The 129117-nt window shown below is 33.1% G+C and overlaps 18 protein-coding genes, 3 long non-coding RNA genes, 2 other non-coding genes and 4 pseudogenes across 34 annotated transcripts; 17 read left to right on the top strand and 10 right to left on the bottom strand.

The window, feature by feature from the left end:
* The first annotated feature begins 407 nt into the window (after positions 1-407).
* On the top strand, positions 408-3053 carry LOC111316216 (protein SKU5 SIMILAR 14-like). Its single transcript, XM_022918229.2, has 8 exons — positions 408-551; positions 659-768; positions 913-1183; positions 1275-1374; positions 1486-1831; positions 1937-2302; positions 2403-2481; positions 2606-3053. Exons 1-8 carry the CDS (start codon positions 408-410, stop codon positions 2801-2803), a joined length of 1614 nt encoding a protein of 537 aa, XP_022773964.1. The 3' UTR covers positions 2804-3053.
* Positions 3054-3789: 736 nt separating this feature from the next.
* Positions 3790-5353, bottom strand: LOC111316217 (uncharacterized). Its single transcript, XM_022918230.2, has 2 exons — positions 5187-5353; positions 3790-5030 (listed from the first exon to the last, which is right to left on the bottom strand). Exon 2 carries the CDS (start codon positions 5002-5004, stop codon positions 4042-4044), a length of 963 nt encoding a protein of 320 aa, XP_022773965.2. The 5' UTR covers positions 5005-5030; positions 5187-5353; the 3' UTR covers positions 3790-4041.
* An 8618-nt stretch (positions 5354-13971) lies between these two features.
* LOC111317130 (autophagy-related protein 101-like) lies at positions 13972-17229 on the top strand. Of its 2 annotated transcripts, none has more exons than XM_022919492.2 (7): positions 13972-14249; positions 14361-14397; positions 14607-14692; positions 14859-14954; positions 15138-15303; positions 15419-15578; positions 16684-17229. In XM_022919492.2, the coding sequence occupies exons 1-7, from the start codon at positions 14217-14219 to the stop codon at positions 16694-16696; spliced, it is 591 nt and encodes a 196-aa protein (XP_022775227.1). In that variant the 5' UTR covers positions 13972-14216; the 3' UTR covers positions 16697-17229. The 2 variants fall into 2 exon arrangements, with proteins under 2 accessions (XP_022775227.1, XP_022775226.1); XM_022919491.2 differs by having other exon boundaries at positions 13975-14249; positions 16744-17229.
* Positions 17230-17358: 129 nt separating this feature from the next.
* LOC111317129 (methyl jasmonate esterase 1-like) lies at positions 17359-19649 on the top strand (annotated as a pseudogene). Its single transcript, XR_016333266.1, has 3 exons — positions 17359-17780; positions 18473-18610; positions 18704-19649. The product of XR_016333266.1 is annotated as a methyl jasmonate esterase 1-like (transcript).
* Positions 19650-21188: 1539 nt separating this feature from the next.
* LOC111317131 (autophagy-related protein 101-like) lies at positions 21189-24408 on the top strand. 2 transcript variants are annotated; one of them, XM_022919494.2, is made up of 7 exons: positions 21189-21440; positions 21552-21588; positions 21793-21878; positions 22044-22139; positions 22323-22488; positions 22603-22762; positions 23863-24408. In XM_022919494.2, the coding sequence occupies exons 1-7, from the start codon at positions 21408-21410 to the stop codon at positions 23873-23875; spliced, it is 591 nt and encodes a 196-aa protein (XP_022775229.2). In that variant the 5' UTR covers positions 21189-21407; the 3' UTR covers positions 23876-24408. The 2 variants fall into 2 exon arrangements, with proteins under 2 accessions (XP_022775229.2, XP_022775228.2); XM_022919493.2 differs by having other exon boundaries at positions 21190-21440; positions 23923-24408.
* A 133-nt stretch (positions 24409-24541) lies between these two features.
* LOC111317133 (methyl jasmonate esterase 1-like) lies at positions 24542-26310 on the top strand (annotated as a pseudogene). The gene is made up of 3 exons (XR_016333260.1): positions 24542-24959; positions 25653-25790; positions 25884-26310. The product of XR_016333260.1 is annotated as a methyl jasmonate esterase 1-like (transcript).
* A 746-nt stretch (positions 26311-27056) lies between these two features.
* Positions 27057-29006, top strand: LOC111317136 (methylesterase 1-like). Its single transcript, XM_089753473.1, has 6 exons — positions 27057-27328; positions 28034-28082; positions 28183-28221; positions 28330-28576; positions 28668-28744; positions 28959-29006. The coding sequence occupies exons 1-6, from the start codon at positions 27057-27059 to the stop codon at positions 29004-29006; spliced, it is 732 nt and encodes a 243-aa protein (XP_089609599.1).
* Positions 28859-30690, bottom strand: LOC111317134 (methyl jasmonate esterase 1-like). Its single transcript, XM_022919495.2, has 3 exons — positions 30245-30690; positions 29452-29583; positions 28859-29324 (listed from the first exon to the last, which is right to left on the bottom strand). The coding sequence occupies exons 1-3, from the start codon at positions 30608-30610 to the stop codon at positions 29040-29042; spliced, it is 783 nt and encodes a 260-aa protein (XP_022775230.2). The 5' UTR covers positions 30611-30690; the 3' UTR covers positions 28859-29039.
* Positions 30691-41573: 10883 nt separating this feature from the next.
* On the bottom strand, positions 41574-43343 carry LOC111317135 (methyl jasmonate esterase 1-like). Its single transcript, XM_089753938.1, has 3 exons — positions 42943-43343; positions 42153-42284; positions 41574-42025 (listed from the first exon to the last, which is right to left on the bottom strand). The coding sequence occupies exons 1-3, from the start codon at positions 43117-43119 to the stop codon at positions 41741-41743; spliced, it is 594 nt and encodes a 197-aa protein (XP_089610064.1). The 5' UTR covers positions 43120-43343; the 3' UTR covers positions 41574-41740.
* A 4503-nt stretch (positions 43344-47846) lies between these two features.
* Positions 47847-50813, top strand: LOC111317137 (Pentatricopeptide repeat (PPR) superfamily protein). Its single transcript, XM_022919497.2, has one exon. The coding sequence runs from the start codon at positions 48346-48348 to the stop codon at positions 50461-50463; it is 2118 nt and encodes a 705-aa protein (XP_022775232.2). The 5' UTR covers positions 47847-48345; the 3' UTR covers positions 50464-50813.
* Positions 50814-56333: 5520 nt separating this feature from the next.
* Positions 56334-58163, bottom strand: LOC111316218 (dof zinc finger protein DOF3.4-like). Its single transcript, XM_022918231.2, has one exon. The coding sequence runs from the start codon at positions 57504-57506 to the stop codon at positions 56793-56795; it is 714 nt and encodes a 237-aa protein (XP_022773966.1). The 5' UTR covers positions 57507-58163; the 3' UTR covers positions 56334-56792.
* Positions 58164-60072: 1909 nt separating this feature from the next.
* LOC111316219 (GDSL esterase/lipase At2g23540-like) lies at positions 60073-61945 on the bottom strand. Its single transcript, XM_022918233.2, has 5 exons — positions 61556-61945; positions 61316-61446; positions 60969-61217; positions 60623-60878; positions 60073-60528 (listed from the first exon to the last, which is right to left on the bottom strand). Exons 1-5 carry the CDS (start codon positions 61815-61817, stop codon positions 60305-60307), a joined length of 1122 nt encoding a protein of 373 aa, XP_022773968.2. The 5' UTR covers positions 61818-61945; the 3' UTR covers positions 60073-60304.
* A 1760-nt stretch (positions 61946-63705) lies between these two features.
* Positions 63706-67749, top strand: LOC111316220 (uncharacterized). The gene is made up of 5 exons (XM_022918234.2): positions 63706-64140; positions 64417-64644; positions 65428-65511; positions 66188-66317; positions 66412-67749. The coding sequence occupies exons 1-5, from the start codon at positions 63821-63823 to the stop codon at positions 67396-67398; spliced, it is 1749 nt and encodes a 582-aa protein (XP_022773969.2). The 5' UTR covers positions 63706-63820; the 3' UTR covers positions 67399-67749.
* Positions 67750-71076: 3327 nt separating this feature from the next.
* On the top strand, positions 71077-75351 carry LOC111317138 (uncharacterized). The gene has a single exon (XM_022919499.2). It carries the CDS (start codon positions 72117-72119, stop codon positions 74952-74954), a length of 2838 nt encoding a protein of 945 aa, XP_022775234.2. The 5' UTR covers positions 71077-72116; the 3' UTR covers positions 74955-75351.
* A 921-nt stretch (positions 75352-76272) lies between these two features.
* Positions 76273-81602, bottom strand: LOC111317139 (Prolyl oligopeptidase family protein). 4 transcript variants are annotated; one of them, XR_016333050.1, is made up of 11 exons: positions 81110-81602; positions 80446-80624; positions 80138-80360; positions 79887-80028; positions 79594-79794; positions 79249-79380; positions 78983-79111; positions 78007-78417; positions 77660-77874; positions 77159-77349; positions 76273-76894 (listed from the first exon to the last, which is right to left on the bottom strand). XR_016333050.1 is itself a non-coding variant. In XM_022919500.2 (11 exons), exons 1-11 carry the CDS (start codon positions 81484-81486, stop codon positions 76717-76719), a joined length of 2385 nt encoding a protein of 794 aa, XP_022775235.2. In that variant the 5' UTR covers positions 81487-81598; the 3' UTR covers positions 76273-76716. The 4 variants fall into 4 exon arrangements, 3 of the variants coding, with proteins under 3 accessions (XP_022775235.2, XP_022775236.2, XP_089609472.1); XM_022919500.2 differs by having other exon boundaries at positions 77660-77876; positions 78002-78417; positions 81110-81598; XM_089753346.1 differs by having other exon boundaries at positions 76888-77019; positions 77660-77876; positions 78002-78417; positions 81110-81600.
* Positions 81603-85390: 3788 nt separating this feature from the next.
* Positions 85391-87350, bottom strand: LOC111316221 (protein JINGUBANG pseudogene; annotated as a pseudogene).
* Positions 87351-90147: 2797 nt separating this feature from the next.
* LOC111316461 (wall-associated receptor kinase-like 14 pseudogene) lies at positions 90148-93142 on the top strand (annotated as a pseudogene). The gene is made up of 4 exons (XR_016333128.1): positions 90148-90343; positions 90473-91260; positions 91427-91501; positions 91617-93142. The product of XR_016333128.1 is annotated as a wall-associated receptor kinase-like 14 pseudogene (transcript).
* Positions 93143-93346: 204 nt separating this feature from the next.
* LOC111317142 (uncharacterized) lies at positions 93347-94058 on the bottom strand. Its single transcript, XM_022919506.2, has one exon. It carries the CDS (start codon positions 93931-93933, stop codon positions 93469-93471), a length of 465 nt encoding a protein of 154 aa, XP_022775241.1. The 5' UTR covers positions 93934-94058; the 3' UTR covers positions 93347-93468.
* LOC111317141 (uncharacterized) lies at positions 93781-96888 on the top strand. 3 transcript variants are annotated; one of them, XM_089753508.1, is made up of 7 exons: positions 93781-93911; positions 94199-94514; positions 94805-95028; positions 95298-95498; positions 95645-95735; positions 95932-96205; positions 96290-96888. In XM_089753508.1, the coding sequence occupies exons 2-7, from the start codon at positions 94246-94248 to the stop codon at positions 96614-96616; spliced, it is 1386 nt and encodes a 461-aa protein (XP_089609634.1). In that variant the 5' UTR covers positions 93781-93911; positions 94199-94245; the 3' UTR covers positions 96617-96888. The 3 variants fall into 3 exon arrangements, with proteins under 3 accessions (XP_089609634.1, XP_022775239.2, XP_022775240.2); XM_022919504.2 differs by lacking the exon at positions 93781-93911 and having other exon boundaries at positions 94110-94514; XM_022919505.2 differs by lacking the exon at positions 93781-93911 and having other exon boundaries at positions 94110-94514; positions 94805-94926.
* A 4465-nt stretch (positions 96889-101353) lies between these two features.
* Positions 101354-104032, top strand: LOC111316222 (BTB/POZ domain-containing protein At5g66560-like). The gene is made up of 4 exons (XM_022918236.2): positions 101354-101675; positions 101761-101830; positions 101927-103258; positions 103341-104032. Exons 1-4 carry the CDS (start codon positions 101638-101640, stop codon positions 103923-103925), a joined length of 2025 nt encoding a protein of 674 aa, XP_022773971.2. The 5' UTR covers positions 101354-101637; the 3' UTR covers positions 103926-104032.
* Positions 104033-106187: 2155 nt separating this feature from the next.
* LOC149512031 (uncharacterized) lies at positions 106188-107596 on the bottom strand. Its single transcript, XR_016333147.1, has 2 exons — positions 107470-107596; positions 106188-106719 (listed from the first exon to the last, which is right to left on the bottom strand). It is a non-coding gene; the product is annotated as an uncharacterized LOC149512031 (long non-coding RNA).
* On the top strand, positions 107125-107213 carry LOC149512032 (small nucleolar RNA SNOR75). Its single transcript, XR_016333451.1, has one exon. It is a non-coding gene; the product is annotated as a small nucleolar RNA SNOR75 (small nucleolar RNA).
* A 65-nt stretch (positions 107597-107661) lies between the features above and the next one.
* On the top strand, positions 107662-107735 carry TRNAI-AAU (transfer RNA isoleucine (anticodon AAU)). The gene has a single exon. It is a non-coding gene; the product is annotated as a tRNA-Ile (tRNA).
* Positions 107736-109083: 1348 nt separating this feature from the next.
* LOC111316462 (oxygen-evolving enhancer protein 1, chloroplastic-like) lies at positions 109084-109873 on the top strand. Its single transcript, XM_089753488.1, has 2 exons — positions 109084-109426; positions 109459-109873. The coding sequence occupies exons 1-2, from the start codon at positions 109252-109254 to the stop codon at positions 109767-109769; spliced, it is 486 nt and encodes a 161-aa protein (XP_089609614.1). The 5' UTR covers positions 109084-109251; the 3' UTR covers positions 109770-109873.
* A 490-nt stretch (positions 109874-110363) lies between these two features.
* Positions 110364-114306, top strand: LOC111316223 (CASP-like protein ARALYDRAFT_485429). Of its 2 annotated transcripts, XR_016333146.1 has the most exons (5): positions 110364-111207; positions 111998-112130; positions 112222-112361; positions 113680-113910; positions 114016-114306. XR_016333146.1 is itself a non-coding variant. In XM_022918237.2 (3 exons), exons 1-3 carry the CDS (start codon positions 111074-111076, stop codon positions 112414-112416), a joined length of 462 nt encoding a protein of 153 aa, XP_022773972.1. In that variant the 5' UTR covers positions 110364-111073; the 3' UTR covers positions 112417-112464. The 2 variants fall into 2 exon arrangements, 1 of the variants encoding a protein (XP_022773972.1); XM_022918237.2 differs by lacking the exons at positions 113680-113910; positions 114016-114306 and having other exon boundaries at positions 112222-112464.
* On the bottom strand, positions 112500-113671 carry LOC149512033 (uncharacterized). The gene is made up of 3 exons (XR_016333148.1): positions 113385-113671; positions 113117-113149; positions 112500-112634 (listed from the first exon to the last, which is right to left on the bottom strand). It is a non-coding gene; the product is annotated as an uncharacterized LOC149512033 (long non-coding RNA).
* A 4834-nt stretch (positions 114307-119140) lies between the features above and the next one.
* On the top strand, positions 119141-120359 carry LOC149512034 (uncharacterized). Its single transcript, XR_016333262.1, has 2 exons — positions 119141-119643; positions 119970-120359. It is a non-coding gene; the product is annotated as an uncharacterized LOC149512034 (long non-coding RNA).
* Positions 120360-129117: the final 8758 nt, after the last annotated feature.

Genomic DNA, 129117 nt, shown 5'->3' on the forward strand with positions numbered 1-129117 from the left:
TAATCTTGTTAATTCCCAGTGCTCTCTTCAAACCTGTTATATATAAGTACAAGGATGTGTTCCTGTTTTTGTACACGACTCCACCAGGTCTCACATTTTTTATCGCACTTAAATCTCTTGGGGGAAGACTAAAAATTTTGGTAGGTCTCTTTCTTTACAATATTTCAAGGCTAGACTTTACATTATATATATATATATATATATATATGTATGTATGTATATGTATGTTTGGAACATAGGCTTAAAGCTTGATATTCTATGATTAAACTTTGACTATAATTCAAGGATACAAAATCAAGTAAGAAATTATCTATTTGAGTATTTGTTGTTTCTATGAAGCTCATCTTGTTTTTCTATTTTTTTTTTTAATTTTAGGGCAGCAATTGGTGGAAAATACTTCAGAAAAAATGAGACGGGCCATTTTCCTGCAATTTTTACTTGGAATATTGGCTTGCTTTAGCGTCTTCTGCGCCAATGCAGAAGATGCATATAGATACTATACTTGGGTAGTCACAGAAGGAATACAAGCTCCTCTTGGTGTTTACCAACGGGTTTGTTTCTATCTCCAAGCACCGATTTCTTTTTTAAGAACAATTCAGATACATGTTTGTTGTTACAGGAATTCTAACCAGATTTTTTTTTCCTTTACAATTTGCAGGTCATTCTTATTAATAATCAATTTCCTGGACCTCCAATTGAAGCTGTGACTAATGACAACATGGTTATAAATGTCATCAATCAATTAGATGAACCCTTCCTCATTACATGGTTAGTTGCTTGCCTTCCTTTTTACCATGATAAGCTTCATAATTTATTGATTTTCTAATTTTTTATCTGTGCATGCACGTATGCATTTGCTTTAATTCATATTCATGATCAAGTTTAATAATCTGGATTTTTTAAGAAAATTAGGCATGGAATTAAACAAAGGAGGACATCATGGCAAGATGGTGTGCTTGGTACCAATTGTCCAATCCCTCCCCACTCAAACTGGACATACAAATTCCAGATGAAGGATCAAATTGGAACCTACATGTACTATCCTTCAACTTTAATGCACAGGGCCGCTGGTGGTTTTGGGGCTATCAACATTCAACAAAGGTCTGTGATATCAATCCCATACCCTGCACCTTATGGAGAATTCACTGTGCTTGTTGGCGATTGGTACAAGGCTGGCGATAAGGTATACAAATTTTCAATTATATGATCTGCCATGGATCCAATCCAATTGTTAGATAAATGAGAAGATGTTCTAACCAGACAAATTTTCACAGGCCTTACAGAAAACGCTGGATTCAGGCTTGGGTCTTCCTCTACCAGATGGCCTTCTTATTAATGGTGTCCATCAATCTTATACTTTCACTGGTCAGAAAGGTAATCATCCTAATCTACTCCTTATAAAGCGTTTCGCTTTCTGAGGCTAAACAGAGAATTCTGTATAGAACTTGTATGCTAAATCTTGCTTGGATTCCTACTTAATTACAGGGAAAACATACAAGTTTAGGATTACAAATGTGGGTATTTCAACATCAATTAACTTCAGGATCCAGGGTCATCCAATGACTCTTATTGAAGTTGAAGGAAGCCATTGTCTGCAGGAGGTGTACGAGTCCATTGATATTCATGCAGGTCAATCTGTAGCCGTCTTGGTTACCTTACTTGCGTCAATTAAAGACTACTACATTGTGGCTTCTACCCGTTTCACAAAGCCTATTCTCACCACTACTGGCATTCTTCGCTATGAGGGTTCCAACACTCCAGCCTCTTTGCCATTGCCTATAGGCCCAACTTATCAGGTTCACTGGTCCATGAAACAAGCCAGGACCATCAGGTAGTCGAACATGTTCCAGGAACATCTGTTTGCTCTTTACATATACAAATAATTGCTGATCATGTATCATGTAATCCTAACATTTTTCTCATTTTTGTGGTTCAGATTGAACTTAACAGCAAATGCAGCTAGGCCTAATCCTCAAGGGTCATTCCACTATGGATCAATAAACGTTGTGAGGACGCTTGTTTTGGCCAATGAAAAAGTCAACATAAATGGCAAGTTGCGATATGCCGTTAATGGGATATCCTATGTGGATCCAACTACCCCATTGAAGCTTGCAGACTGGTTTAACATCCCTGGTGTCTTCACATTAAACTCAACCAAGGATTTTCCCACTTCAGGGCCTGCAGTCTTGGGTGCCTGTGTCTTCGGAATCAACCTTCATGACTTTGTTGAGATTGTATTCCAGAACTCGGAAAAAACTATCCAGTCTTGGCATCTTGATGGATCTAGCTTCTATGTTGTCGGGTATGCTTTTAGACATCCTGAATTTTTATTAGTCGATTTGCTCTCCCAACTTTTAAACATCCTGAATTTGTATCATTTAACATGTTCTTTGAAATTTTAGATATGGTTCTGGTGAGTGGACAATTGACTCAAGGAAAAGCTACAATCTGGCCGATGCAATATCTAGACACACTGTCCAGGTAATCCAGAGCAATTTACACAAATAGTCATTTTGCATTGGGGAGTCTTTCATCTTGAATTCATTTTTTTTTTTCGGTGCTTCAAAAATTGAACATATTAACTTAATTAGAAAATTCTTGGCAGGTATATCCAACATCATGGACAGCAATTATGGTTTCATTCGACAACAAAGGTATGTGGAACTTGAGATCACAATTATGGCCAGATCGGTACCTAGGCAAGCAATTGTATCTCAAAGTTTGGGACAACGAAAAGAGCCTGTTTACTGAGGCTGACATTCCTCCGAATGCACTACTTTGTGGCAAGGCCACTAACTTATAGAACTTTGTCGCATTGATGTAATTTTATTATTTTCTGCATTTTCTGATTTTCCCCCTTCAGTTTCAGTTACGAGGGTGTGACTGTAGGAAGAAATACGGGGGAGTTAGGCTTCAAAATGTACTGCATGCCATTGATATTTAATGTTTCCTTGCCCATTTGGTTCTTGAAAAACAAGTTTCATTCAGTCAATAACCACCTCATTCAACTGATATAATATAATAATATGCATGAACATGCACCCAAGTTTGAAAAGTACTTAATTTTCAATTGATTCTGCCGCTAATTTAGTGCGCATATATAGAGTGTTCCATCCGTGATTAACAAATCTAGAGAGAGCACTATTAAAAGAAGTGTGGTTGGAATGACGATGAAAATGACCAACAACCATCATCAGATTGTGGCGTACCCTCGCTAGAGAGATTAGATCACAAACTTTAATTTGAAGGGTCATGACACATAAAGGTTAGAAGTAAAATTTTAGAGGCAAAAGCAATGAAGTAAACTCAAGCCAAGTCCCCTTGCATGCGAAAGTGAAAAAGTAAGGGTTTGAAATTATTTAAAAAGAAAAAAAAAGAAAAAGTGAAGACGGAATAAAACTGAAGCCAATCTCCAGAGAAGCAGGCAAGGGGCGGACACCAACTCTTTAACATAAGGCTGCCCGTGGAATCCTCCTTTCCACTGCAAGAATCAAATTGCTGTTTACGGAAACTCTTCCCAAAGGCTTCTTTAAAACTATTTCATAACTTTCTCATAACAAAACAATATAGAGAATCTTCAATTTCATGTGCAGCCCACCAGTTCATGACACACCACTAACACTCTCCTATAGTTTATCAAAATCAGAAAATGAAACCCATGTGTCTGCTTATTCTTTTCTGATTTGTATGGTGTGATTTTGTTCTTTTTAGCCTATTTGTAGGACTCAGGGGACAAATTAACGATGGTATTCTATGTCAAAGGTCACATTTTTCAACATGGAGCATTGAAACAAAAAACTTCTAACATTTTCCATCTTTTTACTTCTTCTCATCCTTGGTACACTCTCATAAGGTAATTAAACACACCTTAAAGCACACTTAAAAGAGGAAAAAAAAAGAAAAAAGAGAAACAACCTGATGCTACCCCTACACCTACAGCCATATTCATAAACCAGAAGGCAGACAGCCAACAGAAGAAGCGACAACATTAGCATGTAAAAAGGTGGGATAAGATGAAAGGGAAGGTAAAAAAAGGGTTCTTTAAGGATATGCACCATTACTAGACCATGATGATGAAAAGGCCGGATTCCAGTAACCCAATTCTCCTCCTACCACCGGAGCTGACTCCAAAATGGATGAAGATGAAGATGAAGAAGAAGCCATATTGCCTAGAACTACTGCTGAGCTATCAGAGTAATAACTTGATGATGATTTGAGCCTTTGATACAGTTCTTGAATTCCTGTGTTTTGAACTTCACCTAGTAGGAACCCATTATTCTGTTGTTGCTGTTGTTCTTGGTGTTGATTGTTTTTCCAGAAAGGGCTCCAAATTCCAAGAGAAGGAAACTGGCTAAGAGGATCCAAGCCTAGGGTTCCAGCATTTAGTGCACCAGTTGCAACTGCTGGCTCATTCATCACGTGTGATCCAACCAGGCTCACCTCTGCCTTAATATTAACCGGATTAGACAAAGTGTTAGGGTTAGGGTTTTGGGTATTTCTCAATAAGGCTAGAAGATTAGAACTCTGAGGTGAAGCCCAAAGAATTGGACTAGATTGAAGCTCATGATCAAACCCATTTCCGAGGCCAGATCTTCCAATTTCAGATACTACTGTTTTCATCTTAACAGCACTTGATTTTCCCACATATGTTGAAACAGTAGTGTTTTTGCTTTTCCTGCATCCACCTCCAATAGGAACATTCCTAAGAGCACCTCCTTTTGTCCAATAGCGACGGCAAGTCTTGCAAAAGTGACGAGGCTGAGTTAGATTGTAGTTGTTGTAGTAGCAGAACTTTGTGTTCGAGGAATCACACCTGGGGCACCTCAAATTCCGGTTCTCCGAATTTCCTGAAGCTGCAGAATTAGTAGTTGTAGTTGTTGAAGAAGAAGGAGATGGTGATGGAGAAGAAGTAGGGGTTCCTTCCAAAATGCTTCCACTGATGGAGATTTTCATCTCCCCTCCAATATTTAAGCCTGCAGTACCTCCCAGGAGTTCTTGAATCATCTTTTAAATTTCTTCTCTTTGTAGATCTACAACAATCCAAAAAACAAGAAAAGCAAAGAAGCTGATTATTTTTTAGTGGATGAAAAGCTAAAGTAAGCTTTGTTGTGTATTAACTTATATATAATCCATGACCATGTGTGTGACAGAGATAGAATGAATGGAGGTGGGAAACATGAACTTGCCTATGTAAGTTCAGTTGAATGGCTTGGGTTGGCTTTGGGTTTTCTTTTGTGGGTGCAAAAGAATAGAGGATATAGGTTGGGGATGCTTTAATATAACGACCTATACAGTCATTGAGAAAGAAGTTTTTTTCTCCATTTCCTAGTCTACCCTTTTGATTATCATGCTATTCTTCACTTATAAAAAAATATATATAACTGTTTCCATCTTGAATTAAGTTTTTGATGCACATTCTTCCACCACATTATCTTCGGATTTGTCAAATTTATGAGTCATAGTATTTGTCATATAATTTATTTTAAATTTCCAAATTTTCAATTAACAAAAATGTATGAAATTCAAATAGTTAAACATATAATGGATTCAAGGAAAAAAAAAAAGTCATTCTCCAAGTTATATAGGCCACTGCCCCCACTAACTTTAATTAGTTAACCACACTCAAAATTGAATCCCTTTTTATGAACCAATTAATCCTATGAGTGTTTTTGGAAATTAATTTCTCTTAATAGTTAGAGATGGGCTCTTCTAGTATATATGCAGTGCTGCACTGTAGTTAATTAAATAATTATATCATTTTTTTATAAAATAGATCACAATTTGAGAATTGAATTCAGATATATTGAATATTATTTTTTAAAAATAATTGTATGAATTAATTAAAAAAATTTAAATTCAATTACACCAATTTTCAAGCATTTTAAATGTTAAAAGTGGAGAATAGACTGTGTGGGAGTACAGAATTGATAATGAGGAACCAACAGTAAACAATTTTCCTAAAAGAATAATCTTTGGTTGGGGTTCTGTGTTTCATTCCTGAAGATGGTGTTCAAAATCCATCATTACTAATTCAAGGAAGGGCTAATCAAATGGAAGCATTTGTAAAGTCGATGTCCCCACCCCCAGCTATAAAGCCACTGACCGAGACTTATGGCTTGAATTTTGCATCGCATCCCAAGTTCCACCATAGATGGTTAGCTACCAATGGCCAAGTGCAAGAGTGAAACACGATGATTGCGTCGCCATCGATCGTGTGCTACACATTGCTTCATTTTGTAGTGTTAAAAAGGGTAATTATTCACTCGTGTGGACATGAATGACAAGATTTACATCGCATTCACAAGGGTTAAATCCATTTTGAAATTCATACTAATAATTTAGAGCTATAAAAGACAATTTAACAGCAATATGTTTATTTGGTCACAACAATTGGATTGACAGGATATGTCATTTTGATTCTTCCTTCACATATAAGTAAAAATTATGATAAAACTAAAGTTTCGAAGTTTTACTTTTTTGCCTTCAAAATTGTAAAAGTACCAATCAAATAGAATCTCAAAGAATATTTATAAAGGGTAAAAAAAAATTTTGAACGTTTAGAATAGAGTCCAATGATGGTTCTATATTGGCAAGAAATGTAACCCCCCCACCCCAAGAATAATCTGATCTTTTTCCTTTTGGAAAAGATGCTATAAAGTTTGATGATAAATGACAAAATAATAAGATTCGTGTTACAAGCCACAACCCTTGACTCATGAAGTAGGTAGTTGTGCTGGTGAAATTCATTATTCTGTTTCTACTCCTTTGTTCCTAACACAAAATCACCTTACTAGGACTTCAACATGATTAACACTTCTTATTTTTGTTGGCTTTCACAGAACAAAAATGATCAAGAAAGCAACATTTTCGGGGAATTGTGAGAGACAGGCATTGATTTGACTGCTTGAAGGAGGAAGTTCATGATGAAATTTCTCAAAAAAAAAAAAAAATGTTAAAAGGAGACCCTCTGGTCATGAACATGAGACTGGAAGGTCCTTAAATTAGACACTGTTCTACCTAATGTTAATGAACGACAAAATATTTACAAATCAAACGTGATACAAACCCTTTATCTGTTTGCTGCTAATTGTCAAAACTACTGTTGTAAAACATATATGAATTGACCAACGGTCGTCCCTATAAAAACGATTGTGTGTGAACAAGTTGTGTCTTAAACATCAAGTCGTGTAGGAAAGGCTTTAGAGAGAAGATTCTTGTTTAATAAGAGAAAGGCTTGTGTAGATCAATTCTTGTGTTCATATTACAAAAGGCTTTAAATTTTGGCTCTTAACAAGAGAAAGGATAAAACAATATTCTCTACTATTTCTTCTAGCAACTTAATCCAATTTAATTATATGATTAAAAGTGATTTTTCATATATATTTAAGTTATTCATTTCTGTGCATGCATTTAATTAAAAAACTTTATCAAATTCGTTTATCATTGTAATTGAAGGAATTGGATGAGAAAAATCAAAATTCACATAAGTCGAATTTAATTGATAAAAGATATATTTTTTTATATTAAAACTATCAAGATTTAAATTCTAAAAATATAAGCTAATAATATTAACTTTCATGAGTTTCAAGTAGAGCTGGATGTCTAGCCTAAGCCTAACATAGTTACAATTAATTATACCAAATACAAAATCAAATCAAAGTTGAGTAAGGGAATTTGCTTTCACCGACATTCCAACATTATGTTAGTTAACCTAACATTTCGACTCCATCATTAATCTTAACCAAATAATTAAGTATATGAATATCAAACAAGTTGCATGGAAGGGACATTTATGCCAAATTAAGAAAAACTATGTCTATACTATAAATGAATCCCACCACTTTGGTCCAAAAAGAGCATTGGTTTTCCTTTGATACTTACTGTTAATATATATCTGCTTTTAAGGTGGGAATTTGGAGATGTCCCTGTAGTGGGACTGAAATCTTGTCATCAATCTTACATGAAGAAGACCAAAGTATGAAAATGAAACCAGTTCCCTATAATGTCTTTTTGTACAGTTCAGGAAGAACCCTTTAAACCCTAACACATGCTAAAGTTAAACCTTCAATACCCAAAAAATGAAGAAAAGGAAATATGAATGCAAATGGCAAAGATAAAGAAAACTACCCGAACATAAGCACATGTAAGAAAAAGAAGACCCAAGTTTTGTTTTGTCATAAAAAACACATGGAAGAAAACAAAATTACGTTTCTCCATTTCTTGTTTTGAGAAAGTTATTGTTGTTGCCGTTCCAAGTACAACAGATGAGGTATCTGACCGCGCGTGCCGTCCGGTGCGCGAGACTTTTGGGTTCCAAAGACCGAAAGCGAAAGGTGCTGCCCGTTACCCCCTGACTTTATCTGATGGAGAGTGGACGGGCAGCGGAAAACGACAGCATTTGGTCGCCGTCAATGTTCTGTGGGGGCAGCCTTCCCTCGATCCACGGGCTTTCTTTCCCTTCTCTCTCTCTTAAACCTCAACAATAAAAAAGAAAAAAAGAAAACCCTACTTTTTGTTTTCGTGTTTGCTCCATCACTATCAGCTGCATTTTTGCTTTGTATTATTAATTGGTTCCCCCCCCGCCCATAATGTTCATATCTATCAAAGCCTACTGTTTTTGTTATCACAAAAGCAAGTAAGCAGTTGCCATATTAAAAATTTTGTCAATTATTATAGTACTACACCAAGTTGAGCATCAATAACAAGAACTTCGAAGAGTTTGTATGTTGTTTTCTTATTAGAAAATGACAGTTTGATGTGGTTTCGAGAAAATGTAGCAACTTCAAGGGCAAATTTATATGATCAGCAATTAACTTATCATTAATTTTCTCAGAGACAAAAAGATAAGGTGATATTTCAGTACATAAAATCATATGCAAAGATATATTTATAAATCTAACCTACAATGAAAAACTTTAATAAATTTAATTTGTGATTGTATTTATAGACATGTTCTCAAAGGGACAAGTATCTGTTAAGGAAGAAACCAGGCTAGGGGTATGTAAACAAGAGAGAGAGAGTGTGTGCAAGGGTCATATGTGTCATGGACATGGCATGATAATGACATGACATGCACCCATTGCTGCATGAGATGTGATAATGGACCTTGCTCCATGTCTCCCCTTATGCGGCATTGCAGCTTTTCTAGGGTTCCTCACCTTCCTTTTTTTTTTTCTTTGTTTTTTTTTTTCCAGGTGGGATAGCTATGGACCTTCTTGCTTGTTTGCTTGGATTGTTTAATATTAATAATGGTAATTGAATAGGTTCAATTTCCTACTTGAATAATGTCAATAATTCCCCCCTCTTCCTCTCTCTCTCTCATCTCTGTCATGCATTATATCTCGATTTATATCATCCGCTCATTCCTTTGTCACAGAAGCATTGTCTCGATATTATGCACTTATTTAAAGTTGTAGATTTGATAAGATTTAATGATAATGCTCTCATCAAGAAAATTAACTAGATAGAAGTTGAAGATTTGAGGGTAGATTAAAAATTAAAAAAAAATAACGTTTAAAACTTTAAATTTAAAATGCAGCTGATCACTATCCAAAATTAATAATTAAATTCAATGAATGGCCCCCTGGTATAGATATAGAAAACAATGGAAAGCTGGGCCTACCATGAAATGTACTATACTTCAAAAAAATTCTGCATCGATGAGAGTGGTGTGATTGCTCAATCTAGTATTTAAAACCAAAGAGAAAGATTTCCCTGTTAGCCTGCAATGATTGTGATGAGTCAACAAAAACGTATTTTACAGGTAACACTTACAGAACCAAATAAGGGAATCTGGGACTGAGATTTTCGGACAGATTACTTATTTAAATGGTTGATAATAATGGAATTATTGACAAAACAATATGACAAAAAGGAATCCCGGCCCTAAGTGTTTCTGCTTCTTTTGTTAGTTTTTCTTTGTTGTTTGGATGTGTCATGTTTCTCTGCTTCTAACTGAGAAGATGATCATGATATTATGTGTTAACTCGATTAGCTGTAGAGAACAGGATGTTGTACGCTTTCCCATTCATTTTCTTGCTCCTTGTTTCGGAGCACATCAAAATTTTCAATTCTGGCGACAAAAGATTGTCAGCATGTGGCCCAAAATTTTCAATCTGAAAGAACAGCTCTTTCATTGGCACATATTCACCATGATTGTTGTAATTTCAAGCAAATTGGATGACCCACCTGGGGGGAAAATTTAACAACGACGGTCAATTCAAACTAATGGAACAACATTTTCTTTCAAATCTGGCGAAGACTCACATCGACTTACTCTCTGAGCCAATTTGACGATCCACCTGGCTGGAAAACTCCCTAACAGCTGGTATTAAGCATAAGAAAAATGCTAATTTCATTGCCAATTTCCGATACATACTGTAGAATATCTATCTTACTTCTTTATCTCTAGCAGCATATATTCAACTGAACCAGGGAATTGTCAGTAGTTGCATAGCTATAGAAGCCTTTGACAGTCTTTTACCAATTATTTAATTTTTGTGCATAAATATACAAATCGTCAAATATATTTCGTAAAGATCCTCGGCTGATCTCTTTTTTTCAAGCTGTTGGTGCTGGTGCCATAGGACAACTTCTATAATGCAACCCTTTTTAGTTTTTATTCATTCAAAGAGGTGAGAGTGAAAAAAAAAAAAAAAAGTGGAATTTCTTGAAAGGAGAAAGATAGATGGACCTTAAACCTACATTCCACTTGGGACCCACCCTCTGACAACAGTCTATCAAACATGTTATCCACAATGAGAACTCCAATGGAGGGTTCAACCTGCCAAAAGCTAAGAGGAACAAGATCCCTCCTCCAGAACTATAGATCATGTCTCTCCGGACAAATCTGGCATGTGGATCGATTCTTATTGGAGCTCCGGAACTTAAAAAAGGTTGAGCATGATGAATTTATTGGCAGAGAGAATTACTCACTGACATGTGGAGTAGTGAGGACCCCCTACCTGCTGTCTGGACCAATGTCTGTTCATTCAAATTTCAGTTACCAAGACTAGATTTGGTTTCCATACAGAAACTTGGGTTTTGAATTTTGGAATTCAGGCTTTGAACAATAGAATATTCTTTGTTTACATTTTTAATTACATTGACGCTCAGTCATGTGTGATTATACCAATCTTCCAGTGATTTCATTGAAGATCCCGAATAATATTGGAAAAACCAAGGCGGAATGTTTGATTTATCATATAGTAGTTTCAAGAAGAATGCAATGACTTTTGCAACTTAGAAAATGGATGCTACAGTCATCTTATGGGTCCAGTGATTGTTTAATCTGATAAAAGATTGCTTTGGAAAACCATATCAGTTTGGAAAGGATAAAGGGTCTGCTTTAACTGTTGCATTGTCACTTCAAAATTGAATTAGTTCAAACATAGGAAGCCTTGAAGTGTAGCCTTCTAATTTGTCATTGAAAATTGAGATCCACGGTTCCAATTCCCAAGGCTACCAGAAGAAATAATGTTTCATTGAGTGTTCAATTTTATCTTCCCATGCTGTTCATGGCTAAGCAATTCAACGAATCTGCTTGTTTCTGTAAGCCCTCAGCTGTTTTTTTGCATGTAATTGATTTTCCACACCAGACTTGTAGTAGCATCAGCTTATGAAAGATTCCAGTAGACCTGGAATTAATTAGTAAAAGACTAAATGGAAATATATAGTCCGGACAACACGTTTTTAATTAAATTCATCTAGAAAATGACATGAAAATGCTTAGATCTAATGACTAATAGTATACGAATTTGAGCAAGGTTTTAAATATGGATAAGGATGAACATTTTAGATTCTCATAATGCAAAAAATAATGACATATATATTTGAAATATTCTACATTTAAATATAATTAAAGTCCCATTTAGATGATAAACGAAAAAAGACTTTCGACACGATATAATCCTCTCATCATGTATCCAAATGGTCTTACATATCAAGCACATACAAGTTAATAATTAAAAGCTCCCACAAAGTCTTCCACTTGTTGTTGTTTTCAACCTATATTTTGTGTTAAAAGTCAGTTTCATAGCATTTCATCAGACATTGAGGTGAGGTGATTAAGATAGAATAGTGGTAGATATAGCTCATGGGACACCAAAGCCATGTCCATGGCATGGGACACCAAAGGATCATGGGACAGCATGGCAAGACTTATCCCATTCAAAGGGCCAGAATTGCCATATTTTGACATGGAATGGTTCAAATGTGCCGGTAAGCTAAGGTACTGATCATTGCCAAATTTCAAAGAAAAAAAAAGAATTGATAAGGACAACAACAACTGGAAAAGAAGAGAGGGGTGAATGGAGCCCATTTGATGGGATATGAAAAAAGCCTGCTAGAGGTTGATGTTTTCATCCAAATGAAAACAAAATTGTTATGCTTGATAGCGTGATCAAGTTTCTTACTCAAGCTCTCTGTTCCTGATTACATACATACAAACCACAATTTCAACAATTAAGGAAATCATAAGGGCATAAACACATTTGGAAATCCTCAATTTGCACCGTTGATATTAATCATAGGAAATAGGCAAAAGATGAGTTTGATCCATGTTTAAATAATAAGTAATCATTGTTACATCAAGCTTATTTTTAAATTAATTCGGTTAAATTATGGTAAAATTGCAATTGTACCTACTTTCAGGGAGTCTATATCATTGTCATTGTTTGATATATCTTACATCATATGAATGATATCTTATTATCCAAATCAAAACAGGAAGATAGAATTTGTAATAATAACCAAAACTAAGATATAAATATGAAAACAAATAAAGCAGAAACAAACAGCACAAGTAGCCATATCAAATCAAAAATCATAATAATCAAGCAAGGACTTTTTGATAAAAAATTTAGAGATGATGCTTTTCTTTTATTATTATAATTGTAACTCAAGATGAAATTTGTAGGAACTCAGAGAGTATTTGTTAAAGGCTTAAGGTTACAACTGCAGCCCCACACGAGTAGAATCAAGATCATGGCTGTGGTTTTCAAATGAGCATTTGTCAAAATTTTTTTTCCTTTTGCTTGGAAGACTATGGTATGGACAATGGAATCTTGGGTTGTATTAATTGTATATGTATCTTTCATGGCTTCAACTTTTCTCCTTTGGTTCAATTGATTAGTTCATTTATCTCCATAATAAAAGGTTTTGAATTCATATTGATGAAAAAATTTCTCCTGAGAGAATGGTTTTTGTTTTTATTTTTATTTTTATTTTTTAGAAAATAGTTTTTCTTTTCTTTTCTTTTTCTTAAAAAATGTATTTGATGAATGAAAACAAAATTTATTTTTTAAAAAATACAAAATAAGAAAAATTAAGTAATTACGGAAATAATTATTATTAATGACATCTAATTTTAAATATGTAATATATATTTATTAATTAATAATTTCCAAAAATATTTAAATATGGATCAACTTCTTAACTTGTAAAACATAAGAAAAAAAGTAATAAGAATTTCTTATTTTCATAATTAAAAACATTTTTTTATTTTCAAATTTGAATCTATTTTTATTTTTGTTTTTAAAAAACTTATTTTTATTTTTCATTACCAAATAGTTCATTCTTGTTTTTCATTTTTCAAAAAAATAAAATAAAATGTCTCTATTTTTTAAAACCAATCACTATTTAAGCTTTTGGGCAAAACCGAATGAAAAAATTATACATCTGCATCTTAGATTAAGAACAAAAAAAATACTATTTTTTAAAAAAATTATAAGAATATTTTGATTAAAGGAATCAAAATCTTTAGCAATTCTTCCAAAAGAACTACTATTTTTAAAATTGAATAAATTAAGAAAAAAAAAGTAACATAATGAGCGATGGGCCATATTGGGCCTCACAGCCGACCTTGTTGATGTTGAGGCATGCAGCAGGAGCGGCCCGTCAACGAGGCCATCTTTTATAGCCGCGAAATAAAACAAAGACGGCACCGTTTTGATAATCAAGAACGAAAATGGATTAAAATTCACTTATGTAAGCCCTCTTATTATCCAAACCAGATAAAATAAAGGAAAAAAAAAAGTGGAAAAAAAAAGAGAGATTTTCAAGCTTAAACGAAGGAAGAAGCCATCCTCCAATTAGAAGATCGATTCACCCAAACCACTGTAAAACCTCGAAAAGAAAAATCTACGGTAGAAATCTAGGGTTTGATTGATCCAATTTTCTTCAATTTTTTATTTGATTTTTCCTCTTCAACGATCATCATGAACTGCGAAGTCTGCCAACTCAAAGAACTGGTAACCAAAATTTGGTCTTATACTATTTATTTCACATATTAACTATATTATTTGTGCTTCTGATTAAAAAATTCGTTTACTTTGTGAAAAATTTATCAAATTTCTATTTAGGAGGTGGAGCACTTCGAAATACGAGAGGTTTTGCGCTGTAAGTTTACTGTTTGATTTCTGTTAGTTTTATTTTTTTTATAATTAATTTCATTTATTAGTTCGAAATTATTGTTTTATGTTTTTTTTTTTTTTTTTTTGGTTTTATTTGATTTGATGATTACGAGAAAATAAAGTTTGGGTTTTTCTTTATTTTTTAAAGTTTATTTTAAACTGAAAGTAAAGAGATGAAAATTTTGATGATGGCAGGCATTTTACACACAATAGTGTTTCATAGAGCTTTGGGTCTAGTTCGGCCCAAAGATGTTGATTTGGAGCTCTTTGAGATTACTTATGTAAGTAATTCATGATTTCTTTCCTTTTTTTTTTTTTGGATGATGTAATTCCTGTTTCTAGTATTACTTTTCCAATCAAAATTACTGCTTTTGTTTCCTGATTTTCACCCGCATTTGACATGTATCTGTTTTGCATGTTCCCCACATTTATATTTGTTATATGTAGGTGCAATGTGGGGTTGTTGAACTTGAGAAGAAAATAGATGAGAAGATTGAACATTTTGTAAGTTGGGTAGAAAAACATCCCAATAAGAAAAGTCAGGTATGTCTACTTCGCTTGTAGTTTTAGCCTTTTTCTTTTGAATATAGAAATCAATGCATCTTATTCATCTTCAGGTTTTACTTTTGCTTGTTTTGTCCCTCTTGCTGTGTGACATTCGGTAGTAGCCTTTTACATTTTAGTGCGCATCTCATTTTGAATGAGATTTCTTTACATGTCCTGCAGATATGCATATCCTTTTATGAGGTGAAAAGCAAGCCGCCATCTTGGTTCTCTAACAAAACCGAGCGCCTATTTTGGGAACAATGGTATGTCAATTTGAATGTTACTCAACACCCGAAACCACATTCGGGCAAATCTCATCATACCAAAGTGGTCGTTGACCCAGGAGGTACAACAATGCTTATGCCCTTAACTTTAAAATCATAAACTGTTTTAACTTTCTTCAAAACTAATTGATTTTCTTCTTCTTTTTTTTTTTAATTTGTTTGTGTTCATTATTATAGAGAGTGCTTCTGAGGAGAGAGGTTCGCGCAGAGTAGCACTTGAAGTATCTCTTCGAGAGGTCATGTTTCAAATAATAAAGTTTGTTAATGAGAAGAAGGACCATGTTCCCCCCATATCTGAGGGTGTCATCTATTTTCCACATGAAATTACTGTACCAAGGTCAGTTCTCCCTTCTGTACATTTTCTTTTTTTTTCAGGTTACTTTCAAAGGAAACATGGTAGTGGAAAGCTGCAACGTTAATGTTCTGCTCTTTTCCAGCAAAACTTTGATCTTGTTCTTGTGCATAAAGAATACTTTAACTGGCTCAATATAGAGGAGTACTTGATTAAACTTGAAGTGGAAGTTAAGAATTGGTGTCTTAGAAGTTTTTGAAAGATATGACTGGTCTAAAAATGAATGTTTAAAAGATTCTAATGAATGAACCTAAAAAGCAGATTCTAATTCATGTTAGGAATAAAACGGCAGTGAGATTTTTCTTGAATCTAGTAAAGTTTACTTTCTTGCATTAAATATAATATCCATTTCTTCATCTTTACTGAGTATGTTAGAGCTTTCTGCTTGATTGTGTAAAACTATCAAATGTTGAAATAACCACTAGGTTTTATCCCTTTTTTCCCTTTTATTCACTACTATTTGTAGTGTTTATCCTCAGTTGATGGGATTAGATTGCACCATACGAATTCATTTTGTTTGGACGAAGCTAGAATATGTATTCTGTGAGAAGGCTGCCTTCCCACAAAAGAGGCATTTCTGTGCTTTAGAAGAGTGCCTTGATGATGAGATAAACTTCTTGAAAACAGTCATCTAATATTGGTTTGTCTGTCTAGCTTCCCAAATTCTGAATAATCCTACCACTTGATTCCTACTTGACAAATTCTCGCTCAGGATGCTTATAAGATGTTTATTTTGTCTTTTAATGCAACCAGGAGATGATATCTCTAATGGAGTCAGAGAGGTTGTTTGTTTTTATTTTTGATGGAATTGAATGATCTTATATTTAAATGTTTTAATCAGCTAACTAGGAAGAAAGAAATTTAGAGAAAATTGTTATCATCTACATGTAATTAGGAAGTTAGGTTTTAACTGAAAGTAGTTGGTTTTTGTTGATGTTCTTAGTATTCTGATTTGAGATATTTGAACTGAATGTGCAAAATATAGTTAAAGTCACAAATTAACCATGTCAAACTAAGCTCAATTGACTGCGCTGATCCGTTGCTTTTGTTTTGATGAATTGTTGTTGCCATTCTCATCTCTGTTTGTTAGGAAATTTCAATGAAGAACATGTTTAGAATGGTGAGTTAATATTGTGCTGCCATTACTCAGTTCATCAGATTCTGCTTTTGGAATGGACATGATCAAGAGGATGCTTCAGACTGGGCATCCAACCATGCTCAGCTGATTATCAGACTAGGCAAGCTAATTCACTCCCTAAATCTCTTTCGGGGTAAAACAGTTCCTCTACTCGCGATATACATAAATGCTCAAATTAAACATGTAGCAAAGTGCAGAACTGATGAAAGCCAATGAGGCAGGCAAGGTTTGAATATCTGAAGATATAATAGCTAGGTGCATAATTGAATCCATTATCTTGTAAATATTATCTCATTTACATCCTTTTCCTTTTCTTGAGATGTTCTCAGTTGCTGTATGATATTCTTACTTCTTGGGTGAACTACTCAGCAGAATCATGCATTCATGCTCATGCTGTCTCCTTGAGCAAAAATGATTACCTGATTTCTGGTGCAGCTATATGAATATATAATTATGAAGGAATGATTTTATTTTATATTTATAAATTTCGTTCACCTATACTCTTTATTGTTTTCATATTGCTACATGCCTTAGCTGAGTTATATTACACATTGAATTACTTATAGATAATTCCGCCCCCAACACATATAAAGATTATGCAAATACCCTTCTTATTTATGACCACTGAATTCTATAAGGTTTTTTCTCACGTTATTTGGAAGAAAAAATGATACTGAAATGTTTATAGCCACTTGTCACGGATTATATTGGAAAGATTTTTCACCCTTGAAGTCGACGGGTTGAGCCCCGGTGGATAAGCCACTTTCAGTGGGAACTTGGATGGGAGCAATTGTGCAAACAAAAATATCAAGCAAAAAAAGAGTATTGAGAGGAAAAGGAAACTATGAAGCACTTTGCTCTAATTCATGGCATGTGTCATGGAGCTTGGTGCTGGTACGAGGATGTCTTACTCCTCAAATCAGCTGGCCGCCGTGTCACTCCACTGGATCTTGGTGCCAGTGGAATCAAGTCCAAGAAGATTAGTGAGTGTTTATCTCACAGCCTCTATGCCAAATCATGATTCTCCTCCTGGAACTGGAGTAGAAGAGGTACTAATTAATTAAGCTTTACATTCTATAAATCTACTTGTTTTACGAAGAAAATAGAAGTTTGAAGATAAGAAAAAAATTATAAGTATTAGAATTTAAGTTTTAAATTTATTGAATATCATTTTCTAAACATATTTATATGGATCAATTAAATTAAGTTTTAGGTTCAAATCTCCCTTTTTTTTCCTCGAATTTGAACTTAATACTTTTTAAATTTAAGTTATGGATTCTAATTATGATGATATCTTATATACAAGTTAAAACATTTTAAATTAGAATTTAGACTTTAGATTTGTTTATTTATTCAATCATCTTTAAAAGTTATATTTAACAAATTTAAAATTCAAACCACAACACTTTTAACCTTTACTTTTATTTTTAGACTTTACTTATTTTTTACAAAAAAAAAAAAAAGTGAGTATGAAGTTTTGAGACTTTGTTCATGTAAGAACATAGTGAATTGTGAACGATTGATGGAAATGTATTTTTTTTTTAAAGAATACCAAATCATATTCTTTGGAAAAATAAATAAATAAAAAATACCATAAGCCGTCGATGATGTGAATGAGGACATTTTCTTTTTTCTTTATTTTTTAAATTGAATATGCGTTCAAGGCTAGCAATTTTCATAACTATATGCAAATGCAAGTTTCAAAACATCTAATTTTTGGTTGAATATTTATGGAAGCTAGTACTTCAAAAGGGTTATGGCAGAGCCCATCATGGATTTCCAGCTATCGTTTGATGATGGACCAGAAAATCCACCAACTCATGCCTTATTTGGCCCAAAATTCATGGTGGCAAAGGTTTATCAACTGTCCCCTAAAGGGGTCAGTAACTCAGTATCTCGTAAAAATTCAATTTCATCTGCACCAAATGGTTAAGAACACTAATGTGGTTGTGCTGATGTTGTTGGAATGTAGGATATAGAATTGGCAAAAACGGTGATGAGACAAGGAAAGTGGTTTATGAAAGATTTGTCAAAAGAATCTCTGCTAACAAAAGAGAAATTTGGATCGGTTCATCGAGTTTTTATAGTTTGCAATGATGATTTGCTGATAAAGGAAAGCTTGCAGCAATGGTACATTGAGCATAGCCCAACAGGTGATGTGAAGTTCATAGCTGGTGCTGACCATATGCCCATGTTCTCCAAGCCCAAGGAGGTCTGCAAATGTCTCCAGGAGCACCTCCTTTTGTCCAATAGCGACGGCAAGCCATGCAAAAGTGACGAGGCTGAGTTAGATTGTAGTTGTTGTAGTAGCAGAACTTTGTGTTCGAGGAATCACACCCGGGGCACCTCAAATTCCGGTTCTCCGAATTTCCTGAAGCTGTAGAATTAGTAGTTGTAGTTGTTGAAGAAGAAGGAGGTGATGATGGAGAAGAAGTAGGGGTTCCTTCCAAAATGCTTCCACTGATGGAGATTTTCATCTCCCCTCCAATATTTAAGCCTGCAGTACCTCCCAGGAGTTCTTGAATCATCTTTTAAATTTCTTCTCTTTGTAGATCTACAACAATCCAAAAAACAAGAAAAGCAAAGAAGCTGATTATTTTTTAGTGGATGAAAAGCTAAAGTAAGCTTTGTTGTGTATTAACTTATATATAATCCATGACCATGTGTGTGACAGAGATAGAATGAATGGAGGTGGGAAACATGAACTTGCCTATGTAAGTTCAGTTGAATGGCTTGGGTTGGCTTTGGGTTTTCTTTTGTGGGTGCAAAAGAATAGAGGATATAGGTTGGGGATGCTTTAATATAACGACCTATACAGTCATTGAGAAAGAAGTTTTTTTCTCCATTTCCTAGTCTACCCTTTTGATTATCATGCTATTCTTCACTTATAAAAAAATATATATAACTGTTTCCATCTTGAATTAAGTTTTTGATGCACATTCTTCCACCACATTATCTTCGGATTTGTCAAATTTATGAGTCATAGTATTTGTCATATAATTTATTTTAAATTTCCAAATTTTCAATTAACAAAAATGTATGAAATTCAAATAGTTAAACATATAATGGATTCAAGGAAAAAAAAAGTCATTCTCCAAGTTATATAGGCCACTGCCCCCACTAACTTTAATTAGTTAACCACACTCAAAACTGAATCCCTTTTTATGAACCAATTAATCCTATGAGTGTTTTTGGTAATTAATTTCTCTTAATAGTTGGAGATGGGCTCTTCTAGTATATATACAGTGCTGCACTGTAGTTAATTAAATAATTATATCAATTTTTTATAAAATAAATCACAATTTGAGAATTGAATTAGATATATTGAATATTATTTTTTAAAAATAATTGCATGAATTAATTAAAAAAATTTTAATTCAATTACACCAATTTTCAAGCATTTTAAATGTTAAAAGTGGAGAATAGACTGTGTGGGAGTACATGGCTGTGGTTTTCAAATGAGCATTTGTCAAAAAAATTTTTCCTTTTGCTTGGAAGACTATGGTATGGACAATGGAATCTTGGGTTGTATTAATTGTATATGTATCTTTCATGGCTTCAACTTTTCTCCTTTGGTTCAATTGATTAGTTCATTTACCTCCATAATAAAAGGTTTTGAATTCATATTGATGAAAAATTTTCTCCTGAGAAAATGGTTTTTGTTTTTATTTTTTATTTTTATTTTTTAGAAAATTGTTTTTCTTTTCTTTTCTTTTTCCTAAAAAATGTATTTGATGAATGAAACAAAAATTATTTTTTAAAAAAGAAAAATAAGAAAAATTAAGTAATTATGGAAATAATTATTATTAATGACATCTAATTTTAAATATGTAATATATATTTATTAATTAATAATTTCCAAAAATATTTAAATATGGATCAACTTCTTAACTTGTAAAACATAAGAAAAAAAGTAATGAGAATTTCTTAGTTTCATAATTAAAAACATTTTTTATTTTCATATTTGAATCTATTTTTATTTTTGTTTTTTAAAAACTTATTTTTATTTTTCATTACCAAATAGTTCATTCTTGTTTTTCATTTTTCAAAAAAATAAAATAAAAATGTCTCTATTTTTTAAAACCAATCACTATTTAAGCTTTTGGGCAAAACCGAATGAAAAAATTATACATCTGCATCTTAGATTAAGAACAAAAAAAATACTATTTTTTAAAAAACTATAAGAATATTTTGATTAAAGGAATCAAAATCTTTAGCAATTCTTCCAAAAGAACTACTATTTTTAAAATTGAATAAATTAAGAAAAAAAAAAGTAACATAATGAGCGATGGGCCATATTGGGCCTCACAGCCGACCTTGTTGATGTTGAGGCATGCAGCAGGAGCGGCCCGTCAACGTGGCCATCTTTTATAGCCGCGAAATAAAACAAAAACGGCACCGTTTTGATAATCAAGAACGAAAATGGATTAAAATTCACTTATGTAAGCCCTTTTGTTATCCAAACCAGATAAAAAAAAAAAGGAAAAAGAAAAGGTGGAAAAAAAAAGAGAGATTTTCAAGCTTAAACGAAGGAAGAAGCCATCCTCCAATTAGAAGATCGATTCACCCAAACCACTGTAAAGCCTCGAAAAGAAAAATCTACGGTAGAAATCTAGGGTTTGATTGATCCAATTTTCTTCAATTTTTTATTTGATTTTTCCTCTTCAACGATCATCATGAACTGCGAAGTCTGCCAACTCAAAGAACTGGTAACCAAAATTTGGTCTTATACTATTTATTTCACATATTAACTATATTATTTATGCTTCTGATTAAAAAATTCGTTTACTTTGTGCAAAATTTATCAAATTTCTATTTAGGAGGTGGAGCACTTCGAAATACGAGAGGTTTTGCGCTGTAAGTTCACTGTTTGATTTCTGTTAGTTTTATTTTTTTTATAATTAATTTCATTTATTAGTTCGAAATTATTGTTTTATGTTTTTTTTTTTTTTGGTTTTATTTGATTTGATGATTACGAGAAAATAAAGTTTGGGTTTTTCTTTATTTTTTAAAGTTTATTTTGAACTGAAAGTAAAGAGATGAAAATTTTGATGATGGCAGGCATTTTACACACAATAGTGTTTCATAGAGCTTTGGGTCTAGTTCGGCCCAAAGATATTGATTTGGAGCTCTTTGAGATTACTTATGTAAGTAATTCATGATTTCTTTCCTTTTTTTTTTTTGGATGATGTAATTCCTGTTTCTAGTATTACTTTTCCAATCAAAATTACTGCCTTTGTTTCCTGATTTTCACCCGCATTTGACATGTATCTGTTTTGCATGTTCCCCACATTTATATTTGTTATATGTAGGTGCAATGTGGGGATGTTGAACTTGAGAAGAAAATAGATGAGAAGATTGAACATTTTGTAAGTTGGGTAGAAAAACATCCCAATAAGAAAAGTCAGGTATGTCTACTTCGCTTGTAGTTTTAGCCTTTTTCTTTTGAATATAGAAATCAATGCATCTTATTCATCTTCAGGTTTTACTTTTGCTTGTTTTGTCCCTCTTGCTGTGTGACATTTGGTAGTAGCCTTTTACATTTTAGTGCGCATCTCATTTTGAATGAGATTTCTTTACATGTCTTGCAGATATGCATATCCTTTTATGAGGTGAAAAGCAAGCCGCCATCTTGGTTCTCTAACAAACCCGAGCACCTAGTTTGGGAACAATGGTATGTCAATTTGAATGTTACTCAACACCCGAAACCACATTCGGGCAAATCTCATCATACCAAAGTGGTCGTTGACCCAGGAGGTACAACAATGCTTATGCCCTTAACTTTAAAATCATAAACTGTTTTAACTTTCTTCAAAACTAATTGATTTTCTTCTTTTTTTTTTTTTAATTTGTTTGTGTTCATTATTATAGAGAGTGCTTCTGAGGAGAGAGGTTCGCGCAGAGTAGCACTTGAAGTATCTCTTCTAGAGGTCATGTTTCAAATAATAAAGTTTGTTAATGAGAAGAAGGACCATGTTCCCCCCATATCTGAGGGTGTCATCTATTTTCCACATGAAATTACTGTACCAAGGTCAGTTCTCCCTTCTTTACATTTTCATTTTTTTTCAGGTTACTTTCAAAGGAAATATGGTAGTGGAAAGCTGCAACGTTAATGTTCTGCTCTTTTCCAGCAAAACTTTGATCTTGTTCTTGTGCATAAAGAATACTTTAACTGGCTCAATATAGAGGAGTACTTGATTAAACTTGAAGTGGAAGTTAAGAATTGATGTCTTAGAAGTTTTTGAAAGATATGACTGGTCTAAAAATGAATGTTTAAAAGATTCTAATGAATGAACCTAAAAAGCAGATTCTAATTCATGTTAGGAATAAAACGGCAGTGAGATTTTTCTTGAATCTAGTAAAGTTTACTTTCTTGCATTAAATATAATATCCATTTCTTCATCTTTACTGAGTATGTTAGAGCTTTCTGCTTGATTGTGTAAAACTATCAAATGTTGAAATAACCACTAGGTTTTATCCCTTTTTTCCCTTTTATTCACTACTATTTGTAGTGTTTATCCACAGTTGATGGGATTAGATTGCACCATACGAATTCATTTTGTTTGGACGAAGCTAGAATATGTATTCTGTGAGAAGGCTGCCTTCCCACAAAAGAGGCATTTCTGTGCTTTAGAAAAGTGCCTTGATGATGAGATAAACTTCTTGAAAACAGTCATCTAATATTGGTTTGTCTGTCTAGCTTCCCAAATTCTGAATAATCCTACCACTTGATTCCTACTTGACAAATTCTCGCTCAGGATGCTTATAAGATGTTTATTTTGTCTTTTAATGCAACCAGGAGATGATATCTCTAATCGAGTCAGAGAGGTTGTTTGTTTTTATTTTTGATGGAATTGAATGATCTTATATTTAAGTGTTTTAATCAGCTACCTAGGAAGAAAGAAATTTAGAGAAAATTGTTATCATCCTAATTAGGAAGTTAGGTTTTAACTGAAAGTAGTTGGTTTTTGTTGATGTTCTTAGTATTCTGGTTTGAGATATTTGAACCAAATGTGCAAAATATAGTTAGAGTCACAAATTGACCATGTCAAACTAAGCTCAATTGACTGCGCTGATCCGTTGCTTTTGTTTTGATGAATTGTTGTTGCCATTCTCATCTCTGTTTGTTAGGAAATTTCAATGAAGAACATGTTTAGAATGGTGAGTTAATATTGTGCTGCCATTACTCAGTTCATCAGATTCTGCTTTTGGAATGGACATGATCAAGAGGATGCTTCAGACTGGGCATCCAACCATGCTCAGCTGATTATCAGACTAGGCAAGCTAATTCACTCCCTAAATCTCTTTCGGGGTAAAACAGTTCCTCTACTCGCGATATACATAAATGCTCAAATTAAACATGTAGCAAAGTGCAGAACTGATGAAAGCCAATGAGGCAGGCAAGGTTTGAATATCTGAAGATATAATAGCTAGGTGCATAATTGAATCCATTATCTTGTAAATATTATCTCATTTACATCCTTTTCCTTTTCTTGAGATGTTATCAGTTGCTGTATGATATTCTTACTTCTTGGGTGAACTACTCAGCAGAATCATGCATTCATGCTCATGCTGTCTCCTTGAGCAAAAATGATTACCTGATTTCTGGTGCAGCTATATGAATATATAATTATGAAGGAATGATTTTATTTTATATTTATAAATTTCGTTCACCTATACTCTTTATTGTTTTCATATTGCTACATGCCTTAGCTGAGTTATATTACACATTGAATTACTTATAGATAATTCCGCCCCCAACACATATAAAGATTATGCAAATACCCTTCTTATTTATGACCACCGAATTCTATAAGGTTTTTTCTTACGTTATTTGGAAGAAAAAATGATACTGAAATGTTTATAGCCACTTGTCACGGATTATATTGGAAAGATTTTTCACCCTTGAAGTCGACGGGTTGAGCCCCGGTGGATAAGCCACTTTCAGTGGGAACTTGGATGGGAGCAATTGTGCAAACAAAAATATCAAGCAAAAAAAGAGTATTGAGAGGAAAAGGAAACTATGAAGCACTTTGCTCTAATTCATGGCATGTGTCATGGAGCTTGGTGCTGGTACGAGGATGTCTTACTCCTCAAATCAGCTGGCCGCCGTGTCACTCCACTGGATCTTGGTGCCAGTGGAATCAAGTCCAAGAAGATTAGTGAGTGTTTATCTCACAGCCTCTATGCCAAATCATGATTCTCCTCCTGGAACTGGAGTAGAAGAGGTACTAATTAATTAAGCTTTACATTCTATAAATCTACTTTTTTTACGAAGAAAATAGAAGTTTGAAGATAAGAAAAAAATTATAAGTATTAGAATTTAAGTTTTAAATTTATTGAATATCATTTTCTAAACATATTTATATGGATCAATTAAATTAAGTTTTAGGTTCAAATCTCCCTTTTTTTTCCTCGAATTTGAACTTAATACTTTTTAAATTTAAGTTATGGATTCTAATTATGATGATATCTTATATACAAGTTAAAACATTTTAAATTAGAATTTAGACTTTAGATTTGTTTATTTATTCAATCATCTTTAAAAGTTATATTTAACAAATTTAAAATTCAAACCACAACACTTTTAACCTTTACTTTTATTTTTAGACTTTACTTATTTTTTACAAAAAAAAAAAAAAGTGAGTATGAAGTGTTGAGATTTTGTTCATGTAAAAACATAGTGAATTGTGAATGATTGATGGAAATGTATTTTTTTTTTTAAAGAATATCAAATCATATTCTTTGGAAAAATAAATAAATAAAAAATACCATAAGCCGTCGATGATGTGAATGAGGACATTTTCTTTTTTCTTTATTTTTTAAATTGAATATGCGTTCAAGGCTAGCAATTTTCATAACTATATGCAAATGCAAGTTTCAAAACATCTAATTTTTGGTTGAATATTTATGGAAGCTAGTACTTCAAAAGGGTTATGGCAGAGCCCATCATGGATTTCCAGCTATCGTTTGATGATGGACCAGAAAATCCACCAACTCATGCCTTATTTGGCCCAAAATTCATGGTGGCAAAGGTTTATCAACTGTCCCCTAAAGGGGTCAGTAACTCAGTATCTCGTAAAAATTCAATTTCATCTGCACCAAATGATTAAGAACACTAATGTGCTTGTGCTGATGTTGTTGGAATGTAGGATATAGAATTGGCAAAAACGGTGATGAGACAAGGAAAGTGGTTTATGAAAGATTTGTCAAATGCATCTCTGCTAACAAAAGAGAAATTTGGATCGGTTCATCGAGTTTTTATAGTTTGCAATGATGATTTGCTGATAAAGGAAAGCTTGCAGCAATGGTACATTGAGCATAGCCCAACAGGTGATGTGAAGTTCATAGCTGGTGCTGACCATATGCCCATGTTCTCCAAGCCCAAGGAGGTCTGCAAATGTCTCCAGGAAATTGCTGAGAAATAAAATTGAAATTGTTGAATTGCCATGAAACGTTTCACTAAGCCAACTTTGTAATCATCATCTCGTATTAATAATAAACCAATAAAGAAACCAGAGCTGTTTACAAGGCCAATCAAGCAGCAGGCAGGGGCCATCTCCTCCAAAATTTTGATCATATTATAGTTTTAATTTGATCCCCTTAACATAAAATTCAGCTTCCATTCCCAACTTGATTCATTATTTTCCCTTCCTTTATAATTTTACGGGTTTTGCTCCTACCAGATTACAGTAAAACTGATGATATTATATATTCCCTCCCAAGATGTTTATTCATATGTTTGGTTCAACATGAATTTAAAAAGAAATGACTGATATTTTTGTTTATAATATTATCATGTTTGATCATTTTTAATAAAAAATAAAACAAAAAAAGCATAAAATATTCCAAATTAAAAGATAATTATTTAAAATACATGATGGAAGAAGTAAATTAGTTATATATGATGTCTACTTAATTTGAATAGAACTCAAATATTTTTTAAAATAAAAATTAAATTATAAATATAAATTTACTTATTTATATTCGATTTACTTAAATAAAAATGAGATAAATTAAATCTTTTAATTTGTAACTTCAGAGCCTACTTTGAATTTTTGTAGTCATTTCAATCAGTTTTTTTTTTATTAAAAAGAAAACTATTTTGATTGAATTAAAAAGTTAGAAACTTCTTATGCTGGGAAACAGGGGGAGAATTTCTTCACCGGAAAATAGAGGCAATGGCAGAGGTCAAAAAACAAAAGCATTTCATTCTAGTTCATGGAGCATGTCATGGAGCCTGGTGCTGGTACAAGCTCAAACCACGGCTCGAGTCAGCAGGCCACCGGGTCAGGGCCATCGACCTGGCGGCCTCAGGCATTCACATGAATGCAATCCAGGGTGTCCACTCCATGTATGAATACACCAAAACATTGTTGGAGATTTTGGCCTCAGTGCCTCCAGGTGAAAAGGTTATTCTTGTTGGGCATAGCTTCGGAGGCCTGGGTTTGGCCCTGGCTATGGACAAGTTGCCGGAGAAGATTTCAGCTGGTGTTTTCTTGACTGCTTTCGTGCCTGATACAGCACATCATCCATCATTTGTTTTGGAACAGACACTGCCTCTCTCTCCCCTTTTAAACCCTGCAAACCAATTCTGGCAATTTTTTCATAAATTCTTCTTAATTTTTTTTGAGATTGTTAGTCCCCTTTAATAAGAGTTCAAAGATTTCGACGAACCGTTCAAGAATATTTTTATTTTTTTCATTTATTTTTATTTATTAAATTTAACAAATTATTTTTATTATTATTTTTATATTTATTTATTAAATAAACCTAATATGAACATAAATCTATTTGATTAGTTCATATTTACGGACAAATTTATTTAAGATTTGTTTAAAATTAATTTGTTTGTTATTTGATTATTGTTCAATAATAATAATAACACAATTATTTTTTATTTTTTTAATCATATTTTAAGATTTATTTGCATTTGTATTGATTTATTTATTTAAATTTATTTTATTATAATTTATTTATTATTTAATATTTATAAATAAATTCGTTTAATTTAATCAAATTAAACATAAACTCAATATAAATATCATATTATTTAAATAAATCAAACTCGAATAATTTTCTTATCAAACATAAATCAACACATGAATAACTTTAAAAATAAATCAACAAACCGCGTATATACATTTATTCGATTATGTTCAAATCATTTCCATCCCTACATTTCAGTAGAAGCACATGGCACACAACAAATTTCTTTGTTTTTTCTACTATGGAGATTGGCATATAGCTGCAGGGCTCGTTTTACCAATAATTGACTTCAAAAGTCACATTGGTGGAACAGTGTTAAAAGCCTTCGAGATAACTTCTGTTTTTGTCTTGTATTTTCAACTGTACTGGGAGAGGACCCCAGTTGAAGCTTGGTTGGACACTCAATTTGCTACATAAGGAAGACCTGAACAGTCTTTGATGTCAATATTTTTGGGGCCAAAGCTCCTAACATTCAAATTCTATCAGCTATCCCCTGTTGAGGTATCTGTTTTCAACCTTTTCGCCACTGCCTGTTCAATGTCCCTAATTTCTACGAACATGTTGATTTTATTACTCAAAGCAAAATAAAACATTGTATGCTTTCTGAAGGACCTGGAGCTGGCAAAGGCTCTTATTAGACCAGGATCCTTGTTTGTGAGCGATTTGTCAAAGGCAGAAAAGTTCTCCCATGAGAGGTACGGATCTGTTCCCCGAGTCTATGTTGTTTGCAATGAAGACGTAGGGATACCAGAGAAATTCCAAAGCTGGATGATTTTAAACTTTGAGGTTAAAGATGTGGAGATTAAGGATGCAGATCATATGGCAATGTTCTCAAAGCCACAAGAACTTTGTAACTGTCTGTTAGAGATAGCACAAAAATATGGCTGATCATGTTAATCAACAAGATTTGTTGATTTAATTTTTCAATTAGAGTGGCTCTCAAACAGGTTTTTTTAATCAACAAGGATTGCTGTCATGGAGGTACAGTGGGATATCTAATATGGGGAGTGGATTTTGTTGTTGGGTTGTTTTTTGTTATTATTTTTAGTCGCTTGCAATCACTAAGTTTAAATCATATAAAGTAACGGTTGGGTTTTGGAGTAAAAATAGTTATTTTGATTGCCATGGTTGGACTAACTTTAAAACCGAAATATCGATTCAGACATAATTATTGCTTAATATGAGCAAAAAGAAAACGGTACAAGTAATAATTAAGTTTGGCATTTATGCCTTTTTAGTGGAACTGTTTCACTTTCACCATGCATCAAGCAGACTTGCCAGGCTAAAAGTAGAGCAAATTTCCTACCCACCAAGCACCCCTAATCATATTTATCTGCAATTTCTTCAAGGCAAGAGCAGAGCTCCTGGGGTTTAGAAAACATAACCATGTGATCAGAGTCCGGAATCAGCATCACCTCATCTGGTGGATTGTTTTCAATCATCCACCTTTGGAAGTCTTCGTCTGTGACCTTGTCTTTGTCGCACACTATGTACACCCGACGCACTAAACCATATTTCTCCCTGGTCAGTGCAGTTTCTTCAATTGCTGCTGCATCATTTTGACTACCGAAAGGTCTGGCTAACAATATTGCTAGTGTTAAATCCTGCCCCAATTTATAACATATAAATGAAGAAATATCAGCTGTCCTCTCAAAGGCAAGGAAAACTATATTGGAATGAAGTACCTTTGCAAAATATGTAAATGATAAAGGCTGTTTGAGAACTCTTTACCTCAGGAGGAGAGAGCTGGTATAACATGGTTGACATGAAATTTGGCCCAAAGAGTAATGAGTTTGGAGGCTTATCAGGCCCGTTATCAAACGTAAATTGTGTGTCCATGAAGGATGCCAATCTTTTATGGAACTGTTGAAGAAAAGACCAGCCAAGAATTAGGCTCAAGACCAAATGAAAGTTGTAGTTACATCAATATTGAATGCAAGAGAAAACGGATTGAATTTGCACCAACTACTATTTCGATCACCAGATCCCACCATTTGTCTTTCCTTCCACCTTTCCCCATTGTAGGGTCCAGGGGTGGTTTAGTTTCAAAGGAAATTAGAGGTCAGGGACCACAAAGAAGAAAAGTTTGATTTAATAGGATGAAAGATTGAAACGGTAGCTACAATTATTTGAGAGCCGTCAAGGTTGGCTCATCCCTTATCCTATTTTGGAATGCTGGAAAAGAAAATACTCAGATAAGTCTTACTATTTTCTTGGTTCCATCGGATCCTCATCAATGAATCAAGTGAAACAATTGTAGATCATGCTACTTATATATCCTAGATCTACGCCTCTCAGCTAAAGCTGTAGATTTGCATAGCATACTTCAATATGATGCAGCAGGATAAACATCAAAACTGAATTTTATCCCTGAAAACTTATGTGACTCGCTTGATCACCAAGGACCCATCTTTCATGGAGGTCATAAATTCAAATGGAAAGAATGCTATATAACGAAGGGCAAAAGTAGCAATGCATGCCCATCTGTGAAACGAGAGAGAGAGAGAGAGAGAATAGCAAGTACCTCTTGATGCAAAGAAATGTAACTGAGGTCGGGTCCAGGCATACTGGCAGGGGCAAAAACTGCGACAGAAACTTTCTCAGGGAATGTTTCCATGGCAACAGAAATGGTGACTCCACCCAGGCTGTGGCCAACCAGAATCACCCTCTCCTTTGGTGGGAGAGACGCCATGAAATCCATCAATGGTTCAGAGTAGTCTGAAATCGAATGAAGCTCATGTACTTGCTTTGGATGGACCCCAGAAGCAGCCAGGTCGAGAGCTGTAACTTTGTGGCCCGCTGATTTCAACAGAGTTACCACCTTATACCAGCACCATGCTCCATGACAGGCTCCATGGACAAGCACAAAATGACTCTTTCCCTTCTCCATTTTTCGCCTTTCCACCCTTTCTTGCCTTTGATCTTGTAAGTTTATGAGCTACAAAAAATTTGATTTTGCCATATCAGGTCACTTCACACAATCACACCCGGGTCCCAAACTTTTAAAATCAAGTGGCCCCATCCATCAGCTACTGTACTAATTGTGATAATTGAGCTTTCAAATGTCGCACACTCGTCGTTAAATATATAAATATACATTAATATTTATAAATTATTTAAATTTGATTCGAATAAAATTTAAATTTAATTTAATATTTATTAAGTTAAATTCGAATTCAAATAATTTGATTCATCAATCAAATCGAATTTGAATATTTTTTTAATCAATTCTAGTAACTCACAAACTTAATCAAATTTTTATATTTAAATATATTTTTATTATTTTAATTAATAAAATATTTCGAATTCGAGTTCAAATTTGAATATAAATAATCGAATTTTTATCAAATATAAAAATTAAATTTATTTTTATATATTAATAAAACTTAATCGAACGAATTTAAGTAACTTAATTTTTATTTCGAATCAAACTCAAATTAAAAAAAATTAAATCGAGTTCGAATCAAATTTTAATTCTTAAATTTTGAATTGAGTTTAAATTTAAATTTAATATTATATTTATTCAAATTTAATCAATTACACATCCACCCGTAAGCCTTAGCTCTATCAAGACTTTGAAAATGAATACACCCTATAAATTTAACAAACCCATAGACAAATTCATAACAAAAATTCAGTAAAAAATTAATAGTAACTTTTGATTAACATACAGATGAGGCTATGAATTCAGACAGAGTTACAAGAACGTTGCCGGCTAACTGTTGAATGTACGGGCTTTCCAGAAATTTTAGGATTTATGTGATTTGGGTTATCAAGAAATTTGTGAAAAGTAAAAACGAAAAAGCGAAAAGAATATAAAAAAATTACCACGTTAAATAGTGCTTTGGATAAAAATTGGTGGTTCTGTGAGTTTGGCTTTATGGTGACTGACGGTGAAAGGGTGGAATGAATCGTGATCAGACGGCAGAGACGTAGGAATTCAGAACCAGTGAGCCAATATCACGCTCCAAGCCCGAGACTTATATTACTTCGAAGGAACTCTTTAAAATAGTATGAAATTTTTTTTTAATCATTATAAAATTTTTTAATAACTGATGATAAATTTTTATATATTTGAATATAAGTTAATAAAAATATAAAAATATTTTATAAAATATCATTGATCAATATTATTTCTAACGATTAAATAATATTTTTTATTTCCATTTTCTATTATCTCATAAGATTAAAAAATCTTATAATCTACTTATTTATAAAGAAAAAGTCAAATAAAAATGAGCAAACTATAATTCAACAAGTATAAGTTCACATATCTTATCAGATCAAGTATCGTTTTCATACATATCATATAAATCATTCAAAACATTCGTCAAATCATAAAATCAAAACATTTCAAAAATCATCATTACGTCAAATATTTCGTAAATTATAAATCAATATCAATCATATCAATTCATAAATCATTTCAAAATATGTTATCATTCAAGTACCGTAATCAAACCAAATCATGAATCAATTTTTAAAAATCATCGTAAATTATCATCATCATAAATCATTAGTTCATCATTAATTACAGTCACTGCTATAACTCGTAACATTGACCTTATCGATAATTTCATCATCATAATTATTGTTAACTATTATAACTTGCTAGTTAGAACCTTACGCTAATTACTATAAATCGTTAGCAAGGCCATATAATCATGGTTATGCTAACTATTATAACTCATTGCTAGAACCGTAGAACTAATTATAGTGTTAATAATTCCACTTCCTAAGTGTAAATACCTATTTAGTTCGGGATATTTTTAAATTTTTTTAGGATTTTGGGATTTTAATATTTTATTTAGTTTCGAATTAGTTATTTTGTTAATTAATTGATTTATGATTTTTTTTAAAGTTTAATTCGATTTAAAGTCTAATATTCTAATTAAAAAAGGGAATATATTAATTAAAAAGGTTGACTTGGATTAAAAATCTAAAATTAACTTTGATTAGGAGATTGAAACCAAGAAAATCTTCTCGTATTGTGATTTGGATTATATGCTTATAAAAAGATCCAATTAAGATCAATTGAGACAATAAAAAATTAATAAAAAAAATCAAGAGAAAAAGAGTAAAAAATTAAGATTTTTTTATAGTCTTTTTCAATATTTTGGGCTTAGATAATTAGGATTTTCTCTTAAGAAAATTATGTTGGAAAATGAGCTGAGAAGAAATACAAAAGGGAGGCATTCAGCAAAAAATTTTTACAGTAAAATTTTTAAGGGTTTTGGGTATATATATTTTAGGTTTCTATTTGATTTTTATTTAAACCAAAAAAAAAAAAAACAATCACTATTCGCAAGGGGTGCCAACAAAGCCATAGGTTGTTTTGTAGAGAAATAAGAAAAAAGACAAGGTAATTTTTTTTTATTTGTATATTTATTTATGTTACTTAGTTGTTTTTGTTTCTTTTTTTGTGCATATTTAAAATAAATTTTTATAATAAATTCATGATTCTTATTAAATGATTGGAAGATTTAAATATTGAATTATGAGTTCTACCAAACAATTGGAGAATTTTATAATAAATTTTTAAAAAATAATTTTTCAAACCTACCAAACAATTGGAGGATTCAAATTTTCATTAAATTTTACCAAACTATTGAAAAATTTAATGACTTTTTTTTCAAAAGAAATTTTCAAGGTTTTCAAATAAAAATCTCACCAAACGATTGAAGGATATGCATTAATATAAAATCTTACCAAACGATTGGAGGATTTTATTATTTGCTTTCAAAAAATAATTTTTTTAGAAAATATGTTAATGAATCCGATGACGGAGCCTTGTCAAAGTGGGACATGAATATATATGAATACTTCTAAGGTGATAAAATTATCTTAAATCACTACCAAACTATTAGAGTAATTTTAAAATCAATTTCTAATAATTAAATTTACTTAGTAAAAATTTAAAAATATTTTAAGGCTTGGATAACATGAAATCAAACTAGTACCATCATTTGATGGGCATTATAAAAGTGCTATAATATTTCTCACACGTAACCGTACTCCTGGATTTAGTCTTGATTTTGTAGACATAAAATCTATCTTTTAAAAATACCTAAGTTAAGTTTAAGATTTCTTTTTAAAAAGAGACAGATTCACTTAGATGGCCAATCACACTTTACAAAAAATATTGGTGGTAACTCCTAAAGTCAGGTATAGCTATAGGTTTATGGATCTATACATTATGATAGTTTAATAACTCTATTGAGGATAGTCGAGAGTTAGGTTAGTAAACTCGTGTTATCCAAAACTTAAGTTAAAATTAAGAATTTTTCTTTGAATGTTTTGTCTATTTATAATTGTACCATATTTTGTCATTTACTTGCATCTATACAACATGAGCTCTACACCTGAGTTCCGCCCTTTAGGAGAGAGTTAAATACCTATGCTCTCATAAGATTTCATGTCTTCGTCTGAGTTAACGAAACACTCACTCAAATTGAACCGTTTTCGTTTATAACCTGTGATAAGCGAGGATTGTGATATCTTACTAGTATGTGATGAACAATGATATAAGAAACAATTTGAAAACCTTTATATTTAACTTAAACCACATGTAGTTAACCCTAAGAAGCCAAACCTAGGTTATATCCACCCTTGTTAGAATGTAACCCAAGTTAGAACACATGAAAAACTTTGGCAATGTCATTTGTATAAGTTTTATGACAAAGTTGAAAGAGTTTGAGTTTTATTCAATCTTTTATGTGTTGTTATGCGGAATTCATACATTTATTCATCCATGCATCATTGAATTTTTATGTATCTAGCATCTAATATATTGATTCATCAATCTACATCATTATAAGGCAAAATCATCTTAATTGTGGTAAAAAAGTTTGAGGATAGCTTAATCTTTGTATCAAGCTAGAATTATGGTAGAAGAACAAGCTTTTCATTTTCAAAAGATGAAAAATGCATAAGAAAATATAAAGAGGTAATTAAAAGATGTGGTTGAATTACTGAAGAATTTAAACAAAGAGAAAATAACGGCTGAACAGATTGATGATCTAATATACCTACTGGTTTTGGCACATATTCCAAACAGACATCTTAAGGGGCTCAATATCAAATGCCATTTTACAGTAAGCTACCCTTACATACATCCTGACAAGCCTGCAACTGCTACTCTTACTCATTTAGCTCTTATTATTGATCCAACTCAAGTTCCTAATCTAGATGATCAAAATAAATAAGAGAAGTTGAAGACAAATATAGTAAAAACCAATGAAGGCTTTGAATCTAAACAAAAAATGGATCTTATTGAAAAAAGGCTTCAAGTTATTGAGGGGATGGATTTTTATGGTTCAATGGAAACTATTAAACTATATTTGGTTCTTGGTATGGTCATTCCACCCAAGTTTAAAGTCCTTAAATTTGAAAAATATGATGCAACCAAATGCCTTATAATATGTCACTATGTACTACCGTCGTATATGCACATGATGAAAAGTTACTTATCCATATTTTTCAAGATAGACTTATTAGATTTTGCTTTAAAGTGGTATGTCCAATTAGATAGGTCTAGCATCCGTGGTTAAAAGGAACTAGCTAGAGCATTCATCACACAATACAAGTATATCATATATTTGGCTTCAGATCATTTATCTTTACAAAACTTGAAAAAAAACACTAAAAGCTCTAAGAAATATGCGCAGAGGTGAAAGGACACTGCTGCCCAAGTTCAACCACCACTCACAGACAAAGAAACCACAATTTTATTTGTCAATACTCTCAAAGCCCTATATTATGAAATGATGATTGGAAATACCATTAAGAATTTTGCTAATATAGTGATTTCTGAGAAAATGATAGAAAATGCAATCAAAAATGGCAAACTTAAAAAAAATGGTACAAATGTTGCAAAAAAAGATAATGTGCCAAAGAAAAAGGAAAAAGATGCTTAAGTTGTGATTTATGAGGGGCAACAAGCTGAAAGCTTTACCTTGTGTCAGCCTTATTCGATGTACTCTCTTTATTAGCCTTTTATAAATAACATTTCCCAAAATACTTATCTTTGCCAACCTATACAATAGTTAGGCTTTAATACAAATCCCTATCCTCAAACAATAATCACTCAATTTGCTACCTAATCAGAAAGCAAGCTAAAAAGGTCAAGGAATAATCAAAAAAAAAAATTCAAATCTCAATTTTTGACCTTTTGCCTTTGCTAATAAAGCACCAATTCATTACCCATGTGCCTTTAAAAACAACCCCAAATCCATCGACAAAAAATTATGGTCCGAATGGTATATGCGATTATCACATAAAGGTAATTGGATATTCAACTAAAAAATACAGGCAACTAAAAGAGAAAATTGAAAAACTCATCAATAATGGCATTTTGACTATGGAGCTTATAGAGTAATGGAAATCTACTTTATAATAATTTTTCTTTTGAATATGTGAAGTATCAAACAATTTGTGGGAAGATTTTAGAATTTTGAGTTTGTTGTTTAAAGTTTTGCTTTGACATATGCATGAGATTTTGCCTAAATTTTGCTTTCAATTTTGTCTGTATATGAATTCTTACATTACATGTGAAAATAATTTTGAGGGAGTTGGTAATTATTATAAAAAATAAACATACCCAGTTATAGCCAGTTCGTACTCCAATTTAGTTGAGAATTACACCATTTTAAAACCTAACTTCTTAAGTCTCACAAACTTGATTTTTTCTTGACCAAAAAGGATTTCAAGGATGATAATCTTCATTAAAGCTATGAGCAATGAAATTTGTAAAATCTTTGTAAGCTAATACACAAGGTACTCTCTTAAAAATTCTAGATTTTGAATAATTTGATAAGTATTAAGGCTAGCCTAAATGCAACATAATCTCTTCAATTTCTTCCTTAAGATATAATCACTGAAAAGGCTATATCCCTTAATATCCTTGTTCCACATCTTGATATATGCAATATCCATTTTATTTCATTATCTTTTTTTTTTCCCACATTTTGGGTTAAATTTATCAAAAAGTCAAATTATCCAATATTTCCAATATCCTTTCCTCTAGATGCATTGATTTTATCTTTTGGTGTAAGTTATGAAAATCAAGATTGTTACATTGGAACTTTATTTGATATAATAAGATTATATATTTCGAGCTTGAGTTGAAAAAAAAAATAAAAAAAAGATAAAAAAAGAATTGATTATAACATTGTGCATATGAGATATTCAAATTATTCAAAAATTAAAGAAAAATCTTCTCCTGAGAATTACTTGTCAATGAAAGTTTCTATATTTGATGTAATAAATGCCCATCTTTCATATTCTTTTTACAAAAAAAAAATATTTATTTACTATCCCCTTTACGCTTATTGAATTCTTTTTTGAAAAACCTAACCAAGGATCACCCTTTACATCAAGGGGCAAGTATGAAAGAGGATTTATTTGAGAAAGCAATGGATACAAAGTTAAGGGCAAGGAAAAAATGTCTACAGTTAAAAAGCAAGTTTTCAAAATTTTAAGCTTAATTTGTCTGAATGTGGAAAAATGAAGAAAAAAATGAAAAAAAAGAAAAGAAAAGATGAAAAATGCATGTTTTGAAAAGTAAAAAGGAAAATTTCATTGAGAGAAGAAATGATTTTTGGTTTAATTACTCTTAGACACATTTTTAGGTCTATTTATCCTTTCTTTCAAAACCCCAAACTTTGGCCTATGTTACGTCATTTAAAAAGCCCATCTTGATCAAGTGTGGATATTTAAATTGAAAAGCTTTTCTTTAGAAAATCATCACTACTTTTTGATTTTAGATAAATTTTGAGTTTTCAAATACATGATGAAATAGTAAAAAAAAAAGAGAAAAAAAATTTGAATAGAGCTCTATGGTGAAAACCCAAAAAGTCATTCTAGAGCAAGATTGAAAGCAACTTAAGTAATGTCATTAAAAGAAGGAACCTAATGAAAATCTTCTAGAAATTCAAAAAGATGAACCTCAATCTGAAGCTTTGTTTTGAAATTTGAATTTTTTTTCTTTCCTAAAAATTTTGAGCCTATCACAGTTAGTCTTGATATTTGCTAAATTACCATATCAAAAAATTAAGAATGCAAAAATGGATTGAGCTTTAAAAGATTATTTTTCATTAGTGAGCCCAAATGAAGACATAGTGATTTGTTTTTTCCTGTCCAGTGGCAAAATCTCTTTTAAGACTTCAGTGTGTCAAACCATTTCATTCCATTAAATAAATCGAGTTAAGATTCATTTTCATCATTCTATGCAATAATCACCAATTTCTAAGAGATTCAATCACATGTTTTCAAAAGAATATGCATTTTTTGGATCATAGAATAGTTATATGGGTAATTTCTTTGGTTGTCATGAACATTGGGGCATTTGTTGTGAAGATATTTATATTTGAATTGACATAAATCAGTGTGGATAAGAGATATGTGATTTTAGATCATTATGGTAAAAAAGACTTTTTGGAACATAGAGAATGGTTAAGGTAAAAAGTTTGAAAAAGATCCATGGATAATATAAATGGTTTGAAAAATGAAATGCTTTGAGTTAAAAGAAGGGGATGGAGGATTATTGTTGAAAACTAGCTAGTTAGCTAGTTCTAAAGCTCTGTGACAAAAAATGAAAAAAGGTTTGAGGACCTATTTACCATAATTAAAGATTCATGACATTCATCTTATTCATTACATATTCAGTTAACTTTGGATTTTGATTTTGAATGATTGAAAATTTGGAAATATGAGATTCTAACCCTTAATTGAAGAGAATTTATTGAGTATGAGATTTCAATTTTCTGTTGAGACAAAAATTTCATGACAAAAGTGATAAGTTTTGAGCTAAGAAAATTTTCAAAATGAGATTTGTAAAAGTGTTTAGCCTGGATTATGGGGTAAAATATTTTCTAAAATGAGATGCTTTATTTCAAAAAAAATGATTTTTTTAAAAAAATTTTAAAACCTCTATTTAGGAAAAGCTTTTTTAAAGATAATAAATAATTTGTAAGGCCTCCAGATATAATTTGTAAAACCTCCAGACATAATTTGTAAAACTTTCGAGCATAATTTTCAAGATTTCATGGTATAATTTGTAAAACCTCTGAGCATAATTCTCGAAACTTTTGAGCATAATTTGTAAGACCTCTGGGTATAATTTGTAAGGCTTTCAGACATAATTTTCATTACCTCTGAACATAATTTGTAAGACCTCCGAGCATAATTTTCAAGGCCTCTGAATATGATTTGTAAAGCCTCCATGCATAATTTCTAAGGCATTTGAGCATAATTTATAAGACCTCCGGGAAAAATTTGTAAGACCTCCGACATAATTCTCAAGACCTCAGATATGATTTGTAAGACCTTCGGATATAATTTTCAAAACCTCTGAGCATAATCTCAGCAAAACTAAAGTTTGAAAAAGTAAGACCTTTTGATAAGATTTTGATCTTCATATAAGGAAAATATAGTGAATATGAAGTTTGAAACCTTTAAATGAAGAGAATGATTTCACAAAGAGTTTATAAATCTTGGTTAAGAAACTTTTCTAGTTTTAAAGTTTCGTGGCCTCCGTTTAAAGAGTTTTTTTTATCATAAGATGAGAATCTCATATGCAACTCCTTGAAACATTGAATTTTAGATTTGAACTTTTCAAATGAGAATTTTTAAATCTTGAATGTGAATATCTAAGATTTTCAAATATGAATATTTGAATTCTTGAAGAAAATCTTGAAGACTTATGCAAATCTTAAGAATCTTTTGGTGAAAATCTCGAATCTTTGATTTGAATATTTGAATGAACCATTGATCTCTTTCATATAAAATTTTTTTTACATTTTCAAAGTTGTTAAACCTCTATTTAGAAGAACATTTAAATGTCGAAATTTGTAAGACCTCCAAGAATAGTCTCTAAGTCCTCCGGGCAAATTTCATAAATCTTCTGAGCTAAATCTATTTTCATAGTAAGATTTGTAAGACTTCCAAGCATAATCCCAACTCCTTCAGACAAGATTTGTAAGTCCTCCAGGTAGAATGTTTAAATTTTTATAATTTTTAAAATTATTAAGCCTTTGATGAAATGAGCATTTTATATTTTAAAGTTATTAAGCCTCTATTAAGGAAGAACTTTTGTAATTTTATTTTTTAATTTTTTTAGGCCCAAACAAAATGTCTTTTATCTTTACACAATTCATGTTTCATAGAAAATACGTAAAAAATGGTAGTTGTAGATATCTCATTTAATCCGAGGCATTTTTAATATTTTTTTAGGATTTTAGTATTTTGTTTAGTTTCGAATTATTTATTTTGTTAATTAACTGATTTATATATTTTTTAAAAAAGGAAAAAGTTTGATTCAATTGAAAATCTAATGTTCTAATTGAAAAAGAGAATATATTGATTTGAGAGGTGGATCTGGATTAAAAATCTAAAATTGACTTTGATTAGGAGATTAAAACCAAGAAAGCATTCTTCTATTATGATTTAGATTAGAGGCCTATAAAAGGACCCTATTAGGATCAATTACATATAATAAAAAATTTAAGAGAGAGAGTAAAAAAAAGTAAAAAAATTAAGAGTTTTTTTTTAGTTATTTTGGTATTTTGAGTTTAGATAATTAGGATTTTCTCTTGAGAGTTCTGCGTTAAGAAAAGGAGTTGAGCAAAAACAAAAAAGAAAGACATTCAACAAAAAATTTTTGCAGTAAAATTTTCAAGGGTTTCAGGTATATATGTTTTAAGTTTATGTTTGATTTTTGTTTAAATAAAAAAAAAAAAGGCAATCACCATAGGCGATGGGTGTTAATGAAGCTATAAGCTGTTTTGTAGAGAAACAAAAAAGAAGACAAAGTAATTTCTATTTTTTTCTTCATTATTTGTATATTTATTTATGTTACTTAGTTGTTATTTTTTTTTCTTTTATGCATATTTAAAATAAATTTTTATAATAAATTCATGATTTTTACCAAATGATTGGAGGATTCAAATTTTCGTTAGATTTTACTAAATAATTAGATAATTTAATGACTTTTTTTTCAAAAGAAATTTTAGAGATTTTCAAATGAAAATCCCACCAAACAATTGGAGGATGTGTATTGATATAAAATCTTACCAAACGATTGAAGGATTTTATTATTTGCTTTCAAAAAATAATTTCTTAAAAAATATGTTAATGAATCCAACAATGAAGTTTCTTTAGAATGAGACACAGATCTTCATGAATACTTTTGAAGTGAAGAAATTATCTTAAATTACTACCAAACGATTGGAGTAATTTTAATATCAATTGCCAATAATTAAATTTACTTGGTAAAAATTCAAAAATATTTTGAGGCTTGGATAACATGAAATAAAATTGGTATCATCATTTGATAGATATTATGATGGTGCTATAACTTTTCTCACATATAATCATACTCTTGAATTTAGTCTTATTTTCGTAAACATAAAATCTACCTTTTAAAGATACCTAAGTTAAGCTTCAGATCTTTTTAAAAAGGAACAAATTTACTTAGATGATCAATCACACCTTAACAAAAAAGATTGGTGGCGACTCCTAGAATCAGGTTTAGCTATAAGTCTACAGATCTATGCGTTATGATACTAGAGATGTAAAAACGTAGCTATCATAAAATCATTCCTTAAGTATAACTCGTTTTCTCATTTTATTCATAAGCATAATCTATTATTTAGATAACAAAAACACAAAATAATCATATGTTTGATCTTATTTTTAAATATTGAAAATAAAGAAATAAAATATTTATTTATTTAGAAACATATATATATATACATATATTCGAAAATAAGTAAAGTGTATGAGATTCTACTTACCTCTTTTCGATTCCACCATTTAGTTTTCCTTAAAAATATTTAACAACCTATTCTAAATCATTTCAACATATAAGAAATTATTGCTTAATATAGCAAAAAGAAAATGTTATAAGTGATAATGAAGTTTGGCATTTATGTATTTTTAATGGAACTGTTTCACTTTCACCATGCATCAAGCAGACTTGCCAGGCTAATAGAAGAGCAAATTTCCTACCCACCAAGCACCACTAATCATATTTATCTGCAATTTCTTCAAGGCAAGAGCAGAGCTCCTGGGGTTTAGAAAACATAACCATGTGATCAGAGTCCGGAATCAGCATCACCTCATCTGGTGGATTGTTTTCAATCATCCACCTTTGGAAGTCTTCGTCTGTGACCTTGTCTTTGTCGCACACTATGTACACCCGACGCACTGAACCATATTTCTCCCTGGTCAGTGCAGTTTCTTCAATATCTGCTGCATCAATTTGAATACCGAAGGGTCTGACTAACAGTATTGCTAGTGTTAAATCCTGCCCCAATTTATAACATATAAATGAAGAAATATCAGCTGTCCTCTCAAAGGCAAGGAAAACTATATTGGAATGAAGTACCTTTGCAAAGTATGTAAATGATAAAGGCTGTTTGAGAACTCTTTACCTCAGGAGGAGAGAGCTGGTATAACATGGTTGACATGAAATTTGGCCCAAAGAGTAATGAGTTTGGAGGCTTATCAGGCCCATTATCAAACGTATATTGTATGTCCATGAAGGATGCCAATCTTTTTTGGATCTGTTGAAGAAAAGACCAGCTAAGAATTAGGCTCAAGACCAAATAAAAGTTGTAGTTATATCAATATAGAATGCAAGAGAAAACGGACTGAATTTGCACCAACTAGTATTTTGATCACCGGGTCCCAGCATTTGTCTTTTGTTCCTCCTTTCCGGATTGTAAGGACTAGGGGTGGTTGAGTTTCAAAAGAAATCAGAAGTCGGGGACCACAAAGAAGAAAAGTTTGATTTAACAGGATGAAAGATTGAAACGGTATTTACAATTATTTGAGAGCCTAAGTCAAGGATTGGCTGATCCCTTGTCCTATTTTAGAATGCTGGAAAAGAAAATGCTCAGATAAGTCTTACTATTTTCTTGGTTCCATCGGATCCTCATCGATGAATCAAGTGAAACAATTGTAGATCATGCTACTTATATATCCTAGATCTACGCCTCTCAGCTAAAGCTGTAGATTTGCATAGCATACTTCAATATGATGCAGCAGGATAAACATCAAAACTGAATTTTATCCCTGAAAACTTATGTGACTCGCTTGATCACCAAGGACCCATCTTTCATGGAGGTCATAAATTCAAATGGAAAGAATGCTATATAACGAAGGGCAAAAGTAGCAAAGCATGCCCATCTGTGAAACGAGCGAGACAGAGAGAGAGAATACCTTCTGATGCAAAGAAATGAAACTGAGGTCGGGTCCAGGCATACTGGCAGTGGCAAAAACTGCGACAGAAACTTTCTCAGGGAATCTTTCCATGGCAACAGAAATGGTGACTCCACCCAGGCTGTGGCCAACCAGAATCACCCTCTCCTTTGGTGGGAGAGACGCCATGAATTCCATCAACGGTTCAGAGTAGTCTGAAATCGAACGAAGCACATGCACTTGCTTTGGATGGACCCCAGAAGCAGCCAGATCGAGAGCTGTAACTTTGTGGCCCGCTGATTTCAACAGAGTTACCACCTTATACCAGCACTATGCTCCATGACAGACTCCATGGACAGGCACAAAATGACTCTTTCCCTTCTCCATTTTTCGCACTTCCCACCCTTTCTTGCCTTTGATCTAGTAAGTTTCTGAGCTATAAAAAATTTTATTTTGCCATATCATGTCACTTCTCACAATCACACCCGGGTCCCATACTTTTAATATCAACTGGCCCCATCAGTCAGCTACTGTATTAGTTGGGATAATTGAGGTTTCAATGTCCCACCATAGCTTTATCAAGACTTTGAAAATGAATATAGCTACAAATTTAACCAACCCATGGAGAAATTCATAACAAAAATTCAGTACAAAATTAGTAGTAACTTTTGATTAACATACAGATGAGGCTATAAATTCAGACAGAGTTACAAGAACGTTGCCGGCTAAATGTAGAATGTATGGGCTTTCGAGAAATTTGAAGGACTTATGTGATTTGGGTTATCAAGAAATTTGTGAAAAGAAAAAACAAAAAAGCGAAAAGAATATAAAGAAATTACCACGTTAAATAGTGCTTTGGATAAAAATTGGTAGTTCTGTGAGTTTGGGTTTAGGGTGACTGAAGGTGAAAAGGTGGAATGAATCGTTGATCAGACAGCAGAGACAATGAAATTCAGAACCAGTGAGCAAATGTCACGTCGCAAGCCCGCAACACAAACATATTACCTTAACACTATGTTTGAATTATGTTTGAATTGAAGGAAGAAAAAAAAAATAAAAGAAAGTAATGAAAATTAAAAAAAAAAATTATTTGGATAAATTTTTAATCTAAAAGAAAGTAAAGAGATAAAAACTTAATAATTTTTTTTTGTAATTTTCATTTTTTCAATACCCTAATTTGAGAGAAAAATTAAGAAAAAGAAAGTTAAAAAATTTTATTTTTATAAAATGATTATTTTATTCATATTTTTAATATGATATTAGATTTGATCATCTAAATGATACTTCCTATAAAAATAATTGTTTTATGAGTATTTTATATAATATCATAGTTTATAAATATTTTATAATTTTTTAAGTCTTAACAACAAAATAAGCTAAATTATTATCAAAATAAATTAAAAGATTAAATTAAACATAAAATTAAAAGTAAATTAATAACTAATTAAAACATCTTACTGTATTAAACATACTCAATTTTATTTAAAAAAATTTATTTATACAAGCTAGATAATATAAATATATATTTGTATATTATATGTTATTTTAAAAAAAAAGTTATAATTGAAAAAAATATTATAATGAATTAATTTCTTTCATTTTCACTATTTATCTAAATAATGGTTGTTAGAATTCTTTTCTTTTCTTTTATTAATTTTAACTATCCCAATAAATGGTAAATGTACTCTTTCCTTTCTTTTAAAAAAAATTTTTTTCCTTTCCTTTCATTTCCTTTATTTATATGTATCCAAACATAGCGTTAAAGTAAAACCTCAAAATAATACGAAGCATTCATTTTTAATCATTCTAAAATTCTTCAATAACTTATGATAAAACTCTATACATTTAAATATAAACTAATAAAAATACAAAATCGTTTCATAAGATCTCATTGGCTAACATCGTCTCCGATAACTAAATAATATTTTTTATTTTCATCTTTTAGTTCCTTGCAAGATTAAAAAAACTCATCACTTACTTATATGTAAAGAAAAAGGTAAAAGGAGAATGAGCAAACCATAGCTTAGCAAGTACAAGCTCACACATCTTACTTAATCAAATATTATTTTCATACTTATCATACAGATCATTCAAAATATTCATCAAATCATAATGTCAAAACATTTCAAAAATCATTATTATATCAAATATTTCGTAGTTCATAAATCAATATCAAACATATCAATTCATAAATCATTTCAAAATATGTTATTATTTAAGTATTGTAATCAAACCAAATCGTAGATCAATCTTTAAAAATCATCATAAATCATTAGTTTATTGTTAGCTACGATTACTGGTATAACCTATGACATTGATCGTATCGATAATTTCATCATCATGATTATTGCTAACTATTATAACTCATTAACAGGGCTGTATGATCATGGCTATACTAACTACTATAACCTGTTTGTCGGAGGTCGTAGAACTAATTCTGATGTCGATGATCTTACTTCTCAGTGATATAAAAATATAGCTATCATAAAATCATTTCTTAAGCATAAATCATTTTTTCATTTCTTTCATAAAACATGATTCATCATTTACATAATAAAAACACAAAATAATCATATGCTTGATCCTATTTTCATATATCGAAAATAAAAAAATAAAACATTTACTCATTTAGAAATATACATATATACATAAATTTGAAAACAAGTAAAAAGTATAAAATTCTATTTACTTCCTTTCGATTCCACCATTTAGTTTAGCTAAAAAATATTTAACAGCCTATTCAAAATTATTTCAATATATAAAAAATCAATCAACCTTTTTAAAGATTATTTATATTAAAAACAATTAAATTATACAATGATTAACTCAACTACCTAATTATGGGCAACCTATGCTATTTTCATTAAAATGACTTATCTTAAGATATCCAACTCAAAATTAAGATCTTTTTAATGTTTTAAAAACTAAATTTGATAAGCTTTCTACCCATATACGGCCATCTCTTTATTTCTTGTAAATTAATTTTAGTAATTTTTATAATCCACTTCATATGTTGATACCAAACAACATATATACTTTTTAATAAAAATTACATATTTATTTATAAGAGACTCCAAATTCAATTCCACTTATTATGTTAGAAAGTAGACTCAACAATTTTTTCAAACACATATATGGCTCAATTTTTAATTCCTTGTATAAAATTTAAGATAATTTTTGTAATTCAACCTTGATGCTATTGCCATATAATTTGCATATCCTTAAATAAAAATTAGACAACTCTTCATAAAAAATTCGAATTCAACTTTTGTTTATTTCATTAGAAAAGTAGATTCAACATACTTTCCAATGATATATAATACTTACAATAATAATTTATCCATTAATATAGAATTCCATTTAAATTCACTATTATAGATAATAACAATTCATCCAAATATATAATTTCTCTTTCAATTTTTAAAAATTCAAATCTCTACTTTCAATTTTTAAAATTCATTCAATAATCATCATTAAATCTTAATAACATGAAGTAAACAAAGCTCAATAATTTATCAAAATAGATCATTAAGATTAATGAAAAATTTCATAAGTTTTCTTAAGTTTTTCTTTCAAAACTTTAACTCCAAATAATAACAACCAATATAAATTTTTTCTTAAATAAAAAGATGACATATACTCATCTTTAAGAGATCAATTTAATTATAGTCTCTGATTTTAGATCTTCAATTTGATTTTTTATGCTCTTTAATCCTAAAGAATATGAGGAAGAAGAGCTCTGTTTTTCTTTTCTATTTTACGATAATTAGGTTTTTGTTCCTAAAATACTTTTGTAACAATAATTTAACTTATTTTGTTGTTAAGACTTGAAAAATTATAAAATATTTACAAACTGTGATGTCATATAAAATACTTATAAAAAAATTTATTTTTGTAAAAAATGTCAATTATATAATCAAATCTAATATCATAATAAAAATATAGATATAATAGCCTTTTTATAAAAATAAAATTTTTTCAACTTTCCTTTCCTTAACTTTTTTACCAAATTAAAATGTTAAAAAAGTGAAGATTATAAGAGAAATCAAATGGTATTTAGTTTCCACCTCTTTCCTTTCTTTTAAATTAAAAATTTATCCAAGTGTAAAGGAAATGAAAAAAGTTGAAAAGCTAATAACCTTTGATTTTTCTTATAATCCTCACTTTGTTAACACCTCAATTTAAAAGAAAAGCTAAGGAAAAGAAAGTTAAAAAAATTTTATTTTTATAAAAAAATTATTATATCTATGTTTTTGTTATGATATTAGATTTAATTATATAATTGATACTTCTTATAAAAATAATTTTTTTATGAGTATTTTATATAATATCATAGTTTATATATATTTTATAATTTTTTAAGTCTTAATAACAAAACAAGTTAAATTATTGTCAAAATAAATTAAAAAGGTTGAATTAAACATAAAATTAAGATTAAATCAAGAACTAGCTAACACATCTAGTAAATATGCTCAATTTTGTTTAAAAATTTTTGTTTATACAAGTTAGGTACTATAAAGATATATTTATATATTATATGTTACTTTATAAAAAAAAAAATTATAATTGAAAAAATATTATAATAAATTATTTTTTTTATTATTTATTCAAATAATGGGTATTAAAAAATTTTTTATTTTGTTTATTTATTAATTTTAAATATTCAAATAAAAAGGTATATATACCATTTTTTCCTTTAAAAATTTTTTTATCCTTTTTTATTAATATCTATCCGAACATAACATTAAATTAAAAGTTTATCTAAATAAAAAAATAATTTTTCTGTTTTTATTACTTTTTTTTTCTTTCCTCAATTCAAATATAATCTTAATAATTAATCTCTTAATAAACTAATAAACTTTTATAAAAATCTAACCCAATTATCATATGAGCCAGGGTATTACAGCGAAGGTGGAGACATTTCTCTTGCGATGACGAGAATCGTTCATGGATTTTGATTTTCAACTCAGTTTCAGAGAGGTTGGATATTCGACTCAGTCACTGTGATTTTATGCCTGTGGCTTGTCCAATGGGAGGCCCGAAATTTTCTTCTTAGAACGGTAACGTTGGATTTATACAAGTAAAAAAATGGAAACGTAATTAATGTGTAAAAAATTTTCACTAATTCAAGTTTTTCGCAAACAAATTTAACATTTTCTTTAATTTAAAATCAAATTGAATAAAAAAAAAGTGAACCCAATCGATTTTTAGTCTTTGGTGATTTCTTTTTATTATTTATTTATTTTAAAGACAGGATCGACGACAAGGATTGGTTTGGATTTTCTTAATACCACAAAAAAGTAACAACTGACAGAACATTACGAGCAGGATTGATCCAGTGTTGCAAAACACAGAAAAACTCTACTTTCGGTCTAAGCGTATCAACTGAGTTACGATCGTCCCCCACTCTCCTTGGCCGCGTGCATGCCACCGTCACATGAAACCTCGTACCTAGCCTCCCTGATACAAAAATGCACCTCCATAACCACCCTCAAAAAAGCCCGTCAACTCCATGCTTTCCTCCTGACCATCTCTTCAACATCCCTTCATTTCCCTTCCCCGTTTGTCCACAACAATCTTGTATCCATGTACTCGAGATGCAACTCCCTTGTGGACGCTAAGAAAGTGTTCGACAAAACGCCCAGTAGAAATGTGGTTTCATACAATGCGCTCATTTCAGCTTATTCTCGAGATCCAAACCATGCTAATTTAGCCTTTAGATTGATTCCCAAGATGGGTTTTGAGTGTTTAAGGCCTAATGGTGCCACATTCACGAGCTTGTTACAAGCTGCTTCTTTGGTTGAGGATAAGTTGATTGGTTCTTTGTTACATGCTCTTGTTGTAAAGTATGGATTCCTAGGTGATGTTTGTGTTCAAACTTCATTACTTGGGATGTACTCGAATTGTGGGGATTTGGAATCGGCTAATGAAGTTTTTGGCTGCATAGGTGACAAGGATGTTGTTGCTTGGAATTCTACAATATTTGGGAACTTGAGGAATGATAAGATAAAGGAAGGGCTTAATCTCTTTTTTGATATGCTTAAGTGTGGGGTTTTTCCAACCTCATTTACGTATTCAATGGTGTTAAATACTTGTGGTAGGATGGGGAATTATGATTGTGGGAAAGTTATCCATGCCCAAGTTGTCGTTTCGAATATAGTAGTTGACCTACCTTTGCAAAATGCCTTGCTTGACATGTACTGTAATTGCGGTGATATTGAAATGGGATTGAATGTTTTTAGTAGGATTGAAAACCCTGATTTGGTTTCTTGGAACTCAATGATGGCGGGATTGGCAGAGCATGGAGATAGAATGAAGGCCATCGAGCTTTTTATCCAGTTGAAGGCGCTGTCTTTTCCTAAGCCTGATGAGTATACCTTTGCTGCTGTCATTTCCGCGACTAGTGCACTCTTAGCATGTGATTACGGGAAGCCCTTGCATGGTCAAATTACAAGATCAGGACTGGAAAGTAGTGTTTTTGTAGGAACCACGCTTGTGTCCATGTATTTCAAAAATGGTGACAGTGAATCTGCTCAGACGATTTTCAGTATGATCTTAAAGAAAGATGTGGTTCTCTGGACTGAAATGATTATGGGCTATTCTAGAATGGCTGATGGGGACAGTGCCATTAGATTGTTCGTTGAAATGCGTCAAACAGGGCATAAGATCGATAGCTTTGTCCTCAGTGGAGCATTAAGTGCTTGTGCTGACATTGCAATGCTGAAACAAGGTGAGATGATTCATTCCCAGGCTATAAAAACTGGATATGATGTTGAAATGTCTGTTTGTGGTAGTCTGATTGATATGTATGCCAAAAATGGAAACCTTCAAGTTGCTCAAGCAATATTTTCCTTGGTTCCTAACCCTGATTTAAAGTGTTGGAATGCAATGCTTGGGGCATATAGCCTCCATGGAATGGCAGAAGATGCATTGAAGCTATTTGAGGAGATCCTAAAACATGAACTAAGACCAGATCAAGTAACATTTTTGTCTCTACTATCTGCTTGTAGCCACGGTGGCTTGGTTGATAGGGGAAAGTTCTTGTGGGGTTATATGAAGGAAAATGGTTGCACGGCAGGGCCCAAGCACTATTCTTGTATGGTAAGTTTGCTTTGTCGAGCAGGATTATTGGATGAGGCAGAGAAAATAATTATAGAATCACCATACAGTGAAGAACATCTGGAACTCTGGAGAACTTTGCTAAGCTCTTGTGTCACTTATAGAAACTTGGAAAAGGGAGTGCATGCAGCAAAGCAAGTTTTATTGCTTAATTCAAGAGATAGTGGAACCCATATTTTGCTTTCAAATCTTTATGCTGCTACAGAGAGATGGGAAGGTGTAACAGTAATGAGGAGAAAGATAAGAGACTTTACGTTGGAAAAGGATCCTGGGCTAAGTTGGATTGAAGATAAGAACAATATTCATGTGTTCTCTTCTGGAGATCAATTGCATCCCCTGGTTAACGATGCACAAGCTGAACTGCATAGGCTACAAGGGAACATGATAAAATCAGTAACAAATGACTTTGTTTCAAGTATTTAGCTCAACATGAGATACACTGCAAGAAAACTGAGAAGCTTGCAAATTATTACTGTGATAACTGCTCTCCTAGCCAGCTGAGGACAGGTACTATGGGCTTAGATTGGATTATATGAATGGATTGAGTTGGATACCAACACAAATTGTTGCACGTATCCAACAACCAAAATGCCAAACTGCATAAATTCCCTCTAGATTTCCAGAACTTTGCAATTTGTCAGCTATAAGCAAACATTAATAAGCTCTTCTATCAAAATCAATGCATATTCTTTTTCGGAAGCTTGTGATCCAAATTTTATGAATATGTTTATATATTTTTTAATTTTATGAAAAGATTGATATATTTTATGATATCTTGTAAACAAAATATAATCCAACATGAATAGATTGATATATTCATGCGACATTCTTGTACCTTGTTTAAGTCACTTTCTTATGTGGGCCTACTGAACTCAGCCGTGTCTTAGGTAGGCCTTTAGCCTATTGAGTCTTAATTCATGTCACATTGCACTATTCATTGTGTAATAAAAATTTTCCATTTAATGTGGCTGCATAAAAATAATGAAATATTTAGAATGAAGAGGAGAGACCTTAGATGGGAGCTCCATTTGCACTACTCCTGAAGGAAGTTGAGTCTAGAATTCTCAGCAATATTAGCAAGATATTATGGAGGTTGAAAAGTGAGAAGACTGCCTTTCTAAACAAAGTGGAAAGATCAATAACCAATTAATTATTGGCCGTGGCCATACACAATCCCTCCATTAAGAATTTAAGATGCCTTTGATACAGAAGATTTTGCACTCAATAAAACGCTTGAACAAAATGGAGGAAAGATTCTAAAAGATTTTGAGCATCCACCTCCACTGGATGAAGCCATGCCAGGGGGTAGCTTGTTGTTGGTGATTTCCACCTCACAGAGCACTTTCAAAGTTCCACCAAGAACCGGGATTTTCTGAATCCAGAAAGGCTGATACGTTATTTTCACTTTTGATGCATTAACGACCTTTGAGTCAACTCCATTTTGCACCATTATAAATTATCATTCCTTGCCAGAAAATTAATAGAGTCTTTGGTGGTTTGACATGGGTTTATGTTATATTCCATCTCTTGCACACTGGACTGTCTGGTGCTGGCTTCAGGCTTGTGTGCAAGGGGTGGAATATTTCATTGAATCATGATATTTGAGTTTCATCGTAAGTTTCTGAAGGAAGGTGAAGGTTAGGCGCTTTTGCTCTTTAACAGGTAAAATATCTTATCAATTTTAGTTCTCAACCAGTGGAAGAATTTGTAATTATGTTGGGAACATATGACCATATCAAGGTGATGCTGATGCCATATATTTCTACTAATAACAGGATGTTTGATTGTAAATTTCCTTTCATTTATTTTCCTTTCCCTTCTTCTTTTTAAGAAATTTAGATTTGTCTGCACATATTCCTTCAGGTGACCAGTTTCAATACTTTTTTTTTAAACTAATAGTAGTTGCATTAATCTTTGCAGCTTTTTAAAAGTTCATGTTTGCGATGGCATCAGGAACCTGTAAGAAGGTCTTCAGAGTGTATCAATTAAGGAGGAATAGCATTGAGCATTTCAGTGCAGATTTAGCATTCAAAATGCAAATCTGTTTTGTTGGAAATTCTTTCTGGTGGCAAAATATATTTTCTACCATGAATCTGAATGCACTGTAGGCTGTAGCTTAAGAAAACAGAACACGAACACAACTATATCAGGAGCCAGTTATCGATGAAAGTTACATTCAAAGGGCGAATCAGATATGAGTAAGGAGAAGTAAAACTGACTATCATGTATATGTGAAAGTTTGTAAGTTAATGAGAGGAAATTGAATCATTGATACATTTGACAAAAAAAAAAATCTGGCAATCGTCCTGCATTCCTCAAGTCATTGTGCAGTTAATGATGTTGTAGGCCATGGGGCAATAGAGTATACTGCAGTAAGGAGAATTAGTTACTGCCTCACTGTTGATGAGAGCTTGAATCATCTTCCTATTATTGCATTGATCATCATAAGAGATTCCATTGACATTAAATTTACATGAGAATGCCATGCAAGCTACATTCTTGATTTCAAGAAAAGATATGAATCTTGTCCGAAATTGACAGGGTAAACCTCAATCAAACTAAGCAAATACTTATGCCCCTATTCCCTTTATTGGCTTCACTGGAGTCCCCTTTTGTGATCTTATATCGAGTGTCAAATTGTTGTTATGCATTTTTCTATGCCCTATGGTTATGATATCTCCGTCTCCGCCTGATGGCCATTGAGTTTCACTAACACAACAAGCTCAACATTAGGAGCTCTAGCACATTTCAATGCCCAGTTAACTGCGTCAACCATGGAGTCAAACCGGTTCCTGTATTCAAACATTTCTTCCTGACAACAACATATGTTGAAAAGTGCATAATATTCTAGACGAACTGTTCCTGCATCAGCAGAGTAAGAAAAGGAAGGATACATATTAAACTAAAGTGGGTACTTATATTCTCCAGAAACTTCACTATCTCAGGTGAAAATTGTGTTATTGGAAGACGAAAAGACATTCCTAATACTGTTAGGAAACTACTCGAGGAGTTGAGGTAACGTGAATGTTTAAGGTTGCTCACAGCTGGAATCAGATTGGCTACTAAATCAACAGGAATTACCTCATTTCCAGCTACAGTTGCAGATATGTATAGTTCTTGTTGGCATTTGGTGAGGCCTGGAGTGCATTAAGATTGATATTGAAATAACGAAGTCCGGTAATGGTTTTGGACTTGCAAAGGGTTACAATTTTATCTGGAATTACTAGGTTGTTGCCTTGCATTCCATAGCTCACTCCAACGACTTTTAGCCTTTCGCATAAGATCACAAAGCAAAATATAAGCATATACTCTAGAACCTAAACCAGTAAATTCATACTACAGAGCTTTAAGTTTGGAACATTAGAAGCAGCAAAAGCAGAAGGTCGATTGAGATGAAAGTGTAATAACCGTCACGCCTCGAAACCGAAACATAACACGGTCATATTACTTTAAAGTAAAACCCCAAAACAATATTAAACATAATCCATAACCATTAAAAAATTCTCAACTAAAATAAGATTCTCAATAAGTAAAATAATTAAATAACAAGTTTCCAAAGGTTCAAAGTCGAGTATTATAACTAAAAGAAACAATATTTCATAAAATTCTAATTTCTAAGTAGTTTTTCAATACTTGATTCTTCTAGCTCTTCTCAAGATTAATCATACTTACCATTCATATCATCAGTAAAAGAAAAAAAAAAAAATGAACAAACCATAGCTTAATAAGTAAAAGCTCACACACCTTATCGGATCAAACATCATTTTCATAGGTACTATATAGATCATTCTCAAAAACATTTATCAACTCATAATATCAAAAATAGTTCAAAAATCAATATTCTATTAAGGATTCATAGATCATAAATAAGTATCAAAACATGTCACCAAATCATGGATCAATTTATAAAAATCATTGTAAATCATTATTATCATTTATTTATCATTAGCTATGGTCACTACTATAACCTGTGACATTGGTCGTATCGATAATTTCATCCTCATGATCATTGCTAACTATTATAACCCGTTAACCAAGGCTTTACGTTAACTACTATAACCCGTTAGTAGGGCCGTATAATCATATCTTTACTAACTATTATAATCCGTTAGTTAAGGTCGTAGAACTAGTTCTGGTGTAGATGATCTCATTTTTCAGGGATGTAAAAATGTAACTATCATAAAGTCATTTTTTAAACATAAATCATTTTTTCATTTTATTTATAAGATGATCCATCATTTATATAAAAAAATACAAAATAATTATATGTTTGATCATATTTTCATACATAAAAAATAATGAAATAAAACATTCATTCATTTAGAAGCATATATATATACATAGATTTGAAGACAAATAAAGTGTGTGAGATTCTATTTATTTTTTTCGATTCCACCATCTAATTTTTCTCTCTAAATAATTAACGATCTATTCAAGATAATTTTAATATAACAGTGATTAATCAACCTATTTGAAATCACTTATATCAAAACAATTAAGTTAAACAATAATTAACTTGGATAATTAATTCTAATAGCATGTACTACTTTCACTAAATCGATAATATCTCAAGATATTCAACTCCGAATTAAAATCTTTTTAATGCGTTAGAAATTAGACTCGATAAGCTTTCTAAATATATATGGCTCATCTTGTGATTCTTTGTGGATCAATTATAACAATTTTTGAAATCCACGTCAAAACAGCCTGTATATCTTCTAATAAAAACTATTTATTTATTCATAAGAAATTTCAAATTCAATTCCGCTTATTTCGTTAGAAAGTCGACTCAATATCTTTAAGTAAACATTAAACTACTTTTCACATTCAGAATTGACTTCCATTATTTTATTAAAAAGTAAATTCAATAAGCTTTCTAACGATATATAATAATCATTGCAATATTTAATCTTTTAATACAGAATATAACCTTAATCTATTACTGCAAACACAAGGTTCATATCAAAATTTATAGGAAATAAAAATTTTTCTTTCTATTCTCATCAAATTTTTATTTCAACAATAAAATCACATTATCAACTTTCTCAACACTTAATTAGACTTTAATTAAAGCCTAAATCATTTGCCTAAAAATGAATATACAAATTATATCTCAAGACTTAATAATCAATACTCTAAAATTGAAAGAAATTATTAGCTCACCTTTGACAGACAATTCTCTTTATAAATTTGTTCTTACCATTCATTTATAATCCTTCGATTTACCAATTTTGTAAAAGAAATAGAAGGAAAATAAATTTGTATTTCGATAGGCATAGATTGAAAATTGAATAAATTAATTTTATAAAAAAAAATAAATTATTGATCAATAGGTCCTTTGCATTTCTCATTTTCTATTAAAAAGTCCTTCACTTATAAAAATATTTAAAATAATTTTTTTTTTATGGGTATTACAACTACAGACGGAATTTGCAATTGTTGGGTTGCCTTTACGATATGAAATCTAAAGTTCTGTCAAATGCAGCTTCTGAAAACGTTACCTTTCGATGTCCAGCTCTTCCAATTCTGAATTCAATTTGGTAAAAGAAGACTGAGAAAAATAGAGTGATTTTTCATGATACGAAATAAAAATAAAAAAGATATAGCACATCTACTGGTAAGTAGTAACTGCTTGTAAGTGATATGATCGAGAAAACAACAGAAGGATTCCATGTTGAAAACCCATAGCTTTGGATGCCTGTCAATTTTCAAGAAAGATGTCGCATGAAAACTGAAAGGGGTCTGATTTTTTTTTTCCTTTTTTCGTAGTCTCCACTCTCCATGACCCAGAAGGCCAGAACACTAAATTCATCCAAATTCAAGACTGTCACATGAGTAACTTTACTTCTCCAGCAAACACAATTTTTTGGGTGAAAAGGTGATTTTGAGCCTTTGAGGACTAAACACAGAGCCATAGAACAGGCTGAAAAGCGAAAACTATGAACATGGAGGCAACGCTGAACAATCAAGCCATTACAATCCGGAGAATCTAACAGATCTTTACCTTACAGAACAAAAATAATTGTAGGGCCAGAGTGGTTAATAGGTAAGGTAGAGAGGCTAAAGTTAAGAATCATAGGTCGGATTTCATATAAAAGCAGAAGTAAAATATTTCGTTTTTGGAAACAAAATCAAATTGTTTTTACAGTTCTACTGTTGTCATAGAAAAAGTGGAAGTAATTGCATTATGCTTCAGTTTTTTCTAGGATCAAGCTTACAAAATTCTTCTAACTTCACAATGGGCACGTCTACTTGTAAATTTGCACTTACATAAGTTTTTTAAGACATTATGTGTGAAAAGGCTTAAAATTATTGGACAACTGGCATTCCATCTGGTTAAACAAATAATAAAAAATACTAAATGAAAGCCATTTAGCTATCATCTTAAACAAACACTGCTATAATGCCATCAACAAATCTTTTGCTGGCTCCTAGGAAAACAGTGAGAAAAATGCTGGTAGTTAGAAGAGCACCTAAGGTTTAGCATATTAACACCAAAAACTACACGCTCATCAGTTTGAGCCATGTCCCTACACAAAAATGGTAGACAAAACAAAGCAAATCACATGGTATTGAGTCACCGAAAGAACAAAAAAAAAAAAACAAAAAAGAGGTCGTAGTCCTATTTCTACTTTCATATAGCTAATAATTTACTCAAAGTACTCACTAATTATCCTTGTACAAAAAAAATTTCCACTTAAAAAGAAAAAAAAAAGGAACATGGAAAACACAATGAACCCAAAATCTCAGATTCACTTGAGCCTATTTCCAGGAGTTGAAATAGCAAGATCAGACCAAGAAAAGTAATCGCCACCGACAAACCCCGTTTCTCCATCTTCAAACTGCCGTGTGTTCCCCATTCCTGTAGCAGCCCCAACGCTGCCACCAATAGCAGCTGCTTCATCTCCCACTCCTGGAAAAGGCCACGTTCCACGTCCAAGCCCAAAACTAACATCCTCAAATCCTGGACCAACACCAAGCCCAAACCCTCGAAGGGCAAGAAAACCAGGCCTCTGAGTATTCAACAATGAAGTAAAACTTCCACAAATACTTCCACCCCCATAACCCTTGGATTCTCCACCAATACCAAAAGTGCTCTGATTGGCTGAGAATGGCAACAAAACCGGGGTGGCAGATAACGGGAAGTTATTATGACTAGTGGTAGTGGTGGCAGCATTGGCGGCAGAAATGGCAGTGGAATGGGTGGTGGTCCGCGAACGCTTAGCATTTTTTCTGGTGCCACCGCCAACAGGAATGTCCCTGAGGGTGCCACCATGAGTCCAGTAACGGCGACAGGACTTACAGAAATGGCGAGGCTGAGAAAAGTTATAGTTGTTGTAGTAGCAAAACTTAGTGCTGGTGGAGTCACAGCGTGGACAAGGTAGCTGTTCTTGTTCTGGTGGTGGGGCTCCCGTGTTAAGGGCCTTGGTTAAACGCCTGTTTTGATTTCCGGAATCGGATGACATTTTCAGACAAAAAGAAAGTGGCTTAAGTTATATCTTCTTCAGATCTTTGTTTTTGTTCTAGTTTGCTTAGAAAGTTTGTGACTTCTTACTGGTGGGTAGTTTCGGATTTGCCTGTTGTGGGAGGAGAGTGAAGGGGGGATTTTATAGGGAGAAAGAGAATGAGGAGGGGAAGAGAATCTGCTGGACAGTGAACATGTTCTGAAGGTTGTATGAGCAGACAAAGAAGAGAGCAGGCTTTACAGTGTTTTGTAATGCTCGACATTTTGATCAGTCGGCTATAGAATGGGCGCTGTTGAGTGTCGGCTCTATCAGCTAGGAATGCGGCTTGGTGTCGTTCAACTGTTAAGTTCTTCATTTTGGAAATTAGTTCATCTTTAACCTTTTTGGTTTATACCCAAAGAAAAAAGGGCAACAAAGAGAAAACAATGATAATCATATGATGGATCAGCAGTCAAAAAGGGTCCCAGTTGGTTTCTGTAAGAATGTTCCAGTTGCGAAGTAATCAGTAATAGAAGAAAGACAAAGTTCAAAGAATACGACTGCTTGTAATTCTGATGGCAGAACTAAATACTGCTATATATTTTAAAGTTGTACTGTAATCACTAGGCATTTATATAGATTGTAAGGAAATTTCTATTCCTTTATTGGACAACAAAACCAAGCTTTTCATTTTTAGTTGACGCAATAGTAATGGTGCGTGATATAAAGTAGGGATCTATTACTAGTTAACAACAATCCCCTATGCTAGAAAAATCAAACTTTGAGGGGACATTCGAGCAGACGAAGAAAATGACTCCTCAGAACTTAATCACTACTGTCTTTTTCAAACAACTTTTCGATGTTGGAATATCCAAATTCAACTCCAAAACTCAATTTCATTGCTGTGGGGATAAATTGTGCCATTGCCACCATCCTAATAATGAATAGACTGAACTGAAATGAGGTTAGACAAGCATGCCAAAGGGTGCAGCTGCCAGTGCCAATTCCCAACAGTTTCTGGCTAAGCATTGGCAGCCAAAAGAATTTGAAAGAAAATTAAAAAAAAAAAAGGACCGGAGTCATAGGAGTAGATATATAGCGTGAAAGAAGAGTGTAGAGATTGAAAGGGATTGATGGAGGTGGGACAGTACAGACAGAATCATAGTGTCGGGGAGAGGCCTCCCCTCTGATTTCGGAAGCGTCATGTCCGGATCAGATTCCTCCTCCGTACCTCTTCCAATTTCTTACCGGATTTCTCGGTCTATTGTTCTTATTTCTCGTCACCAAACATAACTGTTCCCTCTTCTGGGCACTCAGCTTTGCTCCCTCTCACATGTTCACCGTTTATTTCGTCCTGTTTCTAGCCACAGCAGGAATCAAGGGCAACCATTTTCAGGAAGTGATGTTCCTCTATTCTCTCTTCAATGGTCAAGTGAACAGTGTCTAGGCTATGAACTCTGATAAGAGGGTGAATGATTGGTAGAGTTCATCCGATAATACATTATAGCTAAGATAGAGGTTAAAAAAAAGGGACAATTTCTTGGTTGATAGATATTTCCAAGTTATAGTTATAAAGCAATCAGAATGAATGGATAAGGCTGGCATGGTTTAAGAATTTAATTATCTAAAGGGCTAATTAGCAAATTCATTATAGCCACCACCCTTGCGCGAGCCAACTACAAAATTTGAAGCTCATATGTGTGGCAGACTGGAAAAAGTAAGGAAATATTGGTACGTGATAAATGTGGACAACAACAAAGACAAGACGTTAAATCTATGAAGTATGAACCCACAAAGAGTCTACCCTCAGGAGGGGAAAATCAAACCTTATCGACTACAAAAACCAAAGGAAGGTAAAGGGGCTTGGGGTCAAGAAGAAGCAGACCAACAGTGGTAGCAGTCAGTGAAGGACTGGTGCTGTCGGTGAATGTAGGGTTAGAGTTGGGGTTGGAGGGGTCTCAGCCAATGGCACGCGCGGGGCTCAGTGGCCATCTAAGAGCCCGGCACAACATGATGTGTCGCTGTCAAATGACAAAATCCTCAGCCTCCGATCCTTCTCAGTCAGTTGTGTTTAATTCGGTCGCTCATAATAACTGACATTTGCTTCCATTTGTTTCTTCACTTCCCTCTTCTTGTTTCAACTATCACCTTGTTCTTTTTGGCTTTTTCCTAGAGTTTAGGATTCCCTCCACACAGGATTTCCTTGCACAATTATGGTGCAAACATAGGTAAAAGAACAGTTACAGGTGGAAGAACAAGGCAACCAAAATCTAAGATGAGAATAAAAAGGAAGGGAAAGTAGTGGAAGATTGGTTTCTATTCTCTTTAGGAAAGTTTGAAAGGGCTTGGTGGACAGATTATTCTTCAAATTTGCATGTAGCACAGCTAACAGCTGGATTATTTTCCAATCAATGTTTACTATGATTAAAAGAGGACACAACAATCAAGTTCAAGCCAGCTAGTTGTTCGTTTGCCTAGGCAATATTTAAGTCCTTGCATTTATTGAGGTAGGTAGGTACACAGTTTCTGCAGCCCCTGGTGATTTTGTGAATAGAAATCTTTGTTGAAAAGCCGATCATCCACCTTCAAACGTAACTAGCACTTTGCATGAAGAAATTTTTCGAATCATTTACACAATTATTGAAATTTAAAGTAGCTCAAAAGTTTTACAAATATGGAAGTAAATAGACAGTGAAGAAGAAGAAGATGATGATGAAAAGTAGGAAACTATAAAAGGAAACAGCATGGAAATTCTTTGATTTAAGTCTCAAAGGGAAAGATAGTAAATATAGTCACGGAAGATGGAGAGAAACCCACAGCTAGAGACTACGAAGCTGTTTAAGATTCACTGGAGAAATATATCTTGTACTTCCATAGAGAAGTTGCCTAGCAATTATAAGATTAGCAGCCTCACTTGGGTGGTAAGGATCCCAGAAAACATGCTTGTCACGATCCTGGCACATGCTTGATGTCGGTCCACAAGGAATTATCCCTGCAAATTGGCCTCCATTTCCGCAACAAGCTTTGCTTGCCGTTGTAAAACCTGCATATAAAAAAAAGGCTCCCATTGTAAATACTTGGTAGTACAGGGAGGCATATCAGCATATAGTGAAAGACTCGAAACGTGGATTTAATACCATATTTCTCATAATTTGTGATGAGCTCCATCACTAGGTCATACACATTGGCATAAACAAATGTAGCACCAGGGAGTTTTCCAGTCAGTTCAGTCTGCAAGTCCTTTAATCGGACATTGTACTGCGTTGCGAGCTTATTCGCCAAATCAACACATTCGTTTTCATTCAATTGGTTGATGGTTTTCTGATAAGGTACGCAGCCTATCGGACCAACATTACCCAAGACAAATTTCCGAGCATCTAGCTGGTAAAGTCTCTGCCACCATTAACAGCACAACATAGTTAGTCGATAATCAACAAATTAACCAAAATTTTAATGCAATTATCTGATATTTTATATGCATACTGTTAATTGGTTCCTTAAGTTATTAATCATGTCATCGATGAAAGCATCTGGGCTCTCAGAAATCCTTGTTGCTATGGACAGAACCGGGAGAAGATAATTGTTGAGAAAATCATTTGCTCCAATTGTAACAGAGAAAATGGATCTTCTAGTAATATAATCTTTGGCCTTGGATGGACCCAACAATTGATCAAACTGTTTCCTTGTATTATTGAAGAAGTCGATTTGGATATCCAATCCCAGCCTATTAACCTGCAAAATAGATTTAATTTTAGATTCCATAAAACATTTTTGTGGAAATGGATAAAGTTAAGAGGGGTAAAAATCTTGATAGGAAAAAGAAAACTAACAAATATTCTTCCTGTTGCATTCATAATCCCTCCTCCTCCAGATGCATAATTTACACCATACAGTATAGCTTTTCCTGTAGAATTTGGAGCAAGATATGGAACTGCATAGTTTGGTACTCCCAATTCTTCTCCTGTTAACAAGAAACAACAAAGTTTAGTCTATTCATGTTTAATTGAATCATTTCCTTTTGGTATCCAAAATGTAGAATTAAGGCAAAAAAAGAAAGAGGTAGAGCATACCTATAATATCACCTATGGTTCTGCCATTGGTATAGCGGCCAGTAGGGTTTCCACCTGATGCTTTAAAATCAATTCCATTTGGTGGTATATTTGCCTTAGACAAGGTTTGTAAATAGTTATTATTACCAGCATCCACAAGAGAATCACCAAAGATGAAAGAAGCTCCAATGCTGCCATTATTATCACCAGCAGCATTAACCAAATAGCTCAAACTGATGCACAAAAGAACCAAGGCAAGACTCCAAGATTTCGCCCTGGCCATGGCCTCCTGGCTATCTTATTCCAGAATTGAAGCCGTTACAAATGTTGTTTATGTCCCAACCGAATTGGTGGGTATATAAGTAAGTACTTTCCTGTTAGCTTATCAGAGCAGCAAATAGAATTAATCCCACTTGGTAAAACTTGTAACCTTATGTTTATATGGAGTTTGCATTTGGTTTGACCCCCTTTTGTAAATGTACCGTTCGATGCAGGGTAGTTGATCAACATCCTGCAAAGTTCTCAACGTTTTACGAACTTTTAGGCCCTGCTTTGGGCATACGCAAGGTGACAGCCAAGATTATATTGTATTTTATTAAATTTGTCTTTGTTTTCATTGAAATCAGTAGGTTGAATTGAGAATGTTCTAGTAGAGCCTTGGTGATTGTGAGATAATTCAAGAAATTGGGATATAAATTAATGAAAAAAAATGTTATACATAATTTGGAGATAATTTATTATAATTTTTAGTCAAATCTAACATTTCGTGAATGAATCATACCATCAATTCAATCATAAAACGTATCTTTTAAAGCAAGATTTATTGTTACTATAAGATTTCAATTTTCAGCTTGATTGTGAATTTAATCCTACTCTTTATAAGTTTTAAAGCCTATTTGCTTTTATTTTAGTTTGATTTTGAAGATCCTAAAATTAAACTATTAAAAATAAAAATCAACAAAATATGCAAGACCCAAGAAGAATGAGTAAATCAAAAATTATTATTTTTTAAATAAAAAATTAATTCCTTGATAAAACCTTTGTTGAAAAATATTATTTTTTTAAATGACAAAAAATATCGAATACAAATATTTTAATAAATTAATTTGTATTTGAAAATTGAAAAAAAATTTGCTATTTCAACTTCATTAAGGTGACAAATTTGTTAGTAATAAAATTTAAACACTTTTTCCATGACTTTTATGAAAATAATGTTAAAAAATATTAAAAATTATTCATGGTTGTAATATTTTATTCAATTAAAAGTGATAATTCATTCCCTTCTTAATTAATCTAATACATTCATCATTTTAAAAAAATAAATTCAATTCTTTATAATGATTTTCTTTATTAATTTTTATTATTATACTATATATTATTCAAGTTACTATTATTTCTTTATAAATATTATTACAAAATTCCAAAACGACTTAAATCCACTAATTATTTAAAAAAGATACCGTGGACCTAATTTGAACAAATATTAATGAACTAGAATAATATTTGTATTTTATTAAAAAATTAATAAGATCATTCATATTTAACTTTATAAATTTTAATAACCAATTATAAAATTAAACTTATAGCCAAAATAAAATATTTTAAAAAGAGATAAGGTCTATGAATTATTGTAATTTTTTTAATGTGATCTCTAAATTAAAAAAAAAATTAATTATGTACTTAAACTTTAATTTTATGTATTATATTATTTCAATCTCACAATACCGTTAAAGTAATATTAATGTGACATTTTAAATATTGACATGAATGATATGTGATTACCATATGATAATAATATGATTGTTATGTGCTATTTTTTAAAAATAAAAAATAATTAAAATTTTTTTTTAAATTTATATTTTAAAATTTTAAAACATGGTACATGACAATCATATCTACGTAATATGATAATCATTTGTCATCCACATAAATATTTAAATACCATATTACTATTATTTTAATAATATTAAGAGTTTACATAATTTAATACATGAAAATATAATTTAGATATTTAATTAGATTTTTTTAATGTAGATGCCATATTAAAAATATATATATATATATATATATAATAATTCTATAGGCAAATGGGGTATTATCCTGTAAAAATCTAAACATGAAATCTTTTTTTATGATTTAAAACGATGGGCAGTGAGAGCCAACCCATCTCCCACTTTGCCTTTTCCCTCTTGCACTTCGCATAATGGGCTCGAAGCTCGACCGTTGAGACACAGAAACAAGAAAGCAGTGACCTTGGGAAGAGACCAAAGAGAGAAGAAAGAAACAATGCCGGCAATGGAAAACAAAACCCAAGCCTTAGAAACCTCGCCAAACAACTCTGATCATCAATATCATCTCCAGCCCAACAATGAGAACAAAACCCAAACCCCAAAAACCTCACTTTATGAGCAGTCAAGAGAAGAAAGAATCAAAGAAAACCTTCAACGGATGCAACAGCTTGGCCTCAAAGATCTCTCCAACTCCCTCCTCAACTCCATTTCTCAACTCTCTTCAAGGCGTGGGCGTCCACGACTTGGCTGTAAGCCACCAGTTACCCCACGACCCCTTCCCTTGCCGCCATCTGCCTCCCTTCGCCGCTCCTCCAGGTGATTCCATTGCTCTTGTTTTGTAATATCCATATGATTTTTTGTTGGCTTTTTTAGTACCCACTAAAAAGTCTCAACAGAAACAGAAAGCAATGAATTACGACCTCTTTTTTGTTGTTTTTGTTGAAGCTGTTTTGCCAGTACTTAAAGCTTCTCCTTTTTTAAGGAATTATGAAAGAGAAAGTGAAGGATAAAGCTTGTAATTTTGGATAATAATGCAAGTTCAATAATGTTGATGGAAATTTTTTTATTCTGTTGTTTTGGGGGGTTTTTTAGGTTGCAGAATACTACTCCAGTGACCTATTCAGAGGTGGTTTTGGCAAAAAAAGATGAGGTTTTGGAGGATGTGGAGCTGAAGCTACAGGAAACAGAGGTGTATACAGAAGAGCATGCGAAGCTTTTGGGTAACACTGAAAGGAGCTGGACACTTTTTGTGGATGGGTATGGAAGTGCTGGGAGACGGATTTATGATTCTGTGAAGGGAAAGACTTGCCATCAATGCCGGTGTGGGAGTCTTTCTTATTCCATCTGCGTTATATCTGTAAACATAAAGCTAATAATATTGGTATATGATGATATAAAGTTGTGAACTTTCCATGGAAGTATGCTATAATTGCAACATTAGTAGTTTTAGTTTCTAGCTCATAAATATCCTAAAATTCTGAAAGGGGTCAGTTAGATTAGAGGAAAGAAACTTTACATGTTCTAGTTTTTTTTTCACCTTTATCTTACATGTTTAATAATGTTTTATTTTTGAAAACTTGAGAATTTAAAGGAAACCTCCATTCGAACTGCTTTTACGTTTTTAACTTAAGGGCTGCATCATTGTGCTGATTTCAGTTTTGCCTTTGTCACCACTTGTGGTTATGGTGACTGGTGAGAGGCATGATGTGTTGCTTGATCGTCTTCTAAGCTGGCAACCTGGCCAGCTGGTGGAAGCAGTGATATGTTGATTGGAGTGGTATCATCAAGTTTACTATGACTGTAGCATTATCAGTGAGCTTTCATTTGTTCTCCCCTAAGTCATATTGCCTCCAATTGCGGGCGATAGCATTTCTGTATTAACCATTACTTTGGTAGTTTTATTAGCATTTCAATTGTGATAGTCTTGTAATGGTAAAAGTGTTCTTTTCCTTTTTTTCCCTTCTGCTTCCATATTGCTTACCCCAGCTATTTATTTTCTGATGATATTTTTTTATTAATATTTTTTATCAAAATTTTATTCCTTGACTTATAAGCAGTTAACTCAATTTCATTTAGCCACAAGATGAAAATGCTGTGTTGCAGGCAGAAAACTCTTGGTCATCGTACTCACTGTAGCAAATGCAACATGGTCCAAGGACAGTTCTGTGGAGATTGTTTATATATGAGGTGTGAGATTTTCTTAAACCTCTGCACTTCTTGTCCTGCAGTATTGGTTGTTTTTATTTTAACACTCATAAAATTAGGCATTAACAACTAATGCAATCAGAAAATCCGTTTCCTTACAATTCAAGCACATAATTTTGTTTCTATATGCCCTTCTTATTTTGTAGTTCATGCCATCTTCCCTGGTTGATTTCAAACTATTAGTTCAATAGTTCTTTTTTTGCCTTCTCTTCTTGTTATAGCTGGTTATTACATTCAGAACGCGACCCTGTCTAAAATGATTAAGACCATCCAAGTATTCTAGCCAGTTTGACAAGAGAAGTTCTGATCCTAAATATTGCACCTCAAATTTTGTAAAATTATATCTTTTAGAAGTTACATTAAGGTATAGGAATAAGGGTGGGACCCTGGGATGATTGTCAAAAAGTCCTTCACGTATCATCCTGCTCATGCTACCTACAGTTGCCTAGTGGGTACTTGTTATCTACTGTTATGCTTGATATGCAGGCCTTTAGAACCTTTCTCCCCAGTTCTCTGTGCAGATGTCACTACATATTGATGTTTCAAACATTCAGTTAGATTATTATGTAGTAGATCTTTCAAAATTTTTAGTTCTAAATATTTATTTCATTCTATTGGTGTTTTTGTTTGTTGTTAATTTTCTTTCTAAAATGTGCAGATATGGAGAGCATGTGCTTGAAGCCATAGAGAATCCAAATTGGGTTTGTCCTGTGTGTCGTGGAATTTGCAACTGTAGTTTGTGCCGGCAAGCGAAAGGATGGGCTCCTACTGGCTCTCTTTATAGGAAGGTAAGTCTTATCAATTGTGCATGTTCGTGCTCTGACCTTTTTTTTTATGTTTGAAAGGTGAAATTAGATCTAAGCTTCTTTATCCACCTTCCAGATATCACATATGGGCTTCAAGTCGGTTGCACATTATCTCATTCAAACTCGACGTGTGCAAACCAATATTGAAAAGAATCCAGAGAATATTGATGAAGTGTCTGCTAAGAGGTCACTGTCCTTTCCAGCTCTAGAATTGCCATCAGAAGAATCTTCCGAGGTCGATAATAATCGGAAGCCTCAATCTGGGGAGGATGGCTTGAACTGTGAGAAAAAGGAAAACAATGCTTACCCAGAACCAAATCCAACTATTATCCATCAAAATTCTGCTAGGAAATCATTGCTCTTTACAAAGTATGAAGCTGAGTTTGAAAAAGGGGAATCTATAGAGATCAACCTTGATGTCCATGGGCAGGTGGGATTTTCAGAGCTGGATTCTGGAAAGAAGAAAGATGAGGAGCTCAAGTGTGAACATGAGAAGGAATTGCATTTCACAGAGGAAGAACCTAATGCTAGCCCTCTGACATTGGAAAGAAGACCTGGAAAGAAGCATCCGTTGTCCATTGAACCAAGCCCCGACTGCATTGCTGGAAGACGTAGACAAAGGCGTCGAAAAGATAGCAACCATAATAATGGGACTATGTGGCTTAATGACAAATTTTTGGATGCTAAACAGACTGTAAACCATGTATTCTCAAAAAAGAAAGTAGTCAAAGAGAGGGAAACACGCGATGCTGTCAAGGATATAGGTGAAGGCTTTATTGCATCAGAGAATAGTCCAAAGCTTATGAAGAGGTCTGCACCTGCTATGGAACATAGCCTAGACGGTAGTGCTGAAAGGTTGAAGCAAAGGTGTCGACAATGCAAAGATCATGACGAGCAGGGGTTACCAGGGGAAAATGCGAGTGTATCAGACGCGAAGCAGGTTGTTGAAAACAATTCATCAGGGAAGGAATCTGAGGCCAATCTGAAGCTTAGTACTTCTGGAGCTAGTATGGACTGTATAGCCAGAAGATTAAGGCCTCGAAACAAAGCAGCTTCCCCATAAGTCGTAAGTCCCTTTTGTTAACTAGGATTGAGTTCATAATGCTCTTATTGAGATAGCAGAAGTAGCCTCAATATTATGTTTAGGGCTTATGTCTAGTAGAAAAATTAGTTGAAGCAGCAGTTCCTCATTCTTCCTCTTAGCTACAGTCAAGCCACAGTTGGCTTGCTTATCTTGTCAGAAGTACTAATATTGCAAGTATTTTAGTACGTTAAAGTGTGCTTTGTAGCATTTTGGGTCCTGCCAAGTCCGCATTTTCATGGTTTAATCTCTATGAAGTTGTTTTCGAATTTAACATTTGAGATTACCTTTTTTATATCTTTAATGAGCAGTAGCTTGAAATGTTGGTGCTTATATGAAATTTTGCTTGTTTTATCTTTTTTTTTTTTACATAGCTTGTTTTATATTCTTGAACTGCCTGTTTTATATTCTTGAACTGCCATATTTTCACTAGCAGTTTCAGATTTATGATCTTCAAATTTGTATGGTGGATTTTTCATGACACGGCCACGTATAGAACCTTGTCATTGCATATATTACCCCGCACGGTTTCAACTTTCAAGTGCCAAAAAGAGAAATAACCTTTCTCTTGGTTTGAGGACTGAAAATTTTTTTAAAGGTTGGCATTTGGCATCAATATTCAATGCACTGGCATGTAGTAATGAAAACAAAGGAAGATCTAGTTCAGACTGCAATGTGGCTCAAGTTCAGACTCGACTAAGTAAATGTCAGGGAAAAAAATAAAAAAGCAGCCCAAGACCAGACATTAGAGCATGTGTCGGTCCAAAGATTGGGTTTAAAAAGACCACTTTAATTTTCCCAAGACAAGTTAATCAAAAATCATACTGCAATGGGCTTTAAATGTCAATACCAGTACCTTGAACAAAGATCACTTATCACAAGTCAATTTTGAGTTGCATGGTCCACCAAAATTAAGACCTTTGCAACAGAGCTAGCCAAAAGAATGGACATAGAAACAAGAAGAAAAAATAAAAAGGGCAGTGTGAATTAAAAGCACCCATAAATAAAAAAGCCAAGATAGCCAAAAAAAAAGGTGATCATCCCCCACTTATTGCAATCAGATGAAGCCTCCCCGACCCAACTTTTAAGAAAGCTCATGGTGTCTCTTGTCTATTGATGAACAATGATAACATTTATGGACATGGATGCTGAGTGAGTGACAGTAAGAAAGCATTCCCTCAAGTTTAAGGCTATTTCCAAATTATTATTTTTAACAGATCAATAATCAAACCTCCACAAAATTAGCCCTTTGCAAATTATTATTGATTTATTGTTAACAGAACAATGATAATTTCTTAAGGCTCAGGCCAGGGGTTCCTTTGATTGGATTCTATTGTCAAGGTTTGACCAGGGGTAGTTTGGTGCTTTCAAAAGATGGTTTACTAATCATGAATCATCATCATTATAGGCTGGCTTTGACATGCACCTGCTCTCCTTGTAATACGGAGGAATGATTTTCTTTTGCACTCTTTTGATTTGCCAAGAAAAACTGCATTTTTTAAAGATTCAATTTGGAATTAAAGAACTTTTAATTAATAAAATCTTTGTTTCAATCCCATATGCAGACCACATCCATCTATTTGTTTGTTTTCTTTAAATCATATATATTTTGAAGATGAAGCTATCTTTGAATGTGACCATTTTATTGTTAAAAAAAAATTATTTCTTATGTCCAAGTCCAATGTAATATTATTATTATTAATGGCTGTTTAAACTTGAATACTAAGATTTCGTTTTTTCAATATTTTACTTCTTTTCCTTTACAAAATTAAGTTAATTTTGAATTTGACTAAATCAAAAGAGTTTTATAATGTAATAAGATTTAATTTATTCAATCTTAATTAAAATATATAAAAACTCGAATATAAATGATATTAAATTTGTTGTAGGTGATTTAAAACATTATTAATTAAAAATAGGGTCCAATTGAACAATTCAATTATTACATTTATACAAAACAACAGATTAGCCATTGTCTATTTCGAATTGAATGTTGTAAACCATTTCATAAGGTTGCTGGGGGGAATTGAATTGTATGTTTCCAACCATACAATTCTATTCAAGAACTGAAATTTTTTTTTTCTCATTTTGATTTTATTGTTTACTTTTTGACAAGACACTCCAAAGTCCCACCATGCAGGAGCATATCAAGATAAAAATAACTTTGTAAAAGTAAACCAAATTGATCAGTGGAATGTTTGGGAGACATGGCAGAGACCGTTCCTGACCTTTTTAACACAAAAATTTCTTGAGAGTTGGGTTGCGGACTTGCAGTCTTCTAGATCATCATTAGCTGATGGATGGATTTTCAGCACTAACAGTAATTTAGTAAACTGTAAATCTTTGGCCCACTAAACATTTACTTTTAAGAACTTTAGTAAATTTTGGTTAAAAAAAAAAAACCGTAATCTTTCTTTGCTAATTGGCCTTTTACTTTTGTGGCAGGTTATGGGGTTTTGTGCATTGGTCCTGCCATTGAGGAGGAGTGAATCCAAAGGCAGTGGCTTATGTGTTTTGTCCCTTTGCCTATCTACGAGATTATAATTTTAGACAGCTTTTTCTTGTGAGTGTCTTGATTTATTACTAGTATTTTTAAAGGTTGTCATAGGTAATCTTAACCACAACCATACTTCCTCATACAGGGTGGTTCCCTCTAATATATCAGCCTATTAATATAAGTTAAACATTTTTGCAAAATGTACATGTGAAATCTTTTCCTACTAACAGGGACAGGAGCCCCCACATCAACTAACATATTTAATAAGGATTACATAACTATATGCATGATGTTCATGAGCTTGGCTAATAACATTAGTGCCTGGAAATGACAGCTGAAAAACAATGGTCTGATACAGGAGAATATTAGAGCATTTGGATGAAACTTAATATCAAAGAAATTTATTGAACTATAGGGGTTTCAAAAATACCACCAAAGTTGAAAATGACAAAATGATTAACAATGTTGAATAAGAAAATCAACAAAATGAGAAGCATTTAAACAATTAGTCATGGGGGTTATTGGACATTAACTAGTCTAATCTACATTGAAGAAAAAGAGGCCGAAAAATTCATGGAGAAATGGGAATTTATAGTGCTCCTTTTTTAGTTCTTTGACTAAAACTTGATGGATTGGTTTTTTGTTTTGTTCTTAAGAGAAAGGCTGAAAAAGGACAAGTAGAAGTCCATAGAATTAATCTGTATCGAACATGATGTGCCTTATATGCTGCAAAGCAAGGATTTTCTTTTCCATTCTTTCTCTTCTGGGTTGGAACAATCAAAATTTGAAGGGTAAGAAAGCAATTTATCTCCTCCCCAGAAAAACCTGAATAATTCAAGCTTCAAGATTTTCCATATCATCCTAACGTTTTTTTAACAATGCAAAAACTTGGAGAATAAGCGTTTCCCTTTTATTAAATTGAGTTGACTTGGCAATATTTATGGCTGAATCTATTTTATTTGATGACCTCATTTTAGATAATTTAAATAAAATTATAATGTAAACACTCAATTTTAATGCATGTACGAAACACACCAATTTTCCCCCAAAAAGATGTCTTTTCCTTTTGGGCCACTTGTTCAGTGAGATGTAAGTCAAATATAGTTTAGCAGATAAAGCTAAATACTTTTGCAATAGAAAATGGCAGGAGAGACAGCAATTGAAAATTATGATTATAAATTAATTTGAAATTGAATTATTAATAACAATCTATATTCAGGGGGAGGAGGATTGGAACTCCGAAGAGGTGGACTTTTTTTTTGCCTAGTTAGACAGAAAACAGCTTTTACAAGCCAGCTGATCTTTTGACTTTTACCCAGGACAATCTGAGGAAAAGGCTTTCTGATACGCCCCACCCATCACTCACAACCCACAAAAGAAAAACATGAAATTAGAGAGAGAGAGAGAGAGAGAGAGAGAGATATCAATTCTGGTTGGATTTTATTGGATTTTACTGCTCTCCCAAGTAAATGTGCATTTGATGTAAAGGAGTTAGCTTGCTTTTATTTGTGTTGCAATAAAGAGTGAGAAAGGGAAAGATAAAGAGAGAAAGGTCCAGCTTTTTTAGCTGGTTTTTAGTTGTTTCATGGAGGTGTGGATTTTGGGTTGAAGAAGGGATCTTTATATGCTATGTTTTGTTCCTGTTAAGCCCTTTTGGTTCATGTTTTTTCAAGTTTCGTGTTTGGGGAGTTTTCCTTGTTAAAATTTGGGATCTGGGATTTGAGGGTTCCAGGCTTCATTTCTTCAGCCTTTGACTCATTTCCTTTCCAAGTTTTTGTCTTTCTTGTACTTCTCTTCAAAAAAGTTGGCCTTTGACTTTCTTGTACACTTCCAATTCTGGATTCTTTTCTGTGGTTTTTGCACCTGAATTTTTTTTCTTGTTTTTGAACTGATCCTGAGAATCTGAGATGCTTTTTTTCTCAGACTGAGCCTGGGATTTGTTGCTGGATTTTTTCCGCTTTAACATTTTTTTTTGGCTCCGTATGGTTGTTTCTCTCTGACTTGAATCCTTTTTAGCTGAATTTAGTGCTTTCTTGATCTGGTACATGATTCCTCCCTTTTGCTTTGAGTCGTAGGTTTGAAAATCGAACCCACTTATTACTAAAAAGTGGGGTTTTCTTAGATGTGTTAAAAACCCCTTTTCTTGTGGTGAATCTTCAGCTAGTCTTCTTCCTGGGTTTTGTTTCAAGTTTTTGCCGCTTTGATGCATCTTTCACTGTGGAAACCCATATCTCACTGTGCTGCTCTTATCTTTTTAGACAAGAAGAGCAGGAGAAGAGATGGGTCTGAATCTGCAGCTGAAATCAAGAAGAACCCTTCTATTCTCCGGAAACTACACGAGAACAAGCTCAGGGAAGCTCTTGAAGAAGCATCTGAAGAAGGGTCTTTGTTCAAGTCTCAGGACATGGAACCTGATTCACTAGCCAATCAGGATGAGAGCTTGGGACGATCAAGATCCCTTGCTAGGCTCCATGCTCAGCGTGAATTCTTGCGAGCTACATCTCTCGCCGCGGAGCGTATATTTGAGAGTGAAGATTCTATACCTGATGTCCATGAGGCTTTCAATAAGTTCCTTACAATGTACCCAAAATACCAGTCATCAAAGAAGATTGATCAGTTGAGGTCAGATGAGTATGCACATTTGTCACCAAAGGTATGCCTTGATTATTGTGGATTTGGGCTTTTCTCTTATGTTCAAACTTTGCATTACTGGGAGTCTTCTACATTTAGCTTGTCCGAGATAACTGCAAATTTGAGTAACCATGCACTTTATGGTGGTGCGGAAAAAGGCACCGTGGAATATGACATAAAGAGTAGGATAATGGATTATTTGAACATTCCTGAACATGAGTATGGCCTTGTGTTTACTGTAAGTAGGGGGTCTGCGTTTAAGTTACTGGCTGACTCGTATCCTTTTCACACGAATAAGAAATTGTTGACCATGTTTGATTATGAGAGTCAATCTGTGAATTGGATGGCTCAGACTGCTAGGGAGAAGGGTGCAAAAGTTTACAGTGCTTGGTTTAAATGGCCAACTCTTAAACTTTGTTCTACTGATTTGAGAAAGCAGATTTCAAATAAAAAGAGGAGGAAGAAGGATTCCGCTACTGGTCTTTTTGTTTTTCCAGTGCAGTCTAGAGTAACGGGGGCTAAGTATTCGTACCAGTGGATGGCATTGGCTCAGCATAACAATTGGCATGTCTTGCTTGATGCTGGGTCATTGGGTCCCAAAGACATGGATTCACTTGGCCTGTCCTTATTTCGGCCAGATTTCATTATCACATCATTCTACAGGGTGTTTGGATATGATCCAACTGGCTTTGGGTGCCTTCTTATAAAAAAATCAGTCATGGGAAGCCTTCAGAACCAGTCGGGATCTACTGGTTCTGGAATGGTGAAGATTACCCCTGAGTATCCTCTCTATCTGAGTGATTCTGTAGATGGTCTTGATGGATTGGGTGGAATTGAGGACAATGAAGTTGGTGCGAACGGTGATAAGCCCTCTGAAAACCGACCAGGAACACAGTTGCCTGCTTTTTCTGGTGCCTTCACATCTGCTCAGGTTAGGGATGTATTTGATACAGAAATGGATCAAGATAATAGTTCTGACAGAGATGGAGCAAGCACCATATTTGAAGAAACTGAGAGCATTTCTGTAGGAGAAGTGATGAAAAGCCCTGTCTTCAGCGAAGATGAGTCATCAGACAACTCATTCTGGATTGATTTGGGTCAGAGTCCATTGGGATCTGATGGTGCGGGCCAGTTGAATAAACAGAAAATTGCCTCCCCTTTGCCACCTGTTTGGTTTAGTGGCAGGAAGAACCACAAGCGGCTCTCTCCAAAGCCAACATCAAAGATATACGGCAGCCCAATATATGATGATAAAGATGTTAACATGGGGCATGATGATCATCATGTGTTATCCTTTGATGCTGCTGTTCTATCAGTTTCTCAGGAACCGGACCGTGTGAAGGAGATCCCTGAAGAAGAACAGTTTTCAGGAACAAACATCACCTCACGAAATCACAAGAAGGCTTCAGATCATTCGCGTGTTTTGGAAATCCAGGAAGAACAGGGTACCAGTGAACCTCTGTCTGCGGGGTCTGTATCTAATTCTGCTATAAATGGAGCTCGCCTCAATAATTCTTCCGTCTTTCAGAATAATGGCTTAGCAAATTGCTCAACTTCTGAAATTTCCTCAGAGATTAAAGAAAGTGCTATAAGAAGAGAAACTGAAGGTGAATTTAGGTTGTTGGGGAGGAGGGAAGGGAATAGATATAATGGTGGCAGACTTTTTGGTTTAGAAGATGAGCATCCAAGCCAGGGAAGAAGGGTATCCTTTAGCATGGAGAATAACCGTAAAGAGCACCTGAGTCATACTTTGGAACCGGGAGAAGTGTCTGTGACCGGCATTGATGATGAAGACTGCACCAGCGACGGAGAATATGGTGATGGACAAGATCAGGACAGGAGGGAGCCTGAGATAATATGTCGGCATCTTGATCATGTTAATATGTTGGGGCTCAATAAAACCACTCTTAGATTACGTTTTTTGATTAATTGGCTTGTAACCTCATTACTGCAGCTCAAACTACCTAGTCCGGATGGAGATGGCAGAGTGAATCTTGTTCACATCTATGGCTCAAAAATAAAATATGAAAGGGGTGCTGCCGTGGCTTTCAATGTGAGGGACAGGAACCGGGGCCTCATTAATCCAGAGATTGTACAGAAGTTGGCTGAAAGAGAAGGTATCTATCTCGGCATTGGTTTCCTCAGTCACATACGAATATTAGATAGCCCAGGACAACAACGAGGGGCTTTGAACCTTGAAGATACTTCCCTGTGCAGACCGATGGAAAATGGGCAACATGATGGGAAAAGTGGGTTCGTTAGAGTTGAGGTTGTCACAGCTTCTCTCGGCTTCCTGACTAATTTTGAGGATGTCTATAAGTTGTGGGGTTTTATGGCAAAATTCCTTAACCCAGATTTAATCAGAGAGGGTACACTTCCAACCGTTGCCGAAGAGGAGTCAGAGATCTAACTCCTGAAGTTGAGCAATTCAAGATCATTTGCAAAATAATCTGAGAGTCCGAGTGGAAGATTCAGAAGACCCTGGAGAGGATTTGGGGGCAACTGTATATGGATAGCTTGCTCTTCCTCAAGACTCTCGGATGCAAGCGGGTGAATTTGTTAATTCATGTTTGTTGCTGCTTGAAAATTTCATTTTATCTTTTTGGGTTCTTCTAAAGTTGGCTTTAGAAATATGTACCATTTTGGAAGTTACCGTCACCTCAAAGCAGGAGTACATGGACACAACTGTTACCACTTAGCATTCTGCTTTTGGTTTATACACATTTAATTTTCCTTCTCTGTAAAAAGAAGTAGCTAATTTCAGCTTCTGCAGTTCAAATTCATTCACTACAATTCTGATTTGTCTACTTGTTATTGAACCATTTTGCATTTGATCCAAGTCAGGACAGACAAGCTTTAAAGTGATATGGACTAGAAGTCTAGAAGGAATGGATAGTCTTTCCAGTTTCCTTCTAGGCTTTGTTGGAAGTTAGAAATTTGTGTTGGCTATAAACTAAATTATGTTTTGGTGTCAAATTAGAAGGCATGAAAGTGTTAGAAAATCCAGGGTGGATGCTGGTGGGTGAAACATATTGTTCATTGTAGCCAATTTTCACAAAGGATTAGGTTTTTAAGTTTTGATAGGTCCTACAACATCTGAATAACATGATAATCTTTCGAAAGAATAGAATGGATTGGAATTGGTAAATTTGCGACAGTAGTTTGATGTTGAGCAAGAAATAGATGATGCAATGCCCGATTATGAAACTGGATAAATTAGTCAAAGAAATCAAAGGTGGACTAATTCAAGAGTCTGTTGGATTTCCTTTTCTACCGGTAATTATCAGAGGTTGGGCCACACCGATTGGGTTTTGTTTCCCATGGGATGTAATGCTGAAGTTACGTATCAATATCATCCTGCTTCTCTCTTTTTTGGTTCTGTGTAGGTTCCAGGTTCTAGAAAAAAAAAAAAATTTTAAGTTATAAAATACAATATATCTTATTTTGATACGAAAGATTGAACAATTTATTATCTCCAAATTTTTTTCTTATAAAAAAAAAAAAAAACCAAAATCACCCGAACCTTGTCAATTTTGAACCTGGTGATGGTGAAACGTTGACAAACTTCATCTAATTGGAGATGCAGTTGGCCACCAGTTAAAACTGTTGGATATGGAAGATTGTGCATGTCATCATCCAGAAGTGTTATTATTACTATTAACACGCGTAAACCAAATATAAAAATGTAATAAGACAAAAGCTTCTGAATTGTTAAAAGGCCATTATCAGAAGCTCTAAGAACATATCTCCCCACTATATTTGCACTTTATTATTATTAAATAAGGGATAAGGTACAATGACATCTGCAGATAACAATGAGTGAAAGCAACAAGTGGCCAGAAAATTGAATTTCTGATTCATGCATCCTCTAAAGCTATCCCTGTCTCTATTCAATTGGCTGCTTTAGCACGATGAACCACTTGAGTAGGCAACGACCATAACCTAAAGAAAGCAGATTCCAAATCTATATAACACCAAAGCAACCAAATCAGAATAAAACTATTGACAAAGCACCATCATTTAACACCCTGGATCGGGTACGAGCAGGTAAGCAAAGTATGATCAGGATTATCTTAGTTTGGCCACAGCAGAGATATACACCCAACTTTCTAGCTTCCATGCATTGCAGAAGATCAGGAGAAGAATCATAGGATGGAATGCTAAAAGCCAACTTATGAATCCATTGCCTTTAAAAGAAATGCAGTCTCCAAAGCTGACTCTTTGCACTGAAGATATCTATTTTCCTCTACAATATCTGTCATTAAATTAAGTAGTATTGGATGTTTGGGGTCATAAATAGTTTGTTCCCGAACTCGACTGACCCATTTTGCCGCTTCCCATACCCCAAATCTGAAAAAAAAAAGTCAAATATAAAGGCAGTAATGCCCACTTAGATTACAAGGAAAAAGATATTACCAATTTCTAGAAGGCTCAATGCAGTACTATTTGTTGGTTTTGCATTTCCCTTTTAAACTCTGTTTAGATGCAAAGAGAAACAACTTTGTGGCTATCAATTCCTAAAGCCTTGATGTCTCCTCTCTCTCCCTCTTTAAAATATAAACCTAGAAGTTCTCTTAACCGAACAAAGCACAGTTAACAAGAAGAGCTACTTACCGTGTGTTGAAAGATGAGGATACTAATACGGTTGGATAAAGAGCATCCTTCCGAATATTGTCATAGGGAGAAAATTTCCTTATGGCTTGAAAATCATCAATATCCCCAGGGTACCCAAATTCTTCATAATCGACTGCTGTGAGAGGTAAAATGGGATAGAGAAGAGTGTTGGTTGCATCTAAAAATGGAACCTGAAACAGATAAAAAGATGTAATGAGTTTACCTAGAATTAAAAAAACAATAAAACCCACCTATACCCATATGAAATTCTAAAGTACCTAGTAACAAATTCTTGCAGGCATATAATGGCAAATATTACTTTCTGTTTTAGTGCTTCGTTTCTCACAATTTCAGGGGAAAAAAAAAGGAATAATAATAGCAGATAGATTTTTCCCTATAAGAATGCTGAAAGCAAATATGTCTAATCAGCGCAAGCAAATTAATAATACGCAGCAAGTATAATAGAGCAAACTCAAAAACAAGCAGAGAGATCTGTCATACCTTCAAAACTGCAGCACGAAATAACTCAGGGCAGCAATTAATGGCTGAGGCAACCAGGAGACCTCCAGCACTATATCCCCAACCTGCAAGCTTGTTTTCTTGCACAATCTCTTTTTCAACAAGGTACTTTGCGCAAGAGACATAATCTCTAATTGAATTCTGTTTCTTTGTGCGTCTGCCATCATGATGCCACTTCTTACCACCACCGCCACCACCTCTACAATGTAATTTTAAAAAAACATCAGAACCACTTCATAAAGTAGTATAAAATCAAATAATGCTATAGAAAACTGATGGTAAGAATAGCCAGAAGAACTACTATAATTGTAATGAAAAACAAACCTTACATCAGCATAAGCAACAATCCAACCACGATCAAGGAGGCTTTTCAACTCATTGCGCCATCGTTTATCAAGTATTTCACCATAAGCTCCATGCCCATGAAGCAATCCAGGGCTTTGGTTATCCTTTCTATTTTTGCGTGAGTAAACAATAGTTAAAGGAACCACAGCCCCATCATAAGAAGAGACATTGTGATGTTCACAAGCATAATATTCAGACAGGTCATTCCACAAGTTATCATCTTCAGATTTGACATCATTAATAGAAGAAAGTTTGACATTTGTTGACTTCTCAGCAATGGCTGAAGTTAAAGCTGTACCGTACAAAACCCGGGTTCTTTCATGAAGCATATTTTGCTGTTGAATGATATTCCACTTGCCATTTGATAAGTCATAATCAACCACAGCATCAGGCATCTGCAAATAATAATAAAAAAAGAATGTCAATATTGATGAAGATTTGAATAATTTTAACATAGATGGTGGGAAAGCAAAAAAAATAAACATGGATAAACAAGATGTGAAAAGTAAAGAAACATAACTAACAATATCACTTAAAATCATGAATGAAAATGCTGCCATGAGAGCTACTGAATGTCATATATTTACTCAAGCTAGAGGAGAAACATGAACAGTTGCTGCACCGAATCTAGCAGATGACATGCAAATTCAAATCAAGTAGGAATCAACCTAAGCCATAACAAAAAAATTTTAATCTCTAGAAGCCATTCAGGAAACAAATTGATTTAAGCAGCTTATATTCAAAACTAAAAACCCAAATTACTAACAGTAGAGACAACATATCCATCACTGACACCAGATACTTATAGCTCCATCAAACTTTCTTTTTATTTTTCTAACCATGCTTAAACAGGATCTATGAATCAAAGTTCTACAAAATTACCCCTAAGTAGAAATGAAAAGGGAATAGCTGCTCTATATTAAGAGATAAATAATGTTCAGATGGTAATCATCTACATACCACAGGGGAAGATATTGTGAATCGCATAGTTGTGGAGTAGTAGTCATAGTTTGGCCCTGGAGAAATTTTACAAACATGCTTTGGAAGAGGAAGGAAATGAGGGTGAAGCTCCCTCAGATGAACTGCTTGCTGCCATAATAACAGAAGACAGGAGGAGAGTAGATGTAAAAATGCCCATAAAGAGAAAGGGCAACAAGGGAGGAAAAGGAAGAGAAATGAAGTATGAGAGTGATAAGCACAAAAAAAAAAAACTTTTATTTTCTTACCTTCCCACCTGGCAATGGTAGAGCAATAGAGCATATTCCATAATTCGGACCTTCCCTTGTAATAAGAACCAGATGTGAGTTGCAGAAATCAACATCCTCTATAACCAACTCTTGATCATCAATGAATAAATTCTGCAGTACATAAGACATGGGATTACTTAAATAACACAGCTAGCAGTGGTAGCATTTGAAACAGAGCAAGAAATGCCAACAGGCATGAGCACATATCATTGAACCTCGGTGCAAAAGACATGGACATGGACACACAAAAATAAAAGGAGGAATGTACATTTACAAACCATGGGAAGAAAAAAAAAAAAGATATAAAGGAAGTCATATACCAACCTCCCAAATTCTAGGATTGGACGAAGAATCAACAGGGCTTCGAAGAAGATAATGACTATCAACTATTTGTCCATCCTTGGCTGCATCTGTGAATAAATAGAGGTATCCCTGATGATGCTCAAGAATGCAGTGAACAATACCTTCACTCTCCCAAACTAATGTCATGCCAGAAAATGGGTCAGCTGCATTTATCAGAAAGACCTAAAATATGGTAAAAAATGTTACATCATTCAAGAATAATCAATTTACAACAATCCGAAGCTGACAACAAGCCAATTTTGCTTCCAAGATACCTTTGAAGATGTAGGAGAAAATGTATTAGCTGTCACAAAATGGAAATCTTTTGTGTGCCTTATGTTTACATAGACATTTTCATCTTGTTCTTCCAGCAGCAAAACATCTTCATCAGTTGATCCAATCATGCTACAGTATATCCTAAAATGAAATCAAATTTCCAACTAGATTTTGTTAAATTCATTTGACAACCAAAAAATAATGAATAGATATGTAAGTGAATTCATGATAAAACCAGCAGAATTTCCACCTAAATGGCCTCTTATTTTCATCAGTAACGACATAGAGCAATGCCTGTCCATCCTTGACCCATGCCAAATTTGAAACACGATTTGCATAAGGCTTGCTGCATAATGCACCAGTATTCAAATTCCTTACAGACAACTTGAAGTAGTCATTGTCCTTATCATACATGGTGTACGCAAGAAACTTATGGCCTGGCGATATCTCCGATAATTCTTCATAAGCATAACCTTTAAACACATAAGAGAAAGAAATGTCAAACTAAGTCTCAGAAGCAAATAAAAGAAGAGGGTAATCTTCCATTTTCAACAATACCTCCAAATCTCTCAGCTTCTTGATTGTAATCAAGCAGCTTCTGCTCAATCCTCTTCCCAGAAGTAAAATCAAATCCAGCACCTGGATACTTATGAGAAATGAACTCCTCATTCAAGCTCGCCAATCTCCTACATAGCACTGGATACTGCTTCCCTTCTTCCACCCTTCTATAATACAACCTGCAAAATTATTCAGATTTCAACTAATATACCTATTTTCATTCTCATAAAAAGAATCAAATACGACAATAAGGTAACTTAACAAAAGAGTTTAACCTATTAGCCATATATCCATTAACATTTTCATATGAAAAGGCAAAAAAAAAAAAAAGGAATAATGGAATTTAGAATCCATTTACTTCCTCAAAGACTGTGAGTAAAAAGTAAAATCATATTTAATTAAAACAAGCAACTTAAAAAATATTAACTTTATATCCAAGATTATCTCCTATGAAAGCGAAAGCAGTTATTTTGCTATTAAAAAACTTAAATTTTTAACATTTCGTTCTCAGAAACATAACATTATTCAGAAGAAAAAAATAGGTTGTAAAAATTAACAACCAAACAGAACCTAAGAAAACTCAAGGTTTTACTAAATACCCAGTTCGGCAGTTTCGTTTTTTTAACAAAAAACAAAGGTAAAAATGCAAGAATGAAGAAAGTACCAAGGACCCCAACGGATTGGAGGGGTAGAGAGGTCAAAGTTCAAGCGAGAAGCCATCTCAGACTGTAGCTTATTTTGGAGGCGTTCAGTGTCTAGCATGACAGCCTCAGTATACTTTTCTTCTTGTTCCATGTACATGTCCATATGGCGCATGGCGACTTTGTCTTGGAGAGAAGACATCCAGGAGTAAGGATCTTCCCAAGTGAAATCATGGAAAGTCAACGTTTGCGATTTTTGAGGGGCTTTTGGAGGCTTCGGTGGGGAGGGTGGAGTTGGAGTTTTGGGAGGTTTATAGTTGGTTGAGCGGTGATAATGGTTGTGGTGGGAGAGTATGGTGGTTGAACGGTGGCGAATGGCGGTTAGGAGGTGGCGTAACATTTGATGTGGTTAACAGTAGGGGTTTTGGAGAAATTCCCACAAGGTTTAGTATGGGTTTTTTTATATAGATGGTCGAGTTGGGTTTGGATACTTTCTTTTCTCTTCTTATTATATCGTACAAAGCCTAAGACGAGTTTCATACATTAACACTTTCTAGTTTAACGTTAACAAGGGCGATTAAATGATCGATTCGATCGATTTTAAAAAATTAATAATTTAATTAATTAATTTTTATTTAATAAATAATTAAATTAATTAAAATTTTTTAAATAATAGATTATAATTGAATCAATTAAAATTGATTTTGTTTTATTAATTTTATTAAATAATTAATTTTTTTATTTTTTATAATAAATAATTATTTAATTATAAATTTAATCTAAAAAAATTTAAACTCAAATATTATTTAAATTAAATCATAAAAAAATTTAATAATTTCAAATAACATTGTTGCAAGAAAAAAATAAATAAAAATATTAATCTCAACTTATTTTTATCTATTAAAAATTGATTAATTCGATTGATTATTAATTTTAAAAATTAAAATTAATTTAATTAATTAATCAATTTAAAAAATTAATTATAATAAAAATTGAATAAATCAAACCAAATTAATTATTTTTTATCTATTTTAATCCGTTAAATCGGTTTGAACCGATTCATGCTTATCCCTAAATACTATAATTTTTATTTTTATTTTTGTGATAAGAGTTTCACTAGTTTTGACTATGGAAACAGAAGTAGATGGCAAATGGAACTTGCGAAGATGATCAAGGGTGTTTTTATTATTATTATTTTTTAATGAGTCACAATAAATGGGTATTTATGCATCAAAATTTGTCTAAAAACTGTGCTTTGCTAGGTTTTGCAACTCATGCATATCCATTAAAAGTTGGTTGAATGCTCTGATCACAAACCAAAAGATGCGTGTGTTGCATTGTTCTTTTTCCTATGACAACCCACTCCAATGAGAAGAAAACCAGGGCCAAAAGACAGGCCAGGCTTTTTCAAGGTTCTGCTTTGATGACTTCCCTGAGCGATTGTTATTACATCTCTCTCCTTCTCAGCAAACTATACCATTACCATATTCACTTTGATATTCCCATACCCATATTTTCAACTGGAATTGTCTGGTAATTATAGTTGTTCTTCTATACAAACAGGAACAACATTTTCATGGAATCTGAAAAACTTCTTGATTTTTTCTTTGCTTCTGTTTTTTTTTTCTTTAAATCATTAATTTTTCAAGCATTCTTACTTTGTCCACACTCTTTAAACCCTCAACTAGTTACGGTTCCATTAACATTTGATGATTAGTTGAATTAGTTCAGTTCCATTACCCTGTTTTGGTTTAACATGGTTAGATTTTTTTTTTTACTTAATTTATTTTTTTGCTCTTGCCATGATTGATATTGATTGAATTTGTTGTAGCAAATTCCACCATCATTTGCCAAGTTCTTTTATGGAACACCACGACCTCAGAAGATCAAGCTTCAGAACTCTGGGAGAAGTTTTTGGCAAGTTAATGTGGTGAAAATTGACAACAAGTTGTTCTTTAAAAAGGGTTGGGGGGCCTTTGTAAAAGACAATCTTTTAGAGCTTAAAGACTTTGTAGTTTTTAATTATGTTGGGAGATCAATATTTAGATTAACCATCTTTGGGAGAAATGCATGTGAAAAAGATGTCACTGCTGTCCCTAGGAAGAGTGATAAATTTGTTTCAGGTAAAGGAAGGAAGAAAAAAGAGGAAAACAATGATGAACAACGAACAGGCTAGTGAGGATAGTATGCTTGACCATGGAGAAAGAAATACAAAGATGTCAGATGAGTGTAGAGGTAATCAAAGGGGTGAAGTAAGAATGTTTGACAATGAGAAAAGATATGGAAGATATGGAAAGGTATCAGATAAGAATGGAGCTAATCCATCCGATTCAAAAATTAATGACAAGCCTGAAGAGATTAAGATAGAAGAAACTGATGAGGAGGATGTCATCTCAGTTGAAACTGTGGATAAGATTCCTAAGTTGGGGGAGAAGAGGGAAAGTTCAGTATCCAAACCATCAGTTCCTTGCATTCATCCCAAAGGCAAATAAGCTGGTGGATCCTGGTCAGAGAGAGCTGCAGGTTCAGAAAAATCAAGGGGTTCTAAATTTATTTTCCTTCCCCCACTCTTCTAATATAATGCCATTCTATTATTTGGTTTTCAGAAAATCAAAGAAATCCTCTATACTTTGTATTAACGTTCACATTTAAGTACAAGTTTCAATATATGTCCAATCTTGATTTTTCTGTAGGAGGTAGTGCAGTCAAGCCCACCATCTGGAACTGCAAGCAACAAAAGGTTCTTGATAAGAATGCCCACAAACTGACGGGCAAAGAAAAATCTTTAGCTCTTCAAAGAGCTAAAATGGCATTTAAATCAAAGAATCCTTTTGTCACGGTTGTAATACAGCCATCCTACATTGGTATTGGGAAAAATAAGAATAATATGGTAAGCGTTCAACTCATAGCCTAGCCACCAATTGCTGATCATATGAATAATCCTGTGATATGCTTCAATAAGAGTAATTATTTAGTTTTGTGGTGTAATTCTTGCCTAGTTAGTTTGCGCCGAGGCAAAATTAGTTTTCTTTCTTTCTTTAATCTGTGCAGAATATACCTCCGAAATTTGTCAAGGCATACTTTAAGAAGGAGCACAACAATGTTATCCTTCAGGTTCCAGGTGGTAAAGCATGGCCTATGAAGTATTATGTCTCCAAACAAACAAAACTAGCAGCAAAACTAAATTGTGGTTGGATGGCCTTCGCACTTGATAATCATTTAGCAGTGGGTGATGCTTGTGTTTTTGAGCTGATTAACAGAAATGAAAATATTCTGAGAGTCAGAATATTTAGGAATATGTATAATCAAAATGATACCTAGTGGCACAGATGAAGAAGTCCACTCATGTTTCTTATTGTAGACATAGTTTGCTTGCTTCTTTATTTAAGAAATGAAAAGTCTAGTTTGATGGACTGGTATAAATCTTTGTTCATTTGTGTATTTATCAATTCTATTGTTAGAACAGAAGATATCATATGAATCATCATATCCCCTGGAGATTTAAAGCACCATAGCATGGCATTTGATGCAGTAGCTAAAACAGCCTTGAAGAGCAATCTTACAGCTGCTACAGACAGTAAGCACCAACGTCTTTTCTTGTGCATTTACATTGGGATAGTATGTACACAGGCATTGATGATTAATACACGCCTTTTCTTGCCTAGAAATTAGACATCAATGCGAGAAGGAACTTGCTTCCGTGCTATAAAATGAGTGTCCACTTAAGCTGAAGTTGGCTCTCTGTTCATCCCATTTTAGATTCTCCCTTGCAAATGTAAGAGCTGCATCAACGCTGTTGGGTTCCAAAGAACGAGACCGGCCATGCTGGTCTGTTCGGCCCCAAACCTAATCATAAACTCAGAAGAAGTATTCTTCACTTTCGGTAGTAGCTCTATCTTTCCATGTTATTTTGCTTAATTCTTATTCTTACTTTATTTGCACCACCTTGGAAACTGGGATTTTAATGTCAAAATGTTTGCTTTCAATCTTCTACAAGGAAATGTTCCGATCCTTTTATTTAAATCAAAATGTGAGCTTCAAAGATCAAACCAATAAGTCCACTTTGAGACTTTGACTTATGAAGCTGTGCTGAGATCATTTTATTATCCAAACCTTCTACGTTCAAAGGAGACTTTGACAAGATTGTTATGAGTTCACGATTTAGAAGAATTTCATTCGATGATATGAAATTCATCACCTCATATTCTGTTCACACCAAAATTGTAACATAAGTCAACGTTGGACTAAGGAATAGAGACAATCTGAAAACAGGGGAAACAATCAAGTTTTTCAGTTGCAGCTTTCAATTTTAAGACAAGCACTTCGGGTGATATCTTCGAACCCCTTCTGTATTTGTCCAATCTAAGACTAAAAAATATTGGTCAAAGAAACAAGCAGACATGAAACTCAGCAAGGAAACTGAAATTGTATTGAGATTTGAGAGCCATGGTACCATGATAGGCTAATAGAGATCTTGGTCTAAGCACAACTTTGAATTGAATTCAAGTTTGGTGTTTGTAGAAGAAAAAAGTTAGTAAATACATTTTCATCGATCAATTGAATCGGGTATGGGCATCTTAAATACTTAATTTTCACTTCAAATCACAACCATTATCCTTTAATGTTAATAATCCAATCAACCCTGGTTACATATCAAATATCACAACCTGAATCCTTTCCCAGAAATGACCGTGCCCAAGGGTTGAAACTCTTCACTATTACTTTCTCTGGCTAATTCTGCCGTGAGAAGAGAAGCTGGGAGCCACTGTCAATGAGTTCTGCAGACGTTTGCTGTCTGATGAATAAAGTTGGTTCTGGCTTTGCATCATTGGCGGTGCTCGCTCCGATATGCGCCATATCTTCACGGACTTATCTAGGCTACCACTGTAAAGGATCCACCGTATCTCATCAGATGCTGATTCATGATCTCTTTCTATTGCCAAGCACTTAACAGGACCGGTATGGCCAGTTAACATTGACAAGCACAAATGCTCGCTTCCTGATCTTCTCCACACAGAAATTCCCATATCAGCTGATCCACTGATTACAAGATTCCCAGCTGCTACCAAACACAGAACAGCCAATTTATGGCCTCTCAAAACGCCACCATGGGAGAGATGATTTTGACGTCCCCAAAAGTTAACCAGCCCATCTGATGATCCACAGTAAACAATTGTAGCGTCAGGATTCACAACTAATGCTGTAACAGCACATTCTTGTTTCAACAATGTCTGTGAAAAGAAATGCTTGGTTCCTTTTCCTTGTAACTCTCTTCTCCAAACCTTGACTGTTCCATCAGCTGAACCTGTAAACACTAACCCATCGAATCCTGCAACAACGGAATTAACTGCATCATCATGAGATTGAATGGATTCTAAACATTTTGAATCCGAAACTCTCCAAACTTTGAATGTTTTATCCCAAGAAGCGGAGTAAATTAACGTTTTGTCTTCATTCAAACTAAGGCAAGATATAGCATCCAAATGTTTGAGCCATACCGCGCTACGATTGCTCTTCACTTCAACATAACCACTAGGCTTGATGGAGTTCTTTAAATAATCTTTGAAAGTTGGTAACGTCCCAACCCGTTTATGAACACTAGAATTTTTGTTAGAAATCTTCCATACTCGAATCTTCCCATCTTGATGACCCGTAAAGATCCTCTCTCCCGCAATGACTATAGTTTTCACCAATCCACTATTCGATTTAAACCCTGAAAACTCCTTCTGTTTCCTCCAGACTCTAATGTTCTTGCTATCAGAACCAGTATATAACATATCCCCAGAGGCCGCCAGGGAATATATATGTCCTTCTTCACGTATCAATGAACCCATCAGCATGTTAGGAGAAAAGTTAGTGTCTTCAATAGCTGAAGAATTGCAATTACTGGCTACATGAAATGACCATGGAGATTTTCTGAGAGGAGATGATGATGAGTCATTGTACGGAGAGCCACTGTCCGCTGCCATTGAAGAATCCTCTTCAGCAAAGATTGAATTCTTTAGCCTACCAAACTTTTGGCCAACAGAACCGGTTTCTTCCAAGAATATCCGACCACTCCTTTTCCTACCCCATATGGATTCCATACATAAAATAACGAAAAAAAATGATAGCCAACCCAATGAAAGGTAAACCAAATAAGAAAGATGAAGGAGAAAAAGAAGCAAGGGAAGAAAGGGAGGAAGAAGCACCTGCCATAGGAGAAACAAAGAACAGTGACAATAAAAGGCTCTCAAACAAGGAAGAATTTCGTTTTTCTGTTTTTATCGGGTAGCTTTGATGGATGTTCTGTTGGGATGAAGACAGAATGACAATCTTATGCAGCTTATCAATGGCTGTCACTGAACTATTTTTGGCTGTATACATAGGAAAATTTTAAAGGTTTGACTTGGTCTAAAAGATTATGAAGTTGTTTCTTTGTTAAGGTTTGAGATTGGGGTAAAGAATGTTCCAAGGGCCAACATTTTTGGATGAATCTTTTGAAGCTACCTTCATCTTTATTTTAAAGGCAAACAATTCCCACAATTTAGGATGATTGTTCCTCTTCCTAAATAGGTAATAGAGATAAAGCTTATATTTGATTTGGATATTCGAAAAAGACGATTTCTATTATATGATTTTATAACTGAATCTCTAAAAATTTACTAAAAAAATATGGATATGATGAGATGAAATTTTTTTTTCCGTATCCAAATCAAGCATTAGTTATTGATCATTTCATTGACATGTATTTGATTTTTTTAAATTGAATAATTCCTATAGGAGTGAATCTAGCTTTATGGATGGATACCCTACTAATTAAATTTTTTTTCCCAAATCACACTTCATTTTTTTAAAAGAATTATTAAATCTACTGATAATAAAATTTTTTAATAAAATGATACGTGTCTCTTAAATATTTAAAAATAAAAAATTAATTAAAAAATAAGATATATATTACCTATATTAATTCTACTTATAAAATTAAAAAAGTATAATTACAATGTATTAAATAATTTTTTTATTATAGTTAATTTTAATATGTGAATCTAAGATAAAATACTAAATTTTATTAAATATATGCATTTTACATTAAAATATTCCATTAGAAATATATTTAACAAACTAAATTATTCTATGATGGAATCAAATAATAAACACTTAAATCAACATTATTTGTTATTAAATTTAAATTTAAGTCAAAATAAAGCAAGTTGAGTTTGAAATATCTCAAACCATTTACACTTCAAAATATATTTATATTTTAAAATTTAAAATCAAATAATTTAAGAAAACACTTTTTTTCTTTCTTGAAGAACAATTCTACTTGGTGAAGTACTGAATTCTGGCATGGATTGGAGTTTGTCTTGTGTTTGGGCTTTACTGATCTTTTAATGTTTGGGCTTTCCTTAGCTTTGGGCTGGTGGAATCGGGCCGTATTCGAGTTTATTTAAATTTAGGGTAAATTACACCAAACCCCTTCAGTTTTACCTCCAATTACATTTAAGTCCAGTAATTTAGTTAAAAAACTAGTTATACCCATCCCATTATCATAAGTATTAATTGCACCACTCTTTGCATTCATCTTGTTGACTGTGTTTTTTGATGTTTGGTTGGATAAAAGTTGGTTAGAGGTTGGGGATGAGGGAATTTGGATTTGTAACCAAAAACCACAGTTAAAAAATGTCAAAGTCGATTTTTTAAGATGTACTCTAACATCTAAATCAATGAAGTGTTTAAGGATTTAGTGAAGAAGAAAGTAAAAATTATTAAGGAACCTATAAGAAGAGAGATGCTTTAAGTCTTAGGTATTTGGGTTTCATTTTACTTTTATATATGAGGTAAAAGGTGATAATTTGATTAAAATAATTAACAATTGATTATGAATTTATATGAAATTTAATAAGAGTTACGTGGATGATTACGATATATATTTAATGATTTCAAATAAGTATGTACTGTATTTAATAATATCAGATAAAATTGAGGTCAAATGTTTAGTTTTGAAGTAATATTTCGATAGAATGTCAATGAAAATGTTGAGTGAGTCATTCTTTAACGAGAGATACATAAGTTCTAAGAGAAAGTTTCTTATATTGACCCTTTATTAATAATGATGTAATAATTGAGCATATGTTGATTAAGCGATCAAAAAATTAATTTTATTGATAGAATAAATTGATAAAAATACCTTTATTATATCTTAAGGTCACGTTAGTAATATTTTAGAGTGTTAATATTCACACTTAATTTTAAAATAAATAATGATTTATTTAATTATATAATAAAATATATAAAAATAAGACTAAACATGCATTATTTTTTATTTTGAATCTTTTTTCTTTCTCTCAAACTATTTTTTTTTTCATTACTCCTCTCCTCAAATCTAAATGCGTTTTAAAATATTATTTTTAACGTTTCTTAACATTTTTTCTTATGTGATAGATTAAATACGTTTTTCAACTCAACCTTTAACAAAATTTTTAACACCTAATAAAAAATTATTTCTTTCTTTAAATTTAATTATAATTTTTTTCTATATACGTGGAGCCTTTCATTTTGGCCCGAACATTGGCTTGTCGTACCAGAATCTCAAAATTATGTCATGTTTCAGGAATTATCATTCTCGTTATCACTTTGGATACCCTAGCGTTTGAGAGTACAAAATGAAGATCTCAAATGATACTAGTCTAGACAAACTTTTCCAGGAAACTAATGGAATATTTGTAGACCCCAGAATCTTGATCAGAACATACAAATTTTATAAATATTATTTTTATTAAAATTTAAAAATTAATATATTTATATTATATAAAATATTTAAATTATATTTTATATAAAAATTACATGTCATATATTCATATAAAAATATAAAATATAAAATTTTATTTTTATTAAATTTATATATAATTATTATTAAAATTTTAAATAATATCACTTATATATTTTATTATTTTATTATCATATCAATATTTAAATTTTCATATCCACTTTTCATACGCGTGCTGACCACAACATTTTCAAGGACATTTCCGCATGGAGTTCACCAAAAACTTTCTATTTTCTCACTTCTCATTTCATCTTCTAAAAATCTCATATTTTTCCTGGTTTTTTCGCTCTTTTTTTTTGTTTCTGTTTAAATGAAAACCAAAAAACCAAATCAAAGAACTTTAAAAGAAGCGTTGAAATAATCCAGTTTTTGATTTGAAGCTCAGTTCTTTGGGAAAAGCAGAGCCAATTCTGCAGCCATTGAAGAACAAGAAGAGCAAAGTTCAGAGGTAAGTTCATAGATATTCTCAATTAAACCAACCCCATTCTTTCAAAATTTTCTTTTTTTTACTTTTTTCACTCTGTTTCCCTTAATCAAGCTCTGTTATATATATATATATATATCTTCTTCTTTTCAGGAAGCTGATGATTGCTCTGTTTTCTCTTGGAGAATCCAAAATGATGTTGTACCAAGCAATATTATCATTCTTAACAATAACAATAGCAGTTCTTTTTGTTGTCTCGCAAGCAAACTCAGTTGACTCAGAGAACAACGAGTGCGAGGGCTCCTGCGAAACCAGCAATTCCTCACGATCCTTACCGTTTCCATTCGGATTCTCACCTGGTTGCACCATCCAACTCAACTGCAGCTCAACCGGGGTCAGAATTGGAGAATTCCATGTCCTGAACATAACTTCCACCGACATCATCATCGACCTTCCCACCAAATGCGGCCGACCGCTTGCTTCACTCTCCGCTTTGTTCGGTGAAAACTACGCTATTTCGGTTGCTAATAATCTTCTTCTCCAAAACTGTCCGAAGCCCTTACCAGCTCCTTGTCAAACAAGCCCAATGTTTTTAGAAAGATCATTCGAGCTTAAATCTTGCGTTGCTAAGAGTGATAATATAAGTTGTTTTTCCGGCGGTGATGGTGGGTGGTTGTTGAATTTCGAAGAAGTCAATAACACGCAGTGCCGTTTTTTGTTCTCGTCGACTTCGATTGTAGTTGACTCGGCAAGCAATTCCGCTGTTTCTTTGGTGTTGGAACGACTTTACTTGGAATGGTGGGTTAAAGGGGACTGTAATTGTGACAGAAATGCTAATTGTACATATGTTAAGAAGGGAAACAGTACGGTGGGCTTCAAGTGCCTTTGCCATCAAGGGTTTGAAGGAGATGGGTTCAAACAAAGCGGCGGTTGCCGGAGAGGTGAAAACCAGATTTTTTTTTTAATCAAATTGCTGTCACTACAATAAAACATGCATTTGCTGCTAACATTTGAAATGTCTTAAATGCATGGTCTTCTGTTCTGATGTTATTGAATGAATTCACTAACTACTCTTTCGCCATCTTTTATGAATGCTATATTTATCAGTTTCTAAATGCAATGCTTCAAAATACATGTATGGCAAATGCGGAGGAACTATAAGAGTTGGTGTTCTGGTTGGAGGTAACAAGTCACTTATTTTAGAGTTACTTTCATCAAGACAGGGATCATAATTCTTCTTATAGCCTCTGTATTGTCTTCTTGAAGTAACCGATGAACCCTGTTGTTTTGTTCTTAGGGCTTATTGCTGGGGCTTTGCTATTGGGTGGTGTAGCTCTTTTATGTTGTTATGGGCGAGTGCGAGTGCGACAGTATTCTAGTTCCTTCAACAAACAGACGAGTGCAAAGCGCCTTCTATGTGAAGCTGCAGGCAACTCAAGTGTTCCTTTCTATACATACAGAGAAATAGAAAGAGCTACTAATGGCTTCTCCGATAAACAAAGGCTGGGTACTGGAGCCTATGGCACAGTTTATTCAGGAAAACTCCGCAATGATGACTGGGTTGCAATAAAAAGGTTCAGATATAAAGACCCTAAAAGTATTGACCAAGTAATGAATGAGATTAAGCTCCTTTCCTGTGTCAGTCACTCGAATCTCGTCCGCCTCTTAGGTTGCTGCGTAGAGGAGGGTGAACCTATCCTGGTCTATGAATATGTGCCTAACGGAACTTTATCCCAGCATCTACGAAGAGAGAGGGGTGAAGGACTTCCATGGACAGTAAGGCTCACCACTGCTGCTGAAACTGCTAAGGCTATTGCCTATCTTCACTCTGTGAATCCACCTATTTTTCACCGAGATATAAAGTCTAGCAATATACTCTTGGATTACAACTATAGATCCAAGGTAGCTGATTTTGGTCTTTCCAGACTTGGGATGACTGAATCATCCCACATCTCTACTGACCCTCAAGGAACACCAGGGTATCTTGATCCTCAATACCATCAGAACTTTCATCTTTCAGATAAAAGTGACGTCTACAGTTTTGGGGTTGTTCTTGTGGAGATAATAACTGCAATGAAAGTGGTAGACTTCTCACGTCCTAATAGTGAGGTACACTTGGCTACACTTGCTATTGATAGGATAGCAAGAGGGTGCGTGGATGAGATAGTCGATCCATACCTTGACCCGCATGGGGATGCTTGGACACTTTCATCTATTCATAATGTGGCGGAGCTAGCATTTAGATGCCTTGCTTTTCATCGGCACATGAGGCCTACCATGACCGAAGTTGCGGAAGAGCTAGAACACATCAGGCTTAGAGCTTGGGTTCGAGGCATGTGCATCGAATCACCAATGGCTTCCTCATGTCCGTCCTCGGATGATGAAAGTGAGAAATCTTCAAGTATTAAGACAGTGAAGAAGTCAGTTATCAGAAGCCAGAGATCGATTATAAAGCAAAGGGAAGGAGACTGTCTAACTTCACTGGTTGAAATCAAAACTAGCTCCCCTGTTTCAGTCCAAGATCATGTGATGAACAGGGCAGAAGGCAACAATGGCAGCATGATGAGAACAGATGGTGGTCATTACAAGGAGCTGAATGCCAATTCAAAAGGGAAAGAAGCTGAGCTAAAAATGAAGCTGGAGCAGAGAAAAATGGAGTTAGTAGCTGAGCCAAGAAGAGAGAAGACAGAAGCTGAGCCAAACAAGGAGGATACAAAGCTGATCACGAAGCTGGAAGCTAGTCAGCTGAGAGTTCACAATGCAGAAAGGGACAAGCCAGCTGGCGTGACCATTTCAATGGATTGCGAGCCAATTATTGGTTAGTTATTTCGTAACAATTTTCATCCAATAAAACTTTCAATAATTTTATCAATAATATCATTTTATCATTTTTAAAAATATAATAAAAATATTTATATTATATATAACGTATTTAAACATTTATTAAAAAATTTGATCAATTCAATTGTTTTGGTCACTAATTTTTAAAAAATAAAAATTAACTGAATTAATTACTATTTTTATTTATCCATCATTATAGGTCAAATCAATTAAATTGCACCAGAATTAAAACAATTACCATAAATAACTACTTCGATTAACAAAAAAAAAAAAAAAAAAACTTAAATCAAATTAAAAATACAAGAAAATCAAGATTTTTGGGCCCCAGGCCCTAAAATTCCATTAACAACAGAAGTACCCACCACAACGCCTAGAAACTCGGCTCCCGCCACAGCACCCGCTTGAGCCAACGCGCCAAAACTAACGGCACTTTCAATCTCCTTTTCCGCTGTTTCAATCTCCTTCTCAGCCGTCTCCAGCCCTTTCTCCGCAGTCTCGAACCCTTCCTTCACGATCTCAACCGCTTCCTCCTCCGCGCTCTTCAACTTCTTCCTTAAACCGAACAACGGGATATCCTCGGCATTCGACGCCGGCTCTCTAACTGTCAATGCGGTCGTTGTCGTCAGAAAGAACAGGAGCTTCCTTCGGTTAGGGAGAGTAACCACTGGCGAAGGTTTACTAACCTGCACCTTGACGGATCGTCCACGGTGCGCATTGTGCACAGAGCGGACTAAGAGAGAGTGGATTACAGGTGGCGAAATTGTGGAAGCCATTTTGCTTTCCTTTTTTCACAGCCTGATCTTTCTTTCGAAATCAAAATCGTGTGACATTAATAAATTTTTAAAAAATCTTGTTTTTCTCTCAATTACGAAAATGCCCTTCATCGATTTATCTGATTGAAACGTCATCGTTTAAGTTCGTGTCTTCCCTCTTAAATCTCCAATTTTATGTGATTTTCCGCCAAAGGGTTTTTAGAGGACTTCAATTTTCCTTTATTTTCAATTTTTGGTAATTATTAAAGCAAAAAAGTGATGGCAGACGAAGAAGTTACGGCGGCTGCGGCGTCACCGGAGGCGTCAGTGACAATGACCGAGGAAACTCCAGACCAGAAAATAGGGGAAACCCTAGAAACACAAGGTTCAATCGAAGCCACTATCGAATCTGCGGTTCAAGGAGGCACCGAGTCGACATGCAACAATAACAACAATGCTGGAAGCTCTGTAATTGCTTCGGATGTTGAACGAGAGAAGACACTGGAGTTCGCAGATGAGTTGACGGAGAAAGGATCCAAGGCTTTTAAGGAAAATGATTTTGCCGAAGCTGCTGATTGCTTCAGTCGCTCCCTTGAAATAAGGTTGAACCTTGGGCTTCAGTTTCATATAATCTCCTTTTGTTTTTATAAATATTTTCCAAGTAATTTTTTTTTATTGATGCATTAGGAAATGGAAATGAATTATTACAATTAAATTTCATGTTTAGGGCTTGGTTTTACAATTTTTTAAATTTTTTTTCTAAAATATTGAACTTTTTTCATTGATTTGGAGAAAAAAGGGAGGTTTGGAGATTTTTCATTAGTAGCTTAATTTACTTGTTATGTTTCAAGATTGTTTCTTTGTTCTTAAAGTTATGTTTATTTCACACTAGGGTTTCGCATCATGGTGAACTTGCAATCGAATGTCTCAATGCTTACTATCTCTATGGGCGTGCACTTCTGTATAAGGCTCAAGAGGAGGCTGATCCTTTGGTTTCTGTACCAAAGAAGGACGGTGAGACTCAACAAGAATCAAACAAAGAAGGGTCGATTAAAAGTGCTGTAACTCCTGAATTTTCAGTTGCTTCTGTATCAAGTAACTCTGAACAGGATGGCGGTATCTATTCCTAAAGGGATTATTTAACTCTAGTTGAATTGAGCATAGATTCTTGAGCGTAGTTGAATCTCTTTGAATGTCATGATATTTTTGCTATTGCTTGCAGATGGTACTAAATCCGAACTTATACTACTTCCAACTTTTCATTCACTTTGTTGTCAATTGTAGATAGTATCTGCTTTATGATCAATGTTATAGTCATTGTTGCATATGTTTTTTTGTTGCCGTAAACTGAAATGTCAACTTCTTTATTTCAATATATGTTTCAGCTGGCAAAGATGAGGAGGAAGATGATGATAGCGACACTGATGATGTGGCTGAAGCAGATGAGGATGTGGATGAGTCTGACCTGGATTTGGCATGGAAAATGCTAGATGTTGCTAGGGCAATTGCTGAAAAACAACAACTGGGTGACACCATGGAGAAAGTGGATGTTTTATCAGCATTGGCTGAGGTTGCTTTGGAAAGAGGTCAGTACTTAACTACTCATTATGGTTAGTTGTGTGTGCTTGTTTGGGGTGGGTGGGGAAAGGGAGGAATCCTCTTTACCAATTTTGACAGTAGCTTTTCTTATTTCACCTAAAATATCAATTTTGTTTCTGTTATGCTTCTTTAGAGGACATTGAATCTTCACTCAGCGACTACCAGAAAGCTCTATCCATTTTGGAACGGCTGGTTGAACCAGATCACCGCCAAATAGCTGAACTGTATCCTTGATAAGGTTGAAAAATCTTTGTTATTGAGATTGTTACTCATTATGTGGTACTCAATCCCAGGATCAAATAAATGGTGTGGTATCTTGGTCAGTGAATACATAAAGCCAAAAAAGAAATGTGGATCCCTCTAATTCCACCCTTCAATTTCATTCAGATTCTGTATATGCTACTTAACGCCATAATTTAGAAATTTTCGAATATGTATGTGTTTGGAAATTGGCTCAAAGCCCCAAGAAGCAATTCCATACTGTCAGAAAGCCATCTTGGTTTGCAAGTCTCGATTGCAGCGGCTCACAAATGAAGTAAAGATTTCCTCAGGATCAGCATCATCTTCGGCTGCCTCTGAATTGGATGATGGTGTACAACAGTCCTCAAACGGCTCTCAGACTGTTAAATCTGTCAAAGATAAAGAAGCAGAAGTTGAAACACTTGCTGGACTTGCTGAAGACCTGGAAAAGAAGGCAAGTGCAATTTTGATTATCTGTTTGAATTAAAACCTTAATTTATAACTTACTTTATTATTCTGTCTATTTCTGTATTTGCAGCTTGAAGATCTACAACAGCTGGCCTCCAACCCAAAGTCAATTATTGCAGAAATCCTGGGAATTGCAACTGCAAGGGCAAGGGGCGGTGAGAAGAGTGCATCTCCTGCTGCGGTTAGCTCTTCACAGATGGCTACTGCTAACAGTAATGGTCATTTTGATTCTCCCGTTGTTTCCACTGCTCATACAAATGGGGCTGCTGCAGTCACACATCTTGGCGTTGTAGGAAGAGGAGTGAAGCGCGTTACAGGAGCAGTAGAATCGAGCTCAATAAAGAAACCTGCAATTGACCCATCATCTGACAAAGGAGATGGCAGCAGTGCCTCTTGATGCTTTTGGTCCTAGATTTTGGTGATGCTTGCTTAGTTATTCCCAGCACAAATTAGTTGTCATTGGCGTATGCTGTTGAACCGTAGCACTACAATGCTTGATGTGAATGGATTTTTCTCTAGCTGCTAAACTTATTCTGCTTATTACTGCTATCTGTAATGGTAAGCTAAAGTTTATGTTCCAGTGTCCTGTATCCGTAACTGACCTATTCTGAAGAACAAACTCTTTCTCTAATGGCATTTGGGTTGGTATTTTACCTTTTATCTTGCAAAGCTCTCATCTAGTTTTGTATCCAACATGCAACCACAGTTCATGAATGGTGGATCATGTGAAAATTTTGGGACAGTTGCAATGAACTGATGATCGTATCCCTCCATTTGGAAGCTGATTGGAATTTGTGATGCCATAATCATATGTGGATTTATTCTTTGTTGCTATTGGTGAAAATCTATTAAACAGTGCCAAGCTTTTTAATTCATTAATCTCCCTGGTTGACATTTGAAGTGATTGGACCAATTGCTTAACTCTATCAATTCTGGACTACCTATTTGCCAAACTTTAACCATGGTCAATTCTCTACATACAGTTTATGATGGGATATTTTCTTGACATTCAAATCAACACTAAGCTCCTGTTTAGCCAATCAAGCAACAATGTTATAAAATGGGTCGATTACATCAAAGCAAATGTTCCACTATAAAACTGAAAAGAGGATTAAGAGATGTGAAGCAACATCAGTATCAGTATCACATTTAAAAATCTTCACATCAAAGAATTCCTAAAGCATGTGTTACAGGGTGGATTGCAAGCAATGTGGAAAGTACTCATGGGGTGGTTGCCGCAAGCACCTGTCTAACCTCTATGCCAGCATAGATGAGGGAAAACGCTGCATGTGCCGATCATGGCCTGGCATTGTCATCCCATCGGCAAATAATGTGACAAATAACAACAATCAACAACCAGCAACTGCAACTATAACTCCAGCTTCAGGTTTTAGTAATTTTCTTTGCAGATGTCTTACCTGAGCACCCAATTAAGCACAACATATTGGGAAAATGGGTACTCTGTCATTTCTTCATTGTTGGCATTTAAATTTTTGTTGTACAAACAAGCAAGGGACCAAAGTGGTAAGATGAGGTTGAAAAACTGAACCTGGAAAGGTGCAAAGCAAGGGACAACAAACCAACAAAGCCGAGCTTAATCTTCTTGTCAATTAAGTGCCAGTGGCAGTGTATTTTATTTGAATATGAATCTTTTATTTTAATTAATAATTACAGTACGTGATTTTTCTTCTGCAGGGACCCAGCAATCTTCATAATTGCTTTGGATGCTTGTCAGAGGGGATTCTGCAGACTTCTAGTAATGGTGGGGCTGGCTAATATATAAATGTAAAATGCAAAGAAAGAGAGACAAGGGATAATTTTAGAAGGTGTTGAATCCGTGAAATCGTAAATTTTGAACAAAATTGTAATTTTTGAAAAAGTGTGGTATTTGAGGTTTTTTTTATTTTTTAGATATTTTATGTTTAGATTTATTTGGTTAGAAAAAATTTATGTATATTAATTTTTAAATAATTATTAAAATTTTAAAAATATAAATGATGATAATTTTTATTAATAATAAATATCAAAATGATAAATAATATTTTTAGTAGTAAAATTTTTTTATGAGTATTATTTTTATTTATAAAATATCATTAATAAAAAAATATAAAATATTATTTAAGATGTTTCTGTTTTTTTAAAGAGATAATTTAAGATGTTTTTCAAAAAAAAAATCTTAAATAATCTCTAATTTTTTAAAAAAATAAAAAAAATTATTGAAGGTATTTTTTAAATAAAAAACGTATTAAATAATTTTTTTATTTAAAAAGTATATTATTAAAGTTAATTTTAGATCAAAAATACTTTAAATAATTTATTTATAAAAATATTAATATTAAAGATAGTTCTCGACGAAAATATATTAAATAATCTAACTTTAAACTCTAAACCCAAATAGATTTTTTTATAAAACGACTTAAATAATATTTTTATAAAAATATTAACATTAAACCCTAAAATATAAAATGATTGTTTAAAGTGTTTTTTGTATAAAAATATTTTAAATAATCTATTTATAAAAATAAAAAATAATTATTCAAGGTATTTCTTCAAGTCAAATGCCTTTAAGTATAATATAAATTTTTTTTTGTACAAAAACTTACAACTAAATTTCAGTGACTTTTATACATATTTTTTAAAATGATAATAACTATTTTATAATTTTTTATTCAGATCAATTTTAAAAATAAAATAATTTTTTTAAAAAATCATAAAATGTCACAAGAAAAAGTGTATTTTTTATTTTAAAATTTTGGATACTATTAAAAATCATAACTTTTTTCTATAATCAAATTATTTTAAACCAAATATGATAATTAAATACTCATTATCAAAATTAAAAAATATATATGAATTTTCCTAATCAAATGTCACTTTAGAGTGATTGTTACAAACAATGTACTTCTGGTGTATGGATCATTGAATTAAAAATCAAAGTGATACTATCTTGTGCAGGGTGCCAGAAAACATTTCCCCTTAACCCTAAACACCACTAGTCTCCATGGGGTTTTGGTTTTCTTTTGGATGGTTTCTGTCATGGTTTTTGTGCCTCCTTGGTTTTAACCCCAAATCTGTTAAATTTTCTGATGAGTTTCAACTTCCAAGCAGCAAGCATTAACATAGAAAGAGATGGAAAGAAATTGAAAGAGATTGGATGATGATTTAAAAGTGGCATTGAATTTCTCTTGTAGTGGCAAGCATATGTCCCCTCAAAATAAACATGTGACCCACATTAGAATTATTGATTTCATAAATCCAAAAGTAAAGTTGCAATTGTTCTGACCTTTGTTAAAAATATTTGGCTTTTGATAGTTCAGCTTTTTTATTGTCTTTGGGTTCAAAAGAGGCAGCTCAATGGATACCCACAATGAAACTACTACCCCATCTTTCTTTTGTACATTTTGTCTAATGATTAGTCACCTAAACACATGAAAAATGCAGAAATAAAAGTGCTTCCATTAGTCTACTTCTTCAATGATTTTCCCTATATTCCAATTCTCATTCAAAGGTAATTATGATCAGAAGATTCAGCTTTCAACAAGCAAGGCTTCATAGTCTCCTTTTCCACAGCCCTTGTTTTTGACATCATCACCACCAACTTGACCCAATTATTTGATCATTGCATTAGTAGTTTAATAATTGAATGAAACTTATACCATCATTGGAATCATTGGAACAATCAAAGAACATAACACCCTTGATTAAAAAGATAGAAGAAAGAATCAAGGAGTAATAGTTCATGTCTAATCCTAAAGGTGAAAAAAAATAAAAAATCTGAAAATCGATTTAAAATTATAATGTTAAATTTAATTCAAATTGATTTTTTTAATCAATTCAGATTAAGTTTGTATACTAAATATATGTATTAAATCTAAATTAAATTTTGAATTGAAATATAAAAAATAAAAAAATTAAATTAAATAGAATTATAAATTTTTATTAATTTATATATTTTTAAATTTTTATAAAATAAAAATAATTATTTTATATATAAATATTTTTAAATATATTAAAATTTTATTAGAATAATATATAAAAATTTTAAAAATAAAATGAACCGAATTAAACCTATAAAATTTAACTTGAATTAAATCAACTTAAAAAAATCGATTCAAATTCAAATTAAATTTTTTAAAATTATAATATTATTTATTATAAAAAAATTAAATCAAATTTAATCCAATTCAAATCGTTATTATCTATTTCATCTACCTCAATCCTTATACTTGATGGAAAATTGAACCATTTATTTGTATAGGCAAATCTGTTTAACTAAGTAACATTCCCTGGGGTTACCTCATTAATGGACTCATAAATGCAAGCATGGAAAGGGGTTCAATGGTAGATATGTTGCTATAAATGAAGCCAGCGCCATACTTTTGTTTTCAGACCTGAAATTTCAAATTTTCAAAATGAGAAAACAAAGAAAAAAAAAGGGGTTGAACTATCAAATAAAAACTTGAAATCAACCATTTTTTAATCTGTGGGGCATTCTTGGCGAGTCGCCATTTACATTCATATGACTGTATTCATAACCAATGGATCTCATACTTGTAGAATTGGACATCCAAAATTTTAATTATTCTTTGAGGAAAACAAAGAATCAATTTTTTAATTATCAACAATCATATAATTTATTGTTAAAATACTAAATTTTTAATTTTAATAATTAAAATAAACCTTTTCAATTGGGTTTGGCCTCTAGAGCAATTTAACAGGTATGATAGACAAGCCAAGATGTTGTCTTCTTGCGTATGGGATTTTTGGTTCCTGCTTAATTTGTACCAACTTTGATTAAGATATTTCAGCCGCTATATAAGAAAAACAAATAAAAATCCAATGCTCTCGCAGCTATGCTGTAAAAAGCTTCCAAAGTCATTGCAATCAGAATTTATTTAAATTTATTTAATAAAGATGAATTCAACTTTTATATTAAATTATATATTCAAATTCAAATTTTAATTTATATATATAAAAATATTTAAATTTAATTTATTCAACGACTAAATAATAATCAAATTAAAATTTACTCGAATGAAATTATCTTTTAAACTGATTAAACGGCGTTAGACTTTGATGTGATTGAAAGAAAAAAAAAAAGTTACAAAATTGTTAAAAACCTTGGTCCTCCTTTATCCAAATTTGTTCACGTTTCGTTTGTCTCGGTTTGAGTTTTGTAGGATTCCAATCCTCTTTCCCCCTTTTTATACCACCAATTGTTGCTTCCTTCTTCTCAATTCCCATAACCCAAAACCCTAATCATCATAAAATCCCACGAACACGTCTCATTATTTTCCATTATTTTCTCTTCTTCAGACCCTAAAACTTGAAAAGAAACAAAAACCCAGAATGGATCTGCTTTAGTTTTTTCAGAACAGATTTTCAAACACTCAAAGATTCTTAACTTCAACAACAAAAATGGCAGCTGACAAGCGTAGTTCTAAGGGCCAAGCATGGTTAGATTCTCATTTTCAACCTCTTTATTTCCCATCCCTAAAAAAAGGTTTCTTAACTTTTTTTTCTTCTCATTTTTGTTTACAGGTTTTGCGCTACTGGGTTACCAAGTGACATTGTAATTGAAGTTGATGACATGAGCTTTCATCTCCATAAGGTTAGCAACAAAGCTTTGAATTTTTTAAAAATCTTTTTACAAATATTTGTTTAGTTCAATGATTTTGTTTTGTTTTGTTTGATTTTTTTTTTTCAGTTTCCTTTGATGTCCAAAAGCCGAAAGCTTGATCAGTTAATAGCAGAGCAAGGTCGGAAATCATCTACTGCAACCGTTACCAAACAAAAGCAACGTGAAACCGAGACGGAAATCGAAGAAGAACAAGAAGATGGTGAAGCAGATGAAGATCAATACCAAATATCTCTACCTGATTTTCCGGGTGGTTCGGAAACTTTTGAAGCCGCCGCCAAATTCTGTTACGGCGTTAAGATCGATCTCTCCTCATCCACTGTCATTCCTCTCATTTGCGCCGCCGAGTTTCTCGAAATGACTGATGAGTTCTCCGAAGATAACCTTATATCTAAAACCGAACGATTCCTTTCTCAATCCGTTTTTAAAAGCCTTAAAGATTTAATCAAAGCGTTAAAATCATGCGAATTAGTGATGTCTTTAGCAGAATCTTTAGGCATTGTTCAAAGATTGATTGATTCGATCGCTTCGAGAGCTTCTTCTACAGATCCGACTCTGTTTGGCTGGCCAGTTAATGACGGAATCGTTGAAGTTAAGGGTGCTTCGAGTCAAGCTCTGTGGAACGGAGTCGAAACTGGTTTGAGAAGAAAAACTCAAGCTCGGACGAACAATGTAGAGTCTTGGTTCGAAGATCTGGCATTGCTGAGTTTGCCGTTGTTTAAACGCTTGATTTTAACTTTGAAAACGCGAGATCTGAGTCCAGAAATCATCGAAAGCTGCCTTATGTGTTACGCTAAGAAGCACGTTCCTGGAACGTCGCGGTCAAATCGGAAACCGTCTTCGTCGTCGGCCTCTGTTGTTTCAGAGAGTGAACAGAGAGATCTTTTGGAAACTATTATCTCAAACCTTCCGTTAGAAAAGAGCCCCTCCAGATCATCAACCGCAACGCGGTTTTTATTCGGTTTGTTACGAACTGCTAACATTTTAAACGCATCGGAATCTTGTAAAGCCGTGTTGGAGAAGAAGATCGGATTTCAGCTCGAGCAAGCTACGCTAGACGATCTGTTAATTCCGAGCTATTCGTATCTCAACGAAACGCTCTATAACGTTGATTGCATTGAGAGGATTTTAGGCTATTTTTTGGACGGATTAGAAGAGAGAAACGCTGCAGGAATCGAAACCGATACCGGAGGTTACAACAACAACAACATTATTAATAACAATAGCGTTGCACCGCCGGCATTGATGCTTGTCGGAAAATTAATCGACGGTTACCTTTCAGAGATCGCATCTGACGCGAATTTAAAGCCGGAGAAGTTTTATAATCTCGCGATTTCCCTTCCTGATCAAGCTAGAAACTTCGACGACCGACTTTACAGAGCTATTGATGTGTACCTCAAGGTACAATTAGAAAAAGCAAGGGATTAAATTTTAAAAATCATGATTTAAGTTAGTTAATTGAGGTTTTTTTTTTTCTTTGCAGGCGCATCCTTGTTTACCGGAATCGGAGCGGGAACAGATATGCGGAGTGTTTGATTGTCAGAAGATGACTGTCGAAGCGTGCACGCACGCGGCACAAAACGAGCGGTTACCTTTACGCGCGGTCGTGCAAGTGTTGTTTTTCGAGCAGTTGCAGCTGCGTCACGCGATCGCAGGGACGTTGTTGGCGGCGGAAGCGGCGCCGATGAATGCGGGAAGATTGTCGGAGGCGACGAGAGAGGAAGAGGACGGGGAAGAAGAGGAGGAAAAGGTGGTGGGGACCGTTTCGGTGTCACGTGGAGAGGAAGGGAGCAGCACGTGGAAAGCAGCCGTGAGGGAGAATCAGGTGCTGCGGCTGGACATGGATAGCATAAGGACGCGGGTGCATCAGCTGGAGAGGGACTGTTCCACGATGAAGAAAGTGATCCGGAAGATTGAGAAGGAAAGTCCACGTGGCGGTGGTTGGAGAGGATCGTTGAATAGAAGGTTTGGATGTAAATTTAAGACTCAAGTTTGTGATTCTCACGAATCAACGGTTACGGAGACGCGAAGAGGAAGGCATCAGTCACACCATCCTCCTCAACAATAGAGCTTCCCGCACAGGAACATAATCGTCAAATTATTGTTTAATGGATTAATGTGCCACGTTAAAAAAAAAGCCCAACAAAGAAATAAAATAAAATCTGTTTCTTTTTATTTATTTATTTACAATAATTTTATTGATTGGACTCATCTTTTGATGCATGGGGGTGTAGATGAAAATTGCTGGTCATGGCCCATGGAGTTAGTGGAGAAGGCAGACGAGGAAATGGAATGCTTGACTCGTTAGCAAAAGCTTCAACCTTTGTGTTTTTTTTGAAGTGGGGGCATTTGCTGTGGTTAGGATTTGGAGTTTTAGAAATTGGAAGTATCAGGGCCATGATGATTACTTTTTGGATTGTTGTGGGTAAGGGTCACAAAAAAAAATTATAAAAATAAAAAAATAATTTAAAATTATAATATTTGATTTTTATAGATTAAAATTTTAGTTTATTCGGATTAAATATGTATATTAAATTAAGATTAAATTTTAGATTAGCATATAAAAAATTTAAAAATATAATCAAATTAAGTTATATATTTTTATTAATTTTTATATTGTTAAAATTTTTATAAAATAAAATAATTATTTTATATATAAATTTATTTAAATATATTAAAATTTTTATTAAAATAATATATAAAAAATAAAAATAATCAAAATTTAAAAATCTATAGAATTCAGATTAAATTAATTTTTAAAAATATCAATTTAGATTCAAATTAAATTTTAAAAATTTATAATATTATGTATTATTTAAAAAATTCAAATTAAATCCGATTTATTCAAAATCGTTATCACTCGTAATTTTGGGAAAAAGTTGCTTCTTCGTGTGTTTATTTTTCATCTCCCAATCAATTAGAAGTGTCTAGAGGCCCCCTTCTGAGGGAACCCAAATTGGGGACCATTTTGAATCCCAGCAACTAATAAATTCTCCTTAAAATGGTGGTGGGAGCCCTGTAGGATCAAAGATGTTGAGAAGTAGAATTGTTTGGTGAGAGATTCCCACTCAAATATTGTTTGAAATCTGCCAAAATCAATAATTCTAAAATGACTTTGGTATAATAAGAACACTATAATCAGAATTCACTTTCAGGCCAGGCCATGGATGGATCCGCATTACGCACCTTTTGTTTGTATGGTCAGCGAAATGCCAAATTCCTGTGTAACATTGCTGACTTTGACAGGGAATGTCTTATCTTCCAAAAGTATAATTAGATTGCCGACTTGGCCCCTCAGATTTTTTATTTTTTTTTTGTCTTTGGATAATTGGTTGAGGGGTCTCCAGCATTCTCTTGGTTGGAAATAAGTGGATAACCTTACCTTTTTAATGCTAAAAAGTGATCAAATCTAGCAATGGCATCCTAAGCACCTACATAAACAGTGTTTTACTTCACTTTTAAGTGATCGACATTATTAGGAAGAGGAAATATACCTAATAATGCTCGAATGGTGTGTAACAAATTTACTATCAAAGTAAATTTGCATCCTAAAGCAATCAGACAAGATCAAACAAAGCAACTAATAAACAAAACAAAAGGTATCTGCCTGTCTGTCACCTCTTGTCTCAAATCTTTATGCCTGTCCCTTATTGTCACTATATTCTTCTTTCCTTAAAAAGATCGTAACATTTTTCATTTCTGAGGAATTCCTATTTGTTATAGTTAGATCTGCGGGAAAGAAAAAGTTAGAAATGGGGAGAATGGATTATTTGGCAATGAAAACTGATCCTGTTGCTGGAGAATTGATGATCAGTTCTGATATCAATGAGCTGAACCTATCTGCAAAGAAATTGATCAATGATGAAACTAAACTTGGAGGTCTTAGTTTTGGTACTTCTTTTCTCAAATGGGTCGCCTCATTTTCTGCTATGTAAAGTTCTCTTCTTTCACCTTTATATAATGCTGGGTTTTGTTTGGATTAGTTGGGCGTTTTAATTGCCGCAGATGCAGTTCAGATTGGCGATTTGTACGAGCCATTGCCACTTGTGCCTTGAGAATATGACTGTCTTAGTTTGTCAGCTATATGGTGAAGATTTTGAGTTCAGTCTACCTTAACTTCTTTGTAATTTGTATAAGAACTACGCCTTGTCAGAATTGCAGAAGCAATGTCTTTGATGGAACTATTAGACTGTGACCCTGTGCTATAAATGACTGGACTTTTACTCGTACTATGACTGTGATTCATTTCTAGTCTATTTCTCCATTTTGCTATTGGAATTGAACTCCATGAACCTCATAAACTACCATAGAACATATAATTGCAATTAACTGATGATTAAAATAGCATGCTCATTATCGATTCCCTACTGCCTGCTATATGTTGTTTCATTGTAGACTAGACGTTTCCCAATTAGAACTCGTACAAATTGTCTGTGGTACTTCGTTCTATGAATGTCATTGCTCAGATCACATGCCTTCAGCATTTCGTTTTACCTGAATAGTTTATGCTTATCCATAACTATATCCAAACAAAAACCCCTCACTGCTTGTGCTTGAGTGTGAGGCGTCTCAGTGCTTGTGCTTGGAGATGCCAGGATCATTGATTCTTCTGCTGGTTGTGGCTCCAATCTTGTTTGCACACCCCTTGAAGGACAGCTGGGTTGGTGTTTTGATATGCCTCGTCATCGGATGTTACCTACTACAATAGCACATCCGAGCCTCGGGCGGATTCCGGAATTCCCTCAATCAGAGCCATGGAATATTAAACACGGTTGGCATTATCCTTCTGTTAGTCTAACCCTGTCTGGTCATTGCTGCTCCACTTCGTCTAGCCACTCACTCAGTACAATGCTGAATTGTTGCTGCTCTTCAAAAAAAAAAAAAAAAAGAATAAAAAACTTAAAAATTTTAATGTTATGATGAAGATTTCAAATGTTCATTGTCTGGCAATGTGTCAAGCTTTCATCAAAATCCTGAAACCATGAAGGACAGATATGGACCCAATCCAATGGCTCTTCTGGTAAATTTGTCAAATATAGAGGGTAAAGATTAAAGTAAAAAAATAAATCCCTAACCTAAATCACTTTTCCCTTATAAAAGAAAGCCATGAGCTTTTCACCATTAAAGCTGCCAACTTTAAAATTCTCAAAATTTTCAATCAACGTCTTTCTCAAATTCCAGGAAGCTACAAAAAAAGGGGGTTTCTTTTTTTCTTTCTCTTTTTTCATAGCTTAAAAGAGAGTTTCTTTGTTTTTATCAATGGGGTTTCTCAGTGATGATAAAAAAAGATGACGAGTCAGATTCTTTTCCATTCTTTCAAATCGTGATGACAAATCGAGGCATTTGTCTGAGAGAAATCCATCTTTCCTTTTTTTATTTTTGTATTTTTATTCAAAAAGAAATCAAAAATCTTTTTCTTTTTGTTCAATTTGATTTTGTAAATTGAAAGGTCGCAAGGCACAATGATGATGAAGAATTAATGAAACAGCCTGATTTATTGTGATGATCAATCCTACTCATTCTGAATCTCTATGTTTTGAACAAAAAGGATTTTTATTTTTAATAAAAAAGAAAGCAATGATGATGATGGTTTAGGGTTTAATGAGGATTACCTGTGATTAACCTTTCAACCACTTCTGAGCTGACTGCTTTTCTTTATTATCCACAAAAATTAAGGTTTGAAGCGATTTCTGTAGGATTGAAAATTTCATTTTTGAGCAGTTAACCTTCAGATTAAAGATGAAAATGCAAATTATTTCTAAAGTTGGATTTTTTAATAATAAAGATGACACCACAAACAACATGGCCTATTAGCTCAGTTGGTTAGAGCGTCGTGCTAATAACGCGAAGGTCGCAGGTTCGAGACCTGCATGGGCCATAAAATTTTACCTGTCTCTTGATTGGGCTTACCTTTTATAAGACCCCAACCACCTGTCCGGCCTACCTTTTATAAGACCCCAACCACCTGTCCTTTCCTTAAAACGGTTATTGTGCCTTGATTGTCCTTAAAAAAGGACTGCAACCTGCCTGAATTTGGGCTTTGAATTCTTTCGGTTTGTGCTACCTTTGAAGGTCCAAATCATCAATTAGAACCCACATGAAAATCTTATAGGCAAGAAGCTGACGAGAATGATTTGGTTGGCCCCCTCACCTTAGTCTGAGGTGACACTGAGCTGCCTCTGTGGAGTAAGGACAACCAAGCAAAATTTGATTAAAATCCAACTCCAATGCCTACGAATCTCAACTTCCTCCACGTCATCCAGTCCACTACCAGAATCTTTATCAACTTGACATAATCGCCACGTGGCATAACTTACACCAGAGACATTTGCTTCATCCCACCAATGACAACACCCCTTATCCTATCCACTTATCTTACTCACCCCTATGCCACCAAAACATTTGCCACAAAATTTTCCCACTCACCCTGAAAGTCTAAACGAAACTCCTTTTTGGAGGTTCCAACTACCAAGTTTCCTGACACGAACACAGATGGGCTTCTTTGCAAAGTTTGAACCACGGCAACCTCACTACAAGCAGCAGTTACCCTCATGCAACCAACCAAGGTTGGTGTGCCATCTAGGACCAGTGTGCAGCTCAGGCCTTCCCAGAGCGTTCCTAAGGCCTTTGGCTTGGAGCCTGTTGGTGCTAAGCTGATTTGCTCTTTGCAAACTGACCTTAAGGACTTGGCTCAAAAATGTGTTGATGCTACCAAGATAGCTGGTTTCGCTCTGGCTACATCTGCTCTTGTTGTCTCGGTATAGTTTTTTTGGCTTGATTTCATATCTGTTTTCGGGTTTAATTGTTTAGTAAGCAAAGCTTTGTGCGGGAAATGAACTGAATTCTTTTGCACGGGAGCTTTTCTAAGTGTTATCACCTCTGAATAACCTCAAATTTCTATTTCTTTGTTTACTGTGCCCTTATGATATATTAATATTTGCTATATGACCTTAAGAGAAGAGACTACTTCTTTGAAGATATGAGCTTTTGAAAATATTGTTCTACCTCCTGGACTAATTGAAGCTGATCTGATTCTAAAATGCATTCATCTTGCTGAACCTTTTTCATTCTCATTTCAATTTTGAGAAGAAAGAGTTTATTGGATTATGATCTGAGTATTATGTAACAATCACTTGTTTCTTTTAAAGGGAGCAAGCGCTGAAGGAGTTCCAAAGAGACTAACCTTTGATGAAATCCAGAGCAAGACGTACATGGAAGTAAAGGGAACTGGAACTGCTAACTAGTGCCCAACCTTCGATGGTGGTGTTGACTCGTTTGCCTTCAAGCCTGGCAAATACTACGCCAAGAAGTTCTGCTTAGAGCCTACTTCCTTCACTGTCAAGGCTGAAAGGGTTAACAAGAATGCCCCTCCAGAGTTCCAAAAAACCAAGCTCATGACCCGTTTAACCTACACCCTTGATGAAATCGAGGGACCTTTCGAAGTATCTGCTGATAGCAGAGTCAAATTTGAGGAGAAAGATGGAATTGATTATGCTGCTGTGAGAGTTCAGCTTCCTGGTGGTGAACATGTGCCCTTCCTTTTCACCATCAAACAATTGGTGGCATCAGGCAAACCTGAGAGCTTTGGAGGAGACTTTCTTGTAAACCTGAGAGCTTTGGAGGAGATTTTCTTGTACCATCCTACCGTGGTTCATCTTTCTTGGACCCAAACAATGCAGTTGCTTTGCCCGCTGGAGGAAGAGGAGATGAGGAAGAACTAGCTAAGGAGAACAACAAGAGTGCTGCATCTTCATCAGGGAAAATCACCTTGGGTGTTACCAAGAGCAAGCCTGAGATTGGAGAAGTAATTGGTGAGTTTGAGAGCGTTCAGCCATCTGACACTGACTTGGGTGCCAAGACTCCAAAGGATGTGAAGATCACTGGTATCTGGTATTCTCGGCTTGATTCATAGAGAGCTCTTGTATGAATGTGTTTATTCTCAGGTTCAGATTTGGTAATTCGAAGCGGTTGCTAAACTTTGCAATGAGAAGCACTGAGATTTTTATCTTCTTTGTATATTACTATGTTGGCTTCTTACAATCTTCCAAAGTTTCCTGAACAGACCCTAACTCCCTGCTTCATGTACCAGAACTGGTTTCTCGCCAAACTACTATAACTTGTACTAAGAATTGAGGTAATCAAACTTCCGAGTTCCAACCTTGTGAAAGTGATCAAGCTGAACGGGATGTGATTGATTCTATTCCTGAGTTCTTCATTGTGGTGCTCGTATCACCTCTGGTGCAGGCTAATACTGCTTAAAAAAGATCTTGTTCTTCTTTGGCTTTTATTATTCTCGCTTATGGTACTTTATTGGTTCAGATAAATTAAGGTAAATGCAAGTATTGTTTTTCTTTGGTATAAAATCAGTGGCTTTCCATTGAGAAGCATGAGAAAAAGTAAAACGCCAGGAAAACAAGAAACAATAAAGGAAAGCAGAAAAATAAAAGAAAAACGAAGCTAAGGCCACTAAAATTACACATGAGAAGCCTTTTGCTGAAAGAAACGGCCATCTCATATTAGTTTATTACCTTCCCTTCGAAGCAACACATGAGAACATGCTAAGATTTGCTGTTTAATAATTTACTTAATAAAAAAACAGATAAAGAATGGCAGACACTTAAGAAATCTGGCACGAGGTTCTTGTTTGGCAATATTTAAACAATGAAAGAATATTGGCTTAAAAATGATTGAATCATGAAATGTACAGGTTCATGTCACTGTTTTAGGCTTTAGATGTTCAAACATTAAGTTCAGATCAACCTAACTTTACAACCTTTTATGGGGTTCATACTGTCTGGCCCGGCAGTCAACTTTGTATGTTTCAAAAACATGAACTCAACTTGTCAAATTAAACTAATCTTTAAACAATTCATTCAAACTTGTACTTTTCAGAAAACTTGACTTAATCTGTATATGACTCAAATGTCGAAATTTCTTCATTACATGATTTTCCTCCATGAAATAGCTTGAGTTTAACCGTGTTTCATCTTTTCCTCTCTTTTCTTCTTTCTCTTCCAGTTTGTTTATCATAGGAAACAAAAACCAAAGACAGGTTTTTTTTTTTTTTCAAAATTTTCAAGTCCAATTCTTCTCTTTCAGCCTGTTTCCATTTTCTTTGGCCACTGTTTTGTGTTGGGTTTTCCAACTTTTATTTTTTCTTTTTTTGGGAAACTAAAGTTAAAGATGAAGAAACAGAGAGATAAGATGACATGAAGCATGATGGAGCAAGTGCCAGGGACGTTGGGAACAAGCGCTAGCTTGGCTCTTCATTTGGGACAAACCATTTTCTCCTCTGCTTCACTTCTCTTCATGTGTTTGGATGTTGAATTCTATAGCTACACTTCTTTCAGGTAACTGCCAAAGTTTAAAATTCTTCTCGATGTTTTTTCTCTGTTTGGCCTTTAATCTTCAATACCCTTGTCTTTGTTTCTGATATTTTCTTGGAATTTAATTCATTGTCAGCTTTTAATGCCTTCATCTGCTTTTAATATTGGCTATCAATGATCATGATGATGATCAATCAACTATTTTGTTTACGATATGGATTGAGGTTAGGCTATCTTGGTCTGTCTTGAGACTGCTGCTTATAGATGACTGGTGATAAAGGTGCCATTTATGATTGGAAGGGGAAAATTTTCTTTGAGAAGTGATCAAACATTTATTTTCCTTTCCATTTTGGTTGAGGAAGCAAAGGGGTGAGGCACGTGAACCAAATGAATCATGTGCATTTTATTTTGGATGAAGGGCTATGCAAAGATCAAATGCTTTCCATAGCTTAAACTATCAAGTTCGGATGAGGATGCTAATGTAGTTGATTAAGACAATATGAAATTCGGAGTATCAACAATTAGAGTTGTTAAAACCATTATGCTTACTCAAGGTATGTACATGACCTGTTTCTTTTCTGTTCTAGCAATTTCAAAACCTTTGCACTACTAATAGAAGCTGAATGACAAAGAATAGCCATGGTTAAAGCCTTCCTGTTGTCTCAACTTGCCTGGTCTATGGTGTTGTTTGATTAATTGCAAGGTAGAAACTACAATGTTGGACTGCTCCTTAGATGTAACTATACAGAAGATAATGTTTATGTTTTTGTTGGGCGATTAATCAATTTCCTATTTTCTTTAAATCTTTTTGCAGCTACTTGGTAACAGTCATGGGTTTAGTAACTCCATGGAGTGTGTCATTAGCATTGGTTGATGCATATTCTGTGTTTATTAAACGCTTACCACGACAACCAAGGGTACTGCTGATCGTCATTGTGGGAGACTGGGTATGTAACAAGGTTTTTGCTTTGTTATCATTCCCCTGATGTTATCATTTTTCACAGCTTGATGGAAAAATTGTGTTGCATCTGATTGCAGGCCTTGTCGTTTCTCTCACTAGCAGCAGCCTGCTCAACTGCTAGTGTAACAAGTCTCCTGGTCGATGTTGGCAAGTCAAATTGCCCATCAAAGTTATGTAGCAGATATCAGTTGTCTGCTGCTATGGCTTTCTTGTCCTGGTTCCTATCCTTCTCTTCAACTCTCTTAAATCTTTGGCTGCTTCCTTCTTTGTAACTTCTTGCTACTTTCAACCCATTATTATATACATGAATTGTACATTGACATTATTTTATACAAACAACAAAGTCTTGAACGATCAAATTGAATCTCAGTGATTTTGAATAAAGTTTACTTGCCAATTCATGTTTTATTGGGCTGCCTTAACCGCTCTTTCCATTTCTTGACCACTCTCCCTTCAAAATCCAACAATCGCACCCTCGAATTCCGGGCCCCTAAATCACCAAAACACCAAACCATCCATTATTTACTATGCAATATTTGCAGATAAATGAAAAAAAAAAAACAAACTGATAACAAATCCATTCTCCAAATCATCTTCCATTGCTTCACTGATGACAATCTCATCTCCTGAATTTCATGTTCTAGTTGATCAAAAAAGCAAAACCTGATGCAAGATTTTGCACGGTAGTTCAATTTCAGGGAAAATCTTCAGGATGACTAGAAAAGTTTAGCATATAACTTTATAAAATAGGGTTAATTACCTTGTAACTTTCGAGACAGATTTTATACAACAACAAAAATGTAGTCTCCCTCGAATTTATTGAGGTAATTAAGGTTTGTTCTTGATTTAGTTCTATGGTCAATTGGTCATGATTATTCTCTTAACTTTGAGATATTCAGTTGTGAATCAAAATTAACAATTATTTGATTCAAGAAGTCTAAGAAAATAACAGGAAACCAGAGAAGATATAACCTTATTGGGATAATCCTCCTGCTTTTCTATTTCCTGCAAAATATGGGAAATAGTAAGTAATCCTACCACAACCAGGAAAACTAAAAAATTTGTCCTAGTCCTCCTACAACTAGGATTTTACAAGGAAAGCTACATATATATATATATATAAACATGACTTTGGTATTAGAATCCGCATAGTTTTATATTGAAAGAGAGAGCCTGGCAAAAATTTTACAACCATCTGTCTACGAGAATTTAACAATGGAGGAACAGAATAAGCTTACACCTTGTTGGTTGATGCCATTGTTGCAAGCCAAGTTTTATTCCTTGTGTGAGAGCCACGCCTCCAAAAATACCTTCTTTTGTTTAGATTGTTCGGGATTGATCCTTTGTGAAGGATGCTTGAAATCCAATAAACATATGTCTCACCAAATTCTTCAAGTAAATTCCCTTCAGCTTGATTATATCTCAAAAATTATTGCATGAATCGACTTGATCAAGTGTTAGATTTTAACGTATCTTTTTATTCATAAGCCTGAATTTAATTCTTTTTTTTTTTGTGATACCCTTGATTTTTTTAGGTGTACAAAACCTCACATCAAGTGGCAATTAAAGTTGATGACATACGTAACCTTATTGATGCATCAAGTATCCAATCTTACATAAACAATGACTGCAAAGTTGTTTATGTTAACCAAAGAGGGCAAACAGAACAGCGACCAAACAATTCCAACTCTATACCGAAGTGTGAAACATGTGGTTGGCAATTGCTTCCGGCCACAACTTCAAAGTTTTGTTCTATCGAATGCATGGTACATATATATTATATTTATATCATTGATTTTGTTTAATTTTCTTTATATATATATATATATATAATATCAGAGACATGTTTTAATTTAAAATTTTGATTGCAGATCAATATTGAGGGGAATTTCAGAAGGCAACCCAACAAAATAAAGTGTGAAAGAATGTCATTCAAGCCTGTCAATCAGTCTCCATATTCTTATAGAAGGAGGAGTAGGAAAGGGATTCCACGAAGATCTCCTTTGTTTTAGAACTTTGTAGCTAGCTTTTTTATTAGAGTTTATGAGAAAATATGAAATTATATTTCACCTTTAAATTACACAATTTGTATATAGTCTTTGATGAACATCTTTAACTTTCTCAGTTTCAACCATATGATACCATGATTCTATTTGTGTCAATTCTTTTATCATGTCAAAGATGTTAAAATAATTATTAAAATATTAAAAGGATCTTTCAATTATATTATATTATTTAAATAAATATTTATATTTTATTGTATCTAAAATAAGTTTTTATTCTTTAATTTATATTCAAATATGTTCTTATTTCAACAAAAAATTGATTAATATTAATTGTTTATTTAGCTACAAATTAAAAAATAAAAATTTATTTTTATACAATTTAAAATTTAAGAGTTTATTTGAGTACAAAATAAATAAAAAAAGGACTTATTTTGGTTCAATAAAAATATAAAAGCTTATAAAAAAAAATGGTAAAGTTTAGGGTTTCTTTTTTTATTATTTTAGCTTTAAAAAATTGAATCCATAATTTAATTCAATTAATTAAAAAATTGAATTCTGGTGACTAAAACTAAAAATTTAATATTTTATCAATAAATCATATAATTATTGTTGATTACTCATCAAAATTCAATTATGTTAATTCGCATATTTTAATTAATTGGGATACATTTTTCAGATCCTCTATCTTCTACAAGTTCAGATTCACACATTGCTAATAAAAAATATGAACCAAATAAATGAAAAAAATTAGAAAATCCTATACAAATAATTCTACTTAATTTATATTAAATTCATCATTTTTCATGCCAAAAAATTTATTATCCACATAATTTTGAGTAGTACGGATTGGATAGGATATCAACCAAAACATGAATCCATAACAAAAAACAAAAGTTCCTTGTTGGTGTATGATATAAATGCATTGATCATTGTCATTAAAAAAATGATCCTTGGGCATACTATCAATCCATTCATGGAGTCCCCCGTACTTTTAAATCAATACCCAATAATTTGATTTGCTAGGAGAGGCTTGATGTTGTAGAAAAGTGGCATGATATGAGATTCTGACCATGGAAGATCAGTCCCCTTTAGAGCCTACCAAATGAACATGACAACCTTACAGCATAAAAAAAAAAAAAAAAAAGCTTTCAAGTTCTAGACAAGGGAGGAACTTTCATGGCAATGCCAAAGGCTACCTTTTTTATGATCCCATGATTGAATCAAAGATACAAAGGAGAAAAGGTGTCCGGCAATGAAATCCCATTCAAAAATTTATAAGATTTAGGTAAAATTAATTTATATTATGAAGTTTATGCCGGTTGGTGGGGTTTAATTTCTTGTTTGCCAACTATTTTTGTTCATATAATTTATGATCAAGGTCATCCAATAAAAAATTGAAGCGAATGTGGTTTAATTGAAAGCGAGATTAAAGAAATGAAAAGCATTCGTGTGTGGCCTTAAGAAAGACTTTCATTCCATGATTAGGTGAGCGTTATCGGTGGATGTAGCTGGGGAGAAAGGAGCCCAATGAAGCTTCACAGAAAGGGTCACAGTGGGTCATGCCCTCATGTTCATTCCCCAATTATTAGCAAATCCTACTGATTTGATGAATTGAAAAAACTATAACGGATCGTCCTAACTTGAATTTGGATTGCAAATATATATCATTCAATGAAACTGGTAGAGTTGAAATTGAAATAAGATTTATTTTTATACATTTGATATTAAGCTATACAATGGGAAGAATTGAAATTTTTTTTTTTTATAAATGAAATCGAGTTGAAGTATTTAATCAGACTTGATTTCATAGAACCACTTTAGCTCAATCACCTCATCAATCTATTTAATAAGTTTTCTTAAATGTTAATTTATCATTTTTGAAATGAATGATTAATATCTAAATCAACTCGATCTATCAAGTCATTTTAAATTTTAAGGTTGATTTTGGACAGATAAGGTTACCTTTGTTTCTTTTCTTATAGATATAAATAGAATCATTCGAATATCATTTCAAAATTTTACTTTCTTTTACATCCTTTTCATTTTTTTTTATTATCCTCTTTTGCCCATTTTTTATTGGAGCATTGGAACAAAAATATTGAGACCACTTATAATTTTTATCTTTAATCGCTTTTTTCTTTTAATTTCAAAAATTTCACACTTTAAAAACAACTTGGCACAAATAATAAGGTAAAGAATTACTATTGAATATAATTTGAATTAAATTTTAAATTCAATGGCATGAATTATTTCACAACCAAGTTACGAATTTACGTTCACTATATCCTGTTTTAGCCAATGGAACTAATGTTTTTACTAACAAAAGTTATCGAACTCGTAAAATCAAGGAATTTTTTCTAGGTGCATTAATCATCTCACGCGATTCTTCATGACATGTAAACGTTACAGCCTAACGCTAATAGAAAAATAGCAGAAAGGAATATCCTGACATATTTCACGCTTCATTTTACACAAAGAAAGAGCGGTCCAAATTGCAAGCAGCGGGAAACATGGACATGGCAGGGGTCAAACCTCAGCAGCGGCAGACCCAGATCACGTTACGCCATCTCTTGTCGGATTGTTGGGGTTTCCACGTGTCTTTTCTCTTGTCTTGCACATTGCATTTCTAGCTCTCTTGTGATAATTCTGTATTGCTACGTTTCTCTCTTCTTTTCTTCACTAAACTTCTCCAAATGCCCTTCCTTTCCACTTTAGCTACATGTTACCTCACCACCACCAGCGACCAGGCTAGGCTACCCTGTTAAAATCAACGGCCCATTTTCCCTCAACCCCTGTATTTCTTCAGGGTAACTCTAGTAAAGCAACTATGATTTATTTTGGTTCCATTAATGGTAAAAAAAATTGGGAGAAAGGACAAGAAAAAAAAAACGCAGAAAGAGGGATTTTTCTTTGGATTACCGCTTACCAAAATAGTAATTTTTTTAACAGATCTTAACCTAATGAAACCTTTGGCCCTTCTTAGTTTACAGTTTACACCAATATATACCTACTTAAATCTTTCATTTCATTTCCACCATAATTGCATCTCTCTACTCTCAGCTTCTTAAATCAACGATATCATATATAATATTATATTACAACATATATAAAAATTTGATAAAATTTACTTATATGAATGTTTAAATAGATAATTTATATTTTTATCACGTAAGATATTTTCAAATAATTTTATTAATCAATTATTTAATTTTTAAAAATTTTAAATTTTTAAAATTTACATTTATCAAAATTTTTTCAAATATATAAGATTTATCTTAATTTAAATCTAATAAAATATATCTTTTCATATTTCACTCTTATTCAATTCAAATAGTTTTTTAAAGTTAAATTCTTAAATCTCAAAAATCATAACAAAATTATACATAGTCTAAATTAATATTTATATAAATTTAAATAAATAAAATTTATGGTTGAATAACTGTTATTTACCAAATTTTGTTTTTATTTTTTTTACAATTTAAAATGAAAAAAAATTATTTTATCTCAATTCAAAATTATACACATATCTAAATTTAAAATTATACTAACTTCTTTTATCTTAATTTAAAATTAAACTTGGATAAACTAAATTTTTAAATTTTTAAAATTTTTTAAATTAAATAGTTATTAAATATATATTTATGATTTTTTCTCACAATCAATATTTTTTTTCTTTTTGTCATAAAAGTTTGACAAAATAAAATTTCAAACTTAAATATGAAAAAGTTTTTTATCATATATCACATGTGTAAATCTTAAGTTTTATACTAAAATAATATATACTTTTAAAAAATGTATGTAATTGTGAATAAAAGATTAACTTTTTTATTGATATTTGTAAATAATTTTACTTTCATAATCTAAAACTTTCATAATGCTTATTTAGATTCTTTCATAATAATTTATATCGATAATTTTTTTAATTTTAAATTACAAATTATAAATGATTATGATTATTTTAATTTATCTATATGTATAATATAAAAATTAATATAAATTAAAATTTTAAACTATATAAAAAAAAAAAAAAAACTCTGTGCATGACACGGGTAAAAAAAAACTAGTAGCTACATAAAGATCACCGCTTTCAGAAATTATTACACTATGTTTTTGACTTCAATGCTAATGACTCTTTCGAGATTTTCAAAATACTATGAATATATATGATAACCTATTAAGTTTATGGTTTTTATCAAACCCAAATTTTAAACCCCTTTTTTCCCTCTAAACTTACTTAAATGTACAAAAGGATTACTTAAGAAAATTAGATGATACATTATTTATTATTTTCTTAAATATTACTTTAATTGATGCTATTTGATACTCGTTAATAGTAATTTGCCTTCTCGTATAGTAATATTGGGTTAGTTCTTTTTTGAGTTAGTGGCATTGTGTGAAAGCTTGAAAATTTTGCCATATCGAGAATGAAATGAAATAGAGATGGGTCAAGATTTGTCCATGAATTTGGAATTTTTAGATTCATCGTGGTGATGATGTTGAAAAAAATGACACACGATCAAGCACGGAGTCAAGGGAGGCAGGCAGGAGCCACAGTCCCCTCCTAAAAAATTTTTAATCTCTCTTATACTATAGTACCCAAATCTATCAAAATATTACTTTAACCCCTTTCCCTTTGAAATTATTATTTGATACTCTCTTTATTCAATTCTTATCTTCGCCTCTGCACATAATTCTCCAAATTTTCTTTATCTATGTAACCTTACCACTATTGGACTATATCTGCTGGGGCCATATTGGTTGGTTGTGGATGGGGAAGAAACCAAAATTCACAAAGAAGTGTGCGAGCCTGAGATTTAAGATCTAGTTATTCAGACTCAAAAATGAATGATAAATAAAATTATGTATTCCATATGTGTACATTTAAAATTTTTTTTTTTTTATATTTAGAAGATCGCATTTTTATGGTTATGTTCATAAAATATCAACATCGTCAGCATTAGCTGCCTAATGCCGTTTGAATTAGGGAGTCTAGAGTTTTCCAAGCGTCCAAATTAAGCATAAATCCACCTCATTTGACTGTTAAATTTAGAAAAGGAAAAAATTATAAGCTGGTCAAACGCTTCTTCTAGAAGAAATCAAAAATTTTTTTAACATTTTTTTTTCATCCAAAGACAGAAAGAAGTGGAAAATTATATCTGGTAGTGGTTTTTCATTGTTATACAAAATTTCTTTAAAAATATGTCTATAAATAGCAATCGAAGCCTCCCTCTCCCCCCACCCTTCCTCCCCGCCTACCCTCCGAAACTCTGTTCATGACAAAAGGCGTAATCTCTTTCTTTATATCTCTCCTGGCGCTCTCGGCGCTCCTTGCAGCGGGCGTGCAAGAGGCTCCATGGATCGGAAAAGGATCATTTGGAAGGAAGATGGCTCCGGCATGCAGCCCTATCCACCCCGAGAACTGCTTACCGGCTGCTTCTGGATACCAGAGAAAATGCAACCCTAACGAACGGTGCCGTGGCGACTAGGGCTCCGGTAAGGCGAATGAAAAGAACATCTAGATCGATTACTTCGACCTCCTATGGATCAGGTTATCGTAAATTCGTAATGTGAAGTAAGAAGAAAAAACTTGCAAAGATTAAAAAATTCGCGATGTGGAAGCAAGATGGGTGGCGGGGCCTGCCCGATTCATCGGTGTGGGAACCAATATTCTGGCTGAGCTTTGGGCTGGGCTTTTTAATGGCTAAAGACCTTAACATCAAATGCCTTAATACCAAACTTGATGCTTCTGTTTTTATTTCTATGATCAACAAGCATGTTGTTGTTAACAATGTTCTTTCTCCTTTGATCTCTGATTGCAGGACACTCCTGAGAGAGTTAGAGAGCTATACAGGTTGCTGCATGTTTTCAGAGAGGGGAACCGGTGTGCTGACGCGCTCGCTAAGTTTGGTAGTAGAAATCTTTGTTCCAGTTCTAGTTGCTCTGATGTTTCTTCTGAGATGTGCTTAGAACCTCCTTTGTTGGTTGGTTAAGGATCACCTGTGGGCTGATGCAGCAGATCATGCCTTGTGTGGCACATTATTTAAGTTATGTGATGTCCCTCTCTAGAAACCCAAAAAAAAAAAAAAAAATGCTGGATTTCTATTACTGTTACATGTTTTTTGTTTTCTCGTTGCTGTAGTGTTACCAGTGCCTTTCCCTTTGTAAAACCCATGCTTTTTTTTTTTTTTAATAAAAATCAGTCTTCTCTACTTTTCTTGTCTTTTAAAATAAATGAAAATTTTTCATGCAAATTAAATTATATAAATATCATTAAATTGATCAAAATTGTTAAACATATATTAAAAATCAAATTTAAAAGTTTATTATGATGAATAATTCGAAAATAATTTAAATGAATATGTTTAATTTTATCATAATGAAGAAATAAAATTCTAATAGTCATCAGATTGTATAAGTATAATCAAAAGTTCCATTATAATTAAGTAATCAAATATGTTTAATATGAATATTTAATTAGCTTTATAATGAGTTGTTAAAATAACAAAATATTAAATTAAACTGAAATTTGATGAGAAGGACTGATTGATGTAGCTTTTACGGCCATTGATGGCAAATAATATGGGTTTTGACGGGTAGTTGGCGCTGAATTGGTAAGTCTCTTGCTTGATTGTCAAATCCATTGAAAGTTTGGTACTTGTGGCAAACCTAAAACCAAATGAGAATGGTGATGAACAGTATCTGGGTGGCTCTGGGTGGTTCTTCAACGCACCCAGAGTCAAAAAAATCTGCTTTACTTTGCTCTTTTTTGGATTATTTTCATATCTTCTGAGTTAAACAAAATGCATAATCTGGATTGTGAAATTTTAGATGTGAAGTTATAGATTGTTTTTATATTTTCCATTAAATATCAACCACCGAAAAACAACTTCTAATGAAGTTACCAAACAGTTGAAATTTCTTTTTTTTTTTTTTAGAAGTTCATTTCCATTGAAAATATTTTCTTTTGAAAGCTCATTTTCGATTATCAAATGGAATCTTTATTTTCAAAACAAATATTCAACACATATTTAATCAACAAATTACATCTACATTTATAAAGAGATGTTATGAAAATTTTATATATAACCTATTAAAAATCTGGAGACTTGTGTATATATTTATATGCCATGGGAAACCTAAGGATTAACATGAAATTAAAAATTATGACTTGTCAACTTGCATAAATCCTTATCCAGTGATTAGCTATCTTCTCGCAAAACCATTTATGTTTTTCTTCCATTATGTTTTTCGCTCCTTTTCCTGTTCTTTTTTTTTAATTTTTTTTCCTCAATCTTTCTTAACTCATATTCTTCTACCGTTTCTTTTCCATGATTTGCTTTTAAGAAGTCAATACATTTATTCCATTATGCTTTTCTTGTACTTCCATTATGTATATATTTATTGCTATTTTATTTCAAGTTGCGTTTGACTCTTTTCTGTTTCTCTAGATAGTTAATTTTTCTCTTTCTTTTTCTTTTTCTTTTAATTTTTTTTTATATTTTGACTGAGGTTCTAGATGATTTTTTTTTTTTTTTTAACAAAATGACTTCGGTTTTTCCTCATTTTAAACAAAAAAAAAAAAAAAAGCTGATGTTTATCTAACCAATTAAATAAGGTCAAAAGTCAAAGAACCCTTAAAGAAATTTTTTTCAATATATAATATAAATTTAATATATGTCCTTCCCTGCTTCATACTTGTGATGGATGGATTGAGTATTTTCGTGATGATTCTCGACAGTTATTGTGGATTGTATAATAATAATAATTGCACCCGATTTTCACTATTAGGCTATAGTGAGAGGCGAAGCCAAGGGTTGGTAGAGGCCATGCCCCTCAAAAAATTTCCACCTCTCATATGCTACAATATTTGAACCCGTCAAAATATTATTTTGGCATCTTTTGAAGCCACACTTCACAAGTAAGTCTACGAGCCTGAGAATTGAGATTTATGTTATTCACACTCAGAAATGGACGAAATATGGGAATATGTATTTGGTATGGGTATAATTAGGGTCAAAAGGTCCTTTTTTTTTTTAAGTGTTTAACAAACAATCAAGATATTTTTGTTATTTACATTAATCCGATATGTTAGATTAATTTAATATGTTCAATGCCACATTAATTGGATACTGATTTTATTATTTTTTTGATAATATCTTATTAATTATTTATAAATATAAAATATTATTTTTAATATTTATGTTCATAAAATATGTGCCGATGCCAATATTTCATAAAAAAAAATAAAGAGAGTTCAAGCAATGTAGATTGGGAAAACAAGGGAAAAACAAATTAGATTATATTGCCTATAAGTGTGCTTAATTTTAGAAAGCTACTGCAAACTAAAAACTCAAATCTAGGTACTTAACGTGTGTACAAACATAAACCAATTACCTGTATGGTTGGAATGGGGCATGCATAGTCTTTTTATTTCTGTGTCGTTGTAGCAGTATCAACATCTTCAGCATTCAGTTGACTAGTTGGGTACGTACCCTTTGAATTAATTAGTCTCAAGTTTCCAAGCGTCCAATGGGATTAAGCTCAAAACCATCTCATTTGAATGTAAACAACAAATTAAATCTACATCTCATAATTTTGGAGTGTAATTATATGAAAGATAAAAAAAAAATCATATTAGGTAATGATTTTGAATTTTTTTATGTCCATTATTTCTTTCAAAAATAATATTTAACCCTTATATCATTTTTTATTATTTACATCTATATTTTTTGTAATTTATTTTTAAAAATTTTGATCTTTCTTAAATTCAAAAGTTTATTTCTTTTAATTGATGTACAAATAAGTTTATGCTTTACATATCTAAATCAATTCAAATGGTTTTTACTCATCTTTTCTTCAATTAAGATTATTTTTAATTTTTAAAATTTTTCTTAGCTTACCATACATTGATCTAAATAATTGATTGAAACAATTGGTTTGAAAATATGAGCAACCAAAGGGGGAATTTAGTTTAGTTGAAGAGTCTAATTACCATAATACAACAAAGATTGGGTCTGGCTTGATCTGCTTTAATTAATATTGTGTTTTGTATGAGAGAAAGACAAGATTGAAAATTTTTTAACAAGGCTAGTTGGAAATTCATATATATTGTACTCCAAGCATTGGCCCCTATCAGTCTTCTTTTTTATTTTCCTTGCATGCGATTGCTACAAGATTCATGGCTTCAACAACCTAGATTGCAGAGCCCCTGTTGGATTTGGATCCGGGCCAAACTTTTTGTCTCCTTTTTTTCCCTCTTCCATTAGGAACATTATCACTTTTTCCGTTTGATTTAGGGCAGATCTCTGGAGACTTTATTAACCTATGAAATCGTAGATATAGGGCACCTCTAATCAAATTCTAGTTAAACGTTCAACTAGAATGTTGCTTTATGACTACATACAGTGATGGAAGTACAGTGCAAAAAACCATAACGTGGTTCTTCAAAAGCATGATTGTTCACCTTTAATCGACTTGAGTTTTCCTTTCATCCATTAAAAAGATCCCCCTCTACAGTGCAAAAGAAATCCCATCAGATTTTCAAGTGCATACAAACAATTTTTTTGCTCTATGTTTATGAGAATTGACTCCTTTGGATGGATGCCAAATGTTTAATTGAATCTTCAGTTAGGCCTTTCAGATGGTATATTTTCTTAATTCAATCAAAACAATCAAACCCATGTTTTCTTAAACCTCAAATGTTTGAGTTAAATTAAGAAAACAATGAACAGAGATCCAGAATTTAGTTGACTCAAAATTTAATTGTTCTGTAACTCAATCAAGTTCAAATGCTGAAGTCACATGTTTTCAGGGGCAACAGGTTGGGAATTTGCTACAGTTAAATCCAACTTAATAATGAGAACAGTGTATGGCAAGGCTGCCCCATCCTTTTGTAAGTTTATAACACTACTAAAATGGTGCACTTTAAGTGTTCCTGTCTGAAAGAAATACATCCAAACCTTGAACTCGTGAAGAGACAAGAAAATTTTGGTGATAATATGATATAAAGGTGGCCTTTAAACGAGCATTAAACTGAGAATAGGGATGAAGACAGAAGTGGGCATATTGGAAAAATTGGTACAATCATTTGAAACAATTGTTTCTTAATAACATGTCTCCATGCATATATAGGAAACAAAGTATTTTTGGTATTATAAATTTAGTACTATTGAAATAAGCAGGGACATTTTTTGCTTTATAACCTCTAAGGGTTTCTTTTCCTTCTATTCCTATTATTATTATAAGATGTTTCACTGGTTCCCATTTATTAAATGATAATGTATTACTGTGATAGCTAAAGATTGTTGCTTCAGTATCCAGTAAAATATGCAATGAATATGATTTGTAATTTTAAAAACGAAAATTACCTTCAATAAAAGTAAAAGGCTGTTTGCTTTTTTATTACTAAAACTTATGAAATCAGTTTTTAAAATGAAGGATTTTGTTTCTTCAATTCTAATTTTTTTATAAGAAGAGACAGAATTTAAAACAAAATTTACTGTATGATATTGGGATGGTTAAGATTGATTATCTTTAGGAAAAATAGGGATTTGAGTAATAGTTGTACTATGGATTTGAAAGCCAGAAAAGGAATTTCTATTTAGAGTAGCAAAGGATTGTTGTCTGCTCAAGCTTTCTAAATTATCTTATTAAGTGGAAAATGATGAAGTACTAATCCAGGATTATGATTATAAGTACTTGTACTTTTAAAGTAAAGATTTTTCCTAGACGAGAAAAATTCTAAAAAGTTGGTTTGACTTGTATTTGTTTCTTCTTCCGTACCTAGTAAAAGCCATCCTGGTGGTATGGGTAAATCTCTAATATCCATAAATTTTGGTTAGTTTTTTATTCAAATTTTTGTGGTTCAAAAATTTTAATCAGTTTGGGATCTATATTTTTTATAGATATGTTGTGGTATTAGTAAACTCATATATTGCAGTCTAATTTATGGACAAATCATGAGACTTTATATTATATAAGAATTTTGTGTTTTTGATATGTAAACAAAGATTTTTTTCTATTAAAAGATCAAATATCGAAAGAAAATAATTTGGTTTAACTTTAAAAGCAACAAGATCGGATGTTAAATTGGATCGGATTCTTCTAATTACAACATTAACTGGATTTGAAAACCTTTGATCCATTAAAACAGTAAGAATCGGTATATCCTTGCCTGATATAAAAAATAATTTTATAGTAATCATAATAATACTTATATGAACATATTTTATCTTAGAATATTTTTCTAGAAAATGGTTTATTTTCTATTAAGAAAATAAAAGGGATTTCTACTAATCCTTGTTTAGAATTATTAGCTATTGTGTAGCCAAATACTTTTTTTATATGGCGTTTAAACCATGGCTGAAAAATTTCAAAATAATTGGTTTTATAAATTCCATCTTTTTTGATGAGTTAAATTTGTTTTAATTTTTCTTTAGAAATAGTATGAGTTTTTCTCATAATATTTCGTAATGAAGTCATTTTTTCTTTAACAAGATTTGTTGAAGAAGTAGTTTCTTTAAAGCCAGTTAACAAAAGGCAACTAAAGCCTAAAAATACCAACAATAAAACCACAAAACCCAAAATATGAGCTTCAAAATATGAAAACTAGATAGAGAATAAAGTAAAGTTTTAGAGAGACTTACTATTTAGAGTACAAACTTCAAGCTTTACTTCGTTATATATATATTTTACAAACTGCAAACTTCAAGCTCAGATATTTTACAAACAAACTACCTTTAATACCATTTACAAAAGAAAGAAAGGATCGAAGAATTACACACTAAAAAGAAAGAAAAGTTTTGAAGGTTTTTAGGATGAGTGGAAGTTAGGAAGGAAAATTGCAAAAAAAATTGGAAGGAAGCCTCTGCTTTGTTATTTGAGCGGGTCTCTATTTATAAAAAAGAAAAGTTTAAAACAATGCATGAATGTTTATCTTTTACACTGTAGAAGATTGAAATTTGTCTACTACAGTAACTGTTACAATGATTTCTGCTATAATGACTGCTACAGTAGCTATTATTAGTTGGTCCTAATGTCACGGACCTAAGGGAGAGTCCTGAATCCCACATCGAACATAATAGGAGGGTCATTGGGGTATATAAGGGTTCACACCATCTCTTCCTTAGGAGGCGCCTTTTGTAGGATAAAACCGTGAGGACAGGGGGACCAGAGCGGATAATACCTCACAAGGGTGTAAACCGTAGCAGTCAGGCTGATCCGGGACGTCGGAAGGATGAATGCCCGGGTTCCGGAACCGTGCGGGTTCAGAACTTAAGTCTTGACCCATGACAAGTGGTATCAGAGCCAGCCCTAAACCGTTCAATCCATGCCAAGTACCTCAAGGGAGGCAGGCAAGGTGGGCGTCATGAGGTTGGGTGCGAAAGAATGTCACGGACCTAAGGGGGAGTCCTGAATCCCACATCAAACATAATAGGAGGGTCACTGGGGTATATAAGGGTTCACACCATTTCTTCCTTGTGAGGCGCTTTTTGTAGGACAAAATCGTGAGGTCGGGGGGCCAGAGCGGACAATACTTCACAAGGGTGTGAACCGTGATGATCAGGCTGATCTGAGACGTTGGAAGGGTGAATGCCCAGGTTCATTTGCTGCGCGAGTTCAGAGCTTAAGTCTCGACCCGTGACATTAGGCTCTAGATAACTTTGTTTGTTTTTATCGGCAGCTTCTAGAATAGGCTTATTATTTTTTAGAATAGTTTATCCTTCTAACCAATTATTCAGATTACGAAGCTCTTCATCCTCGGGGTTGTAAGATTGAGGGGATCTTGATTTGGATCGTCAAACAAAAAAACTATTAGTTGAAAAATTTTTGAATTTTATTTCACCTCTTATATCTTCACCACAAAATTAGGTTACCAAATTCTCAAACTCAAATTCTACCTTGACCATGATCCTTTAGATATAACAAGTATTGAATTAGAAATTGTTGGAGAAATTCTAGTTCAAAATCTTTCCATTGAATTAATCAAAGACTCCCCAGCCTTTATCAAACACTATTTTCATCAAATGACAACATATGCCAAACACTTTTTCTATATCCATTTTCATATAACCGGTCTTTTTGAAATCTTTCAAAAAGAAAAGTTTTATCAACCCTATCAAATATGAGAAGTACAAAAAATTTATTTTGACAATCTCTTGGAGCCACCAATGGATGCCTTTGAAAACTATGATAACTTAAACAAAGTTATTCAAAAATATTCCAATCCTTCTCAATACCAACTCCAAACATGAATTTAATGATGCAAAAAGCAAAATCCTTGCTTGATCTTGCCACCAGAACTATTTTTCCAAAAATTGCTACATGGACTGATGGCAGAAGAATTTTTGTGCTCAAATATTATACTCCACATGAAGATCTAGAAATTGAATCTAAACCAGAAGCATTAAAGCTCTTGCATCAGCTTTCAGTTATGGAAGATCTTGACTATCCATAAAAAATTCTTTTTCATTAATTTAGCAAGAAAATTTTTATTTTCATTAATAAATTTAATAGTAAAATTATATTGACAAAGAAAATTATACCATTTTATTCTTTGAGGATTATAAGATAATTTTTTATTTTTGAGAAAATCTCAAATTGATTAATTATTAGTTCTTATCACAAAATTTTCAGGGGCTACAAAGATATGAAATCTAGTAACTGCATTTTTAATGGCTAATAATTCTTTTTTAAATATAGTATTCTTAATTTCATTTAGTTTAAATTTTTTCGAATTATAATCACGAATCAATTCATCTTTTTGATGAAAGTTTTTTGCTTTTAAAACACATATCCAGTGTTCATCACTAGCATCTGTTTCTAAAATTAATAAATCTCTTTGTTTAGGAAGATAAATTTTTAGAATAATAGCAAGTTCTAATTTTATCTGTTTGATAATAGTAGTATCAGAATCATTCCAAGAAAATTCAACTTCTTTTTTTTCTTTAGTTTTTCTTGAAGAATTTTCTCCTTTTTATAGAGATTTTTGAAAAATTGTCTTTTATAATTGAGAATACCTAAAAACTGTTGCAATTATTTTTTATTTTCCTGTAAATTCTTTAATTTTGACTAAATATGATATTGGAGTTCAAGATCACTTGAAGACAGTTTTAATCCTAAAAACTCAATTTGAGTTTTTTCTAAGTCAATCTTTTTTGGATTGAGTATAATATCATGCTGGATGAATTCTTGAGAAATAATGTTTAAATGTTTTCTATGATCATCTAGATTGAAAGAAAAGTTTAAATATCATCAATATAAACACAACATAAATTGTTGTGTTTTTCAAAAATTTCATTTATCCATTTTTAAAAATTTTGTGGAGCATTGCAAAATCTAAATGACATCACAGTCCACTAATAGTGTCCCGTAGGTGCATTAAAAGCTATTAAAAATTTTGATTCTTCATATAGTTTTATTTGCTAGAATCCAGATTAGCAATAGAATTTTAAAAAGTGTTTAGCATATTGAAAAAATTAGTACAATCATTTGAAACAATTGTTGAAAAGGATTTAGTTACCTGTTACTCTTGTTCAGCATATAGACCATGGACGCCCCCCCCCCCCCCCCCCCCCTCTCCCAGCTTAAAAAAAGTAGAGCTCTTTCCATTTCTTTTTTGCCCTTTTAATTTGGAAGCTACTTCTTTCTTTCTTTTTATTTTTATTTTTTGTTCATTTATACTTTTCAGTTTTCACCAGCTAATTGTCATAGTCTATATCAACTTATAAAGTACTATCATATCAATTTATAAAATATTATTATAGGTTAGATTGTTACAGTTTGCACTAACTTATAAAATATTATCCGTTTTGATCTCGTTAGACCTTAGATTTTGTCAGCAAACCTCAGATCACAAGTATGGAGCTAACCAGTTATGGGGTAGTGGAGCAGCCATGACTTCGCGCACGGCAGTGGATACGCGGGTAAAAGAGAAGAATTACTACAGCTATGCCAGCAATTCTTGTG

The sequence above is a fragment of the Durio zibethinus genome, chromosome 24 (assembly GCF_047325235.1).
Source record: "Durio zibethinus cultivar Kanyao isolate XHJ-2024 chromosome 24, ASM4732523v1, whole genome shotgun sequence".
In the NCBI taxonomy this organism is placed as follows: domain Eukaryota; kingdom Viridiplantae; phylum Streptophyta; class Magnoliopsida; order Malvales; family Malvaceae; genus Durio; species Durio zibethinus.

What these genes read in the sequence shown, in the direction of transcription:
- LOC111316216 (XM_022918229.2), top strand. Translation starts at nt 408, where the DNA reads ATGAGACGGGCCATTTTCCTGCAATTTTTACTTGGAATATTGGCTTGC. An exon ending in GGTACAAGGCTGGCGATAAG is followed by an intron (nt 1,184 to 1,274) that starts GTATACAAATTT and finishes AAATTTTCACAG; the next exon opens with GCCTTACAGAAAACGCTGGA. An exon ending in TACTTTCACTGGTCAGAAAG is followed by an intron (nt 1,375 to 1,485) that starts GTAATCATCCTA and finishes ACTTAATTACAG; the next exon opens with GGAAAACATACAAGTTTAGG.
- LOC111316217 (XM_022918230.2), bottom strand. Translation starts at nt 5,004, where the DNA reads ATGATTCAAGAACTCCTGGGAGGTACTGCAGGCTTAAATATTGGAGGG.
- LOC111317130 (XM_022919491.2), top strand. Translation starts at nt 14,217, where the DNA reads ATGAACTGCGAAGTCTGCCAACTCAAAGAACTG. An exon ending in TCTGCCAACTCAAAGAACTG is followed by an intron (nt 14,250 to 14,360) that starts GTAACCAAAATT and finishes ATTTCTATTTAG; the next exon opens with GAGGTGGAGCACTTCGAAAT. An exon ending in CATGAAATTACTGTACCAAG is followed by an intron (nt 15,579 to 16,743) that starts GTCAGTTCTCCC and finishes GCCATTACTCAG; the next exon opens with TTCATCAGATTCTGCTTTTG.
- LOC111317131 (XM_022919493.2), top strand. Translation starts at nt 21,408, where the DNA reads ATGAACTGCGAAGTCTGCCAACTCAAAGAACTG. An exon ending in TCTGCCAACTCAAAGAACTG is followed by an intron (nt 21,441 to 21,551) that starts GTAACCAAAATT and finishes ATTTCTATTTAG; the next exon opens with GAGGTGGAGCACTTCGAAAT. An exon ending in AGCTCTTTGAGATTACTTAT is followed by an intron (nt 21,879 to 22,043) that starts GTAAGTAATTCA and finishes TGTTATATGTAG; the next exon opens with GTGCAATGTGGGGATGTTGA.
- LOC111317136 (XM_089753473.1), top strand. Translation starts at nt 27,057, where the DNA reads ATGAATGCAATCCAGGGTGTCCACTCCATGTATGAATACACCAAAACA. An exon ending in ATCAGCTATCCCCTGTTGAG is followed by an intron (nt 28,222 to 28,329) that starts GTATCTGTTTTC and finishes TGCTTTCTGAAG; the next exon opens with GACCTGGAGCTGGCAAAGGC. An exon ending in GGAGTGGATTTTGTTGTTGG is followed by an intron (nt 28,745 to 28,958) that starts GTTGTTTTTTGT and finishes ATGCCTTTTTAG; the next exon opens with TGGAACTGTTTCACTTTCAC.
- LOC111317134 (XM_022919495.2), bottom strand. Translation starts at nt 30,610, where the DNA reads ATGGAGAAGGGAAAGAGTCATTTTGTGCTTGTCCATGGAGCCTGTCAT. An exon ending in ACATTTCTTTGCATCAAGAG is followed by an intron (nt 29,584 to 30,244) that starts GTACTTGCTATT and finishes TTTCTTCAACAG; the next exon opens with TTCCATAAAAGATTGGCATC. An exon ending in ACCAGCTCTCTCCTCCTGAG is followed by an intron (nt 29,325 to 29,451) that starts GTAAAGAGTTCT and finishes AAATTGGGGCAG; the next exon opens with GATTTAACACTAGCAATATT.
- LOC111317135 (XM_089753938.1), bottom strand. Translation starts at nt 43,119, where the DNA reads ATGGAATTCATGGCGTCTCTCCCACCAAAGGAGAGGGTGATTCTGGTT. An exon ending in TCATTTCTTTGCATCAGAAG is followed by an intron (nt 42,285 to 42,942) that starts GTATTCTCTCTC and finishes TTTCTTCAACAG; the next exon opens with ATCCAAAAAAGATTGGCATC. An exon ending in ACCAGCTCTCTCCTCCTGAG is followed by an intron (nt 42,026 to 42,152) that starts GTAAAGAGTTCT and finishes AAATTGGGGCAG; the next exon opens with GATTTAACACTAGCAATACT.
- LOC111317137 (XM_022919497.2), top strand. Translation starts at nt 48,346, where the DNA reads ATGCCACCGTCACATGAAACCTCGTACCTAGCCTCCCTGATACAAAAA.
- LOC111316218 (XM_022918231.2), bottom strand. Translation starts at nt 57,506, where the DNA reads ATGTCATCCGATTCCGGAAATCAAAACAGGCGTTTAACCAAGGCCCTT.
- LOC111316219 (XM_022918233.2), bottom strand. Translation starts at nt 61,817, where the DNA reads ATGGCCAGGGCGAAATCTTGGAGTCTTGCCTTGGTTCTTTTGTGCATC. An exon ending in AACCATAGGTGATATTATAG is followed by an intron (nt 61,447 to 61,555) that starts GTATGCTCTACC and finishes TCTTGTTAACAG; the next exon opens with GAGAAGAATTGGGAGTACCA. An exon ending in ACTTAAGGAACCAATTAACA is followed by an intron (nt 60,879 to 60,968) that starts GTATGCATATAA and finishes TAATGGTGGCAG; the next exon opens with AGACTTTACCAGCTAGATGC.
- LOC111316220 (XM_022918234.2), top strand. Translation starts at nt 63,821, where the DNA reads ATGCCGGCAATGGAAAACAAAACCCAAGCCTTAGAAACCTCGCCAAAC. An exon ending in TCCCTTCGCCGCTCCTCCAG is followed by an intron (nt 64,141 to 64,416) that starts GTGATTCCATTG and finishes GGGGTTTTTTAG; the next exon opens with GTTGCAGAATACTACTCCAG. An exon ending in CTGGCTCTCTTTATAGGAAG is followed by an intron (nt 66,318 to 66,411) that starts GTAAGTCTTATC and finishes TCCACCTTCCAG; the next exon opens with ATATCACATATGGGCTTCAA.
- LOC111317138 (XM_022919499.2), top strand. Translation starts at nt 72,117, where the DNA reads ATGCATCTTTCACTGTGGAAACCCATATCTCACTGTGCTGCTCTTATC.
- LOC111317139 (XM_022919500.2), bottom strand. Translation starts at nt 81,486, where the DNA reads ATGTTACGCCACCTCCTAACCGCCATTCGCCACCGTTCAACCACCATA. An exon ending in TTTCTCCTACATCTTCAAAG is followed by an intron (nt 79,795 to 79,886) that starts GTATCTTGGAAG and finishes ACCATATTTTAG; the next exon opens with GTCTTTCTGATAAATGCAGC. An exon ending in CCAATCCTAGAATTTGGGAG is followed by an intron (nt 79,381 to 79,593) that starts GTTGGTATATGA and finishes TATGTACTGCAG; the next exon opens with AATTTATTCATTGATGATCA.
- LOC111317142 (XM_022919506.2), bottom strand. Translation starts at nt 93,933, where the DNA reads ATGGCTTCCACAATTTCGCCACCTGTAATCCACTCTCTCTTAGTCCGC.
- LOC111317141 (XM_022919504.2), top strand. Translation starts at nt 94,192, where the DNA reads ATGGCAGACGAAGAAGTTACGGCGGCTGCGGCGTCACCGGAGGCGTCA. An exon ending in TGAGGTTGCTTTGGAAAGAG is followed by an intron (nt 95,499 to 95,644) that starts GTCAGTACTTAA and finishes ATGCTTCTTTAG; the next exon opens with AGGACATTGAATCTTCACTC. An exon ending in CACCGCCAAATAGCTGAACT is followed by an intron (nt 95,736 to 95,931) that starts GTATCCTTGATA and finishes GCCATAATTTAG; the next exon opens with AAATTTTCGAATATGTATGT.
- LOC111316222 (XM_022918236.2), top strand. Translation starts at nt 101,638, where the DNA reads ATGGCAGCTGACAAGCGTAGTTCTAAGGGCCAAGCATG. An exon ending in TGAGCTTTCATCTCCATAAG is followed by an intron (nt 101,831 to 101,926) that starts GTTAGCAACAAA and finishes TTTTTTTTTCAG; the next exon opens with TTTCCTTTGATGTCCAAAAG. An exon ending in CTATTGATGTGTACCTCAAG is followed by an intron (nt 103,259 to 103,340) that starts GTACAATTAGAA and finishes TTTTCTTTGCAG; the next exon opens with GCGCATCCTTGTTTACCGGA.
- LOC111316462 (XM_089753488.1), top strand. Translation starts at nt 109,252, where the DNA reads ATGACCCGTTTAACCTACACCCTTGATGAAATCGAGGGACCTTTCGAA. An exon ending in CAAACAATTGGTGGCATCAG is followed by an intron (nt 109,427 to 109,458) that starts GCAAACCTGAGA and finishes GGAGACTTTCTT; the next exon opens with GTAAACCTGAGAGCTTTGGA.
- LOC111316223 (XM_022918237.2), top strand. Translation starts at nt 111,074, where the DNA reads ATGATGGAGCAAGTGCCAGGGACGTTGGGAACAAGCGCTAGCTTGGCT. An exon ending in TATAGCTACACTTCTTTCAG is followed by an intron (nt 111,208 to 111,997) that starts GTAACTGCCAAA and finishes ATCTTTTTGCAG; the next exon opens with CTACTTGGTAACAGTCATGG. An exon ending in TCGTCATTGTGGGAGACTGG is followed by an intron (nt 112,131 to 112,221) that starts GTATGTAACAAG and finishes ATCTGATTGCAG; the next exon opens with GCCTTGTCGTTTCTCTCACT.